This window comes from Cupressus sempervirens, chromosome 6 (assembly GCF_028749045.1).
Source record: "Cupressus sempervirens isolate cs-2001-9-10 chromosome 6, ASM2874904v1, whole genome shotgun sequence".
In the NCBI taxonomy this organism is placed as follows: domain Eukaryota; kingdom Viridiplantae; phylum Streptophyta; class Pinopsida; order Cupressales; family Cupressaceae; genus Cupressus; species Cupressus sempervirens.
In genome coordinates this window covers 149,427,610-149,571,788 of record NC_143123.1, presented here as the reverse complement: position 1 = coordinate 149,571,788, position 144,179 = coordinate 149,427,610, and the positions used below count along the sequence as shown (strand labels likewise).

At 35.2% G+C, this 144,179-nt stretch overlaps 1 protein-coding gene across 1 annotated transcript; it reads left to right on the top strand.

Annotated features, from left to right (window-relative positions):
- The first annotated feature begins 53,072 nt into the window (after positions 1-53,072).
- Positions 53,073-122,646, top strand: LOC149551674 (vacuolar-sorting receptor 1-like). Its single transcript, XM_089789726.1, has 8 exons — positions 53,073-53,269; positions 54,502-54,901; positions 115,897-116,583; positions 116,824-116,912; positions 117,061-117,130; positions 117,211-117,294; positions 122,102-122,178; positions 122,296-122,646. The coding sequence occupies exons 2-8, from the start codon at positions 54,520-54,522 to the stop codon at positions 122,422-122,424; spliced, it is 1,518 nt and encodes a 505-aa protein (XP_089645852.1). The 5' UTR covers positions 53,073-53,269; positions 54,502-54,519; the 3' UTR covers positions 122,425-122,646.
- Positions 122,647-144,179: the final 21,533 nt, after the last annotated feature.

The window sequence follows — 144,179 nt, the reverse complement described above, 5'->3', positions numbered from 1 at the left end:
CAAAGCACGTATGAACATTTTTGTATTGTGCCTCTAATAGTGATCATGAGCATGGGTATGAAAGTGGAATGAAGTAGGGATATGGGAGGGAGGGTATGGAAAAGGGGCAATGATACGGATAAAATGTGGGATATGAAGTGGATGGGATGGATGGGATAACCAAAATGAAGGACATATGAAAGAAGGATGGAATATATAGGAGTATGGATGGAAAATGGATGAAATGAACATGACAAGGACTATGGGATGCAAGATATGGATATAATGTCAAGATCAAATATATGAAAGGATTATGGGATTATATAGGATAATGTATGGATAACGAGAAAGGGACATGGAAAGTGCATATGGATGGATGAAAGGAAAGTGAAAGTCAAGATTAGAGATGGAAAAGAATGATGAACGGTAGATGGAAGTATGTAAGGTAGTGCAATATGGATGGAGCTTGCCCCTAGTGTAGAGTGCAAGTGGAAGAGGAAAAGTTAATTGATGGATAAGTGGAATAGGAAGACATTGGATACATTATAGGAAAATAAAGTGAGGACACAAGCATCAAGATATATGGGTGGGATCCCTTTTTATTTCTCTTTCTTTATTATCTTCAAGGAGTTTTGACCATTTTCTCATAGATGTTGGTAGGATAGTGAGTGGAGGATAATGACTTATGAAAAAGTTTGGATTAATGGGGAGTGGAGTGGTTGGGAGGAAGACATGGTTGATGGATGCTAGGTTGGAAGTGTAGACACCTAAAAATCCTTTAGAAAATAAAATATTTTTATTTTTTGAAAAAAAAGTCCCTGATGACATCATCATTTATTAATTATTAATTAATTAATTTATTTTTATGCCATTAAATCCCTTTATCTTAATTAAAAATATTTAATTAAGGAATCCCTCCCAAACATGTTTAAATCTTATTTAAATATTGTTTCCTTATTTATTAATTATTTAATTAATAAATTGACCAAAAATCCCAAAATAAATAAATAATTTATTTTTTGCCCAAAACTTGGCCAATTTCCTTAAGACTACTAACCTCTTCCAAAATCTTCTAATCCTTCTTTAATTTTGATTAAAGGCTAATCCCATCATTTCCTACCCCTAATCCCAACTCAAAATATTTAATTAAGATTAAATATTAATCCTCATGTTTATTAAAAATATTTTAATAAATATCTCCTCAACCCAAACCCTTGAAATAAATAAAACTTTATTTATTTCCTAAAAACTTTTTTTATCCTCATCCTAGGAAGTTCTAGACTCTTCTAGAAAGTCTTCATCCTCATCCAAAGCCTAGACTCTTCTAGAAGATGTCAATCCTTATCTTTAATCCTAATCCTAATCCCCTCCTAACCTTGTCACATTCCCTAAACATGGGTTAAGACTTGCTAACCCAAGCCAAAGCCAACAAATATCTCCTCCTTCACCCACCCTCATTAAATGCTATCCACTTGCCCATCTCTAACAAGCCTAATCTAATCTTAACCCAAGCCTAATCCAAGCCTTAATCATTTGCACATTCCTAAGTCAAGCTTAAGACTTTCTTAATCCAACCCAAGTCAAAATATCTCAACTCTCTCACAAATATCCCAACCATAAAACTTTATGAAGCCCACAAAGCCATAAATGACTCTTACAAGCCCATTCATTGCTCTTACAAGCCATTATGAGGGTCTTTATGAGCTTTGAGCCTCCTTTGTTGACCCCTCAACCCCTCTTGATCTAACCAATGACCCTGTGACATGTGTCACTCCCTGATTGGCTTTAAGAAAGCACAATCCATGTGCTCTCCTCTCATTCAATCTAAACCTTCCATAAGATTTCTCCCATCCTTTCATCCTAGCCTTTGATCCCTCAAGCCCTTTTCCTATTTAAGGAATCCTCTCCCAAGCCATTTTAACACAATCTAGAAAGTAAAGCCATAATGCCATTTTGAGAAGCCATTTTTACATCAAATCCATTGACCAAAATCTATCAAAAATCCTCCATTGAAGCCCATTTGAGCATTTGAGCATACATACATAATCAAGCCATCTTAGCTATTAGACACACCTCTACATCAAGTGATCATCCTTATTGAGAGAGCCTATCCATGGCTCATATTCTCATTTGAGGACTTCACTTTGTCTCTCATGAAGTTATGTTAAATTAGTATGCAAATGCTTTTTGATTGTTTTAATTTTGTGTTTCTAACATACTAAAGTAGCATATACAGGAAGACTTGTGAATGGGTGGATGAAAGAGGTGGAAAGATCGTCATTGACACACACCTTGAAGGGTGATGGAAAGGAGGAAATTTTAGAGGATATGTAGGAGAAAGTTTGAATTTTGGGATATAGGGACCCAAAATGGATGAAGGAGAAAATGGATTTAGGATGGTGGATTTGGGTATATAAGGACCCAAAATGAATTTGAAACATGGAAGCTTGGATGGTTTATGAATGAGGGAAGCCTTTGGATTAGCAAAATTGGATGTCATTTTGAATCTTTCTTTGAGATTCATTGCTTCATTAAGTAACTTTGGAATCCACATAATTTTTGCATTTTTCATTTTTAGCCTTTGCAGCCTCCTGATTTTGTTTTGGACCATATTTTTCTTTTCTTGGACATGTCTTTTAGAGGTGACATGTTGATCCTTCAATTTTTGCAGATTTTTTGCTTCATTCTCTTATCTTTGGCATCCAATTTGCTTCCATTGGCCATGCTATGGGTACATTAAGTTAAATGATATGGAGATATAGTGGATGAAGTTATGGAGGGTGAACATTGGAAGGAATTCAAGGATGTGTTCCTTTGTTGATCTTTATTAGGAGCATGAGGGGATTAAGTGGAAGAATTGGATATGGTGGATGGATGAATGTAAGGACCCGAAGTGGATGGAAGTGAGGAACGAAGCAAATGATGGATATAAGGTGCCAAAATGGACTTGGAATATGGATGATGGGAATATTTGGGTTTGGAAGGAGTGGAAGGTGTACCAACATCTTGAGACATTATTTCTTCAATTGGATACGTATTATTTTCAACACAAAATGTGAGTCCATGTATATGGGGTTTATGAGTGGATTGGATAGGTGTGATAGGATCTTGTGGAGGATGAGGATCATGAGGGGGATTATGAGGGATAATATGATTTTATATGGATGAAGGGGTACTTTGATCTTGACTTAAAAGAGGATCATGTGGTGGAATGGAAGGAATGGTTGGATCATATAGTGGGATAGGATCATGTAATGGAGTGGAAGGAATGGAACCATGAGATGGAGTGATTTGATCTTGACATGGAGGATTATTAGTGGATGGAGTGGAAGGAGCATCTTCATGAAGTGGAGGATCTATGGACGCTAACTCTTGCGATGGAATGGAATCAATAATATGTGTGATACATGGAATGTCTTGATCTTGATTAGGAAGGGAATCATGAGATGGACTAAGAGGGATAAATTTATCTTGAGGGATAAGGGAATAATGGGAGGGGGAAATTCTCGAATCTAGAGGAGAAAAGCAATCCTTAATGGCTTGCTTTGGAACAAGTTATTGAGATGGCATTGGGTGTATGACTTTGGGTGATTGGATCACTTTATTTTTGTTTTTGTATTTAGACAAAGTTTCTAGTGAGATAAACCTATTACAAGGTGGGGATGATGTTGATTTTGGAGGATTAGGATTGTGTGAAGGTGGAAGTATGGGTAGGGGATTAGGATGATGGTTTTGGACATTAAGCTAGAAGTATGGGGAATTACATGAAGGATTTGGATCAGATGGGATATGAGGATCATGGTCTTCAAAAAATGGGGGAAGAGGACATAAGTCATGGAAGATGGACTTTTTCTTTTGATTTGCTAGGATCAAGATGGAATTCTTTAGTTCCTCAATTTCTTTGGCAATGACATTTCTGTTTGAGGATTTGTGTGGGCTATGAACAGAATCCTACGAAGGATAATGAGGTGGATTTCCCTTATCAAAGGTAGAGGAAGAATAGAAAATGTGAGACATATTAGAATTGTATATGAAGTTTTGAGGAGTGATTTGATATGTAGGTTGAATAGGAGGTATAACTTCGGATTTCCTTTGAAGATCTTCAACCATTTGATGAAGCCAATTTGTATCCATGGAACTTAGACAAAGAGTGATGAAATCTTTGATGATGGATGAAATATGAACTTGGGACTAGGAGCAATTTTGGACTTTGTTTTAATTTGATTTGGTTTAAATTTGACTTGATATTGATTGGATTTGATTTTATTTGATATTGATGAAGCTTTGAGATAAATTTGTTAAGATTTGGGTTTTTTCAAGATAACTAGGATTAAAGTCCAAGCATTATGATGGTGGTCCTAAGTCCAAAGTAGAAGATTAGAAGAAGATGTGAATAGATGAAATTAGAAAGATTGATTGATTTTGGATTGAAGATGTAAATGGATTTGAATTAGGAATTGATTAGAAAGGAATGAGTTTGGCAAGGGATTGGATTAGAAGGATGATGATTTGAAGGATTGATTTAAGCATAAATTATGAGATTGGATGAGGAAATTGGATCTTGATTTGGATTATGAATCCTGACTAGGATGAAGATTATGTATTTGATTGAAGGAATAAGATGATTGAGGAAATGATTTGGACAAATAGAGATAATTAAGACTTTGAGGAATGATTTGAATGATTAAGATAAGAGATGCATGAGGGTGATGAATTTGATGATACAAGAAGTGATGTGGAATTGATGTGGACAACTTGACTAAGAGGACTTAAAACAATACTTTTTTTGTTGTTTTTGACATTTTTTTTGATTTTTTTGATTTTTTAACTTTTATGATTTTTTTTTTTTGGGTTTTTTTGAAACATAACATGCAAAGCATTCAATGAAGTATATACAAGAAAAGTTTAGATGATGCGTGTTCACTTCAAATGGGAGGTTTTTGAACATTCAAGTACGTAGAACACACCAACAATCCTATAAGGCTTTGACTAGGATATACAAGCTCTGCTAGGGGTGTCCTCGATATATGCAAGGTATGTGAGGCCCAAATCTGTAGATGAAAGAAAATAATGCCACATAGCTAGGAGGAGACAGTAACCCAAATCTCCAAATTTACTTCCCAAAGGTATAAAGTTCTTTGGGGCTTAGCCAAAAGTGACAAGATTTTACTTCCAAGAGAGGTGTCTTTCGATTCACCTCCCAATATTTATACTCTACCAGAATGATAGAGTTGAGATTGTCCCAAGGGGTGATGAAATTCCCAAGTAGGCCTCCTTAAAAAAAAAAAAAAGACCACTTATTTTTTGTGCACTCAAGATCACCCGAAGGTGCGAGAGGAGAGAATACATAAGTGGCCTTGGGGTTAAAAGACACTTGTTTTTTCTCAATGAAGGTTTAAGTTTTGTAATCTACTCTTGAAGACACTCGTGTTTAAGCATGCAATTTTCTTTCCAACTTGACAATGTCGTCAACATAATAAAAATTGAGAGTTTTCCAACATAAGAAAATTGAGCATCGTCAACATAAGAAATTTGATAAGAAAAGAGTCAATTCCTTTATGCATTCAAGATTGAGTGTATGTTCATTTTAAGCACCAAATCCAGATGTTTACTACAATGTTCTTTGATCCTTGAGAATTCAAGATTTGATGAGATTCATTTTAAACTCAAATTGAAATGTGTATCATAACATTGTTCTTTGACCTTTATGCATTCAAAAATGTATTTGACTTGTAGGCATTCATTCAAAAAAAAGTTTGTGAATTTTCTTAAGGAATTCAAGATTGTGTTTTAATAACTTTCATCCAAATGAAAGGTCTTTGTTCAATTGATTATGCATTCAAGATTGGATTTTCTTGTTTTATGTTTAGCCATTTAAGAGTGTGTTTGATTTATCATATTAAGTGTAATATTCATTTAAAGACAAATAGTTAAGCATTCAAGTTCATTCCCGAGAGAAATAAAACATTAAGAAAAACTTACAAGAAAACATGGTTAAGTGCTTCTAAAATGATCCAATCTACAAGAAAAAAAAACTTGATTAGCCTCACAAAAAAAACTCCAAAATGAAGGCTTACCAGAAAGTCATAGATGCCAAAATAGTGGGTCATCAGGAAAATGCAAAGAACAATCTACAATGAAGATGCCAATTCAGAGATGGAGACGACAGTTTATAAAAAAGACTAATTTTCAGTTGCCCACAACATAGACAACATAATAGGTTAAATAGCATAGATGACAATTTAGTATGTGCAAATGATGGAACATCAAAGATGACAGTTCACAAATATTACAAATTTTTGGCCACCCACAACACAAATGACAAAGTAATAAAATTACAGAGATGACAGATTGTAACTCAGAGATGACGAAACTATGAAGACGACAAAATAGAATTAAAAAAAAAAACTTTAAACAGGCAGAGATGCCAAATTGTGGAGACAACAATTTACAGAGACGACAATCTATGGAGACAACGAATCATCTGCGCAGATGACAATGCACAAATTTTTACCAAAAATACAACATTTTTGATCGATTTTTTAAATGGAAAAGGGACATGGGTCCCACCAACTGTGCCAAAATGTATTACATAAAATGCAACTAAGGAATAAATAGTACGCAACTAAGCCTATTCCTACATATTCATGCAAACCTCAAATATGAAAGACATGGAGAAATCATGCAAATGTATTGAAATAAAAATAAGAAGCCAACTTAATATACTCAATACAACACATGCAAACCTCCCCAAAATTAAGAAGTGTTGATGTTGTTGTTGTTGAGGGTATGTGGTTGCTCACGAATCCTACAACATAACAATGGACTAGATAGTGCTTATGGAGATGAGGAGAGGGTTCTCCTTTTATAGGATGAGATGAAATAGATGGTTGAGATTCAATGTAAGATGAAGGGTTAGGATCTCTCAGGATCAATAAGGTGTCCATGAGGTGGAGGCCAAGTGGACTCCATGTAGATTAGGGTTTTTGACCATTCAAAGGAGGAAAGATTCACAGACATGTGTGAGAAACCTTTGATGTGATGGGTCAATGATAGGTGTAAGAGGTGTGGAGGATCAAGGCTTCTCACATGTGTGTGAGACACCTTGATTCTCAAGTGAAGGGGGACAAATGTGTAAGAGGTGTGAGAAGTGTGAGGGGTGTGGGAAGTGTGAGTTTCTCACACATTTGTGAGCACACACTTAGGATTAAAAGGGGAGTTTAGCAAGGTGATTAGGAAAATTAAGTGGGATTAAGTAGTGGATAGGCTTAGGAAGATGAAAGTGATGGGTGTAGATTAGGTCTTAGGCTAGGTTTAAGACTAAATTAAATAAGATTTAATTTAATCATAGGATTAGAGAATTTAATGAGATGAAGGGAATTAAATAAATTAGAATTTATTTAAAAGGGGATTTTATGGAGGATCATGCATTAAATAAATTTAACACATTAGGGATGGAAGTATTTAAATTAAATTTAAATACCTTAGGAAAGTGAACTTATTTAATTAAATAAATTTAATTAAATAAGTAGCAGACTATGACAAATATAATTAATTAATAAATAATTAATTATAATGTCAAGAGAAATATTAAATGAATTAATGTAGTGTTTAGAACAATTTGTAGTGTCTACAATAGGATATGAGAAGGGAATTTGATCAGCTTAGTAGGACTACTAGATGTGAGAAGACTGTAGGACAACATTTGGATAGGCTTTTAGATGTAATTGGGAATGCTAAAGAAGTCAAGAATTTAATGAAGAGAGTCCCACCTCTAGAAGCTAAGAATGGAGCTATGGAGAAAATGGTTAAGGACATTTAGAAAAGGATGGATGTGATGGGAAATAGACTTGATAGTACTAAGAATGTGGTAAAGAAACTTGTAAATAAGAGTTATTCCAACTTGAAGACTATTGTAGAGAATATCAAAAATCTACTAGACAAATTGGAACAGGGGAGAATTTAGGGTTCTAAGGATATGAAAGAGGATCAAGGCCCCAGTAAATGCATAAGGGAAAATTCAAAGAAGACAAAGGGTATATGGATGACAAAGAAATTGATGAGTCAAGGGCCTCTGCAATGAATATAAATATCCTAGTTGATTAGGCTATTGATTTATTGAAGACCTTATAGTTGTCTCAATGTTGTCTTTATTGTTGATTTTAGGTTGGTTTTGACAAGTAAGTGTCAAAACACTTAAGTTATTTACTTAGTTCATGCCAAACAAGTAGTAAATGTTGAGCACAACATGTATAGTATAGAGTATGCTAAGTCCATAGTGAATGCTGAGCCACTCATGTGCCAAGTCACTCAAGTGTCGAGTAGATAGTATATGCCAAGTGACATAGAAGTTGAGTAAGCAGAGTGTGCCGAGTGATATAGATGTCAAGTCATAACAAAAAGATTAGTATATGCCGAGCATTAGAGACTCTAGATGCCAAGTGACACAATTTTGACATATTTGTTTATAATGGCACAAATAACTATGTAAACATTTTTGAGTTGACTTAAAGATGAATTATGATATTTTGGAGATAAGGATGAATCTAAAGTTGGATTCCCTATGCAATTACATACAACCAATCAAGAAAAGGGAAGGTTTAAGTGGAAAAATGGATGAATCACAACTGTAGATTCATACCTAACCCTAAGTCACCAAAATATTTTTAAGGAGGGAAAACCCTAAACTATCTATGTTGCAAAGAGAGTAGTTTGGATGCAAAAAATAGAGCATTCATGGTGACTAAGGAGTTATGAATTGAGATTGCATGTTGAATCAATTAGAGTAGAATAGAGGAAAGGAAAAGGATACAACAAAGAGACATTTGATCAAGAAGGATTGAAGATACATCGGTAGAGGTGATTTGTTATCAAGCAATAAAGTGCTAACCAAAAGATCAATGCTGAGACATTCTAACAGGTGATTTTAGTCAAAATCTCTTAATAGAGTAGTCCTAATAGGCTGTATTAAAATCTTTTAATAGGGTGCTTACTTAATTATGAGTTAAAGTCCTTTAACCAGATACACTTCTAATAGGGTGTTGAAATCCTCTAACAGGGTAAGACCTGACAATCTTTGTAAGCCTTTAACAGGGCAGACCTTTCATAGGGTAGATCATGTTTCATGGTCAAAACATTGTAACCTTCATTGGATACACTTTATTACTACAGTAGTGAAGATTTGTGGATGTCATCCCCACCCCAATTTTACCTTCTCATTGGAGGGTTTCTGGGTAACCATATTTAGTGTCATATATGTGTGAATGTTTACTTGATTACATATTTTAGATGTATGTGTTTCACATGCTATTTCAATCTACTTGTTAAATGTATGAGATGGATGTGCGGTGAAAGTTTTATTGGTCCTAGTGTAAACTACTGATTCACTCCCCCCAATCAAAAGTTTACCTTTCTTATTGTAATTATAACAATTGGTATTAGATCCTTGTTCTCTAAAAGAGAAGCTTTGCAGCTTTGAGGAAAGATCTTAAAATGGAAGTCTAAAAGTTGGGAAAGATTATTGAGAATCAGGGAATTGAAATACAACACATTCTACATCAACTAGATGAAGCAAGAGAAGAACTAAAGTTATATTATATATTAGTTCCAAAGGAATTTAGTATTGAAAAGATCATATAAGCATGAACAAGGATTCAAGATGTTGTTAGGAATTCAAGAAAATTATCTAAGTTTTCATGTCTCTATTAAGTATGAAAAAATTCCTATGTGTGTTGAGTAAAGTACTAGAAGATGCCAAGCTAATAGAGTTGCTAGTTGATGCCAAGCTCATAGTGGTTGTTAAGTGATTGAAATGTTAATGGATGTCAAGAAAGCTTGAAACTAGTTTATGCTAAGCTTATAGCTATGTAAGCACTCAACATTTATTGTAGGGTTTTAAAGGGTATTTTATCTATTTTAAGCTCATTTTTCATCATTTAAAAATTGAGAAAGAGCAAGGAGAGCAGAAGGCGATCTGAAAAACCATTCAAAGTGATTGTAGAAGGTTTGAGCAATGAATCAACACTAGTTCATCATATTTTATAAGGTATTTATCAAGAGCTGAGCTACACAGTTTATATTTCCATAAACCCTAATTGTATGAAATGACATCTAGTTCAAACAATGTAGAGGGTAAGGAGGTTTCAAATGTTTAGCTGGTTAGTAATGAAGTTAAGCAACCCATTTTCAAATCTATTCCTAGCATCACTTACAAGCAAGACCCCTTTGGTGCATTATCCATGATACCACCGAATGTTTTAATGGTAGAAGATGTTAGAAAATGCTATAATTGCAAAATTGGTAGCATTAGTGATATGGAGATTAGGAAAGCATACAAAAAACTCTGTGATAATGGTGTTTTGAAAGAGGAATTCAAAATTTTTGAGAAGAAAGGGTTAACATGAGCCCTAGATTTCCCAAATGTCTTTTAAATAGAATGGATTAGGGTAGTCCTAAGCATAATACATGATAGTTCATTATGGATGGATAAATGGACTTATCAAAATAACCAAGAGAATAATTCTTAGGGGCACTAGTCATCCAACCCTAAGTCAGCCTAAGACACTGAGAAGTGATTCAAAAGAGGTCATTGAGAAGAACACTAGAGCTATGTGGAACAAGAGAGGTATAACTATTGATACAATTATTGAGCCATTGATAGAGTTTTTTGTTAGGGTTATTTCACACAAATTCTATCAATCTAGTAGATTAAACAATGTACCCTATATAGTTGTAGATGTGGGATATAAAATTGCAAAGAAAGACCATACATATGATCTAGCGAAAATCCAACTACAACAACTAGTTGAGAACCTTAGAGAAATCAGAAAGAAAAAGAGTGCACAATGTAAATTTGGTTCTATATTGATATGCATATTCTTTTATGTGAAATTTTTTTTTCCTACTTTTGGAACAATTGCATGGAAAACAAATAGATTAATGGTAGTGTAGATTGGTGAGTATATTGAGCAATTAGGAAAGAATTTTGAATTTGTAATGACTAGCTACTTTGAGGACTTTTAGTAGTCAATGAAGAAGAGAATGAGAATACCAATATCTCTAATAGAAAAGAATTATGATGATATCTATTTTCTAGTGGATGCTGACTACACACATGTCCAAGGTGCTACACCAAGTGTGAGATGGTTGGGACCCTTAGGTTATGAAATCAATGTGGATGAAGCTTCTATAGCTATAACAACTTTATTGGTAGTAGAGGTTGACAAAAATGCCAAGGCATTTGGAAACTATGAGTTGGCTAAGTCCAAAATTACCATGGAATTAAACAAAACCTCTATTATAAATAAGAAAGATAAATTGGTGAAGAAGTTGAAAGAAAAATTTGGAGAGGATGTCGAGTAGGAAGAAGAAGAGGAAGAAGAGGAAGAAGATGATGAAAAGGATTCTCAAATACAAGCACCACTAGCTTTGACACAAGGTATGGGAGAAGACCAGTAGGAAGAGGAAACTAAATTTGGTGAATGTGCCAAGGGAGAAGAAGCCAAGGAAGCACCTACTCTCACATAACAAAAGAAAAGGAAGAAAAAGGCCCAACCTATGGCAAGGGCTAAGAAAAATATCAAACCAAGCTAAACCAACCCTACTACAAGAGCTACTACATGTGTAACTATACAAAAAGCTAAAGAAAAGACCAAACAAGCAGAGTAGGGAGGCCAAGTGCATAAAAGACCAGAAATATGTGGCACAAGAAGACTCTAATGAGGAGAAATTAGAGTTAGATGACAACATCCAATTTAAGGTGGTGAGTCACAATCCTTTATTAGATCTTGAAAACCTTTGTGAAAATGTTAAGAATAGTGTAGACTTATCAGGATTTTCACATATAGACTTTGATAATCTTGGTAAATTGGAGAAAGATCAAGTGGAGGAGGCTGTATATGCATTGATGACAAAATTCAAGACTACTCAACTAGAGATTGTCAACTCAATGTCCAAAAGCCTATATGATAGAGTTGAGTAGAAATGACACTATTGTTTGAACTTGGAAAGACAAATAAGAGAGACATCTCTAGCACAAGTGATGCTTTAACTAAGGGAAAATTTCTAAGGCTATGAAGAAATAAGTAGTTAGGTTTGTACCTTAATACAAAGCCTTCAACGTTTTGCAAAATAACATTGAGGATGTAGTTGAGAAGACCACTTAGATGTGGAATCTTACATATGGGTTAAATATAATAATGAAAGGTGAGGAAGAGCATATAGAGGTAAAGGATGATGATGAAGAAGATGATCATGATGATACTATTGAGGGATGAACTAAAATGCACACAGATGACAAGAAAATAGTTGAGCCAGAGTAGCATGAAGAATAGAGTGTGCAAGACACACAATTGCAGAGTGTTAGCCCTCAACATGTGACAAGTGAAAACACTAAAACAATCATAGTTAAGAATTTTTCTAATCTATTAGCTTAGAACATCAATCTCCTTATAGAGGAAGATCTCAAGTAAATACTAGATTAGTCCACACTACAAGCAAAAATTTGTGATAATCTTGTACTGGTCAGTATGGATGAGCTACAGAAGATAGCGACTGATACTAAAAGAGATAAGGTGAATACATAAGAACCACCTACAATGCCCCCTCAAGTCACTCATGTATAACCTTTGGACAACATACCAGAAGCCACATCTAAAAAGGTTGATACAATTGCAAGGGATAGACTAGAAAAAAAAATCACTACTAAAGAACAACAAGGAACATGTCATATAAACTTATCTATGCCTACAACATAAGATCAAGGTGCAAGTCAAGTAATTATGGAAGAATAGGGCAAGCCTGGAGAGAGTGAGATGACACCACAATTGAAGGAGCAAACAACTATACAAGCCCTGATAACCTTACCAGTATCTAGCACTCCTTCCACTCAAACTCTTCAGAAGCCAAGCATAGATGCAACTCCATATAACCAGACACACTTCTAATAGGGTGTTTAAATCCTCTAACAGGGTAAGAACTAACGATGTTTGTAAGCCCTTAATAGGGAAAACCTTTTATAGGGTAGATCATGTTTCATGGTCAAAAAATTGTAACCTTCATTGGATACACTTTATTATTGTAGTAGTGAAGATTTGTGGGTGTCATCCTCACCCCAGTTTTACCTTCTCATTGGAGGGTTTCAATTTACTTGCTAAATGTATGAGATGGATGTGTGGTGAAAGTTTTATGGGTCCTAGTGTAAACTATTGATTCAACCCCTGCTCCCCCCTCACCCCTAGAAGTTTACCTTTCCTATTGTAATTCCAACATTTATGTTGTCTTGTTGCTATCTTTTCTTCCTTTTTGTTGTTTTAAGGATACTTGTCATAGTTGGTTTTATTTTTTTGGCACTGATGCATAGTCTCTTGAGGGCTATTTTAGCTTTTCTATTTTGTATGATGTAAAAGGTTTTGCATCCTTAAAAACCTATTTTTACTTAATCAAAAATTCAATACCCATAAAATATCCCATCAAACCTAAATCAATCATTTCAAATTCTTCCATCATGGATTTATTAAACATGCCTATAGAAAAATATCTATTTAAAATCCAATCTTCGATATGTAAGCATACAATCAACATCTAACCTTCTTTGTTAATCTTTGTGTACAAAGTGGGCTTGTCAAGACTCTTGCAAAAACCATTACTTGTCATGTATGAATCAATTTTTCTATACAAATCCCTAGGAGCTTGCTTCAAAAAATAAAGAGCCTTCTTCAATTAGCATACTTTAGTTTTATTCCCATATACCTCATAACCTGGTGGCTGTTAAATATAAACTTCTTCCTCAAGAAAAAAATTCAAAAAAGATGATTTAACATCCATTTGAAAAACTTTCCAACCATTGTGTGCATCTATAACTAAAACCATTCTAACTGTATCAAGTCTAGCAGCCAAAGAAAATGTTTCATTATAATCTAAACCATTTGCTACCAATATAGTTTTATACCTTTCAACTTCACCTTGTGCATTAAATTTGGTTTAAAAAACCCATTTAACTCCAATAAAATCTTTACCTTCAAGTAGATCTACAAGCTTCCATGTATCATTCCTTTAAATGGATTTAATTTCATCATCTATGGCTTTGATCCAATGTTTCTCCTTAACTGCTTCTTCAAAACACAATGGATTACAAGAGAAAAATGTAAAATTTGAACCAAAATCCAAAGTATCTTCTTCTTGATCATAAATAACTTTCAAAGTTCTCATATTTTTACCTTTTCTTGTGGAAGGTGTATTACTTACACTTGGAGTGTCTTGATTTTCATGATTTGATGATCGACCCTATCCACGATTTCATTGTGGAGTGCTTGCTCCTACTTGGTTTGGGTTATCCACTTAATCTTCATGCTCTTTTTCATTAGGTATTGGTGCTCCAATTGTGATTACCTTATCAATGTTTCCGTCCCATGCTTCTCCCTCCTTAAATATGACATCCTTGCTTGTAATTTGTTGAAAAAAAAGATTGTTGAAGTGTTAGAGCCTATCATGGAAAAATAATTATTTTGTCACTAATGTCAAATCTACTACTTGCTGGTAAGACAATTTATTTTTTAGTCTGAATGCTATCATTTTATTGATTGATGAAGATGATTTGAAAGGAAAGAATAACAAGAGTACCTAGAGAAAGGTTGGGCTATATGGTGTATAAAAAGAGCACTAAGATCAAATAAGACTTTGATGATATGATGTATTATTTATCTACTTAAGGCTACAGTGAAAGATTACTTAAGAAAAGGCAAGAAGAAGACTATGAAATAAAATGTGTCTACCAAGCCTGACTGAGAAAACAATGCAAATTGAGCATTTAGTTCAGGCTAAGTAGAAAGTTGGTTGTGACCAAGCAAAGTAAATTTTAGTATGTGTTGAGCAGTAGTAAAATATAGTAAGTGTCAAGCATCAGAGAATGTCAGTAATGATTGAGTGAAGACCTAGTTCATGCCAAGCAACCTAGTGTTGGATGAGCATCAGAAGATTGTTATTGTTGAGTAACAACATGTTATTGTTGAGTGATAGGAAAAAGAGTTTGATGAATTTGAGACAACAAAGTTAATTTCTTGAATTATGTGAAGTGTGTTGAAGATAAGTTTGATGAGCTGGTGGCAAAAATTCAAGATAAACCATTTTAAAACAAATTTAATGAGGATTGTAAGAGAAGTTTCTAGAGAGAACATAATAGAAAGAAGGGAGGATTCAATGAATCTAACCTAACCCTAAGATGGACGACTGTGATTAAGTAGAAAAAGATCAAAATTCTCTATATAAGGAGATACAAGGATAGAAGAAATAGTGTGAAGGGTAGAAGATCTAGTGTGTGAGCAAAAAAGAAGAGATTTGGAGGTATTTCTTAATCTCGTGGCTGAAGGAAAGATCTGCTATTGGCATTCTAGACATGATATTGGTCATATTGCAACAAGATGTCCTGAGAAAAAAATAACAAAAATGGAGACAAATATAGAGGTAGAATAGACGAGAGTAGAAAAGACTACAATGACAAAGGAAATAAGGCTTGCTACATTGTTGAAGAAGAATCTAATGATGAATTGGATGATCATGATGATGAAGTTGTTTATGTTGCTATGAAATATGATTTTGATTCTGATGAGGCAATTGTATTAGTATTTTATGTGAATAAGAGTTTCAGATGGATTGTTGACAATGGATGTTCCCATCACATGAATGGTGACAAAAGTAAGTTCAAAATCCTTGACCATTATAATGGAAATAGTGTTAGATTTGGTAATGATGCACCCTATCTAATAAAAGGTAAAGGATCAATAAGATTATCAAAAAAGATCATATGTAATAATTCTTACTATGTGGAAGGTCTTAACTATAATCTGTTGAGTGTGTCATAATTCATGTAAAGTTGAATTTGAACACAAGAAAGCTAAGATCTATGATGCTAATGGTGAACTCATTGGAAGTGGTGATCAGACAAGAGGTAATCTATTTTATCTTGATATGATTGAGGCAATTTGTTTTGTTGTGAAAATTGATGATGCGTGGTTATGGAACAAAAATGTGATATAAATCTTAATAACTTGGTTAGTATCATTAAGACGAAAATAATTTTATCAAGTTTCCACAATCCATTTTTGACAAACTAATCTTTCTAGATTTGATAGTTTATATATTTTTTAGCATCAACATTTCAGATCACATTCTATGATCCATCATCAGGATGGGAGAATGCAAGAATAGAATGGTAAGAATAGAGTGTGATCTGAAATGTTGATGCTAAAAATTATATAGACAATCAAATCCAAAAAGATCAGTATGTTAAGATGAAAAGAGTTAGAGGTTTTCCAAAATTGAAGAAACCTAATAATGTGATTTATAAACAATGTCAATTAGGCAAGATGACAAAGTCTAGTTTTAAGAGTAAGACTCATACTTCAAATAAAATCTTATAATTAGTTCATAATGATTTATGTGGACCAATTGATGTGAAAAGTTACAAAGGTGACTAGTACTTCATTTTCTTTGTTTATGATTATTCTAGAATGATGACAATGATGTTTTTGAGAGAAAAATCTGATGGTTATCAAATGTTTAAGTAGTATCTAGCAATATTTGAAAAGGAAATTGGTAAAATTTTAAAGTGTCTGAGATCTAACAAAGGTGGAGAGTTTACTTCAAATGAATTCAATCATTTCTACAATGATAGAGGAATCAAAAGACAAACTTCTGCACCAAGGACCCCTCCACAAAATGGGATAGTTGAAAGGAGAAACAAATTTGTGATAGATTGTTCAAGGACACTAATGATGGAGAAGAATCTTGCTTTGAAATATTAGAGAGAAGTTTTAAGTACATCTTTCTATACCTTGAACCAAGTACAAGTGAAGAAAGGTACAAATATCACACCTTTTGAATTATGGTATGGATACTCACCCAATGTCAAATATTTTAAGATATTTGGAAGCAAGTGTTACATTCTAAAGGACAACATAAAAGATAAAATTCATTCTAAAAGTATAGAAGGCATATTTCTAGGAAATTCCACAAGAAGAAAAACTTATAAGTATTTAAATACTAATACTAACAAAATTGTGGAAAGTGCCAATCTAAAATTTGACGAATATATAAAAATACATGAAGATGAACAAAACAAGGAGTTTAAAGACTACAAAACCTTTGTGTACTATTATGAAGGAATGTCTGCTAATGCTAATGATTCTAAAAATCAAGTTGCTAATCAACAAGAATTAGTGATTACCGAGTCACATACAATGGATGCTGAACTGGAGTCAGAAGATGAGACACAGTCTGATGGTGAGATCATATTACAATAAAGGAATGTTGAGTTGTCTAATAGAGAAGTACACACTAAACTTGAGATTGAACTTCGTGAACAACCTATTGTTGAAGAAAGAAGAACAAAGCCAAGATTATCCAAATATGTCAGAACACATCATCCCGTTGAATAAATCATTGGAGGAAAAGAAGATGGACCAATGACAAGGAATAAATTGAAAAATGACACATTTTTGTTAAGCATAAATGAACCTAAACTAGTGAAGGATGCTCTAAAGTATGAAGAATGGATTCAAGCAATGAAAAAAGAAATTGATTAGATTGAGAAGAACAAAATTTTGACATTAGTACCAAGAACAGAGGATAATAATGTTATTGGAACCAAGTGGCTATAAAAAATAAAATTGGATGATAATGGTGAAGTAACAAGGAATAAGGAAAGATTAGTTTGTAACGGTTATGCACAAGAAGAGGGCATTGACTATGGAGAGACATTTGTCCCAGTTGTGAGTTTGGAAGGAGTAAGAGCTTTGCTTGCTTATTCTACTCACAAAGGATTTAAAATTGATCAAATGGATGTTAAGTCAACATTTTTGAATGGTATACTGGAAGAAGAGGTTTACATTGAACAATCTGAAGGATTTGTTGATCCAAACAATAAGAAAATGGTATGTACATTGCACTAGGCTTTATATGGTTTAAAGAAAGCTCCTAGAGTATGGTATGAAAGACTGCATAACTATCTTATGAAGATTTTTTTTGAGAAGACTAATGACAACAATAATATATACTTGAAGACTAAAGGAGGTAAAGGAATTTTACAAGCTGAAATATTTTTTGTTGATATCATATTTAGAGGAAAAAATGCATTGTGTAAGACATTTGTAGATGAAATGATGAAAGAATTTGAGATGTTTATGTTTGGAGAGATAAAGTTCCTTGTTGGATTACAAGTGTATTAGATGAAATATGGTTTTTACATTACTCAGTCCAAGTATGTAAAGGAAATCTTGAAGACTTTTGGTATGGATGATTAAAGACTAGTTAGCACTCCCATGGAAACAAGACACAAATTATCCAAAACTAATGATTTTGCTAAGGTAAATCAAACATTTTATACGTCTATGATTGAGAAATTGCAATATGTAGCTTATAGGAGACCTAATGTTGCACTAGTAGTTGGGATTGTTGCAAGATTTTTTACAAATCCTAAGGAGAATCACTTGATGGCTATTAAAAGGATTATGAAATATCTAAAAGGGACAGAAGACTATGGTCTATACCACAAGAAGAATGAAAAGTTTGAGTTGAGAGCCTATACAGATGCTGATTGGGTTGGAAACATTGATGATAAGAAAAACACAAGTGGTAGAGCATATTTCTTAGGAAAAAGATTAGTCTCATGGACTAGTAAGAAACCAAATTGTATTACATAGTCTACTGTTGAAGTTGAATATGTGGTTGTTGCTATGAATTGTATAAATATAGCATGGATTAAATAATTATTCAAAGGAATAAAGGAAGAAATCACAAAACATGTGATAATCTACTATGACAATAGAAGTGCTATAAACATATCTAATAATCCTGTGATGCACATAACGACAAAGCACATTGCAATCAAATATCATTTTTTGAGAGAATTGGTTTAGGACAAAGAAGTAAGAATGGAATATGTGAACACAAAGGAGAAAATAGTTGATATATTCATAAAGGCTTCACCTAAGGATACACATGCATATATTAGAGGTGAGCTAGGGTGATACTCCTATATCAAGCTACTTAAAGGAGCAAGAGTGGTGCCCTACATCAACTGAGTTGAATGGCATACTTTATAACTTGATGCAGTGGCTTTAGGAACTGTCTAAAGTAGAGATGGAGCTAAAACAAAAGATTTACAATTACACAAAAGGTGACAAAGGGAGAACCTAACTTTTTGATATCTGCATATATAGATGACAAGTCTTTGGCATTGTTGTCAAAGAGGGAGAATTTGTAAGAATTCTGAGGGAGAGATTGCAAGAAGTAAGAGGAAGAGTTTATTTGAAGAATAAGGAGAGAGATTATTGTTGGGATTTACAAGCGGGCAATATACTTCTGAGGTGGGGGAGGGGTGAATATAGCTAAAGGATTTACAAACCATTCACTTGGAATGTCACCCTGTTAAAGTATTTATACAATGGCTGTTAAACCAACCTATCTCCATAGGATTGATTTCATTCTACTAATACAATTGTTAGAAGGTATAGTAGAATGCTTGACTTGATCACTTGCAATCTACTATTGCTGATTCTAGATCACTATTCAATCCAATTTGATCCTTGCTGATTTGATATGAAGCTATTTGTAGTATTGATACTCTATTCTTCTAACTAATCTGCAGTTCTGTCCTTCTAAGTCACCTTCAACTCGATCAATTTACCCCTTTCACTTCCTTCAAACTTTGCTAGCATTATCTCCTCATATACATTCTCTCTTACACACTCTATCTCACTTTGAATTATGGGGCTTCAACCTCCTTAAAAGGATTTTTTGACTTAGGGTTAGGCATGAATCTATGATTGAGATTCATCCAACTTTTTTGCTCAAATCTTTCCATTTTTTTGATTGGTTGCATGTTGATTGCATAGGGAATCCAAATAGATTCAATCTTATCTCTAAGCTTCAAGATCTATCCATATGTCAACTCAAAAATGGTTTACATCTTAGTTTTTGAAGGCACAAACTCTTATGCTAATTTTGTGTTACTTGGCACTTGTTGGTTATTGATGCTCGATACATACTAAATTCTATCTTGCTCGACACTTGAACTTCTTGGTATCTATTAGTCACTCAACACTTGAAACTTGCTTGACAGTGTTTGTTTGCTCAACATCTAAATGACTCGACACTTGTTGAATTTTTGGCTTGACACATATTGTAACTCAACATCTACATTATATTCGACATCAACTTAAAAAATTTCTTAAGTGTGTTGACACTCAATTGTCAAAACCAATCTGAGATCAACAATTATAAAGAAAACATTAACTTATACAGAGGAAGGACACATATTGATAGAGGGAGATATTTCAATAAAAGGTGTTAAGTTTCTTTTTTGGTATTGTTGTTGGTATTGGTTTTCCATCAATGCCAAAGAGGGAGATTGTTGAAGTGTTGGAACCTATTATGGAACAATCATTATTTTGTCATTGATGTCAAACATGCTACTTGTTGGTAAGATAATTTCATTTTTGGTCTGAATGCTATCATTTGATTGATTGATGAAGAGAATTTGAAAAGAAATAATTACATGAGTATTTAGAGAAAGGTTGAGTTATATGGTGTATAAAAGGAGCACTAAGATCAAACAAGACTTTCATGATATGATGTATTTTTTATCTACTTAAGGCTAGAGTGAAAGGTTACTTAAGCAAAGACAAGAAGAAGACTATGCAATAAAATGTGTTTGCCAAGCCTGATCAAGAAAATAGTGCAAGCTAAGCATTTAGTTCAGTCTAAGTAGAAAGTTGGTTATTTGTACATTTGGACCTTGGATAACTAATTCACCCCCCCTCTCAATTATTCTAAATATTCCAACAATAATCATCTTCTTTGAAATAGGGTTATATAATATGTAGGCTTTTGAATCCTCACTATAACTAATGAAAATACATTTTTCACTCTTATCATCCAATTTTCTTCTTAATTCAGCTAGAACCAAAACTTATGCAATACAACAAAAAATTCTAAAATGAGATATAGAATGTTTCATAACACACCATGGTTCTTGTGGGACTCTATCTTTCATGCTCTTTGTAGGATTTCTATTAAGGATATATACCACACATGCAAAAAATTCAACCCAAAATTCATTAGATAAATTTTTTAGCTTTAACATACTCCTCACCATTTCCATTATGGTTCTTTTTTCCTCTACACTATTCTACTATGGTTTGTATCTGGTTGTAAAGTGTTTCTTGATCCCATGATATATGTAAAAATCCAAGAATTCATTAGAATTGTATTCACCACCTCTATCGGATCTAATTACCTTGATGAATAATTCACTTTTCTTTTCCACTAGTGATTTAAACTCCTTAAAATTATTGAAAGCCCCAAATTTCTCCTTTAGGAAATATATCTAGGTTTTTCTACTGAAGTCATAGATAAATATAAAAAATATAAACTTCCTTCCAAAGATGGGGTTTGCATCAAACCACATAAATCAGTATAAATCAACTCTAAAAGATCTCTTACTCTAATCAAACTTCCTACAGGAAAACTTTCTCTATGTTGCTTTTCCATTATACAACTTGCTCAAGAATTAGAAGGCACTATGATAGGAGGAAAAACTTTAACCATATTCTTCTTCTGCAATAAACTCAAGCCATTAAAATGAAGGTGTACATAACTCAAATCCCACAACCATGTTTGATCTAAGGCTTCTGCCTTGAAGTTGGCTCCTGTCATTCCTTGAATACAATGGATATGAACATGATACATCTTGTTCTTGCTCATCTCAACTTTAGCAATCAACTTGTCTCTAGAATTTCCATCCAAGATTGTGCATGTATTATCCTTAAAAAATACTTATATACCCCTTTTCAACTAATTTACCAATACTCATAAGCTTATTGTTAGTGTAGGCACATAGTAAACATCAAGAAAAAACATATTTTCTCCATTTTTAGCCAAAACAATAATAATACTTTTTACTATTAAATGCACTATGCTATCATTTCCAAATTTTATTTCATATTTGAAAGAATCATCCAAATTAGAAAAATAATCTTGTATTCCCTGTCATGTGGCTACTACAACCATTATATAAAAACCATACATCCTTAGAAATTTCTTCTGCCACATCTATGTTATAAATAAATTGCCTGAATTACTTTCAGATACATTTGAATAATTTGCACCATGACATTCTAGATTTTCTTGTTTCTTTATGCATTCATTAGCCAAATGACCATAACTCTTACAATAATAACATTGGTTATTAGATTTATCAAACCTTGATGACTGTTGGTTTCTACCATGTCCTCTATTATTGAAACTCTGATTAAGTCAATTTGTCCTTCTTGCTTGATCTGTATTCACTTCTCCAACTTTGACTCTTCCTCTTCCTCTAAAATTTGATCTTCCTCCCCCTCTTGATGAAGTTTGAGATCTAAAAGCATTCTCAAAAGATGAATTTTTATTTCTATTAACTCTGAACTCATGACTAGATAACAAGGAACCCATTGTTTTATCCTCAAATAATTGTGATAGATCTTTCAATTCTTCTATAGCAACTACAATTGAATCAAACTTACTAGGAAAAATTCTAAGTACCTTTTCAACCATCTTTTGACCAATAATATCTTCCCCTTGGGTTCTCAATTGGTTAACAATATTTATTACTTTAGTAAAGGAATTATCTATATTGTTTGATACATTCATAATAAGATTTTTAAACTTTCTCCTTAATATTTGTAATCTTGCTACCTTCACCATTTTTGTAACTTGATGAGAAATTTGTAAGATGTCCCATGTTTGTTTTTATTTGGTTTCTTAAGGAAACCCTTGAAAATAATGACTCATCCATTTATTGTTGAATGAAAAATAATGCTTTGAATCCTTCTTCTCCTTATCCTTCAATGAATATTTTTCTTGTTGTGATAACACTTTTTATGCTGCATGGTCCTTTGGTTCTATGAAACCCTTCTCAACCAAATCCCAAAGATCTTGAGAACAATTTTTTTTTTCATCTTTATGGACCAAACATCATAATTCTTACCATTAAATATCAAAATTTTAAGTTGCGATGAATTGTCGACCATTGCCATGTCTTCATACACAATTTTTCAATTTAAGCTTCAACTTCCTCCTTCAGTTAACTTGATTTAGCTCCACATTAAATGCTAAAAATGATACCACTTTGTTATAAATTAGTTAAACATGCTACAACACTAATCATAGAAAATATGAAACATAATTGCTACAAAAAAAGTTTGAAACTCTTAACACTGCTACAACAAAATGAAAAAATAAAGAACTTAGAATTTTATTCATATTCTTCTCTCTCTAAATCATATTACAATTTCCTTATTTATTGAGGAATATCCATGCACTTCCATGGCTAAACAAATAACTATAGTCAAACCTAAAAAATCTTTGATAGCAAATGCAAGAATGAAATTTACATGTAAAAGAATAAAAACTTCAGCGTAATTGTTGTTGACATGCCTAAAATAGTAGTGGAAGTTACTAACATTTAAAAGAATCTAAAATTGGAGTTTGCATGAATTTAGATCGCCTCATTCCATGAATAAAGGTAAATGCATTATTAAATTTTCTAATTTCTAACTAAACATGTCCAAACATGTGATGACGGTGGATAAAGATCTGATAGTGAAAGTGGTGCATGAAGATCCAAACTATAAGAATGTTTCAGTGCATACAAAAGTAGTGTATGAAGAACTTACCCATTATATCACTCAGTTAATCATGTAAAAATAATCATGAACTTATCAAACAACATTGATCAACCATTTTCAATGGTGAATTACAATTAAACTTTTTCCAACTTTATGAAAAGGTGGTTCTTAGTTTTATATTTTCTTATATTCACAATTTGATGTAATTTTGTAGGTGCATTACAATATGGACTACACTTCTGCCAATAGAGTTTTTCATAACCGATGCATATAAAATAATGGTTAAATTATTGAGTTTCATAGCTCCAAGACACAACATAAAGGGTGCTCATCAGTCTCTAGTCATTTGTGGATATTATTATCAATTTTGTCTTCCTTTCCATTAATTTATTATAATTTTTTAGATAGTATGTAAGTATTCTTTTATTAGCATTTTGGATTACACTACACCATCCATGATCTTTTTCCCTCATATTGATAAGGGATCCAAGATTTGATGCATAAAAATATTACATATTTATTTTCAAAGTATACTAAATTATTTACATTGATTGTGGATATCATTTTCCTTCCTAAAAGGCCTAGGAAGAACTATATTTTGTATATAAACTATTTCAACATAATAGAAGTAACAAAATACTTGAGATCAAACTTCATACTGTGGGGATAAGAAAACAAACTATATTATTAAAAGTTTTGGAAATTAACAATATAGAAAGAGTACCAAAATAATTGTTAATTAGTAAATTAAAAGTGATGAAGTGCAATTAGGAATTAATAAATATTTTGATAAATCATGTACACTATGCCTAATAATTATTAATTAGTAAATTCAAAAGAGACATATTGTAATTTAGTAATTAATAAATATTTTGATAGAGGATATATAATATGTCCAATAGACACCAATATAAAGATTTTAACAATTATCTTCCACAAACTAAAACCTTGGAGTCATGTGAGAAACTTATTTAGGACTGCTCTAGTCAACATTTTCTAGAAGAACAATGTTTATAGCATTTCTAAACTAGAACTAGTAACACTTAGTATTGTCTTTTTTTCATAGTCTGAAACCATATAATCCTTCCACAAAACAATTTATGCAACACTTGAAATGATTCAAATACTGTAAATATTAATTAATGTAAAATTGAAATCAAATGTATATATATATTTCAATTCATTAAGAACTATAGTAAAATCATGAACATTGTGGAGAAATTTATGGTTGTAGCAAGATCCTTCTAACATCTCCCATAAAAATACCATTAGTGGGCCTGACTAATGACTAATGTGGTTCAACATTCACAAGAAGCTGGAAGATGTTGATACATTTATTTTAGGTACTATCTAAAGGATTGCATTACATATTCACTCTAATCAATTCTAAAAATTACTCAAAAACTATTATACCTAACCCTCATTGGTATAGATAGATAGTAGGGACTTGAGTATTTACTTCACTGAAGATACATATGAGTTCACATAATTGAAAGAAATCCATACAATAATTTGAAAAAAACTAATTATTGAACTTATACCAAATGAATATGATTAGATTTATGCATTTTTTGTAAATTTTCCTATTTTGGAAAAAAAATGCCTTCTCATAGATCTCCTGATATTCTCTTCAAATATCTTGTTGTGTCTAATATCATGAATGACACATAGATGACAAAAAGTGAATCTACCTATATAAAAACTAACTAAAAAGAAAAGGGATCATCATCTTCAAATGCTAATTACAAAACAAGGGCAGTTTAGAAACAAATGATAAATATACCTAAATCTAAATCCAACTCAAAAAAAAATGATTCATGGATAGTATCCTTAATCTCTTCCATGCCTACCTATTGCCAAGTTTTAGTCTTCCCCTTTTAAAGCTTGAGGTCATTGGTTAAAGTGAGTAAGAGGTGTCTAAGTTTATTTTAGGTCACTTGCTTCTCATCTTTCTTGAAACACTCTTTTATCTTCATTTTCTAGGTATCCTTTTGCAATACATTTACCTAACCTTTCTATGTGGGTTTCCTATTCTTCTAGCGCACACAAGGATTAGGTGATTTAGGCATGGTTTGGGTGTGATATTGCATCCTTCTAATGATAAATAATTTCTCTACACCTTATTATCTATAATCTTACCCCAACATTTTATATCTCATAGATTCCAAGCTCCTGAGTTGATTCTCCCATCAAGAAAACTGCACCAGAAGCAAATTTGAAGATTGAAGCCATGGAAAGTGACTAAAAGGTTGTGAGTATTTTTTTTCCAATGCCCAAGGATTCAAATCTATGGAGAGATCAAATATTGCTTAAAAATATAGTTCTATGGTTTCATTGTTGCATATTCAAGGAGATGGAGCCATTTTGTTCAATTTCTGAGGTTCTATGAACTCAAACCAAATCTTATTTTGAATGATCAATTAATGTTAGCATAGTGTTGAAAGAACTACTTGAAGGCTCATAATAAGTGAGGCATGCTCGAGATCTTTCTTCAAGTCCATCAGATCAAAGTTAAAAGTTGAATACTATTTGCTATGCCTCAGTGCTGAAAATGTTGCTTAGAAAGGAGTTTTTTTCCCAAAGTTAAAAAAATTGGCTATTTTTCTAGAGGATTTGAGAATACAAAGAAAATTTACCCAAAATTTTTGATATCCTTCAGAGATGCCCAAAAGATACTTCTAGAGAAGTAAGTGTTGAACATGCGAACCCATTATGAAGAAAAAGCAATGTTAAAACCTCTGGCAGAAAGTGGAAGAACAGAATGTGCAAGCTAGCAAAAGGATTACTTCCCATGCTATGATTCCAAATATAAGGAAAAATGGGTTTGTGAAAATGATAAGTGTTTCTTTCTCTCCCACATATACTAATATTGTTAAGAACATCTTCATTCTAGATTCTGAAGTAAAGTGAGGCACTTCTTGCAAAGCTAAGTAATTATGTTGTTCAAGGATTTTTAGTCATATCACTTTACTTTAAGTAAAGTAATAGTGCTTTTGGGAACTTAATAGTTTAATTGAAAATAAAATGAAAGTCTAAATAGTCATTGCTTAAGGAATTAAATGCAAATCTGGCCATTATAATCATTGGCCAAACTTATCATTCGTGTGGCACCAACATTCTAATTCCTTAAACCTATTTCATTAGATTTACAAGAAATTGGTTTCTACAAGTTTATTTAATGACTATTTATTGAGAACTACATCCTGCACAATCATAAGAAAATGACAATTAGAGTTTCTATTTATGCAAGATCAATCGGCTTAGAAAGTGAGTTAAAAGATTATATAGATACATCTGTCAATTTCTATGATTTGCGTGATCTGCATAGGAGGCTAAATTCCCAACCCATTCACCCAATTACTCTAAAACTCAAAGAGAGTGGATTGGTAGAGGTAACTAGCTTCCCAATGGTAGTTCATGCACCTGAGATAGTAAAGGAGTGCGTAGAGAGATACAATCTTGAAATAAAGTAGATTTTGTTTCCAGATCAGTCCATTCTCTTGTCAATTAAGAAAGTGTTGATACAGTCAACATTTGGTATCCCTACATAAGAGTAGTATTATGACATTGATTTTGAATCCTCTGCATCCATGTTTAATGATAAAAGACCCTCAGATAGGAGGAAATGCAGAGGACTTGGTTCTAGATTGCCTGCTCAAAGAAGAGAAAAATGCCAAAAACATTATTTGGCACAAATCTAAAGTGAGAGATCATGGATATCCTTGCACTCCTCCTCAGACTAAAGGGAAGAGAGGAGATTTTGGAGTTCATCAAGCACCATTTCTTCCTAGTACAAGATATTTGTGCTAAAGATATGAAGATCAATTGGGCACAAATCATTTGTGATGAGATTGCTTCATGGTTGAATTCTACTAGAGGATTCAAGCAATTTTACATGTCCTCTTATTTGGTCTATGCTTTGACAACACACCATTTGTGGCTTGGTCTCCCAAGTATCCTAAATTATGATGAGCACACCAAGGCCTATGAGTACTAGCCACATCTGGAAGGAGCTATGAGGAGTGTGTAGCTATCAATGATACTTTTATGATGAGATTGTAAGGTTTCTCTGAGAGGAGATTCTCACCCGAGGCAATTTCAGCTATAGGCTAGTTTGGATGCTCATTCATCTAGTTTTTGAGCTTCTCCTATTTGTGTATAGGACCCTATGATGGATTTCCCAAAAGATTGCCAAGATATCCAGAGGACAAGGTAGTTCTACTTGAGCTATGTCGACAAATTCTAGAGGTGAACACCCTGTGTTCAAATGTTAAGAAAATTGTCAAGATTCCATTCTCTATTATGGTAGGCCCATATTCACATGCCTCTAGATAAGATGCTAGGAACCTAGTAAAGAGTTTTGAAAGAAAGATCTGTAGACACCTAAATTTGATTATATCAATAAGTAATCATATTTAGTCATCTCCTAGGACATTATTGGTTAAATATTTACTATTTAATTAATTAATCATCATTCCCTAGTTAATTAATTAATTAAATTAACTATAGTCCAATTGATAAAATGAACTGATCACCCAAAATCAATTTATCAATAAAATCTCTATTCCTCTATTAAAATGAAAAAATAATCAAATCTATTCAATTTAATTTCATACTTTCATTTTATTGAATAGAACATTTAATAAAATACCTAAAATCCTAAAAACCTTTCCTAAGCCCTATCCCAACCCCTAATCCAACCCATTCACCCATACTAACCCCACTTAGCCTCCTAACTAACCCATCCCATCAAAGCTAAATCACTTACCCCCTAACCCCCCTTCTAAGCTAATCCTATACCCCCTTCTAATCATGTGCACAACTTTAAGCAAGGGTTAAAACTTGCTAACCCAAGCCAAAGTCAACAAACTCAACCACACCTCTCACATCCTCAAAATATCTCTTACACCTCCCTTAATGACTCTTACAAAGCATTTATGGAGCCCTTATCTCTTGAGACTCCTTTTTTGACCATCCACCTTACCTTCCCTTCATCCAATCACCCTCTGACAAGTGTCACCTCCCTATTGGTGCTAAACAAGCACAATCCTTGTGCTCCCTTTTGAGTGCATCCTAACCCTCCCTCACCATCTCATCATCTTAAAATCTTGGCCCTCCATTCCTCCAACCCTTGGCCTATAAATTGAACATCCTTCCTTCACTAAAATCATCCACCTTTTTATGCAAAGTTATAATGCTATTTTGATAGCTTAGAAATTACCAAAATAACATTATAATGCTGAAATACCTCCATGACTCCCTTGTTGAAACCCTCACCCATGCACACACTTGGTTAAAAACCCCCATCCATTGGAAGCTTGAGCACAATGTGAGTATACATCCCCTCTCATCAGGGACATAGCTTCATCATCATGAGAAGCATTTGAAGAGTTTACCATTCTTGGTCTACTTTACTCCATATGGTTTTCTTTGGTCCTATCTTAAGTGTTAGCTTGTTTAGTATGGTTAAAACTTTCATTTAATAGTTAGTTTTTAATTTGCACTACTAAAACTAGGTGATACATTTTGGCACGGCCAATGGGACCTCACATTTTGGTCAATCTAATCGATTTTTGAGTTTTTTGTGTTAACTAACCAAAGTAACCTTGTTTGCTTGTGTATTTTTGTGATAAGTTTCTTGATTTTGTTGCAGGTATGCAGGTCATCCTTTGGAAATCATGCTCCTGGCCATCTAATCATTTTCCATTTTTGAATACTTAAAAACTAGCTTGTTTTGCAATCCTGTGACCCCAAGAATGCGATCTTGTGACTGCGAGAATGTGGCTATTCATCGATGAGGACGTGAACTCGCGACTGTGAGTTCGTAGTTCATCCCAAACTAGTTGCTGCCATGTGTTATAGAACAGTTTTGCATCCTCGCCAGTTCTTCTTCCATGGGAATGCTATAATCATCGACTGGATTGCTTATATTTTCCTGCAGGAACGCGACCTTCAATTAGTCAAATTTTCAATCTCATTCCTATCGTTGACCTCTTAAACCCATCGAAGAATTCTCCTACTGGAATGCTGATAAGTCTGCCTGTAGGATTGCACTTTGTTATTTGAACACATGGCCTAAATTTTCATTTTTTTTCACCAATTTTTTTGTCCCTCATTCTTGCGATATTTTTTCGCATTCCTGTGCTTGCGGGATCGCTGCTTAAACCCGCAGGTTTGCACTATTAGCTGATTTGCTCACAATTCTAACAGTTTTTTGTGCAGATTTTTTGTAGGTTTTATCATCATATCTTTAAGCTCATAATCAAATCATAATCATAAAATTAAAAAAGAAAAGAAAAAAAAGAGTATAAATCAAAATTTGACTTTTAGTGGTTCCATAGGATATGGACTATTCTGAGTTGATTTACACATATCAAAAATAACAAAAAAAGTTAAAAATATTTTTCCCATAGTTAAGCTTTGATTTTGGGGATTTTTGGGTGACTAATCAAATTGATTTTTTGTAGCATTGTAAGTTGGAGCATCTTACAAACTTAATCATGTTTTTTGTAGGTTTTTCTTAGAATGAACTTGCATGTTTAAACACATCTCTCATTAAATGAATGTTTCTTAAATAAATCTTGAATGCTATGGACTAAAATGAACTTTTTATTGGAATGCGTGCTTAAAACAATAAACACAATTTTGAATGCCCAAGATCAAATCATCATTGCAATGCCCCACACTTCAAATTTGGGCATAAAATACTTAAACACAATCTTGAATGCCTAACAATCAATGAACATTGCATGATTTTAACACACTTCAATGACACTCGCATTTTTTATGTTGACAAACTTCAATTTTTATTATGCTGACGACGTTGTCAAGTTGGAATGAACATTGTATGCCATAAACATGAGTGTCTTCAATCGTAGCTTACAAAATCTAAATCATCAATTGGAAATGAACGAGTGTCTTTTAAACCCAAGATCACTTATGTGGTCTTGTTTTACACTTTTTAGGAGGCCTGCTTGGGGATTTCATCACCCCTTGGGACGACCTCAACTCTAGCATTCTGGCAGAGTATAAATATCAGGAGGTGAATTGAAAGAGACCTCTCTTGGAAGCATAATCTTGTCACTCTTGGCTAAGCCCCAAAGAAATTTATACCTTTGGGAAGTGAAGGTAGATATTTGAGTTATCATCTCCTCTTGGCTGAGTGGCATTATTTTCTTTCATCTACAAATTTGGGCCTCATGTACCTTATGTATATCGAGGACACCCCTAACTAATCTTGTATATCCTAGTAGACATCTTATAGGGCTGTTGGTGTGTTTGATGTGCTTGAATGTTCAAAATCCTCCCCATGTTTCAAAAAAAATCAAGACCTTTTGCTAAAGAGATCACTTATACACCATTCGCAATGGTTGTTAGCAAGTCCATTCGCAACAACCCAACCATTGGTCAATCATTCAACCCAAATGAAGGGCATACTTAGCATAGTCACTGCCTCATCCAAGATTCATCCAAGCTTCCAAGCCTTCCTCTAGTACCATCATTCCTGAGGTCTTCCATAGAGTCTTCCTCTTCTCTCGATGTCTTAAATAGTAACATCCCATCTCTACCCAACTCATCATCCAAATCCAAATCTAAGCTTCCCATCTTATCCTAATCTGCATTTCTGTATTCATCCTTCGTCCCAAAAACATCATGTCACAATCCTATTATGATGAATTTTTTCATCCCACCTTTTCTTGCACCTCATCCTATTCCAATGATGATGATGATCTTGTTGACTATGACAAGTATATTGAAAGCGTTAGAGATATTCCTCCAAACATCCCCCAAAATCCAAACATTCCTCCAAACTGCTCCATCCTTCCTCCATGCATACCCACTAGTACTCCCTACCATACCTTTGATAAGGGAAATCCATTACTATCCTCATATTTACCGCCTTCCTATATTGTGCCCGTATATTCCTCTTATGCATCAGCCATATCTCCATCTTCCTCTACCTTCATCTCCTAGTCTCCACCATTCCAGAACAATTCCAGTAGCTACATCCCTAGTCCTAATCCACCATCCCAATCTCTTCCAAACCCCTTTCCAAATCCTCCAACTGATCCTATTTATACAACACATCACCCCAATCCCCTTACTCTTCCCAGTCCAACACACTTGTCTCCAAGGAATTTTACAAGGAAGCTCAAAGCAACTCCATTTCCCACACCCATCACTCCTCTTACCTTGTCCTATCGATACCATCCCTATCTCATCCACCCCACTTATCAAACCCCTTCCATCCCTTACTTCCCATCCATCGAATCCCTCTAAATCCCATCTACATCTTGTCCTCCTATAATTACCCAAATCCCATGTACTAAACCTCATGAGCCCATTCCCCATCAATCCATCCCCATTGAAGAATCTCCCACCCATCCATATACCTCACTTAAAGAAACCCTCCATACTTCTCCTATCACACCATCCACTCCCATCCATTCCTATTATGACCTTGTCCAAAATCATGTCAAAATATCCCCTAACACAAAAGATGATCCCACCATCCCAGTTATTCCCCTACATGATCCACTTTTACCATCCCCTCCATCTCTAAATCTTACCATCTTACCTACTCCACCTAGAGATCCCTTTCCAACAACCCATCCCTATCAAGATCCTATCCTTTCATCTCCTCTTCTTCATGGTCATACGTACCCTATCATCCATGATGATAGATCTATCAAAGAAGAAATAACTATCATATCCGAAGATTCAACCCCTTCAGCTAGTAATGGACTCATATCTTGTGTTCCAAATAATGAACATCATATTGCAAAAATAAATAAAAGTACAACTCTCGATGTTGGTATCCCTCCTACCCCTTCAAGGTCCCAAGTCCTTCCATTTTCAGCCCAAAGTTCCCATCCATCTTATTCTCCATCTATTTTGGGCCCTTATCCTATTACTTCTTTTCAACCATTCATTTTGGGTCCATATATCCCTTATCTAAATCCCAAACCCTTTCCATCCATTTTGGGTCCGTATATACCTAATATGAATCCTTTATCTCCTCCATCTACCTTGGGACCTACTCCTTCCTTGTTTCCATCTATTTTAGGCCCATATCCTTCATTCCCTCCATCCATTTTGGGCAGTTATATACATTCATATCCTGTATTCCAATCCATCATTCAATCCCCTCAAATCCACATGCTAGATCGTCAAAGGCACTCATCCTTGAATCCCTTCCAACCTTCAACCTCTATCTTTCCATCCATAATCCCTTCACATTCCCCATGCTCTTGTTCCCATACCATGGATAATAGAAGCATATTGGATGCCAACATCAAAAAGCATAAATCCAAAAATCTACAAAAATCCAAGTCTCAACATGTCCTTTCTCAAAAACATGTTCAAGAGGAGAAACATTTAATCCCAATCAAAGAAAAAGTCAAAAGGCCACAAAGACCCAAGCCACAAAAGTCAAAAATCATGTAGATACCCAAGATGCTCATAAACAACATGCATCTCAAACAAAAATCTCAATTGGCATCCATTCATGCTACTCAAAAAGCCCCATCCATTCATCCTTTATTCAAATCTTCATATAAACATCCTTCATCTCCCCAATCCACTATTAGTCCATATACTTCTTATCTTAGATTTCCAATCCTCCATCTCCCAACCTTACTTTTAGTCCTTATATTACTCTTCCTCCATTTTCTCCCTAACCTCATTCAATACCATCTTTCCTACTACTTCATCACCTTTCAAGGTGTGTGCCAATGATGATCTTTTCATTTTCCTCATCCATTTACCCACAAGCCTCATCTCTTTTCCATTCCTTTCCTGCCAACTCTCACCCATCATTCTGCTTGTATAATCCAATACTTTTCAGCTCCCTCCCTTCCTACCAAAATCTATGAGTAAAAATGCAAAAAAAAAGAAGAAGTAAAAATAAAATAAAAAATAAAATCATCCAATGTTGAAAAATTGACAATTCAAGCACCTTGGAAGAGTACCATGATGAAAAATTGGCAAACAAGTGTCATGCATAACCCCTCCATCCCAATTATCTATACACTTGGGGGCACATTCCATCACCCACCATACCTATCTCATCCCACCATACCAACCATATCCTATCCATTTCACCCACCATCCTCTTTTGGATCTTGATAAAAATAAAGTCCACCACTAGATACATGCTTTTGGTCATCCTTTTGACATCCATTCCCCATTAAAGTTTGTCTTCACCCATCCTTTATCCACCCACTCTTCCATCCATATAAGCCCTCCCTTATCATCATCCATTGAATATTATTATCCCCTATCTTCCCTGCTCAATCACCTTTCCTATCCTAGCTTCCCTCTACCTCGTTATCCTATTATCCTCCAACACTCTATCCTATCACACTCTTAATAACAAAATCCTCCTAGCTTCCATCTATCTCCCTCATCCTTTTGTTGACCAAAATTCCATCCTAGCACATCCCTCATAAACACTCCTCTTGAAAAGCATATTATAACTGTGGGCACTCTTTTCCTTGGAGATCATGTCATCTCCATCCTTCTATTTCCCCCATCCTAGCTCTATTTTCATCTTGTCATCCCCAAACTGGTCATACTTTTTTCTCCTATCCTTTCACTTCTAACTATCTCTCCAACTTTCCATCACCTGGTACATCCCTTGCCATCGGTATCTAACACTAGGCTATCCCCATATACCCAAATTTCATCCATTCATATCCTAACACTCCTAAACATCTACCATCCACTGCACCTTTCCATTGCACATCTAATCACCCTCTTCTGCCCACCCTTGTCACAAGCTATGGTCGCGCCCCCATCATCATCATTGAGATCCATCTTTCCCACCCATTATCTTTAGGTATATCATTCCCTTATCTATATCACCCTACTAACCTTTAATCCATTTTCTCTCACTATCTCCTCATCTTGAGCTTCTTACTCCGACTATCTTAAGCTTTTCACAAACCATCTTCTCCTCTTGAGCTTTTAATCCCCTTTATCTCCTCATTTAGAGGTTTTCCTCTATCTCCTTATCCCATGCTTTTCCTCTATCTCCTTATCCCACACTTTTCCTCCACTAATCTCCTCATCCCAAATCTTTTATCCACTATCTTTATCTTTCCTATCAGTATCCTATCATGCTGAAATTTTGTATAGTAATCCCTTGTACATACTTTGGTCTATCAGCTATATATTCCTTGTGCATCAGTCCTTAACTTAGTACCATTATATATCTCTCATCTCTTCGCATCAGTTCATGCTTGATCAAAAATTGCAATTCTCTTAGTTAGGTGCTTTAGCGAATCCTTGTACGAGATCCCTTGTCACCAAAATGTTGTCCTAAAATGTTCTGCTTGCCTAGCTCATCCTAGTCCTAGATATTACCAATAGATCCTTGCAAGATGCATCCTTCCTCTTGTCTAATCTTGGTCCATCAATATCTAGCATCAGTCCTTAACTTATTACCATTGTATATCTCTCATCTCTTCATGTCAATTCATGTTTGATCACAAATTGCAGTTCTCTTAGTTAGGTGCTTTAGCGAATCCTTGCACGAGATCCCTTGTCATCAAAATGTTGTCCTAAAAAGTTCTTCTTGCCTAGCTCATCCTAGTCCTAGATATTATTGATAGATCCTTGTAAGATGCATCCTTCCTCTCATCTGATCTTGGTCTATCAGTATCCAGTCCTATCGATCTTTTTGGCAAAAGGTTAACTTTTTTATGGATTTACATTTTCTTTTCAGGATTTCAAGTTTGGTTCTTAAAATATCTCTTCCAAGAAATTTGGGTTGTTCCCTCCTCAAAATCACCATGATCTTTTATATCATGGTATGCTGTGAATGAGGCAATTCGACAGTAAGGTCTAGATTAGGTCTTTCATCTTTCCTTTTTTCTGCTTGTGCATCAGCCAGATATGACCCTTGCATAGTACAAACATGTGATCACTTCTAGTTGCATGGTGCACTTGGGAAATATCATTTACTTGTGAGTTACCCCATATCATTTCCACTCTATTTCTTCTAGGATTCATGTGTGATGCTGGGGCAATCCTTGCATGTTTGTTCCACATCAATCTTATGTAATATTGGGAAAAATGATGCAGGAGCATCCAGAGGTATAAGGGCAATCCTGTGTCACCCAAAAAATGTACTTAGACTTAGTTTCTGTTTGATGCGTTTTCATTTTTGGATACCCATTTGGGTCAAATAAAGGTTCCAACTCTCACAGTTCAATTATACGTGCGTTTGAAAATCCCAAAAAAATAGGAGCATGTATTTGGGCCATCATTTCGGTAAACTAGAAGGTGTGAATTGGCCAGATGAATGTAATAATGATTTAGAGCATTCTAGAAAAAGAATTAGGTCAATAGGCCCCACGGTTTGAAAGTTATTGCAGTTTTTCAGGTTTTGGAGACCTCCTAAGAATGCTTCAAAGTCAGGTTAGGGGCATTAAATGACCTTGAAAAGGGTTGAAAAATGGGGGACGAGTGAAGCTAGTCCATTAGGCTATAAAGCGCTTTGAGATCTTTTCAAAAATGTAAACGGTTCGTTAATCAGAGCCACGGTTCAAAAGTTATGCCTCCTAGAAGTTCGATTATTGTTTCTGGATTCTTCTAGATTTGCATCAACTTCTACCGCAGCTTCTGGAACCTTCTATTTGGTCGGTGGGTGCCTACTAGCACTTTCTAGAATGTACTCCTAGTCCTTAACCCTCTGGGGTCTATTTAAGGAGATTTTTGGCATTGTAAAAGGCAGTTCGGAGTGGAGTTTGAGAGGAGGTACTGAAAGGAGAAATTATCTCCAGATTTATGCTATTGTAAGCCCTTAGGCCATGTTTTGAAGTTTATTTTCTCTGTACTGTTTGTACTAGCTTATTTTCTCAGTTAATAAAATTTCCCTTTTCTGTTGTGTCCATTCTGTTCTTGGCTTGTGTTCCCATCAAGTGGTATCAGAGCAGGTTTTCCTGAGTGTGTAGACAGAGCACCGACTATGAGGCAGTTTGCACCAGGACTGTGTGGTTGTGGGTTCAAGTTAGAAGATGCCTCCACAAAGAGAGCATGGTGGAAGGGCAAGAGCTATTAATCTTGAGGAGGTTAGAGTCCTCCAAAGGCAGGTAAAAGCATTGCAAGAGGAGCTCCGTAGAGGAGCAAATGTTGCCACAGGTGACGATAGTGAGGATGACAATGAAGAAGAAGTAATTGAACCAGAAGGGGAATTTGACAGGGAAGTTCTAAATCATGTAGAGGAAAGGCTTTTTAGGGCCATTACTAAGTTTGGGAAAAGACCCACAATTGAAGTGGGTGTATTTTTAGGAAATTTGAAACCAGATGAGTTGATCGATTGGATCAAACAACTGGAAGAATACTTTGAGTATGAGGATATCAGGGACCCAGACAGGGTTAAGTTTGCAAAGGCCAAACTGAAAGGCCATGCCAAAATTTGGTGGCAAGAGGTTCAATTGGAAAGAAACAGAAGAGGAAAGGAGAAGATCACAAGATGGGATCGCATGGTGGACAAATTGAAGAAGCAGTTCATTCCTGTGGACTATGAGCTTGATTTGTTTAAGAAGATGCATAGGTCAAAGCAAGCAGGAAGATCAGTCCAAGAATATACAGAGGAATTTTACCGACTCTTGATTAGAGCGAGGCATGCAAAAGCAAATAAGGAGAAGGTTGCTCGTTATATTAGTGGGTTGCGACCTAGCATCCAAGAGTAATTAAGTCTGGTAAGAATGACCAGCGTTGAAGATGCATACAGATTTTCCCTATGAGTTGAAGAGAAGCTGAATAAAAGGTTTGAAGGAAGACAAAGAGGGCACAGTCAAGGAGGAAGAGGAAGTGGTAGATCATCTGGAGGCCGCAATGAAACCCAAAAGAAAAATGAAGATGTGGGTACTAGCAGGAACCAAAGGAATGAGGGTTTCGATCGCTCCCATGATCAAGACTTTGGAAATCAGAGAGGAAGAGGTAGAGGACGTGGACAAGGAAGAGGCGGCTTCCATGGTACTTGTTTCCATTGCAATGAAGAAGGCCATCGTGCCTTTGAATGCCCTCAACGACAAGGAAGGACAGATAGGAGAGCTGAGGGCCAAGCTAGGGTTGCTCATATGGATGAGGATGCACAATCATCACATTCAGAGGATGCAGAAAGAGGAGAGACCTTGGTAAATGAAAGAGTCCTACTAAGTGGTGAGATTGAACCAGGACAACGGAGGAGTTTGTTCCGTACCAAATGCAAGTGTGAAGATAAATGTTGTGACGTGATCATTGATGGTGGTAGCACTGATAACTTGGTATCAGAAGAGATGGTCTCTAAGCTGAAGCTCAAGAGGGAGAAACATCCCCAGCCCTATCAGATTGCTTGGGTAAAAGATGATCATAAGGTCCTGGTAAGAGAACAATGTTTAGTAAAATTCAAAATTGGAAGTTACCATGATGAAGTTCTCTGTGATGTTATTTTGATGGATGTTTGCCATATATTGTTGGGTAGACCATGGCAGTTTGATAGACATGCAGTACATGATGGACATGCAAACACATGCTCTCTGAAAAAGGATGGAGTTCACCACAAATTGAAGCCTATGAGAAAGGAAGGTGAAAAGGTATGTAGCAGTGCTAGGATTTGTCTTGTTGATGGAAGGAAGTTTTTAGATGGCATGAAACATCAGTATAAGTGCTATGCTTTGATTCCTAGGAAAGATAAAGAAGGTAGTAGTGAAAGAACATTTGAAGTTTCAGATTTACTTGGGGAGTTTGGAGATATTATCTCTGATAATGTTCCAGATGGATTGCCACCAGTAAGGCAAATTAGTCATCAGATAGATCTGATTCCAGGAGCTAGTTTGCCTAACAAGGTTGCTCACAAGATGACTCCTACTGAAATAGAGGAGCTAAATAGATAGGCTCAGGAGTTGTTGAGGAAGGGCTTGATTCGAGAGAGCCTGAGTCCATGTGCAGTACCTGCAGTACTCGCACCAAAGAAGGATGGAGAGTAGAGGATGTGTACAAATTCTCGAGCTATAAATAGGATCACCATCAAGTATTGGTTTCCTTTGCCAAGGATGGATGATATTATGGATTGCTTGAGTGGAGCTCAGTACTTCACAAAGATAGATCTGAAGAGTGGTTATCACGAGATACGGATTCGAGAAGGAGATGAGTGGAAAATAGCCTTCAAGACCAAGGAGGGTCTTTATGAGTGGTTAGTCATGCCCTTTGGATTGACGAATGCCCCAAGCACCTTCATGCGGCTCATGAATGAGGTACTTAAGAAGTTCTTGGGAAATTTTTTTATTGTCTATTTGGATAATATTTTAATTTTTAGCAAGACTTTGGAAGAACATTTTCTGCATACTCGTAGTGTCCTTGAAAGGCTAAGGGAAGAGAAACTGTTAATTAATCTGAGGAAGTGTATCTTTGCAAAAAGGGAGTTAGTCTATTTGGGGTTTGTTATATCACCTGAAGGTCTCAAAATGGATCCAGAGAAGGTAAAAGCCATCTTGGAATGGCCTACTCCAAGGTCTGCTATTGAGGTAAGATCATTTCATGGTCTGGTTAGTTTTTACAAAAAGTTTATTAAGAATTTTAGTGGTATATGTGCAGCAGCTGCGAGAAGTTTTGAATTGCTGAAGAAGAAGGTAACAGAACAACCTGTGTTGGTACTTCCAGATTTTAGAAAGGTTTCCCAGGTGGATTGTGATGCTAGTGACAGTGCTATTGGGGTTGTATTAAGCCAAGAAGGTAAGCCTATTGCATATTTTAGTGAAAAATTGAATGATGCAAAGAAGAAGTATTCTATTTATGATCAATAGTTCTATGCAATAGTTCAGGCCTTAAAGAAATGGAGGCATCATTTATTGCCAAAGGAATTTGTTTTGTATACTGATCATCAGGCATTACAGTAGCTAAATAGCCAAGGTAAATTGAATCAGAGGCATATGAAGTGGGTAGAGTTCTTGCAAAGCTATACATTTGTGTTGAAGCATAGAAGTGGAAAATCTAACAGGGTTGCAGATGCACTAAGTAGGAGACAGTTGTTGCTAACAGTAATGCAGGTTGAAGTAGTTGGGTTTGATGAACTCAATAATTTTTACCCCGAGGATCCTGATTTTGCTGAAGCATGGAAAGCTTGTAAAGAACCTGTTACTGTAGATAGAACCAAGTGGTTAGACTATCTGATTTAGGATGGCATGTTGTTCAAAGGTAGTCAATTGTGCATTCCAAGGAGTTCCATGAAGGAAAATTTGATTAAGGAGAAACACAGTGGAGGGATGGCAGTACATTTTGGTCGAGATAAGACCATTGCCATTCTTAGAGAACATTATTTTTGGCCTCAAATTTCACAAGATGTGAAGAAGTTTGTACAGAGTTGCCAGGTTTGTCAAGTTGCCAAGGGGTTTAGTCACAATACTAGCCTATATCAGCCATTGCCCATTCCATCAAGGCCATGGGAGGACATAAGTATGGATTTTGTTCTTGGATTGCCAAGGACACAAAGGGTTAATGACTCAGTATTTGTGGTGGTTGATAGGTTCTCCAAAATGGCACATTTCATTCCATGCCACAAAACTCATGATGCTGTCCATATTGCAGACTTGTTTTTCAAAGAGGTAGTAAGACTACATGGTCTTCCAAGGAGTATAGTTTCTGATAGAGACACTAAATTTGTGGGGTATTTCTAGAGGACATTATGGAAAAAGTTAAGAACAGACTTAAAATTCAGTTCCACGCATCACCCACAAACTGACGGCCAAACAAAAGTGGTAAATAAAAGTCTAGGCAATTTGCTGAGATGTTTAGTTGGGGATAAGCCCAAGGGATGGGATTTGGTTCTACCACAAGCAGAGTTTGCTTACAATAACTCTATAAATAGGAGTACTGGAAAATCACCATTCCAAATTGTATATGGGAATAGCCCAAGGACTGCACCAGAGCTGAGGAAGATAGAACAAGGGGAGAGGACAAGTGCTGAAGCTGAGGAATTTGCTGAACATATCAAGCGTCTACATGAGGAGGTTCAGGCACACATAACCAAGATGAATCAAGAGTATAAAGCTAGGGCTGATCAACGGAGAAGACATAAGGAATTCCAAGTAGGAGATTTAGTCATGGTGCACTTACGAAAATAAAGATTTCCAGCCGGTACTTACAACAAGCTGAAAATGAAAAAATTTGGCCCCTGCAAAATTTTGAAGAAACATGATTCAGGAAATGCATATGAGGTGGAGCTGCCAGATGGTATTCACATTTCTCCCATTTTCAACATTGCATATTTAATAGAGTATCATGATGATGGTGCAAATGAGGAGCTGGTGTTAGAGCCATGTCCAATTCCTGCTTCTAAGAAGCAGGAGATAGAAGACATTCTAGATCATCACGTAGGTAGGAGTACCAAAAACAGGCAGTATGAAGAGTATTTGGTCAAATGGAAAGGACAACCGATCGAGGACTCAACTTGGATTTTAGCAGCTGAGGTTTCCCATTTGGGATTTCCTCTACCATTTATGAAGTGACAAGGTCACTTTTCAATCTACCCTAGGTGTCTGATGTAGGAGCATCCAGAGGTATAAGGGCAATCTTGTGTCACCCAAAAAATGTACTTAGACTTAGTTTCTGTTTGATGTTTTTTCATTTTTGGATACCCATTTGGGTCAAATAAAGGTTCCAACTCTCACAGTTCCACTATCAGTGCGTTTGAAAATCCCAAAAAAATTGGAGCATGTATTTGGGCCATCATTTCGGTAAACTAGAAGGTGTGAATTGGCCAGATGAATTTAATCATGATTTAGAGCATTCTAGAAAAAGAATCAGGTCAAAAGGCCCCACGGTTTGAAATTTATTGCAGTTTTTTGAGTTTTGGAGACCTCCTAAGAATGCTTCAAAGTTAGGTTAGGGGCATTAAATGACCTCAAAAAGGGTCAAAATTGGGGGACAAGCAAAGATTTTCCATATGGCTATAGAGTGCTTTGAGAGCTTTCCGAAAATGTAAACGGTTCATCAATCGGAGCTACGGTTCAAAAGTTATGCCTCCCGAAAGTTCGGTTACCGTTTCTGGATTCTTCTAGATTTGCACCGACTTCTACCGCAGCTTTTGGAACCTTCTATTTGGTTGGTGGGTGCCTACTAGCACTTTCTATAATGTACTCCTAGTCCTTAACCCTCCGGGGTCTATTTAAGGAGATTTCTGGCATTGTAAAAGGCAGTTCGGAGTGGAGTTTGAGAGGAGGTACTGAAAGGAGAAATTATCTCTAGATTTATGCTATTGTAAGCCCTTAGGCCATGTTTTGAAGTTTATTTTCTCTGTACTGTTTGTACTAGCTTATTTTCTCAGTTAATAAAATTTCCCTTTTCTGTTGTGTCCATTCTGTTCTTGGCTTGTGTCCCTATCAAAAAAGGCCTTGATTTTGTTAGTAACCTTGGCATATACCCAATATTCCTATATAAAAATATGTGCTCAATGACATGGTAGTGCTCCCCTTTGGAACACCCCCATGCTCAAGCTTCACTAAATTCCTTCACACTCCCACCCTATCCAAGCATCCCATCATATCAAAACATCCCATCCTATCAAAGCATCCCATCCAATTAATCTTGCCATCATGATCCAGCCAATCTATCAATCCCATAGTATCCAATCTTGCATCAATCCTAATCATAGCTCCTACATCAATCATAATCTTAGTCATCACCAATCATAATACTAGAATTACAATCTCCCCAACCCTACCATCTTCCAAATCACTTTCTTGGGTTCACTTTCAATAGCCAATCACCCCTCCCCCCCTGACCCTATAACCAATGTTCTTAATCCTTGGTTATCCTTGTGCACACGGTTTTCCCTTTTTATCATTCTCACATAGTGAGAGTATGAGCTTCCTTCAAAACCCCTCTCTCAGCCACTCTTAGTCCTCTTACTCACCCTAGATTCTTGTACTTTTCAAGAAGTTGCCGTGCCTTGCCTTCTCTCCCCGCCACCTTCTTGAGGGGACATCACATAGTCCATTCTCTCCTCTTCTACCCATGATTGGGGCAAACATTTTGCTTCAAAAAAGTCTTCTTCATGTCATTTATGTTTGAACTTCTTTGAAATAGTGTTGTTTCAACACTATGTCAAAGAGGGGCAAAATGTAGACACCTAAATTTGATTACATCAATAAGTAATCATATTTAGTCATCTCCTAGGACATTGTTGATTAAATATTTACTATTTAATTAATTAATCATCATTTCCTAGTTAATTAATTAATTTAATTAACTATAGTCTAATTGATAAAATCAAATGATCACCCAAAATCAATTTATCAATTAAATCCCTATTCCTCTATTAAATTGAATAAATCATCAAATCTATTCAATTTAATTCCATACTCTCATTTTATTGAATAAAACATTTAATAAAATACCTAAAATCCTAAAAACCTTTCCTAAACCCTATCCTAACCCCTAATCCAACCCATTCACCCATACTAACCCCACTTAGCCTCCTAACTAACCTATCCCATCAAAGCTGAATCACTTACCCCCTAACCCCCCTTCTAAGCTAATCCTAAACCCCCTTATAATCATGTGCACAACTTTAAGAAAGGGTTAAAACTTGTTACCCCAAGCCAAAGTCAACAAACTCAACCACACCTCTCACATCCTCAAAATATCTCTTACACCTCCCTTAATGACTCTTACAAAGCATTTATGGAGCCCTTATCTCTTGAGCCTCCTTTTTTGACCATCCACCTTCCCTTCCCTTCATCCAATCACCCTCTGACAAGTGTCCTCTCCCTATTGGTGCTCAAAAAGCACAATCCTTGTGCTCCCTTTTGAGTGCATCCTAACCCTCCCTCACCATCTCATCATCTTGACATCTTGGCCCTCCATTCCTCCAACCCTTGGCCTATAAATTGAACCTCCTTCCTTCACTAAAAGCATCCACCTTTTTATGAAAAGTTATAATGCTATTTTGAGAGCTTAGCAACTACCAAAATACCATTATAATGCTGAAATACCTCCATGACTCCCTTGTTGAAACCCTCACCCATGCACACACTTGGTAAAAACCCCCATCCATTGGAAGCTTGAGCACAATGTGAGCATACATCCCCTCTCATCAGGGACATAGCTTCATCATCATGAGAAGCATTTGAGAAGTTTACCATTCTTGGTCTACTTTCCTCCATATGGTTTTCTTTGGTCCTATCTTAAGTGTTAGCTTGTTTAGTATGGTTAAAACTTTCATTTAATAGTTAGTTTTCAATTTGCACTACTAAAACTAGGTGATACAAGATCAAGTTAATAGACTATGAGGTGCTCAAGCCTCAATATGATCTAGTGAATTTTGTAAGGGATCATCTAAAGTTGGGGTATGCCTATAGGCATGTCCTGAATATTAAAGATTTCTAGTTTGGGTGTCTCAATGAGTACCAAACTTGGGAGAGATTTTGGTCAAGACTAATTATTGATAAAATAAAACTATATAATGATACTTTTGATGTCTTTGATCTTGTGAATGATGGAGCCTACATGCACCCCACATTTTATGAGAAGATCAAGAACATACCAATTCTATCTACTCCACATGCTGATCCAATCATTGATACAATGGAGGTTCTTATGTGAGGGGTAATTAAAAGAATAGACAAATGGGTCACCTCCTCTTAGCCATCAAAGAAGAAAAAGAAGCAAAAGACAATCGCTGCCCTATCTACAAAGTCAACAACTAGCCATATGCTAGTTGAAATTGTAGAGCCTCAAAAGGAAGGAAGATTTCATGAGCTCTCAAAAGATCACTTCCAAATTAGAACATTATATCTTGGCATTCTAGTTCATGAATCCATGGTGAATATGTGGAAGTCAACCAATGAAAAGAGTGAGGATAGGTTGGAGGAGCTAAGAGAAGAGAAGGAGATATTTAAGGTCTCCAATAGAGAACTGGTAGAGTACATAAAGTCAACACTTGGGAGTACTTCTTCCAGTTAATTCAACCCAAATGTAGAAGAGAATAAGAACTTACTACTCAAGCTGCAACAAGAAAGACAATCTGGGCAAGTAGGTTGATCAGATAAAGGCCCAAGGTCTCCCACTGGTTGAGAATCTAGGAAGCTTGGTATTGGACTCTCACAAGCTCAAAGAGGTTGTCTCAGATTGTCAAACAACCATACAAAAGGAAACAAAGAAACTGACAGAGAAATTGGCCCTTCTATAGGAATTGATAGACATGAAGACCAATGTGGCCATTTCTCATGGGATTCTAAAGACTAGCCAAGAGTCACTATTCCATGTTGGAAGCAAACCTTAGAGTTTGTCATAGAAAACTTTGTAAGTTCTACAAATGAACTCAAGGATGTGCACGACTTGGTACAAAATATCATTGCCAAGTTATTTTAATTCTTAAAGATCTTGTACATAGAGTCCTTTGTGTCTACTAATGGCAAGTTGGTAGACATCGAAAGAATGAAGTCCAAGTTCTTGGCATTTTTTGACAAAGTTGTTCATTCGCTCAACTTCCAAGTGGCCAAGATCCATGAACTGTCAACCGTGGATGTAGTCATCAAAAGAGATGGAGAAGTTCTGGTTGAGAGTGGCCAAAATTGATGAAGTTACAGAGATGCATGAATACTGGATGATTTGAGCTGAGAATATCCTTGTTCTAGGTGTCAAAGAACTAGATAAATTAACTGAAGCTATGAAAGCATATAGTTCTAAATCAATTACTTCCAAGAAGACATGATTCTGATGCTTTTTCAGACATCTATTGTTCTTCCCTTCTCTTTATTTTTGTAGCCATTTTTGGCATTTTGCTAATCTCTATAATAGACAATGATTTGAGCTTGGAGCCTATTTTTAGATTTTTCTGTTCAGAGATGCTCTGCTGAGCAATCATTCATTGTAACTGACCATTTTGAGAAAGCCTATATATGTAACCCTTTAAGATGTAAATAAGATTGACAACATTTACTTTGGGAAAAACCTTGTAGCTGGGACTACTATGTGAAACATTGAGTTCATTTTAAGTTTTTCTATTCATTTAGTTTAAATGGAGTTTGTGGAATGAATGTGTTAATGTTGAAAGTTGAATGAATGTGAATGAACTTGGCTCTATTTCCTTTGTTCAATAGATTGTGTGCTTTACTATCTTCAACATAAGCTATCTTCTATTCCCTATGGTCCATGTGTTTAGTTTAGCTCTTTGCATAATAAAGTTGGAAAATGGTGTGGGGAGCGACTGAGAAGTAGAAAATCTAGGTATTGTCAAAACATTGGCTAACTCTGTAATCTGAAAATTACTTACTTCACTATCTTTCTTTTCTTCTTGTTGTCGCAGTTAATCTTGCATGTTTCCATTTCTCTGCATTTTTAGTTTGAGAAGATTGCACATTCTGAGATAGTCCCCCTTCTTTGTCTAGGTTGTTTAAAGTGCTGAGACACTTGGTTTTCACCTCTTCTTCTCTCTGGTTAAGACCATACCCCAAAACCTGAAAGACAAATTCATTGCATATCTTGCACTCATAAGGGAGTTATACCTTTCAATTTAGGGTCTTTGATAGATTACTACATTGACCCATTATGTTGTTAACTTTGTGTTTTCCATAAGCATTTGGGAAAGTAAAGAGTCAAGGTATAAGCCAATATATCAAGGAAGACAAACTGTTAACCAACACTACCAAAATCACTCTTACCTTGTTTTCTTTTGATTTATTTCTTCTAACTATGACACTATAATTTATCTTATATCCCCCCTAAGAGTAGCCACTAATTACTCAAAGGAGTCCTTGGGAAATATTCTAGTCCTTAAAATAATAATAATGATTGTCTTAGGCCAAACATGATTTACATTGTGAATGTATTTTAAGTATACAAATATTAAGTTAAAAATGTAATTTTGAACAAATATGTTAAAAGAGGTAATTTGCATTTCCACAATGCTAATTGCACTATAAAGACTAATAAGAGCTTGTATATGTATCCTCGTCATTTGCTCCTAATTAATGTTATATCCTATAAAATCATATGGATTGTAAATGTATTGAGCACAAATGTCAAAATGGTCTTTTTATAAATTAAACATCCTAATATTATGAAGGATGAATCAACTTATACAAGCTACACATTAAAATAAAAATTGTATAGGAAACTTGGTATGTGTATCCAACCAAATATGTGCCTACAAGTTTATAGAAAATTTCAATCTTGCATTATTACTCCAAAATCTCAATGGTACAAAACTACGAAGTGAGTGAAAATTAGGCAAAAAAAAGCTAGTCTATCTACCCAAAAGTATCCTTAAATCTATTGTAGATTTCAATATTACAAAACTTGGTAAACTCATTTCATAAATTAGAATCTCCATGCTTGAAGGCACAAATGGGGATCTCATAGTAGGTCTTACAAAAATATCATATATAAAAACAACCATGGATAAAACTATAGAAACAAAATTCTATTCAAAAAATAACAAAAGGGATTCAAAGCCCTTGGAGTAATAAATTTGTAGTTTACCCACAAAAATAGAAAATGTGTGTTTCTCAGTCTTGAATTTCTTTTATCTCTTTAGTAGCTATCCACCTTTTATTTTAGACTTAACTCCATTTGTTGCAAAAGTCTATACATAATTAAAGTTTATTTTGTGCACAAATAATTTATGCAATTGTAAAATAAGTTTTTAAGAGAACTTTCAATCAGAAAGATAAAATTAAACATGTGAAACTTTAGATTTGGTCTTGGACTCATGCAGAACAATCATATGAAGGTAAATATTTAGTAAAAAAATTCCAATAAAAATGAGAGATCTATAGACTTTAAAATCTTTAATATTTTGAGAAACACCTTTTTCAATGCACATAATTATAGAAACAATTGTTGAGAAAGTATTAGTCTCAACTATTTGGTAGATATGACTAATAATTGCATTGAGTAGCTTTGCCTTTGCTACTAGATAAATTGGGTTGAATACTTACCTTTATGCTTGCAAATTCTATGTTCAGATCTACTACTCAAATGCTAAACTATTATGGCCTTTGATAGAGATTTCTTTATTTCATCTACCTTTACAATTAGCTATAATACTAAAACATCTGAATTAGGAAAAACTAGTACCAACTATTATTGTTAGAGTAATTAGATATTTCCTAATTAACTCTAGTTTTCTTAAGCTAAACTAATTTAGGCATCTAATAATTATTTCTTTTATTAATTATTATGATGCAAGCTAGGTTAGATCCTTTTAGGATTTTGATCTCCTTTATAAGGACAATCTTTGATTGTAAACATTCATTCATTTTTGATAATAGAAATTTCTCTTTTTTCTCATCAAGAATGTCTCATCTATGGATTTGGCAATTCCAACCTCCATAGCTTTAGGTTTTTGCATGCAGGTGATTATTGGGAGTTGTGGGGTTGATCTTTCATCAACTTCAACATGGTATCAGAGCTCTAGAATTTCATGCTCCTCTTTCGTTCTTGAGAGATTTGGCATTATTTTTTAGATCTATGGCTTTCAAAGGATTTTGTATTGGATTTGGTGTGTGTGTGTGTGTGTGTGTGCTGGGGTGGGGGGGTATCTATTTTTTAGAGAACTTTAAGCCCAAATTTTGGGTCTTCTAAGTGCAAATTCGCAAGCACATGCCCATCTTCAATGCTCAGTCAGTGCTTAAAGTGCATTTCCATGCACAAGTTCGAGTCTCGAGACTTCAATCTGCCACATATTTCAAGCATGTTTCCCTTTATGGAGGACATCCTTTTTTTGGGAGCAACTACTACTTGTCATGTAGATGAATGTCGGACTATACCTATGTTTTTTTAATCCTGCTTTGGTAAAGTGTTGGTTCACGCATGTAAATGGACACGATTTTATTGTGGGAATGCTCTTTCTTCATGGCATGGTTTGCATGCAATATATGTGTATGTAATGGATGTATTGGTAATCAATGCCATTAGCCTCACTTCATGACACATGTAATGTCTTTAAGCTCATTTAGCCATGTAATCTTAGTTTTTTATTCCATAATTTCAACGTGATTCAAGGGCATCATTGGTGGGTGACTCAACTCTAGCCTTCTCCTTGGCAATGATCAACAATTTTTTGCATTTTCATTTGGTGGCTCCAACTTCCAACCTATCCATAGGAGATTTTATGTAGGTTATAAATGGTTCTTGGTTTAATCAACATCATTTCCCCAGTCTCTACCTCTACTTACAACACAGATCCAATCACAAGCTCACATTTTTTATTGGGCCCTCCAATCATGGTCAGGTCTCTGAGTTCCATGTCGTAGTGAACAAAGCCCTCCTTGGCATGTATTTACATTTTTTGGGGGCGATGAACTTATTTTCTCTTTCACTAACATTTTTTGGGGATTGCAAAGCATTTTTTTTAGGACTTACGGAATTGGTGTTTTTATTTCAAACATGCGATTTTATGGCCACATGATTTCTTTTTTCGGCTTCGGCTCAAAATTGAGGGACAATTGTTTCTCGAGCCCTTGGTCTTTTTTGGCAGACTATTTTTTTTTGGCAAATAAGACTTTTTTAGGCAATTTTTCCCTCAATGGCTGTTTGAGCGTCAAATTTATGCTTATCACTTGCTGACGTTAGCATTGAATCAATGTTCCTGTCACCCTTTTAGATTCTATTTGGACTTACCCTCACATTTTTTCTCATATATCAGGCATATAGACTCCATTTTGTTTAAACAAGATATCATCGAAAAGTTGTTTCTGAGCCCGTCATAGTGGTACATGTGATTTTTAGTTTTGATGCTTTTTTGATGACTTTTTCTGCTGTCAAACTTATGGGTACAATTTTTCACTCTAAGAGACATATCTTGAGCATTCAATCTTCGATTTGAGAATTCTTTATATCATTGGAAAGGTCTTTCCAAGCTCTTTCCAATGATGCTTGTTGTTTTTCCAAATTCTACTCCAGGCACATTCTATTCAATTTTTTGCATTCTAATGGATATCTTGATTATTTCAGGGCTAAGGATCAATTTCAGTGCTTTAGATGATTTGTCATGACTTGTACTATCTATTGTATTAGTCTTATGTCTCTTTTGGTCTACTTAGACATCATTTATATGCATTTTTACAATCACACTAAGATAAAGTGTCATATTTCATGTGTATTTTTGTTTCAGTTGTTTTGCCTTCTGATTCAAGTAGTGTCATCTGAGGACACTCATACAGATTATTATATTCTTGGGATTCACCATATCTTGTACCTTATGGTACATGCACTACTCTGATTAAAGTGCCATGGGGAGTTGATGTTTTGCCTTTGGTTGCCATCTTCCTTTGTCTAGTGAGTTTCCCTTCTGTGAGACTATGACATTAGCCACATGACTTGTCTGAGATTTATCACCTTAGTGTACACATATGTACTCTTTTGTGCATCTTGATTGTGGTTCCTTGACATGCAATGCTTTTGGCCCACTTTTTTAGTTGCTTGTCACCTCACCCTTCTCTGCATTAGGGGGGTTTCTTCTATTGTTTCTCATGCTTCCTTGGTTCGATGGAGTGAGCTACATATCCAATTTTTGTTCCTATGTACTAGGGGGATGCAGTGGTTGGGTACCTATGCATTTTGGTGAGATGGATTATTTACCATATAGACAGTTTTTTTTTTTTCGTTCCTACTTTGATTGCAACCTTCCATGTTCGATTGATAAGCTCTTTAGGCTTTGGTGTTTCATGCCATTTGTATCTTTGATTTTAGTTGTTATCTTTTATGTGCCTCTTGATTCGATGCAGATTATAGTCTTCTCTACCTGGTCAGGATCTATTTCAGTGGAGGTTCTTCAGATCAACACTTACTTTTTGATAAAGCTTTGCAACCTCTACATGCTTTAGTACTAGTGTTCTACATGATCATCTTTTGTTCCTATCTTTTGAGACATTACCTAGTTTGGAGGCTTCTTCAACACTTCACTAAATTTCTTTTCAGTATTATTTCCATCTCTTTTTGGAATAGGGTTTTTCTCATGTGGTTTTCTCTATTTTTCTTCTTTTTAGAGATTTGGTTGTGCTTGGGTATCTCATCATGCTTTTTTGTTGGGACTTAAATTTACTTTCAGTAATAGTTTCTAGATTTTTAGCTATTCCTTACATTTGTCTTGTGGGGGGGTGTTAGAGTAATTAGATATTTCCTAATTAACTCTAGTTTGCTCAAGCTGAACTTTGGGCATCTAATAATGAATTCTTTTATTAATTATTATGATGCAAGCTAGGTTAGAAATTTTTAGGGTTTCGATCTCCTTTATAAGGATAATCTCTCATTGTAAACATTCATTCAGTTTTTAAAATAGCAATTTCTCTTTTTGCTTATCAAGAATGTCTCATCTATAGATTTGGTAATTCTTGCCTCCATAATTTTTTGCTTCTCTCTTCTGTGACAAGTGTTTGCATGCAAGTGATTCTTGGGAGCGGTGGGGTTAATCTTTCATCAACTTCAACAATTATGCTATCTACTGCTTTGAAATATAGCCTAGTGACAGACACATATAAATGGCACTTGTCATATTGAATTGTTGCTAGTTGCATACACATGTCAACCATGTATATCCCCCACTTGCCCAACCTTGACATCATCCCATCTATTTTTAAAAAAATATTTTCAATGAAAAAATAAAGATTGCCAAGAAAATTGAAAATAACCAATTAAAACAAAGAAACTAAAAATAAACAAATAATTTTAAAAATAAATAAATAATTTTAGTAGCAAATTTTCCTTAGAGCATATGATAAAGGGATGTGCAGAGTTTCCAATCAGGATACTAATACAAAAGAATGCAATTGAAAACTATAGTCTCTTGCCTAAAGACATGGACTAAAAATGTGAATACTCATTTACTAAAAATAAATCTAAACAACCTACCATTTACACAAAATTGAAAAACCAAAAACTAATCTATCATTCAAAAATAATGATTTTAAAATTATTAAATTTTATTTATACTAAGTAAAAGATAATAAGAATTTTTAATTTTATAACATATTGAATATAAATGAATTATTAATGTTACTAAAATTTAAATATTGTACAATAACTGTTAAATCTTTAGAAATATTATTTAAATCTTTAAAATTTATTTTATATATATGCTGAGAGTCATCCTTCTCGAGGCACCTATTTTAATTCAAATTCTATGATTTTTTTTGTAGGTTAGAACTTAAATAAAATAGGTGCCTTGAGAAAGATAACTCTTATATATATATATATATATATATATATATATATATATTTGTTATTAAATATAGTTGTATAAAGTTACTATAAAAATGATTCTTCAATATTTAATATTTTAATTTTACATATGGTGTTTTATTTGCATAACTTTAATTTGCTTTTATTTTAAGATATTGTTACGTAAAATGTTACAATTATGAGTAGAGTTAGGGTTAGCATTACAATTAAAATTAGGATTTGGGATAGGGTTAGGGTTAGGGTTAGAATTAGAGTTTGAGTTAGAATTAGAGTTAGGGTTAGGGTTAGAGTTAGGGTTGGGGTTAGAATTAGGGTTCGAGTTAGGGATAGAATTAGGGTTACAATTATGATTATGGTTAGAATTGGGGTTAGGGTCCTATTTTTTTAGGTCTAATATTTCTGCCTCCATTTGGCTTCCTATTATTTCGGCCAACTATTATTTCGGGAATGCTAAATTGTTATTTTATTATTAATAATTTATTATTTAATTTAAAATTTATGACTGCTTCATTTTCTTTCTTATTGACAAAGAATCTATTTTAAATTGATTTGTAAATATAAATTCTTTTTTAACTCTCATCAAATTTATTTTTTATTTCTATTTGTTAATAATTATGATTGCCAAATACATCACACATTTTTATTTGGTTTTTAATATTTTTTGTGAATGCCAATGGCATTTGCTATTTTAAATTGATTTTTAAAAATAAATTTCCTTTGTAACTTCATAAATTAATTTTCTATTTCTATTTGTTAATAATTATGATTGCCAAATGACATTATATATTTTAATTCCATTTTCAACATTTTTGTGAATGCAAATGAGATTTGCTATTTTAAATTAATTTTTAAAAATATATTTTGTTTGTAACTTGCATCAATTTTTTTTCCTCACACAAATTATTCTTGTGCAAGGAATTGTTGCTCCATTGTATATGCCTCTGACATAAAAATTTATATATTCAACAATAGTTTTTAAATCCTTAAAAATATTGTTTAGATTGTTAAAAATTCTCATAAAATTAAATGGATACATCTGTATTCCAGCCTTGACAAAACCAATAACGAATAACGAATAGTTTCATAAACAAAAATTAACTTAAACATAATTGATATTACCAAAATTTAAATAATCCAAAAATATTTTTAAATCATTGGAAATATCGTTTGAATTCTTGAAAATATCGTTCGAAGAAATCTTGGACATATCTGTTTTGTTTTAAAAATAAACATGATTAGCAGCATATTCATCCAATTATCACAATACAGATACTCAAGAATGTCGTTGAAATGCTTAAATCCTACCACAAAAACAAACATAACCAGAAAGATTTACAGATAAAGCTCCGTCCATGGAAATCTTCACTGTCTGCTAACAAATTTTAGGCTTCAAGCGATAAATTGGTATCTATCTATACTTTCGTTAGCGCCTCAGCTGCAGAATCGACAGAGAGGTAACTGTTAAAAAAATTTCAACTCTGTCAAAAAATTTCTTTGAGAAGATCTTTTATCTGTTAAATTCTTCCTTACCTTTAGCGGATCCATGGTTTCAGCTTATCGGATTTTAAATTTACCGTTTTTAACTTTTCAAAATTCGATTTCCTGTCAATTTGTTTAAATCTGGAGTTTGAAGTTACTGCTTTTCGTTTCCCAAAACTCAATTTTCTGTAAATATTTTTGTAGTCGGAGTTTAGGGGTTAAAAAACAGGGCTCGAAGCGCAAGAACTTAGCCAAGTTTAAACATCTGATATGACAAGACTGAAAATTACAGCTAGTAGACAAGGAATTCTAGCCTTCACTGCTTGCTAACATATTTTAGCCTGTAAGAAATGATGTGATCTTTTGTTCTTCTATTTTCACTATAATGCCACAAATTCAGAATCCATCTGGAATAATTTGTAGAGATTCAACCAACGTAGAAAAACAAATCTATTTTCTCTGATTAGCAACTCAGGAGCGGAATTGGTAATGCTAACGGTTTGATGATTTCAGTCTCGTTCAAAATTTTCTTTGTGAAGACCTTTTAAGTTATATTCCTCGCGACCTTTTGCTGATACAGGGTTTCAGCCTATTGTTATCTAGAGCTACCGTTTCTTGCTTTCAAGCTTTATTTTTCTATTTTTTAAATTATATTTGGAATTCCTACTATTTTTCGTCTTTTGTATTCGCGGTTCAAATGTAAGGTTCAAGGTTCGAAACTCGAGGACTCAGCCAATTTTAAACGGTCTGATATCCTAAATTGGTAGGTTTCAATGATAAGACTGAAAATTACTGTTAGAAGGCAAGAATCCTAGCCTTCACTGCTTGCTAGCAAATTTTAGTCGTAAGCAATGAATTGACCTTTGTTCGTCTATTTTCGCTTAAATGCCACGGATTTAAAATCCTAGAAAGTCCCCTGACGTAGAAAAGCTAATCTATTTCATCTAATTGGCGGTTCAGCTGTAAAATCGACAAACGTAGCTGTATAAAAACTTCAAACTTGTTGAAAAATGTCCTCGTGAAGATCTTTTAAATGTTAAATTCTTGCTCAACTTTTGCAGACATAGGGTTTCAGCCTATCGTAGTTTAAAGCTTCCGTTTTTTGGCCTTTCCAAATTTAATTTCTGTCATTTTTATTGAATTTGGGGTTTAAAGCTGCCGTTTTCATTTTGCAAAACTCATTTTCCTGTTATTTGTTTGTATTCAGAGTTTGAAGGTAAGGTCCATGGTTCGAAACGCAGGGACTGAGCCAAGTCTAATAAGTTTTAGACAGGGCTTTCCTCTAGTAAAGACGGCAATGGCAAGAAAATTGGGAGGCAGAATCTATGGAATATTGGCGACGACGATGTTGATAGTGGCTTTGAATTCGGGCTCGGCCAAAGGGGAATATGTGTTGCAGAAGAAAAATGTAAGGGTAACTTGGCCGGATTACATTAGGGGTGCCTATGACTCTGCTATTAACAATTTTGGTTTTCCTCGGCATGCCGGCACTGTAATGGGTTCTGTAGCTTATATTCAACAAAATCGTGAGGGCTGCTGGGATTTTGATCGCACCATTAAATTCCACCCTGGAGAATTCCCTACTGTTCTTCTGGTCGACCATGGAGGTAAGTTTCCAGCCTCCTTGCTCACCAGTGTTTTGTTGTTTTAGTTTTTTCGCTTTTATATGTTGGGGTGTTTAAAAAAAAAAAGTGTATTACTTAAATTCTATAGTTTTACAATAATCAATGACAACAAATAATAATAATCAATCGTAGTTTCGGTTACCACTATTTTGTGTTTTTGTTTTACGCTTTTATATGTTGGGGAGGCAATGGGCTATGGGGCAACTTAAATGCACCCCTCCCAAGTGTTTTATAAAAAAAAAAAGTGTATTACTTAAATTCTATAATTTTAATTGCTTATCATTAGATATAAACATTGTAAGATTAATAGCATTTTAAATCTAATTTTAAGATTTTAGTATTTGGGTGGAAATATTTTGATTAAAAAAGGTAGGAAGAGGGTCCTGAACCTAGATAACGACATTAAAAAAATCTCATCCTTGTTCTGGGCTATTACAGCCAAGCAATAGAGAAGCAAACTCTGACCCCAACAGTCAGAGTCCCACCCAGAATTATAGAATTGAAAAATAATAAAAACATGCCATGATCTTCGAAAAGTTTTAAACCAACCAAATCTAAAGGTAACATAAGTCTAAACTGTAAACTACTAAACTTACTAACCAAAACAAAGGTCTTGCTACCCCAATATCAGTGGAGATTAATATAGTTAACAATAATGAGAGACTAGCTCAATAGTGTCAATGACATAACAATGAAGTCTTAAAAATCACTAATAAAACCTCTAACCATCAAAGAACTAAAAAGGTGCCAAAAACACAAAAAAGGGGAGCTAGGCCTGGTTAATGTTCTCCCAATCTTCATTGAGGTACTTGATCTCCTCCATCTAGTTCTCAATCCATGTGACACTCTTAATCTCATCGCACTTTTCCTCCCTAGTTTGGCTCGCCTTTCTTAGTTTACTCTTCCCATTGATCACCCCAAACACAACCTTTCTCATCATTTCCTTCCGCACCTTGCAAATCACAAAAACAACCACACCCAGCTCAAGTCTAGTGATGACCATATTGAACTTATTGTTTAACACATCAATCTTCTCATTAATTCCAACGAATTTTTTTTCACAATCCTTTTTGAAGTCTTCCACCTATCTCTGGATGAAAGTAGGGGAGACATCTTGTTCCTTAACCTTGTTTTTATCAGAGGACTTGAATTCTTCATCATCGAAAATTCCAAGATCCACCACCACTTTCATTTCTTTGGGAGATTGGGTTTCCTCATCTGAATCCTCCGCTTCCACTTCAAAATCCGCATCTTCAAAGGAGCACCCTTCAACTTTCTATGGCATTTCCTCCACTTCTATCTCGTTCACCTTATCCTCCATTTAAGAATTGTGGGGGTCCTTGCTTTCTTCCTTGTAGCTTTTCCTTCTTTTGTTTTTAAGTCTCCTAGATCTTCTTTCCCAAAACTAGTATTACCTTTCTAATTTTTTGAGTCTGTGGCTCTTCCCTCCACCTCAAAATTAGAAAATTCTTCCCCATCATTATTGTTGATGTCAATAATGTCATTAGTCATTCTCCTTTTTTTAGGTTTACTGATAGGGCTAGATTTGGCAGAAGCATTCTTATATTTTTTGGGTGCTTCAAGCAAAAGGGATTGTTCCATGGAAATAATAGGCTTCTTGGGCTTGGAGGGCTGAGAGATTTCTGTGACTTGGGGTCACTCTAGAGGGGTATTTTCCAAGCATATTTCTTCAATAACCACCGAGGACTTAGACCCTTTAGGAGTAGCATGGTTTTCAGTGGGCGAGAGACATCTACCAAGCCCTGGATGGTAAGCATAGACATGATGGTAGAGGAAAAAAATGAGCCCTTGGTGGATGGGGGGGTTTTCACCCAGGACAATGCTGTTGACTAGAGAGGAATACATGAACAAAGGGATGTTCATTTTTTCTCCATGACACAACATGTTAAGCAAAGGGAAATAGTAGCCATGATAGGATGTATACTAGCCTTCAAGAGTGAAATAATTAACCAATAACAAATGCCTCCAAAGGGACTAGGAAGGGAAAGCCTATCATATCCATTTCCAAAACTGACTCTAATAGGTTCTTCCATTCCTTCAAACAATTTATGCCTAAATTTTCTATAATTCATCATAACTTTTCTTTCAATTTGCACACCATTACAATCCAGGCTTGTCGCTTCATCAATCAACTCTAACGTCACCACGAAATTGATACTCCCTATCTCCACCTGACCCTTGTTCCACAAGTTAGGAAACTTAGTCGAGAGGGTGATATTGTGGCCTTTCATAGCTAGGATATAAGAATAATCCCTTCTTGACAAAGTAGCCCCAGATATCCTTATTCGGCTCTAATTCTTTGTTATTTCTAGGTTGTACACATTTCGGTGGGCCACCCATGATGTTCTCCTTCTCCTACAAGTAGTTAGCTTTCTCGGGGCCCAAGATAAGCTTGATTGAACCTCTATCTGCAACCCTGCTTGTCATGGAAGCTTTCTCTGAAACTTGAGGGCTAAGGATGTTATTAAGAGACTTAGAATGCATAGTGAAACTTTCCATTTCCAAGTAAGGGTGACAAAAACTATTCAGACTTAGGAGTTAAAAAGATCTTGCCACAAATATTTGCCTTGTTGCTAGCTCCATATTTTTTCACACATCTGGCTCTTTCCTTGTCATTGATGGGATCAATGTTGTAAATCATATTGACATGCCACACATACTTCTACGGTTGAGTGGGGGTACTTTCCAACTCAACACCATAAATATCTAACAACGAAATAATTGACCTTCTTGGGGAATAAAAATGATGGATATGGGTTGAGATTTGCCTGATGTAAGTTTATTTTTAAAATGATATGGCTTGTCCTTTTTAGCTTCATGAGGGTTAAAACCTCATTAATGTGATAATTACAAATCACACTTGAACACACCACTATAATAGTATTGATACCTTTGATGATCATGGGGCCATAACTCTACTGAGTAGGCTTCTTGGTCATCCATCTGTCACTTCTAAAATTTCTACCATGCACCATTATATTTTTTGTAATCATTTAAAACAATTTGATTTAACTCTTGCATCCCCTCCATCTTAGTCACCACCTTTCATTCTTCATGGTTTAGCCCCCACGTAGCCATGTAGTCCACGAGTTTGTTCCCTTCTCTAAGGGTGTGTTTGATTAGCACATTACTGAAAGATGAGAGTCTTCTTTTGTAATCTTCCATTATAGGGGATATACTCCATGGGCACTTGACTTTATTTAAAAGAAGGTCAATAATGAGCTTCAAGTCACCCTCCAACTCAACTTTTTCCTTTCAAAGGTCTTGTAGAGTTTTAATACTGAACCACATAGCTACAACCTCAACATAATTATTGGACCTTATACCTAGTTGCTTGGTGAAGCCAAGGATAATATCACCTTTCCAATCTTTGATAATTCCTCTTGCTCCAACTTCACTAGGATTGCCTTTGGAGTAGCCATCCACATTACATTTCAGCCATCCCTTCTTAGGTGAAATCCAGTAGCATTTTTTCCTTTTCCAAATTTTTTGCTAGTTGATATCAATCAAACTTTATTTTATATTCCAGTTTTATACTATCTCTGGTGATATTTTTGATGGAGCCAACTTCCCTCTTTTTGTCTCTAAAGATTCTATTATTTCTCTCTTTCCAGATACACCAACTAACCATAGGAAGAATAATTTTCCAAGTATTAGTTGAGATAGGTGGGAGAAGGGCAACACCTTCCATTGTAATATCACGTCCTTAATGTTTTACAGGTAAACTGTGACAAGATGAAACTCCTTGAGCACCAGATTCCAAATCTCAATCATGAACCAAAAATGTAACAAAATATGATTAATAGACTCAACATTCTTTTCACATAGGGCACACCAAGTGGAGCTTATGTTTAGTTAGGTTATTGAGAGTGAGGATTTTCCCATGAGCCAAAACCTACCAAATACAATTTATTTTTGGTGGTATATTATAGGTCCAAATGCTTTTCAAAAAAATTTCAGCAACAAAAGAGCCTTCAAGCACTTTGTAGGCCAAACTAATAGAGAAGAGGCCATTGTTTTTATATCTCTAGAACCAATTGTCCTCCTAGGCTTGATTAAAGATAGTAGTGTTAGGGAGTACATTTATATGGGAGATAACTACCTCTTTGTTAACATGTCTAATTCTTCTAGCCTCCCATTGGACATGCCACAAGCTAATAAGGTCCTTCCATTTGGTACTACCATTCTCCCATTCTAAGTAGTTTTCCACTTTCTCCCCCACATACACCTCCAACTAGTCAATCTAGCCCTAGTCATTCATTGACCACCTCCTTAATAGGCACCGCATCCTTCCAAATTTCTTCCTAGAATAGGCTTTTTCTATAATTTCCCATTTGGGTTTGACTACCTCTTCTAATTAGGCTTCTAGTTTTTAGAATAATCTTCCATAGAATAGAGCTACCATTGGGGTTGTTCTTGCTAAGATATGAACACGAAGGCCCACAAGATAAGTATTTAGCCCTTAGGATTTTTGTCCATTCTTTAACTCCTTCTAAAGTTAACCAATCTATCTTTGAGACAAGAGATCTGTTCATACTTTTGATATTTAACCTTGGGTTTGCAAACCTGATTTCAATTGACAAGAGCCATTTTCCTCTTTTCCTCAACTTTCGACCACATATATTTATTTTTGTTTTTTCCACGATATCTACCACCTTTGCAAGCATTAAGGAAAAAGACAATAGGTACACTAGAATACTTTGGAGATAGGCTTTAAGAAGAAGGAGCTTACCCCCAAAACTTAGAAGTTTGCCTTTCCAGCCAACTAGTTTCTTTTGAAATTTCTCTATGACAAAATTCCAATAGTAATGGTTGGTTTTTTCTGCATAGAAAGAAAGGCCAAGATACATATATGGGAGGCTTTGGATTTGGCATTCCAGTTCTGCAAAAAAGATTCTTTGCATGTCTTACTGAGTGTTCAAAAAAAAAGTATGCTTTTATGAAAGTTTTTATATTGGCCAGACAAATTGGCATAGTTATCTAACAGGGTCTTCCAAGCCTTAGCTTCAAAAAAGATAGCTTCTCCAAACATAACAATATCATCCACAAATTTCTCATGAGTAGTGATGGGGATATTAGAGGCTGCTTTGACACCACATATAGCTTTGGAGAGTTTTAGTCTATTTAGGTTCCTGCTTAGGACATCTGCCACAATTATAAATAGTTAAGGAGAAAGGGGGTCTCCTTGTCTGAGGCCTCTACCAGTAGTAAAAAACCCGGAGGGGGCACCATTGACAAGAACATCATATCTTGTAGAGGTGACACAATTCATAGTCATCTTGTGGAACTTACTAGAGAAGCCAAATTTAGCTAACACTTTGGCAAGGAATGACCATTTCACCCTATCACACACTTTAGAAATGTTGAGCTTGAGAGCCACTACTGGTTTAACATTGGCATTCATAGAGTGCAAGGTTTCATGAGTCATAATGACTGCATCCATAATATTCCTCGCACCAACAAATCCTTTTTGGTTTTTTGAAATGATTTTTCCCAAGATTGGCTTCATCCTATTCACGAGAACCTTGACTATAATTTTGTATATTGTATTACAAAGACTAATAGGGCAAAAGTCTTTCATATAGCTAGGGTCAATTTTTTTAAGGAATGAGTACAATTTAGGTTTGATTAGTTTTGTTCGCCATATTACTAGTTATGAAGAAGTGACAGACAAATTTGAAAACATCCTCTCCTAAATGTCCTAGTAATCCTAAAAAAAATCCCAGGGGAACCCATCAAGGCCTAGAGATTTGAAGCCTTGGAAAGAGAAAGCAACAATTTTGACTTCTTCACTATCAACATTTTTGGTCATTGTCACATTGTCCTCAGGCAAAACAAGCTCAGGAATACACTCCAGCAAATCATGGGGGTCTTCAACACCATCATCAAAATTACCCCTTTGATGAAAGTAGTTAATGGCTTTAATATTGATATCAACTTCATCTGTAACCACCTTATCATTATCCACTTTAAGAGATCTGATTGTGTTTCTACTCTTGTGTTGCAAAGTTGTATGATGGAAGAATTTAGTGTTCCTATCTCCTTAAGTAAGCCATCGGATCTTAAACTTCTACCTCCAGAAGGTTTCTTCCTAGGTCATGATGGAAAGCCATTGGTATCTATAGGATCTTTCTAAATTTTGGGAGTCCAGGTCATTCAAAATCTCTTCTACTTTCTTTTGGGAGATTAGGAGTTTTCTTTCCAATTCCTTTTTCTTCTCAAAAATATTTCCAAAGGACAGTTTATTCCACTTCTTAAACCTATCTCTAATAACATCCAACTTAAAGCTAGAGTTTAAAAGAGGAGAAAAATTGGCTTGGGTCTTTAACCATCCATCTATCAGGTCTCTTAACTTGCCATTGGATCACCACATTATCTTAAATCTAAAAGGGCCAACTTTTATTTTTCCTACTTTCAATTCCATGAGAAGAGCACTATTGTTTGACCCCATTCTAGGTTTGGTCTCCAGGAAGAAGTCATCAATATTACTTCAGTTGGATGACAGAGAAAACCTGTCCAATTAGACTTGGATGATGCTTTTTTCCCTATCTCTAGTTGGACCAAGTAAACCTCACCCCTTGAGGTCTATATCTAATAAACTAGTTGCTTGGAAGAAGTCTTCAAGGTCTACCATACTATCAGTGAAGTCCTCAGAGCTCCCTAGTTTCTCCAAAGGGAGAAGAGGAATGTTGAAATTGCTGGCTAACATCCATCTAACATTCTGGTTGTTACACATCATATTTTTAGGGATTCTCATTATTTTTTTATTTTCCCCTTAGAGTTAGAAGCATAGATGCTCACAAAATTCCAATACCAACCAGTAATATTGTCATGGAAAAATAAAATAATGGATGTTGCACCAGAGTAAAAGAGAGTACCTAAAATTTTGTTTGCATTCCAGGTGATAGCCAAACCTCCAGAAGCACCATTGGCCTCTTGAGAGACCCAATATGCCATCAACCAGATGTAGGGCATCACCTTGTCCAAGTTATCTTTACTTATCTTAGTTTCTTGAATGAGCACCATATTAACCTTAGAATCAAGTAAGGCACTTTTCAACATATGCTACTTAAAGTGACTGTTCAGTCCTCTAACATTCTAGGAAACTATTCTGACCATAATAACAAAAATGAAACCGCTCTAGTTTCTGAAACAACCAAATCCTTTGGCCCAAACACTTAGTGAACACCCAAGAGGGGCCCCATTGCTTGCCAACATCTTCTAGGGGTCTCTCACCCGTTTACTAGTTCCTTTCTCCCCTGAGGGTTTACCCACTCTTATGTCTTTACCCACATCTATTTTATTCTTCCTTTTTTTTTTCTTATCGACCATTGTTGATATCACCTCTTCCAACATTGCAGAATCATAATCCCCATCTATCCCCAACCTTAGGTTAGGGTAAACTAGATTAGCTCTTGTCAAGTTTGAAGAGATAGGACCATTGAAGGGCACTCCAAAAGAGGACCTTGGCCAAGGGATAACCACAAAGATACATGATTTACCAACAAGAGAATGAACAGGGGACGAGGAACTTATCACCCCAATACATTTAGAGGAGGAATCCCAGGAAGCCTTAGCCGACAAGTCCATAATTTTATGTTGTGCCAAGGTCAATGGGGAACCTTTGTCTCCTTTTAAGGGGTTACCTCACACTCAAAGGAGTGCAAAGCACCAAGGTCCCTGGATTCAAATCCTTGAGCATCTGAAGGTTTGTAGGTCTCAAGGAAAAACTCCAAAACCTTGGGATTTGGGTCACAAGGAATCTCTATCCCCTCCTCCCTAACTAGGCTTGTAGTAGGGATCTCCATCTGCAGGGGTGGGTTAGTAACTTGCATTTGAAGGGTGTAATATTTTATGTTCAAACAAATCAAATAAATAACATTTACAAATTAAAAATATATTATAAAATAAATCTATTTAATATAAAATATTTATTTAAAGAATATTTGTAATACACTTTATCTATAAGTATTGTCTAATATTTATAATTTTATATATAAAAAAGTTAGATGAATTTTTTCTATTAAAAATGCTATAACACATTGTTCATTGTTACCAAGTAAGAGATTAGGAAATGAGCATTGAGCCTTCGACAAGGAGTCATATAAGAAGAGACCAAAAATTATTTTTCCATATTTATTATACCAATAATTACCCTTTCTATATCTTAACTTCAATCTAAACTTCAGGGTATGTGCAGGGTCATGGTCGACCAAACTATGGCCTTAAGTGGCAATGAAAAACCAACAAATCAAGATTATGTTCACTTGGCACATAATTTTAAAGTAGCTATGGACTTTGTATCAAAAATTTGTAAGAAAAAAATCTGTAGGAAATTGAATCTAGTTTCTAAACTACTAGGCCTTATCTAAAGAAAAAATTATTTGATTGGTCAAAAATTTGGATTTTAATGTTGTACCACGAAAATTTTAGGGCAAAAATAAAAAGTAGGTGTACGTCTGACCACCTTAATCAAAATCAAATGATAATATTTTTTAATATAATAATAAATATAAAAAGTAAACTCATGCTCAGATGTGATGCATATTTTTGGGTATTTTCATTCCCAATAAATAATTAATTATGAATTTTCTACTATAAATTTTTTAGAATAAAAAAATCCCGTGTTTGACCACCTTAACTAATTGAAAACTTTATAAAATTAATCTTTTCTTTATTTTTTCTTATACTAGGCAAAGCATAGAATGTGACACAAATTTTGGATTTCAAAAATGTCATACCGTTTGAAAGTTATAGCTATTTTTCAATGAGTATGTCAATCAATAGTTTACAGACATCTTCATTAAAAATTAACTAATAAATACTTATCAAACTCAAAATTTGAGAGCAATTATATCAATGGAATATTGAGAGTGTTATCAAAAAACCCTTTTCATTTCATTGAATTTCAATGAAAAAAATATTGTCAGCTGGCTACTCAAAGTTGAATGTCACTAAAGTGTCTCAAACATGTTTTTTGAGTTGACCAAAGAGGTTTGGTAAATACCAAGCCTAATCAGGTACCTGATCCAAAATTGAGTACTCGAAATGTGGCAGCAAAAGAAAAATTCAAAAATTGAGAAGGTGGGAAATAATTGTACATTTTAAACAAAAAGTTAACAAACATATTTAAATATGTTTTCACATTTAAAATATAATGATATATTTGAATACTATTTTTTAAAAAAAAAATTATATAACAAATTTTATTGTCATAATATTAGATATTATATTAAATGTGATTAGTTAGTATATTAGTATCATACCACTATATATTATTATATAGCATTATATACTATCTATAATATTATAAATATTAACTAAATATTATTATTATTATTATAATATTAAATATATATTACTATAATATATATTATTACATAGTATTATAAAGTTTATTAAATTATAATATGATCGATTACCCTATGTCACCCTATGTCCCCAAGGGTGCTAGGACCCCTAGGGATAGGGTAATCAATGCCATGGGTCGAATGGGGCTATGGGCTAGCCCACAACTCCATTGGACCCATTGCATCGTGAGATATGTCCCTAGGGGTCCTAGAATCCCTAGGGACATAGGATAATCAATACAATGGGTCAAATGGAATCATGGGCTAGCACAAAAGCCCATTTGACCCATTGCATTATGAAATGTGTCCCTAGGGGGTCCTATGACACCTAAGGACATAGGGTAGTTGATCACGACCCCATTCAACCCATTGCATCATGAAATGTGTCTCTAGGGGTCCTAGGAGCCCTAGCAACATAGGGTAATCAATGTAATGCGTCAAATGGGGTCGTGGGCTAGTCCACAACCCCATTCGACCCATTGCATCGATTACCCTATGACCCCTAGCCCATGACCCCATTGGACCCATTGCATCATGACATGTGTCCCTAGGGGTCCTAATACCCCTAGGGACATAACATAATTGATGCTATGGGTCGAAGAGGGTTGTGGGGTAGCCCACAACCCCATTGGACCCATTGAATCATGACATGTGTTGCTATGGGTCCTAGGAACCCTAGGGACGGGCATAGGGTAATTGATGCTATGGGTCTAATGGCCCATTGGACCCATTACATCGTGACATGTGTCCCTAGGGGTCCTAGGACCCCTAGGGTCATAAGGTAATTGATGTTATGGGTCAAATGAGGTTGTGGGCATTGGACCCATTGCATCGTGACATGTGTCCCTAGGGGTCCTAAGACCCCTACGGACATAGAGTAATCAATGCAATGGGGTCGTGGGCTAGCCCATGACCCCATTGGACCCATTGCATCATGACATGTGTCCCTAGGGGTCCTAGGACCCCTAGGGACATAGGGTAATCAATTTTATGGGTCCATTGGGGTCATGGGCTAACTCATGACCCCATTGGACCCATTGCATTGAGACATGTGTCCTTAGGGGTCATAGGACCCCTAGGGACATAGGGTAATTGATGTTATGGGTCTAGCTGATGACCCCATTGGACCCATTTCTTCATGACATGTACCCCTAGGGACATAAGATAATTGATGTTATGGGGTCGTGGGCCCAAGACCCCATTGGACCCATAGCATCGTGATATTACATAGGGTAATCGATGTTATCAGTCGAATGGGGCTGTGGGCTAGACCATGACCCCATTTGACCCATTGCATCACGACATGTGTTCCTAAGGGTCCTAGGACCTCTGAGGACATAGGGTAATTGATGTTATGGGTCAAATGGGGTCGTGGGCTAGCCCACATCCCCACTAGACCCATTACATCATAACATGTGTCCCTAGGGGTCATAGGAGCCCTAGGGACATAAGGTAATTGATGCAATGGGTCGAATGGGCTCCTGGGCTATCCCATGACCCCATTGGACCCATTACATCACAACATGTGTCCCTAGGGGTCCTAGGACCCCTAAGGACATAGGGTAATCAATTCTATGGGTCCAATGGGGTTGTGGGCTAGCCCATGACCCCATTCAACTCATTGCATCATGACATGTGTCCCTAGGGGTCCTAAGACTTCTAGGGAGATAGGGTAATCGATGCTATAGGTCTAATGGGTCCATGGGCTTGCCCATGACCCCATTGGACTTGTTGCATCATTCCATGTGTCCCTAGGGGTCATAGGAGCCCTAGGAACATAAGGTAATCAATACAATGGGTCGAATAGGGCCGTGGACTAGCCCACGACCCCATTGGACCAATTGTATTTTGACATGTTTCCCTAGGGGTCCTAAGACCCCTAGGGACATAGGGTAATTGATTCTATTGGTCCAATGGGGTTGTGGGCTAGCCCATGACCCCATTCGACTTATTGCATCACAACATCTGTCCCTACGGGTCCTACGACCTGTAGGCACATAGGGTAATCGATGAAATGGGTCCAATGGGATAATAGGCTAGCCCACGACCCCATTCGACCCATTTCATTATGACATGTGTTCCTAGGGGTCCTAGGACCCCTAGGGACATAGGGTAATCGATCCTATGGGTCAAATGGGGTTGTGGACTAAACCACAACCCCATTAGACCCATTGCATAATGACATGTGTCCCTAGGGGTCATAAAGGACACAGGGTAATCAATGCAATGGGTCGAATGGGGTTATTGCCTATCTTATGGCCCCATTCAACCTATTGCATCATGACATGTGTCCCTAGGGGTCCTAGGAGTAGAAGGACAGGGTAATCGATGCAATGGGTCAAATGGGGTCGTGGGATCGTGGGCTAGCCCATGACCCCATTGGAGCCATTGCATCCTGACATATGTCCCTAGGGGTCCTAGCTAGAGACATAGGTTAATCAACCTAACCTTATTCCACCCATTGTATAATGACATGTGTCCCTAGGGGTCTTAGGACCCCTAGAGACATAGTGTAATCGATGCAATGGGTTGAATGGGGTCTTGAGCTGTTAGACCTATTGCATCATGACATGTGTCCCTAGGGGTCCTAGGACCCCTAGGGACATAGGATATTCGATGCAATGATTCGAATGGGGTCATGGGCTAGCCCATGACCTCATTCAATCTAATGCATCACAACATGTGTCCCTAGGGGTCCTAAGACCCCTAGGGACATAGGGTAATCGATGCTATGGGTCCAATGGGGTTGTAGGATAGCCCATGACCCCATTGGACCTATTGGATTGCAACATGTGTCCTTATGGGTCTTAGGACCCCAAGGGAAATAGGGTAATCAATCTTATAGGTTGAATGGGGTTGTAGGCTAGTCCACGCCCCATTCAACCCATTGTATTGAGTACTCTAGCCAACAACCCTATTACTATATAATAATAATACATTACTATATCATATAATAATAATAATATATTACTCGACTATACAACAATAATAATATACTAATATATAATAATATATACTAGTTGATTTTCCATAGTTGCACAATTGATTTCCCTTCAAATTTTGAGCGATCATTTTGGGTACTCGATATTGGATTGAATACCTAATATTGGATCTGATAGCCAATATGGGATCAGATAGCCGATATGGGATCAAATACCTAAATTATTTTACTGGTAGAATTTTTCCAAAATATTCTCTATCACTACAAACTTGACAATCATGTTTTTTGGGCCATTTTCATGGGTTTGGAGAAAAAACATTGTTTGGGGCCCATTCAACCAAAATGGTTGCCACAAGATTTGATTAGGCGTCCGATATTGTTGTTTTGATAGGGAGAAGTAGTCGTCAAAAGGCTAAATTCAAAAGGAAGGTATCAAATGAAGACATTGCAACATATAAGGAAAGGGACAAGTTAAATCACGAAGGAAGAGACATGGTATGTTAAATGTGAATCAAGTTGATGATGTATTGATCAAAGGTGAAATCATAGAGTCAAAAAATGAATATGTTCAGTTGGGGAATGAAAATGTACCAATTGATAATGATAATTTTGGGATTGAAAATTTGGAGGAGTAAAATTTACCAATTCATAATGTAAATTCCATGATTGACCATGTCAAAAATGAAAATGCACAAGAATGTTACATATCTCCTCATTATAATCGCCATAAAGGTCCTAGAATACCAAAATGGATAATTGAAATTAATGAAATGATTATTACTAATTTGAATGGAAAAAAATCACAAAGAACCATTCAATTATGAGCTTCAAGACTATATAAGATTTTTTTGGCAACAAGACAGTGGTGGAGCAATGTCAACTTTTTATGCACTTATTAAAGATGCAAAAGATGTACCTATGCTTTCCAAATTGAAGATTCATGTCAATAAGACAATGGAAAGAAATGCCATTATTGTGAAAAATCTTTTCAATGCTCTCAATAGCATTGGGAAAAATAGCTAGGAGAAGGATAAGAGAGCTTATCAAAGGGTTATTAGAACCTATTTGGTAAGTCATCATTTGAGAAAGGGTAGATATATGAGACAAAATTTTATTAACTTGAAACCTAAATCGTATTACTTTGAGAAGAACATTTACTAGATGAGAGAGAATTGATGATCCTCTTCAAAATGATACATGGGCTTTTGGTGGGAGACTTCCATGTTTTGATAAGAAGATAATCAATGATGTGAAGCAATAAATTACACATTTTTGGCACTCTAGCTCAAGAGTATCGCCCAATGCTAAAGATGTGTCGAAGTCAAGAATTGGCATTAGAGACCGTACGCCACATCCTAAACATTATTTGGAAGTAAGTCAAACTATGTTGTTCAAAGAACTTAGAGAGAGTCATCCAAGATTGCATATATCACAAAGGGATTTTGAATCTTTGAAGTCATTTTATTGTGTACCACTTAAAATTTGAAATACATGTTGTTGCAAATATCATGTGGAGTTTTCTATGCACGATGAAAAATTACGCTCCATCCATTCTACTGTTGGAAAATGAAGATGGGGTAACTGAGAGGGGAGGGGTGAATCAGTTACCACATAAACAAATTCAACAGTCCCAAATATGCCTTAAACTTAGTTGCTGCTGCTACTCGGTAAACACATAAATTACTGCTTAAAACTTGATAGATGTTTAGTTAATTTGTTAAGCATTTACTGAAATAAGCGACCATGCAAAAGAAAGTAATCATGAACATAGTAGACACCAGATTTACGTGGAAACCCAATATGGGAAAAACCACCAGCAACTAGTCACCAATTTTCACTCTTCTGAAGTGAGCCCTGTTAGGAGCCAACCCTGTTAAAGGTTACAAAACACACTGTTAGGTGTGACCCTGTTAGAGGATTTAATCACCCTGTTAGGAGTGGCCTTGTAAGAGGTCTTTAGAACAATTCAACTGAATTGCCACCCTGTTAAAGGATTTATGGAATGGCTATTAAACCAACTCTGTTAGGAGATTTTGGAATCACTGTTACAATGGTTAGAAAGCAACAATGAATGATCTGAAAATACATGCAACTTATCTTGCTGAATACAGATCTCAGTTTAGCTCCACAAGATCCTTACTGATTAAATATATCTTTGCAGCTCTAAGATTTCCCTCTGCTCAACTCTGCTTAGGCACATACAAGTCTCTTCCTTGCACTTCCTTGCACTATCCGTATACACTCTTTTTTCCACACTTTTCCGCATCTTGAGCACCTCTTTATATACTATACATAATACCAGGTCGGCCCAACCAACTTGACAAAACATATTCCAAAGTCGGCTTGAACTAACAATCAAAACAAAATTCTTCACTGGCCGACGCTACTCAAAAAAAATTGCTTCCTGTGTTAACCGGCAGAACTCGGTAAAAACTACAATTATCGGGGAATTCGGTAAACCTGCCACTTCCTTTGGAAACCGACTAGACTCGGTAAAAGCTATCTTCGACTACCGAGTGAGCTCGGTGAAAACTAAGCTTTCCTTAGCTTACCATGCGAACTCGGTTAATACTAACCGTCCGCTACAAAATCCTTTGATACCCGAGTGATCTCGGTAAGAACTAAACTTTCCTTAGCTTACCGTGCGAACTCGGTTAACACTAACTCACCGTGTGACATACAGGAACGCTCGGTATACACTGCAAAAGGCTTTACTGACCGATTGAGCTCGGTAGACTATGTAAACTATTTTCCTGACCGACAGAACTCGGTAGACTCTGTCTGATAACCGATATGGCATTTGTGTAACATCAAAGACAATACACAATTACTTAATTGTATCCAGCAATCTCCCTCTTTGGCATTGATGGCAACACAACATGTCATAGCAGAAATGAAATTTGAAAGCAAGTCTACAGCAACACAACATAATTAACAATTCTCCCTCTAAGATAGAGAACTCTCCCTCTTACAGTAATCTCCCTCTGTGAAGGAATTACATAATCAAATTTTGGAAAGATATGACAGTAAAACTCTCCCTCTTTGACAACACATGCCAAAGACAATCTAATTTCAATGAATTTTATTGTACCTTTAGTACTGATTCATATGCAATATTTCCTTGATTTGCTGCATCAACTGATGATTGTTCAATTTTGTAAGAGCTGATGCATCACTAAAACTTATTTTTAGTGAACTTCAGATAGGGGAATGACCCCTAACTTACCTCTGAGATACAAAAATGCATCCTTAGGTAAAGGCTTTGTGAATATGTCAGCAATCTATTCCTTTGTATGGACATATTCCAATTTGATTTCCTTGTCCTGCACCAATTCTCTGACAAAGTGATACTTGATTGCAATGTGCTTAGTCTTAGAATGCATTACTGGATTCTTAGATATGTTGATTGCACTTGTATTATCACAAAACATGACAACTGGTTCCTTGATTTTCATCTTCATGCCTTGTAGCAATTGCTTGAACCAAACAATATTAGAACAGTTTACTGCTGCAACAACATACTCTGCCTCTGCTGTTGATTGAGATGTACAATTTTGCTTTTTGCTTGTTCAAGAAACCAACCTCTTTCCAAGAAAGAATGCACCTCCACTTGTGCTTTTTCTGTCATCAAGGTTTCCTGGCCAATCAGCATCAGTAAACACTTTTAAGTCTAGGTTTCCTCCAAATTTATACCATAATCCATAATCTTCAATTCCTTTCAGATATCTCATTATCCTCTTGATTTCCATCATGTGATTTTCTCTTGGTTTGGCTGAAAATCTTGCCATAATTCCAACTGCAAGAGCAATATCTGGCCTAGTATGAACTACATATTGCAACTTTCCAATCATAGATCTGTATAATGTCTAATCTATTTCCTTTGAATCATCTTCTTTGGTAAGTTTTAGTCCAGTACACATGGGAGTTCCAACTAGTTTACAGTCTTCCATACCAAACTTTTTCAATATCTCTTTGATGTATTTTGCTTGAGTGATGTAGATGCCATTCTTGTTCTGCTGAATTTGAAGTCCAACAAAGAATTTGATTTCACTGAACATTGACATTTCAAATTCCTTGCTCATATGTTCTGAAAATTCTTTGCAAAGATCATCATTCCCTGTGAAAACAGTATCATCTACAAATATTTCTGCCAGGACAATCTTATTTTTTGGTCCTTCCTTGATATACAAACTACTGTTATCATTATTTCTTTGAAATCCAATTTGAATAAGATAGCTATGCAATCTTTCATACCATGCTCTAGGGGCTTGTTTCAGACCATACAGTGCCTTGTGCAATTTGCAAACCATGTTCTTTTTATCTGGATCTATAAAACCTTCAGGTTGTTCAATGTAGACCTCTTCATCCAATATACCATTTAGAAATGCTGACTTGACATCCATCTGATAAACTTTAAATCCTTTGTAAGCAGCATATGCTAATAAGGTTCTAATACCTTCCAATCTAGCAACGGGAGCAAAAGTTTCTCCATAATCTATGCCTTCCTCTTGAGAATATCCTTTGCACATTAATCTAGCTTTGTTTCTTGATACTTTACCATTTTCATCCAACTTATTTCTAAAAACCGACTTTGTACCGATTACATTTTTGTCTTTAGGCCTAGGTACAAGAGTCCATGTCTTGTTTTTCTCTATCTGCTCTATTTCTTCATTCATTGCTTCAATCCAATTATCATTTTCTAATGCATCTTTGACAGTTCTAGGTTCAAAATCAGCAAGTAAACAAGTACCTTTCAACTTACTTCTTGTGATGGTTCCTTCAGATTTATTTCCAATGATCTGATTTGCTGAATGATGTCTCCTGACATACTTGGCTAGAATAGGTTCTTTTCCTTTTGGATGAATCTTGTCATTATCTTCTTGCATTTCTCCTTCATGCTCGGTTTGGTCTGGCTCGGTATCAACTGGCTCGGTATGCACATGCTCGGTTACCTCTGGCTCGGTAATCTCTAACCCGGTATTCTCTGACTTGGTAGACGTTGGCTCGGTAGATGTTGGCTCGGTAGATGTTTCCTGCAACTCGGTTAGTGATGACTCGATAGAAGAAGGTTTCTGATTTTCTGATGCAGTTGATATTATATCCGGTTCATTGAAGACGAATCTTTTGTAATCTTCTGGTTCTCTTCTGCTTTCTTCTTCAGTCTTTTCTGCAAACTCATCAACTTTCACATGTATACTTTCTATGACTTTGTGAGTAGATAAGTTCAAGCATCTATATGCTTTACTCTTGCATGAGTATCCAAGAAATATACCTTCATCACCTTTTACATCAAATTTACCTTTTCTAGATTCTTTCAAGATATAACATTTGCTTCCAAATACTTTCAGATAACTTACATTGGGTTTATAGCCATACCATAATTCATAGGGAGTTTTGAATGAGTCTATTTTCAACTGTACTCGGTTTAAGGTATGAACTTCTGTACTGATAGCCTCCTTCCAGTATTTGATAGCAACATTCTTTTCTATCATCAAAGTTCTTGCACAATCCATGATGGATCTGTTCCTTCTTTTAGCTATGCCATTTTGTTTAGGAGTACCTGGTGCTGAAACCTGTCTTTTGATTCCTCTTTCAATACAAAAGTTATTGAATTCATGTGAAATAAATTCACCACCTCTGTCTGACCTTAGGCATTTCTATCTTTTCCCTGTTTCTTTTTCTACTCTTGCCAAATACCATTTGAACTTTTCAAATGCTTCTGATTTGTTCCTTAGGTACATGACGGTCATCATTCTTGAATAATCATCAACAAAAAGAATAAAATATTTTTCACCAGTATAGCTTTCAGTTTCAATAGGTCCACATAAGTTAGTATGCACAATTTCTAATAAATCTTCAGACTGATAATTTTTGCTTTTGAAACTAGACTTACCCATCTTTCCAATTTGACAATTCTTGCATAAACCGACCTCTGGTTTCTTTAAATCAGGAATGCCTCTCACTTTCTTGAATTTGCTTATCTTTACCAAATTGTCAAAATTCACATGACATAACCTTTTATGCCATAACCAACTCTCTTCTACTTGAGCAATAAAACATGAATGTTCATCAAGTTCAAGATAGAACAAGTTACCTTTAGTTTGAGTACCAGATCCAATCAGCTTTCCTTTACTGTTCAGCAGTCTTGCTTTGCCTTGGATGAATTCTACTTTGAGTCCATTGTTGAGTAACTGTGCCACACTCAACAAATTGTGCTTTAGGCCTTCTACCCAATAAGCATTATCACATACAAGTTCCTAGGTTAGAGTGATTCTTCCTTTTCCTTTGATGCAACAAGGTTCATTGTTTCCAAATCTTACACTACCACCATCATACTCTTCAAATTGATCAAACTTTGTTTTATCTCCAGTCATATGATGTGAGCAGCCACTATCAATGATCCATGTATCATTCTTACTTATGTGAGAGATGAGTGCCATTTCTTCATTGTCAGATTCATCTTTTACAGCAATGTAAACAATCTCATCCTCTTCTTCATCATTAGAATCATTATAATCTTTAGCCATAAAACATGATTTCTTACTTTTATCCTTAAATGATTTGAGATCTTTCTTACTGTTCCATTTATTATCTTTCTTTTCATCTTTATCTTTCTTGTTTGCACACCTTGCAGCAATATGACCGACTTCTTCACATGAAAAGCAGATTAGGGGTACTTTACCTTTTTATTTACCTCTTCCTCTTGAATATTTCCTTGCAAGTAGAGCTTCAATTACTTCAAGGTCGCTGTCAGAACTCTGATCTGATTGATCTTCACTCTCTGACTAAGATTCCTTCTTCTTCTTGCCTTTGTCCTTGAGTGAAAGCTTGTCTTCAAATGAAGACTCAATGTTCTTTGCAGCTGGAACATAATTATCAAAATTATCTAGTTCAAATGTTGTCAATCTTCCAACTATGGCCTCTAGGTTTATCTTGTGATTGGCCTCACACCTTCTTTCTTGAATGGATGATACCCTGATGGCATAAATTGAAAGTAGAGTTCTAAGAACTTTACTTATGACTGTCTCTTCACTGATACTTCCTCCAGAAGCTTTGATAGCACTGACACATGTTTTAATTCTTTCAACATATTTGGCAATGTTTTCATCTTCTTTCATTTTCATCTGATCGAACTGTCCTCTCAGACTTTTAGCTTTGGCTCTTTTGACATTGTCATCTCCACCATAGATCTCTTTCAGTCTTTCCCACATTTCATAGGCAGTAGTGCAGTCCTTGACATCATCAAACTCTTCATAACTCAAGGTAGATGCAATATCAATCATCATAATGTTATGAGTCTTCTTTATAGCAATGTCATTGACTGATAATGTACCTGATGGTTCTACATATTTCTCATCAAGATATTTCAGACCAGTGTCACCAATGGAAGCTAGATGGAGTCTCATTAATCCCTGCCATGCTGAGAAGTTGTTTCGGTTAAGCCTTGGAATTTCCCTCTTGTAAGACATCTTGATCTTTGGCTTAGATCTTTGAAATCTCCTCCTGCAAGCACCAAAAGCTCTGATACCAATTTTTGGAAAATGAAGATGGGGTAACTGAGAGGGGAGGGGTGAATCAGTTACCACATAAACAAATTCAACAATCCCAAAGATGCCTTAAACTTAGTTGCTGCTGCTACTCGGTAAACACATAAATTACTGCTTAAAACTTGATAGATGTTTAGTTAATTTGTTAAGCATTTACTAAAATAAGCGACCATGCAAAAGAAAGTAATCATGAACACAGTAGACACCAGATTTACGTGGAAACCCAATATGGGAAAAACCACCAGCAACTAGTCACCAATTTTCACTCTTCTGAAGTGAGCCCTATTAGGAGCCAACCCTGTTAAAGGTTATAAAACACACTGTTAGGTGTGACCCTGTTAGAGGATTTAATCACCCTTTTAGGAGTGGCCTTGTAAGAGGTCTTTAGAACAATTCAACTGAATTGCCACCCTGTTAAAGGATTTATGGAATGGCTGTTAAACCAACTCTGTTAGGAGATTTTGGAATCACTGTTACAATGGTTAGAAAGCAACAATGAATGATCTGAAAATACATGCAACTTATCTTGCTGAATACAGATCTCAGTTTAGCTCCACAAGATCCTTACTGATTAAATATATCTTTGCAGCTCCAAGATTTCCCTTTGGTCAACTCTGCTTAGGCACATACAAGTCTCTTCCTTGCACTTCCTTGCACTATCCGTATACACTCTTTTTTCCACACTTTTTCGCATCTTGAGCACCTCTTTATATACTATACATAATACCAGGTCGGCCCAACCAACTTGACAAAACATATTCCAAAGTCGGCTTGAACTAACAATCAAAACAAAATTCTTCACTGGCGGACGCTGCTCAAAAAAAACTGCTTCCTATGTTAACCGGCAGAACTCGGTAAAAACTACAATTACCGAGGAATTCGGTAAACCTACCACTTCCTTTGGAAACCGACTAGACTCGGTAAAAGCTGTCTTTGACTACCGAGTGAGCTCGGTGAAAACTAAGCTTTCCTTAGCTTACCATGCAAACTCGGTTAATACTAACCGTCCGCTACAAAATCCTTTGATACCCAAGTGATCTCGGTAAGAACTAAACTTTCCTTAGCTTACCGTGCAAACTCGGTTAACACTAACTCACCGTGTGACATACAGGAACGCTCGGTATACACTGCAAAAGGCTTTACTGACCGACTGAGCTCGGTAGACTCTGTAAACTATTTTCCTGACCGACAGAACTCGGTAGACTCTGTCTGATAACTGATATGGCATTTGTGTAACATCAAAGACAATACACAATTGCTTAATTGTATCCAACATCTACTTTGCATAGTAAAAAAATGTTGGAGAATTATGATGCTAGTGGGCTTCCAAAATCATCAAGAGACTTGCTAGATCAATTTTTATGTCCTAGAGTTGATGAATGTTTCTTTGATAGAAATGCTTACTTAAATGAGAAGTATTCAACAAGTGGTTGCTTATCCAAGTTTGACACATGTTTCTAGGAGGGGTGCGAACAAGATCTTGGGAAGACAATAGTAAAAAAAATGGTATATGAAATAGTGAAATACACATTGAAGAGTGGAGGTGAGGGATGCAAATGTGAATTGGTTGCAAAAGAAATTAGTTTGGCTAGTTTTATTTTAGATTTCAAGACAAATATTTTCTACAAGTATGCAAGGCATAGTTAGAGGTTGCAGTGGTTGGATCAGCAATTTAGAATGTGTAAGGAGACTTTTCCCATTGGCACTATTATATTAGTTGTTGACTTTATAGATAACTACACATGGCAACCCCAAAATGAGATACAATCTCAATATTACAACTCTATTTATATTGCTATTTTTGTCGACATAACATATAGACATGCCCCTAATAGTGTGGAAGATAATCAAAAGACTATTAGAGAGTACCATTTTTACATGAGTGATGATAGATCTCACTCTCATGAGTTTGTGTAACATTGTTTCGAGAATTATTTTGATTTATTACAAGATCATGACATTGCTATGGATAGAGATATCATTTGGTTAGATAATTGCATAGGTCAATTCAAGAATTGTCACATGTTTTATTAGTTGTGTAGGATGCATGTAGAGAAGGGGATGCCTCATATTTGGAGTAGTTTTGAGTTTGACCATGGGAAAGGGGAACATCATGGAGTAAGGGCATGTGTGAAGATAGCTCTAGTTAAGGAGCAACTGAAGATTTCAGGAGTAGAGCTTCTTGATGCTCATTGCATTGTTGATTGGTATAGTTCAACATTATCATAGGGGGGAATCTTGATTCAACAATACATAGGTTCTTTTGGTTGGTTGAGGAATGGTCCACAGGTGATAGATTAGATTGCACTACTGTTAGAGACTCATAAAAAATGCATTCATTTTGGAGCTTTGATTCTAGTACATGGACGATTTGGACATGACATCTAGCTTTCTTTTTTACTAGTTATTTTTAGTGTGATTGGGATCACCGTGAGTTGAGTGAGTGGGTGGACACATGGGATCCACATTATCTTACTCCATTGTCTATCATACCCTCTATCAAAAATGATGACATGGAAAGTTCAGTTGAGCATAACCATCTATCGAATCTTCTTTAGCTAGGACATATCTTTGCATTGGTTGAACCACAGGGGAATGATGAGAAATTAGATTATTGGTTAGCACATTGTGTAAGAGATAAACAAAAGCTTGCAAAAATGATCATAGATGATGATGGCTTTACATATCCTACTGGTTCAGTTGTTGTTGCTAGAACATGGTTGGGAACATACATGCTTAGAAGGAATGGAATTCCTACATTTGAAGACTATCAAAAGCACAAAATAATTCTAATATATTCACATCTTATTATAGAAAAAAATGTGAAGTCGTTGAAGCATCAAAGAAGACCAAAAGTAAAAGAACTTTTTACTATTACTAATGTTGATCATGAAGCCCTATTGGAGACCCTAAAACAGAAAGACGACCCTACAGGAACACTTGACTAGGTATATTTACTTCTTATGTTGTTTTGTTTATAATGATTTGGTGAACTGATAGCTATCTTGTTTAATATGATTATCTACTAATATTTTTTATGATATTGGAATGTGTGTACATCATGAAGAGTAGCCATGCATGAAGATAAAAACTAAATAAGGAGTATCTAATGAAGAAAAATCTATTCCATTTTTGACACTATGATTTTTGGTAGTTGTGTATTGATGTAATAATGATGAAACACTTGAGATATCATAAATGTAAACTTGTTGATTTAATGTAAGAAACAAAGATGTTTTTGCTTAATGTAATTAATATGGAGGGACCTAAAAAATGATGATTCTAATTAATACTAATATCAAACTTGCACTGTGCCTAATTCCAAAAACTTGAGGGAGATAAAAAATAATATTTTTACTTAATATTAACCCTAGTGACACCCTTTTTCTAACCATGGAGAACCTCCAACGTTTGCAGCCACCCTGTACGAAAGAGTCTCCTAGGTGCTCTAAGTGAGTTTGGAGGCTGATCTTGTGAGGGTCATAACTTGGAGCTTAAATATTGATTGCTACAAGAAATCCATGTCAAAAATACAATAACCTATCTCATTTTGGAGAGGTCAAATTTCGTTTGGATTTGGCACAATGATCTCGCTTGATGCCAAAACTTGTACTATGCCTCAGTTCATAGGTGCATCACTATGTAACTTTGAAACCACTGATTTTTGCATTGAATTGTCAGCACCATTAACTTTAGATGAGCGGGTGAGCCCTAGTGATACCCTTCTTCCAGCCACAAAGAGCCTCCAACATTCACGGCCACCCCATACCAAAGAGTCTCCAAGGTGCTCTAAGTGCATTTGGAGGTTGATCTTCCAAGGGTCATAACCCAGAGCTAATGGGGGATATTAGTGAAACATCAAATGCTATAGGATGATCATGTCAAGGACTACAATAACCTATCTCATTTTGGAGAGATCACATTCTATTTGGATTTGACACAATGATCTCACTCGATGCAAAAAATTGCAATGCGCCTCAGTTCATTGGTGCATCATAATGCAACTTTGAAACTGTTGATCTTGGCATTGAATCATCAATGCCATAAGATCCAGATGGGTGGGTGAAACCTAGTGACACCCTCTTTCTAGCCACGGAGAGCCTTCAATATTCGTGGCCACCCCATACTAAAGAGTCTCCAAGGTGCTCTAAGTGTGTTTGGAGGTGATCTTCTTAGGGTTGTAACTCAGAGCTCATGGGGGCTATGAGTGAAACATCAAATGGGACAAGATGGTCATGCCAAGTTATAGAATAATCTATCTTAGTTTTGAGAGATTCCATTCCATTTGGATTTGGCACAATGATCTTGTTTGATGCCAAAATTTATAGTGTGCCTTAGTTCATTGGTGCATCACTACACAACTTTGAAACCACTGATCTTAGCATCAAATCGTTAGTACCATTAGCTCTAGATGGGTGGGTGAACCCTACAAACATGCTTGTTCCAGCCATAGAGAGCCTCCAAATTTCATGGCCACCCCATACCGAAGAGTCCCCAAGGTGCTTTAAGTACATTTGGAGGTCGATCTTTTGAGGGTCGTAACTCAGAGCTCATGGGGGCTATTGGTGAAACGTTGAATGCTACAGGATGGTCATACTAAGGTCTAAAATAACCTATCTCTTTTTAGAGAGATTGCATTCCATTTGGATTTGACACATCAATCTTGCTCGATGCCAAAACTTGTAGTATGCCTCAGTTCATTGGTACATCACTGCACAACTTTGAAATCTTATCTTGGTATTGAATCATTGGTGCCATTAGCTCTAGATAGGTGGATGAACCCTAGTGACACCCTTTTTTGGGCCACAGAGAGCCTCCAACATTTGTGGCCACCCCATACTGAAGAGTCTCCAATGTGCTCTAAGTGTGTTTGGACGTCAATCTTTCGAGGGTCATAACTCAGAGTTCGTGGGGGCTATCATTGAAATGTTGAATGCTAGAGGATGATCATGCTGAGGTCCATAATAACGTATCTCATTTTAGAGAGATCACATTCCATTTAGATTCATCACAATGATCTTGGTTGATCCCAAAACTTTTAGTGTGCCTCAATTCATTGGTGCATCACCGTGCAACTTTGAAACCACTGATTTTAGCATCGAATCATCATCAAAATTAGCTTTGAATGGGTGGGTGAACCATAGTGACAACCTTATTTCAGTTTTAGAGAGCCTCCAACATTTGCAACCACCTTGTACCGAAGAGGTACTCTACGTGCCTTTGGAGGTCAATCTTTCAAGGGTCGTAACTTGGAGCTCATGGGGGCTATCGCTGAAACATCAAATGCTACAGGACAGTCATGCCAAGGTCAACAATAACCTAGTGACACATAGTGACACCCCTATTTTTACCACAAAGCCCCAATAATTTTTGTGACCAATACATACTAAAATGTCTCATAACACCAAAGATGGGCTCCTAAGACCAAATTGGCCATGGATTTGGCTATATGTAGACGTCTTAAGGGATTGCAAAGATAATTTCAAATTAAACATATACGATATAATTTCAAATTAAAAATCGCATCAAAATTTGATAATAAATATTGTTAAAATGTTCTTCACAAATAATTACATTTGAATCGAATATAACAAACATGATCAAAATGAATGATATTCCATAAACATGAACAATACACATGATCCATGATAAATTAAACTATAGTATAATAAATTAATATGTATTTCATTGTGCACGTAAATGACAAAAATATATATCAAAATACATGTATCCATAGAAAAATTACACAAATATATATCAAAGTTCATGTATCCATAGGCAAATTATGCAAATATATATCAAAATACATAGATCCATATACAAAATGTGGTTGATCATGCCATCAAAATGTGTATAATATCAATGTTTCTGTATACAATGTGGCATAAGCAATATCAGAATATCTCATGACACATCCTATGACAACTATACTATCCTATGCTGTTGGTGGATGATCAAACTTCAACCTCTTTGCTGAACTAGGTAGATTAGATGCCTCCCACATAAACAAAAAAGGAAAAGCCAAAGTTAGACTACTAAATTTATATGATTCTATGTATCTAACATTGAATTACTCAAATGCATAATGATCCTTTTTTTAATGAAGATTTATAGTATTAAACTTTCATCATAAATACCTCTCTCGTCAACCTCCTATTCCGATCAGGAGTCCTCTCATATGTTAGGATGCCTGGAACCTAGTTGGTTGTGGTGTGTATATATTCAAGTATGTTTTTTAGATGGATCTACAACTTAAAATTTAACATTATAATTCATAGCATACTAAATTTATAACATATAATCAAGAATTCAAACTACAACTTATCTCTATTGACTCCTCCTCTAGATATAATGGCTATGTGAGAAAAGATACAAAACTCTGACATCCAACCTCCTGTGTACTAGGTGTTTCCTATGAGATACAAAAGCCTAGTTCTTAATATCATGGAAATCAATTTTGAATTTGTTTATGAAAAAAAGAAAAAGAAAAAGAAATGATACTTATACATATGATGGGGCTCTCACTGTGAATGGAAATGCTAGAGGGTCTACGATGCCAAATCTTCCTGGACTCATCACCAGTAGCCAAGCCCTGTACAATAAATAATGTAATTAAATTTCATTAGCAAAAATATTTTACAAGAATGCATTGATATTGAATAACTTTAAAAGCACCTAATTACCTTTCCCTTGTCAATGGGCTCTACTTTAGCCCCGCACTCTACCCGCCACTGAAAAGTGATACCTACAAGAGAAAAGAAAGATTAGAAACCATATATGCTCCAATATCAAATAGAAAAATAATGAGAACACAACACAATGTACTATAGATGTCTCAAGGCCAAATGAAATAGCCAAGAGTGTGACATTATCAACCTGTCTAAGCTCCTCCCTAGTCATCAACTAAACATGAATGAAGATCACATACATGTATAAGTCAGTATAGGTTAAAATTACTCTATTATAAAAATTAACTTTAAATCACATATGCCATAACAAAAAAATGTATACGTACCAACACAGAAGGATCCCATGCCTTTGCATGCCTCTCCTCTCTCACCTCAGGGTTTGTAGCCTTTGTATGTGCATTTGGTGTATCATCCTCCTAAAATACAAATTTATACTTAAAAAGATCACGTATGGGACCTAGACAAGTATTCTTGCATGTTATGCAAGTATGGGGCACACAAACATGTGATGAGCTCGCCGATGATGAAATTGCACCAACATCATCAACATGGATAGGAAACACTAACCTAGCCTAGGATATCAATAGGCTACTCAATGTATGGATGACTCTAATGGTCTAAGAGATAGCCTCTACAATGATATTAGGATGCTACACTAGAGGAGGGAGGGATACGTCAGTAGGGGGAACAAAAGTGCCAACTTTCTTCCACTAGGCAAAGGGTCTATCCTAAGGAGCTCCTCCTCCTAGACCCATGTTGGGCCTCATGCTTTAGTAGTTCACCTTGAGGTGCAACACAAATTTGGCATATAGTTTTCTAATAAAATAAAATGACACCTCTAAATTTTTGTGTGGAGGTTTGTCAAAAACTATCTACCAAAAATCACAAAAGTTCGCATGCATAGCCTCATTTGTGCACCATTTAATTGATAATTTGGCCTTTTTGTGGTCTACTATTTTATCAGTTTTTGGGTCTGCAAAAAGCTTAACTATATCATCTTTACTTATATTTAGGGTCATAACTTCATCATAGTCCAACTCATCATCAAACATGACATGCATTTTCTCACTCTAGTGAAGAATAATATTTTGTTCATTGGTAAGTGTTTGAATATTATCCACTATGATTTTTAACATGGATAACATGGGAGCTAATGCAGGTATATTGTTATATGTGGTTTGCAAAACCCTTAGTTCGATGAGATTTTCTTCTATCAAACCTTCAATTTGAGGAGGGTGTTGAGAGGGTAGGGGATCATTTGGTGGATAGTTTTGAGGGGGTACTAGATCATTTGGTGGAGGGTTTCAAGGAACATTATTTCCTGGCTCAATATAATCATTCAGGTTAGCCATACGTATTAAATTGCAAAACAACATTTCTATTAGGAAAAACCTATTTTTAAATAATTTCTATTATAAAAACCTAATTTTCAACAATTTCTATTTTAAATACCTAATTTATATTAAAATTCATTCAAAATCATTAAAAAATACAAAAACAATGTTACTTATATCGTGTACCTATTTCTATATTCGATACCCGAAATGGAGGCAGCACAAACCAAACTCAAATGCAAATGCCTTATTTTCTCTTAGATTTTTTTGAATATTCCAAGTCATGGGTTTTAGGTATCCAATCTCATATTGGATACTCAAGAATGGATCATATATCCGGTAACGTTTGGGCCAACCTTTTTCCTTGGTACCAATATAGGTCAAAAAAAGTTAGAGCATATTTTGAAATGCTTTTAGACATTTTCAAACTCCACTCTTTTTACATTACCACTTTTTGGCACACCATGATCCTACACATACTCTTCAATCTCCTTCTTTTCAATCATCTTTTGACAATGCTCTAACTTGATTCTTCCTCCTTCTAGCCTCACTAAATTTGACAATTGTATAAGTGCAATAAACATAGAATACTGAAATTACATGATTAATAATAACGATTTCATCTATAGAAATTTTATTTTATTTTATTTTATTAGCTCTTATATAGATAGAATACAACAACACTTTATATTACATTAAGTCTCTAAAGTAAATGAAGAGACAATTGTAAGAAAAGGAAATTAAAGAGTCTTAAGACCATTGAGCTTCACAATCTTCTCAAATGAGAGAAGAAAATAAAATATATTGAAAATTTGATTGACATAAAATATTCTTCATGTTCGTTTCCTTTTTTGGAAACTATAATTCCCATGTGATCTCGTCTAATATTTTAATTGCTATTATTGCTTAGGTTGAAAGACATAAATATAACCTAGTTAAATTAATGAGATAATATGGAAGGATATAAATAGTGTGTTCATTGATAAAACCAAAAGAATTTATTTTTCATGAAAATTGAGGTTTAGAAATAAAATCAGGACCATAATATACACTAGATTGCATATAATAATTATATTTACAAATGAATTGATATCTTGTAAACAAACTTTGTAGTTATAAAATATCATTCAATATGATAACAATTTTTCTAGACATTTAAAAAAAGGGATCAAACTATTTAGGGAAATAATCTTAAACTATATACCTTAACTCTAATAATTAATACTAAACACAATCTAACCCTTAATCATAATTATATAATCATAACTATAACCACATATCTAAACATTAAGCCTACCTATATCCCTAACAAATCGTAACCATAGCCCAAATCCTCATCGTAACTATTATCCAAATCTTAAACCCTAATTCCTAATCATATCCCTAACCCAAAACCATGACCCATATATTCAATTCTAACCCTAAGCATAATATTAACCATGATATGAAGCCTATCCCTTAAAATGATCATAGTCCTACACCCTAATGCTAATCTTAATTCTAAACCTACCCTAATCAAAACCCCAACCTTGACCATAATAATAAACATGTTGTAAACCCTTACCTTAACCATACTACTAACCATAATCCTATCATTAATCCCAACCTTATACCCAATCCTAACCTTAACCCTTAATAAAGTCCTAATCCTTACCATTAACTAATGATGATCTAAACCCTAACCCTTACTATAATCATGATGCTAAACATTAAATGTAATGCTAAATAAACTAAACTATTAAACCCTAATCCTTATCTTAAAAAAGTTTATACGATATGTTGGATCACAAATCAATAGATTGGAAAGGCAAAGAGCTTGCTAGACTTTATTTTCTAGACCGTCCAACTTGATATGGTCAATTGACATAATTCAATCATAATATGATTGTAATTCCCTACTCTTTAGGCTTTGTAGGACCTGGGATGGTGTACTCACTCTCTAAGTTCCTAAGATTGAGCTTTTTATTGCAGATATGATAAAATTTCTCTAAATTTTTTAAACACTGGGGTAACAAGTCCTAGGATACAAAAATAAGAACTTCCTACTTCTCTATGAAATTGCTTAACTCCTTATCCCTCTACTAAAATAAAATAAAATGAAAGGTGTTGATTGAATTCAAATAATGCTCACTCCTTTTTTCCACCAATAGATTAGTCCCTTATCCAATTGGGCTGAGAGTCACTTGTACTGAATTCCTTATGTTCCTCTCTGAAAGATAATACCATGAGAAAGAAAAAAGGACATAATCAATTATCTAATCTAGTTAATGTGGATAAAGTAAATCTTTACAATAAAATTTCCCAATTGAATTTAATCCTTCATAAGGAACCAATTAGATAAATGATAAAAGGAAAATACTTTTCTTTTATCCCTTGCTTTTCCAAATCAACATTACAAAACTTCGAATAATAACACAAGTCTTAAAGATAACAACCGCTTCGTGAATTGATTATAACAAAGCAATGAATCTCAAAAAGAAGATTAACTTTCAAATTGAACAAGAAAACTATATAGCTTTAATTAATGTTGAAGGAAGCAAGTAAATCATAGAGTCCAGCCACTTTTGGTTACCACTAATTTATAGAACATGGTTGTGGTTTCCTTCCAAAAGGGAAGCAACAAGCTTCCAACTATTTACATTCATGACTTTTTATATTCACTCAATCCTAACTAATTGAAAGTAGACTAAATTTGAATAAAAATTAAAAAGAAAAAGAAAACATAACACATAGCTGTAAGAGACAATAACATAAAATATTCAATCTTATCCTTTAGCATTGCTAGTTGTTTATTCTAGATACTGTTATACCCAATCCAAAATTTACACAAAAGATGGCTATTGATATTGCAATGGATTAGGTATAATAAGAAGATGCTCCCTCCACCTATTACCTATAATAGTCCATGCTTCAATTATAAATTTGGAGAATATTATTTCCAATGTGATTACTTGGTCCTAGAAGACATTGAATTTATCAACAAAAAAGACCATATCTTCTTTTAAATGGATGATCATTTGTGGAGTCATGTTCTGATATTCTATCCTCCATTCTTCATAACTTTTCATTTGGCCTTCAAGATCCATGAAAGCTAGAATTTTCTAGTGCTTGATGGTATCAAATGTTGAAAACTACTTTTTTTACCTTGCCTCTTCTCATATAATGTACTCCAACTTATCAAATAGTGAACCCATAATATTCTTCATTCCTTTCATCTCCACAAGTTCATGAATGTCACTTTGGATAATGTTACATATTTGATTGATATTGAATGAGGATGGTCTCCTCTTTTCCATTGTCTATAACACATGTTTATGTTTCTTAAACCCACTCAACATTTCACTTAATAGACAATATCCTTAGTATACATCTTCACATTTACGTGTTACAACTTTTACTCTAAATGATAAAATTTTCTCCAAGGTAAAGAACAATTGTGTAGAGAATTCTTGTTTAAAATTTGCATTGAGTGCATCTCTACATGCTGTGGAGTCTTTTACTACTTGTCAATAGATGGTTTTTTGATAGTTTGATAAGAAACAAGGACTTGCTCAAGTCTTGTTTCCTTTTGTTTTCATATCTTCTTGTCCTTGTAAGAAAGATTGATATACAACTCGTTTATCACCTTATGTAGCTCCACTTGTCTATTTATAGAGATTTTGAGTTCATCCTTTAATATCTTCACCTAATCTTTATTAAACATAGATTGAAACATCAATTCATTGGCAAAAATAAGTGGGTTTGTGTCTTTCATTGTCTGAACAATCATAATTTCTTTGACATCACTATAAAACTTTAACACTTTTGATTTGTGAGCTCCTTTAAAGCTCATTGAGGAAACCAAGGTTTTAGTTTTGGAGTTATACCCTAAACCAAAAATCTTCTCCTTAGTGTTAAAATCAACAACAAAGGAAGGATCATCTTGTTTTCTTGGCTAGTCCAAAAGGAAAGTCTCTTTAAGAGTTAGACTGGAGACCAGGAGTATTTCACTCTTTCTCAACATGTCCCTTGATTCCTCAATAATACAATCAATGTTTTCATGGTGTAACTCCTTAAACATTTGATTTATTATTTCTTCCTATTCAAACTCCTCCACTCTCATAAACCCAATTTGTTTTTGTTCCTCAAACTCCTTTATCTTCATTTGTATCCAAAAATCCTTAAACTCCTAGGAGTGTATGAATTCATCATATTTAGTAAACCTAGTGGCCATGGACCCTTTCTCATCTCCTAAACCTAGAGGGTTATGTTCAACATCCTCCTATATTTGGGCTTGGTAACAATGAACCTCCTCTTGGAATATGGAAGAAGGGGAAGAAGGATTTACCTTCTCATCTCGCTTCATGTCTCTTAATGTGGAATAAATTTCTTCAGTATCTCCCATCCCTTCAAACATTTCATATGGAACAATAGTAGGTTGCATCTCTACCTCAGAGACCTTTATGGGAGGTGAATTTGAATCTAGATCAATAATGATTAACTTTCTTACCCTCTTGATAGCGATCTTAGATTCTACTTCGTCAGTTGTAACGAATTTACCTTTAAACTTTTCAAATTCTCTAATACAAAATTCCCATATTTGAATTTAATCTTTCTCATCATCATGAAATATAGGCAAGCCCCTCTGAAATATATCCTTCTCTAATTCTACAAGAGTTTGTACTTTACTAAGCCTCTACACAATTTGAGTAAGGCTCTCATAGTTTCTTATTATACCTTCTTCTAAATCAAAAGAGCGAGTGTACTCCTTCACCCAAGATTTGATATGGCACTAAGGTTATAATTATTGGCCTTTGCACTACCCATATTATAAGAGTTCAAATACTCATGTGTGTTTTCCAAAGTCCTTGAACCTACAAAAAAAATCCAAATCTAGTAGCATTAAGAAAAAAGGTACCCTTTCTTCTTGGAGAAATAATCTCCATCTAACCTCAACAACTTACACATAAACTCAAATTATAATTCTCTCCTACAAAAAAGTTGGCAATTTGTGTGTTTCCTTCCTACACCCATAAACTCTAAATATTGTAAAATCACTTTTTAAAATCTAATTAGAAAAATTATGAGTAAATACCTCCTCTTGATTAGTTTCCTTTGGCCTTATAATTTTCTTAATTGAGGGGGGAATCCGTACCAGGCACCTATTCTCCCATGGCTCTAAGAACCCAAATTTTAATCCTTTCATGAAATGTATCATAGTTGACGTCGATTTTATGCTTATCCCACACTCGATGCCATAGTTGTACTGGAGGCTTTCTACCTCTACCATCCACAGTCGTGATCTTTGAAGAGTTATGAAAATCAATACTATTTTGGGACAAGAACATATGACATAATAATGCATAATGCTCAAATCTATTCATATTTTTCACTCAATCAGCTTACCATTCAAAATACTTTCCAGCTCTTAGGCTATATCACATTCATGAGATAAACGAGCATCCTCGGTCCTCATAGCCAAATGTATCATGTCAATAGGAATCTTAATTTTATGGTATTCACCTAGCACCTATCCCCAACCCCAATAAGTCCTTTGAAAGAACCACATGAAGATGGTAGTGGGGAAAGGAGCCTTACAATGCACCCGAGTCATCATATTTCCATCTTCTCTATTCATAAAGAAAATAACTCCCTTTAGGTCAATGTTCTTAACTAGGCACTCATACTGTACACATAACTTCTCCATGTCAATTCTAGATATTTCTAGGATATTAATCCTAAAACATTCCTAAATCATTTGTCAACTTATACATGGAGGAGGAATCCCATCAATCTTTCTCAAAGTTCTCATTTGTTTCCAATAGTTCTTTGCTAGGGCATACATCATCTCAATATCAACAAATACACTAGGAAGTATGAATTTATGCATATCCAATCTCCAAGGGTTAGAAATTGGAACCTTCTCATATTTATTAGAGTAAAAATACCAAAATAGAGACCTACCATGAATGGGTATGCCGACGTTACCACAAGTTTTCTTATAATATGTGAATAAACCTTTAGTCCCAACATCTTGAGACTGTGACAATGTCTTCAACAATGTATATTGTGGAGGATGGATGACTTTGTCTCTTATAATTATATCTTTCTTCTTCTTAGGCATGACTATATTTTTAAAATATACTATAGTAAAATTAGGAGAAATTCACTCATTGGTTTGGTATAGATTCCTTAGCTATCCCAAAGCTCTTCATGTTCCAACAAGTTAACTTGTTGAGATTTCTTTCAATTTTTTTTCCTAAAGTGATATCACATTAATAGCTTTTACTTTGAAATGAGAGTGCTTACAAAGAAAAATGAGTTTCCCACTTGAACACCATGTTTTATAACTACTACTTGTTAAAGTAGCACCATTTCATACTACTTTAAGACCTTGGGATTCCAAATACATCATTTCACTAAATCACAACCTTGGTTTGTACTGATTTGTGAAATAACACTAGTTGCTATTTTACAACCCCTTATGAATGTTGATAGAAAAATAACATAGGTCTCTATTTTAGAACCTTTATTTATACTAATAGAAAAATAACACTGATCACTATTTTGAAATCCCATTGAAAGAACCTTTGCAAGATAGTGAAACTACCAATCTTACAACTTTGAGAGAGATTTTGGAAAGGATAGAGGATAAGAATCAAATTATTATTATCTCATTTTCATGGTCCCACTAGTGGCTCTTTGTGGGGATGAGATATTTCATTTAAATTCTTTCAAGAATCTAAGACTTCTCTGAGTGAGCACACTTCTTTGCAGCTACTTTGAAGAAAAACAAGAACAAAAAATAAAAAATAAAAACTACAAAAAACTATGGCAGAATTCAAAAGATTTTATTCTTTAATTGAAAAAATGCTTGAGGAACTAGCCATGGATTGACATCTCTTGAATTTCTCCTGAGGTTCTCCAAGTAATAGGAGTCTTTAACAAATTTTCTAATAACCACATATGGACCATCCCACAAAGAATCAAATTTTTCGTGCTTTCATGTATTCTAGTCTTGCATTCCATTTGACCACCCATTCTCCTTTCTTAAATATTCTATTCATGGAAGTTTTATCATATAAGTTCTTGTATTATTTTTGGATCTTCTTTATTTTGTTTCTGATCCCTCCTCCTACTCTCACCCAATTATTCTCACTACTTTAACCTATCCTCCATGAAATCAACATCCTTAATAATCTCATCATTTAAAAACTTAGATACTAGCAACAAATTGTTTAGAGGCAGTATTGCTTGTTTCCTATGCACAAGTTCAAAAGGATGATTCCTAGTTGACTTCTTCAAAGTGATCCTATTCACCTATATAACTAGCTATAATTTTTAATCCCATGACCTTTTATTATTAGAAAGTATTCTCTTGATAATCTTTAGTAAGTTCTTGTTGCTTGATTCTTCTTGGCCATTTCCTTTTGGATGATAAGGGGAAGCATAAGATATTTTGATTCCATAGTTATCACAAAATTCTATAAATTCTTTGGAGTTGAAGCTCATCCCATTGTCAGTAAATAATTTGGATGGCACCCCAAATCTAGTTAGAATATTCTCTGATAAGACTTGAATCAATGTCTTGCGATTTGAGTTTCTAGTAGGTATAGTATCAAACCACTTAATAAAGTAAGATGTATTCACCAGGATCCAAAAATAATTTCCACTTGACTTGTCATCGATCTCACCAACAAAATTGAAACCCCACATCAAAAAAGGCTCCTCAGTTTGTGTATTTCCACTTGACTTGTGAGTAGTTGTCTTAGCTAAAGATATTCCCCACACATACCATTGTGCATTTCATTTAATACCTTTTTAGCTTGATACTGATCCAAACAAAAAAGTAACATGCCTTCAAAATTTCTTTGATATAAATTTTCTTGGATCAAAACATACCCATAAGCTTACAATTTTAGTAACCTTTTTTTACTATCACCCAACTTGCCTTGGCATTTCATATACTTCAAAAAATACACTATATCCTTGTATCAATGAACTCTTTCAATGTTGTTAACCATATTTCCAAAATTGACACAATCTACTTGTGCTACCTTTAGATAAGATTCTTCTATGAGGTTTTCTAATCCATGAACCCTCACCACTTTAGTGATCCAAATACTAATATTGAATTCTTCCACATGATTTATCCACATGCATCTATTTCCATTTACTTGATATTTTTTAAAATCTCCTTAAAAACAACACTTGGAACATAGGAAATCACTTCAGCCTCTACCATGTAAGGTCTAAAATATTTCATAGCTTTCACCAATGCATAATCCTTCTTTTATATAATATCATATATAAATTTTGCATCTTGTAATATTTTACTAGAAAATGAAATGTGCTTTTCATGACATTCATCATTCTTTTGTAACTTTACTGCTACAATGCAAGTATGAAATGAAGCAAAGAAGAATATTTGGAAAGGTTTAGTAAAATTGGGAGATTTTAAAATTGGTGCCTCTTTAATTACCCTATCAATTTTCCTTTTTCTCTATTTTTGAAATTGGCTTAACTATCTCCACAAAATTGGATATAAACTTTCTAATCAAATTGATATGCCTAAACAATGATTGAATTCATTTCACTATTTTAGGAATAAGGATTTTATCAATAGCTTTTACCTTAGGTAACCACAAAGTGATATTTCTTTGGATTGAGAGATATGCCATATTATAAGGCCCATATAAAAATTTGTCCCAAGTGATTACAATGATCCTCTTGTTTATTTGAATATGCAAAGAGGTCATCTTGGTAAAAAACCATGATTACATTTATCAAATCTTTCTCTTTGGAAAGTAGCCCCTACATTTGTCAATCCAAAGAATATTCTTACATAGGCATATGTACCCCAAGGAGTAATGAATGATATTTTGAATGTCTCACTCTTCTTCACTTTTACCTAATTATACCCCAAAAGCCATCCATCATTGAAAGAAACTCACTTTTTGTCACCCTATGCAACAAGGCTTCCATATTAGGAAATGCATAATTGTCTTTAAGTGATGACATATTAAGGTCCCTAAAACCAATACATAGTCTAATATCACCATTCTTCTTTCTAGATGGTACCAAATTTGATACCTAGGTGGAATGTGTGATTGTCTTAATAATCCCACCAACACTGAGTTTCATCAATTCTTCTCTCATCTTGGGAGATAATGTTGGGTTAATAGGGTGTTGTCTTTGGTGGAAAGGCTTGGAACTTGGCTTGAGAGGAATTTCATGTTTGAAAATATCCTCACTATATGCTTTCTATTCATCATAAGACCATGAAAATTCATGTCTATGCTTTCTTAAAAGTTCTATCAAATCTGATCTTATTTTTGGTGTCAAATTTTTTCCAATGAATACTTCTCTTGGGGAATCATCAAAACCAAGATCAAACTTTTCAAATTCACTCTCATTATCAAGGGTAGGTTTCTTATTCACCTTATCATCCTTATCAAATTTTATTTCAAGAGAAACCAAACCTCTTGAAACTTTATTAGTCTTCAATTGTGTAATATCTTATCCAAACTTAGTTTGTTTCCCGTACTTAGTGTCTACATAGGCATTGAAGTCTATCTCTTGATTTTGGTACCGATCTTCACACTAGAGGAACCTCAACATATCCCAATCATCTTCAAAAACCTACCAACTACAAATATTATTAGGGATCGAGGGCCTGGTTTTCACTCCAATTTCATCTATTCCTTCAAGGGTAGCGTCATCAACTTTGAGTGCAAAATTTGCAAGAAAATCCACCATAATTTTCCATGACATGTCTACCCAATCAATGGAAAAAGAATCAAAATATTCAACTATATCCCAAACTTCATTTCTACATTATTTCAATCTTGTATTTCTAGTAGTATACCTTGATTTTATTTGAGATATGATCAAATCTTAATCCCTAAATACATTGAGAACCTTTTTCTCACACTTTCTATTAATGTTTATTCCTAACAACAATGCCTTATACTTTGCCACTTATTTTGTACAATGAAAAGATAACAACAAGGAATATTTATATGTTTTACTTGTGGGAGATATTAGCACAAACCCTACTCCATTTCCTTCCTTGTTGCAAACTCCATCAATTTTATTTTTTCCAAATTTTCCAAAGTCTTCTCATCTTGGACCTTGATTGGATCCATTTTAAAGACTTCAAGTTGAGAGACTTGGATAGTGAAGTTATCCATATAAAAATGATAGAATCATGTCAGAATTTTTGGATCAATACATCCAATGATGTATGAAGAACTAGGTTTCCTAATTATCCTAACTTTCTTCCCATTCACAGTGATAGTGACATAAGAAAAATCAAGTCCATTGTCTAGACAAAAGAATACCATAGTTTGGAAGAACATCAATGATAATTATGTGATTTCTATATGTTGCCTTTGGATATTCAACAATCTTGAATTCTACATCTTTTATTACTCCAACTATATGAATTGATCTATTATCCATGGCATAGCATTGGCTCTATTTAGTATCAACATCCAAATTCAACTCATTCATAACTTCTTGTGGCATACTATTTATATCTTCTCCAAAGTCAATCATTCAATTTCTTACCAATTTATAATTTTCTAGGAGGGTCATGTAAAATGAATCTACTCAAGTAGGTGCTTGGTCAACATTGTTCCAATATAGACTTCTAGGATTACCTTATCATTCACATTGAAATCAACCCCTTTTGATTCCCTAGGAACACTACTAATTAACGTCATTGCACTCTATTTATACTATGGGGATCCCATCATTTCAAGCAATGAAGCTGATACTTTCATTTGCAAAAGAGCATTAGTGATGTCAAAGTTAGACATAGGTGCATTTGTGACTAAATATTAATTTATAACTTCATTCTTATTTGGGATCTAAACTACTTTAGTAAGATTGATTTCATCTTGACCTTTATTATCTATAGGTTTTGAGATAGAAATATCACTATTTCCACCTTTTGGAAAATTCCCTTACTTTAAAACTTGCACAAGCATTTCTTGTTCATTACTAACCACCCTATTCATCAAGTGATAGTTTCTTCTGACATGATCCACTACTACTATAATAAGAGCCCTTTTTTCTTCATGAGTCAAATGTCAACCTCTTTCATATGCCACTTCATCATTCGATGATTCTTAAAACTTATATTATACCTTTGTTCATCTATATAAACTTCATGTCCATATTCTAGAGAATCAATAATCATTTTGTGCTCCACATGTATGAGTAAAAAAAGAATTAGTTATTTTTTTGTGAATAAATTCTTGCTTTCCTAGAATCTCCTTCCCAATATTTATCCTAGGCCTATCACCTTTTTCCAATTTTAATGACAAACCCTGCTACATATTCAATGCTTTATCCAACCCATCTTCTTCTTCAACCTATTGGTGAGCTCGAGGATTGTGCAATTTGGTGTCATCCCTCTTACCAATCTTTCTAACAAGCTTACTATTGCATTGAATTGTCAGAGAAATCTTCAATGTATCTTGCAAGCTTATAAGACTTCTTTATCTAAACTCATAGATAGTTTTTCTATTGAAAAAATCAATGTAAAAGACTAAACAAAATTCATTTGTAGAGTTCATGTATGGGAGAATTTTATATAATAATTTGTTGGATCTCTTGTTGAACTTGAATTCACGTTGATTCATTCAATCCCTTTTTCACATTAGTACCTCATAAAGGACAAATGATAGGTTGTTGTGATCACTAAATTGCTCCAAAATTTTCCTCTTCATCTCCCCAACTGTCAATTGAAGAATTAAGAAACACTTTGAACCATTCCCTTGCATCTTCAGCTAAGTACTATACAATAGGCATCCTCATGTGGGACTTCATTATTTTTTGTAACATATTGAAAGGCTTTAAAATGAATTTCTCCTATCTCACAAATAGTTCCCATTAACTTAGGCAAATCTAATCTCCAATTAACCAAAATATCACAACCCCCCTCCCTACCTCCCCTAAAAATAGAATAAAATTTAATGGTAAAGTTAAAAGGCCTATAATTGTTAGCATTCATGGCCCCCCTTGTGAAATCCAACTAGTGAGGACCATGTTGATATTGAAAAGCCAAATTATCTAACTAGTCAATGAGCTGCTAGCAATATCTAGGTAGTTATATAATATTATCTTTAATCCTTTTTAAATATGAGAATAAGTCATTGGCCTTATCATCAAACTCTTTCTCTATTCCAACAAAATTTCCTTGAGAAGGCTAAGACCTATGGGAACTTGAAGAGGATGCACATCTCAAACTGGGAGGGGGAACACCTTTGGAAAAGGAACCACACCCTAAACTTCTTGGTTATCCATTGAATTCTTCTTAAAATTCCCCTTCACTCTGATAATGAAAACTACACCCCTTCACCTCTATTAAGAAGGAATAGATCCATCTAGATAGGGCCTTTATTTCTTCTTGATGGAGGAAGTTGTGTGTATTGAAATGATATTTTATGAAATTGAGACCTTCCATTCATATAATCAGGGACATCTAAGAATTTGTACCTTATATGCATATAATTCTCTTTTACCTTTTCACATATGATTTTACTCTCATTCATGAAGCAATCTACAATTTAGAGTTGCCACCTCTCTCAAAGATGATAAAAATGATCAAAATTAATCCCCAGTAGAGTTGCCAATCTATTGGATCATAAATCAATAGATTGGAAAGGAATAAAGATCGCTAAAATTTATTTTCAAGACTTTCCAACTTGACATGGATAAACAACATAATAAATCACAATATGATTGCAATTCCATGCTCTTTGGGCTCTATAGGACTTGCGTGGGTGTACCCACTCTTTAAATACATCTTGAAATTGAGATTTTTATAGCATATATGATTAAATCTCTCTAAAATATTTGAACACTATGGTAGCAAGTCCTAGAATTAAAAAAAAAAGAACTTCCCATTACTCTATGAAACTACTTAACTCCTTACCCCCCTAATAAAACAATTGAAGTAAAAGGTGAGTTGATCATTTTCAAATACCCCTCACTCCTTTTAACATCAATAGTCTAGTCCCTTATCCAATCGGGCCAAGAGTCACATACATTGAGTTCCTTATGTTCCTCTCTGACAAACAATACCATAAAAGAGAAAAAAATGCATCTGTTGGAAATGATTGAAAAGATCACGAGGGAGATTGTTGGAAATGATCATATATAAAAAGTAATGGAAGTAATGGAACTGGTAAAGAATGTTCTCAATCATTGTTTTGTCATTGATGTCAAACTTTCTACTTGTAGGAATGACAATTGCTTTAGTGATCCAAACACTATCAAATGGTTGATTGACAAGGAGGAGGCAATCAATAAGATGTAACTAGAACACCTAGAGAAAGGTTGAAGTTATGATGTTGTAATGAAGTACAAGGATCAGCTAAGCTATTGATGAAAAAGCTGTGTATTGATGACATACTCTAAGACACAGAAAATGGGCACACTCAAACATATCAAAGATGCAAGGTTTTAGCTAAGTCATTTGTAAAGCCTAACTAAGTTCATTAGAGAGAGAGAGCTGGGCAAGCTAGTAAGTGTCAAACAGATTCCTAGTTGAAGCCAAGCAAGTTCAACTTCAGTAAGTACTGAGTGAACTTCAGATGCCGAGCAGCTACAAGTGCCGAGCAGATACAAGTGCCGAGCAGATACAAGTTCCGAGTAGAAACAAGTACCGAGTAGATACAAATGCTGAGCAAATACAAGTGCCAAGCAGAAACAAGTGCCGAGCAGATACAAGTGCCGAGCAGATACAAGTGTCGAGCAGATACAAGTGCCGAGCAAATACAAGTGCTGAGTAACACAGAGATGCCGAGCATCAGTAAACCAATAGTGCCGAGTTGCTGCATTATTTAAAAGATCAAAGATTCGTCAGATCTGAGCCGACAAGGTTGTTATCTTGAATTCTATGAATTAAATAGAAGATAAGAGTGATGAGCCGGTGACACAAAACACCATGTAGAACATTTTTTTGGAGAATACAACTGGACTCTAGATGAAGTTTCTAGAAAAGAGCAAGATATGGGGTAGATACATCGTATCCTACCTAATCCATATGAAACCCTAAAGTTGGAGAAGGAGAATCGAGCGGCAAAGGCAATTCGGATTTCTATTTAAGGAATAACAAGGTCACGAAGCAAAGAGAGAGGAGAGGTCAAGCATGAAAGTATAAAGTGCTGAAGGAGGTGCTAAGGAATAAGAAAGCACAATTACTTTGCTTCAACAGATGACCATAGATATGATTGCATTGGTATGATGAGTAAGAAGACTTAAGGAGATGAAGCTTGAGATGACAAGCTGTCAGAGCTAAAGTGATTAAAGCCAAGTAAAGGATTGAGCTGAAGTGTGATTTGAAATCTGCAAGATATGTTGTAAGTTTTATCAGATCAAAAAGCCATTATTGTCACTTTCTAGCAATTGTAACAGTTAGTTTAAATCCTATGGATTTAGGTTAGTTTAATATCCATGTTGTAAATTCTTTAACAGGGTGACATTCCAAGTGAATGTTCTAAAGTTCTTTGATCAGGCCCATTCCTAATAGTATGGTGAAATCCTTTAACAAGATCACATTTAACAGTGTGTTGTAAGCCTTTAACAGGGCATCACTTTAGAAGAGTGAAAATCATGTAGCGTGTTATTGGTGTTTTTTCCCAAATTGAGTTTCCACGTAAATCATTGTGTCATGTGTTGATCTTGCATGTTTTATCCCTGCATATTGATTTACTGTAATTTGCTAAGATGATTGATTTAAGCTTGAATGGATGAAAAGTTTATGGATTCACTATAATTTGAGAAAAAGTATTATTAGGGCATTTGGACCTTGGATAATTGATTCACCCCCCCTCTCAATTATTCTAAAGAATTCTAACAATTGGTATCAAAGCCAAACTATTGATTCAGTTTAAAAGGACTAGAAGCAGAAAATATCAGAATGACTAAGAGAGAAGTCCCCAAGCTCAACAAAGACAACTTTGTTGCATGAAAAAGTTTGATGAAGCTACATCTTGGATCCATAGGAGATTATGCCCAAAATTCAATTGTTATTGAACATGTTGATCCAACAGGTACTCTTACTGCAGAAGATTTGAAAAACAAACAAGAACACAATCAGACAATGCTGGAGATTGCTTCTGCACTCAACTATGCTGAATTTGATGATATCAAAGGATGTGACACTGCATTCAAAATGTGGAAAGCCCTATTAGACATCTATGGAGGAGATCAAAATGTCCAAAGAGAAAAAAGAGAAAGACTCAGAGGAAAGTTTGATGATATGAAAATAGAGGAAAGTGAGAATGATGCTCAGTATGGCGCAAGAATAAAGAAATTGGTAAGTGCAATAAGATGTTTGAGTGGTCAATTGGATGAAGATACTATTAATAGTAAGTTCTTAAGAACCTTGCTCCCTATCTATGCTATTAGAGTATCAGCAATACAAGAACTAAGATGTGTACCAGGAAACGATCTAAGTTTTGAAGGAATAGTGAGTAGACTGATTGCATTTGAGTTATCTAACTTTGATAACTACAGACCTGAGAATGTTGAATCTGCTTTCAAGGCCAAGCTATCAGTGAAAGATGCTGAACATGTAAAATCAAAGAAAGGAAGAAAAATGAAATATGTATCTAGTGACAATAGCACTGATGAGGAAGATGTGGAACAATTGGAAGCATTGCTAGCTAGAAGATTTCATAGAGGCAAAGGAAAATTCAAAGTTAAGATGCTTATCATTTGTTTCAATTGCAATGAAGTAGGACATAATGCTGTAAGGTGTACATAGAAAAAGGATTACAAGGAAGGCAACAAACAAAAATATAGAAGAGAAGATGACAAGAAAGATTACAAAGACAAAGGAAAGAAGTGTTATATTGCTGAAGAGAATTCTGATGATAATGATGATGAAGTTGTTGATGTAGCCATGAAGGATCAGTCTGATGAAGAAGAACCTACAACAATGGTAACATGTAAGAACAAAAATGATAAATGGATCATAGACAGTGGATGCTCACATCACTTGACAGGAGACAAAAGTAAGTTTGTTAACTTTACTTAGTATGATGGAAATAGTGTTAGATTTGGTAATGATGCTCCATGTCAAATAAAAGGAAAAGGCTCTATTAAGCTTACAGAACAAATTTCATGTTATAATGCATACTACATTGAAGGATTAAACTACAATTTGCTGAGTGTCTCACAGTTAGGCAATGCAGGATGCAAAGTAGAATTTGGAAACAAAACTGCAAAAATCTATGATACTAATGGCAAATTGATAGGAAAAGGAGATCAAACAAGAAGTAATCTATTTTACCTTGATATGGATTATGTTTCTTGTTTTGTTGCAAAATTTGATGATGAGTGGTTATGGCATAGAAGGCTATGTCATGTCAACTTTGACAATCTGGTCAATATCAGTAAAATGAAGAAAGTTAGAGGTTTACCTAAATTGAAAAAACTTGACAATGTCATGTGCAAACAATGTCAACTAGGAAAGATGACAAAGTCAAGTTTCAAAAGAAAAAACTATACATCTAAAGAAGTACTTGAGTTAGTTCATACTGACTTATGTGATCCAATGGAAGTACAAAGCTACAAAGGAGATAAATACATAATGTTGTTTGTTAATGACTATTCCAGGATGATGACTGTTATGTTCTTAAAGCAAAAATCTGATGCTTTTCAAATGTTTAAGTGGTATGTGGCTAGAGTTGAAAAAGAAACAGGAAAAAATTTGAAATGCTTGAGATTAGACAGAGGTGGTGAATTCACATCAAATTAATTCAAGATATTTTGTAATGACAAAGGAATCAAAAGACAAATGTCAGCTCCTAGAACTCCCCCACATAATGGAATTGCTGAGAGAAGAAATAGATCTATGATTGATTGTGCCAGAACATTAATGATGGACAAGACTGTTGCTCTAAAATACTAGAGAGAAGTTGTAAGTGTAGCTGTTCATACACTGAACCGAGTACAAGTCAAGATTAAAGGTACTAGTGCAACACCTTTTGAATTATGGTATGGTCACTCAACTAATGTAAAACATTTTAAAGTATTTGGTTGCAAATGCTTTATCCTTAAAGATGCTAGAAATGGGAAATTTGATGCAAAAAGTGATGAAGGTATATTCTTTGGTTACTCCACTAGAAGTAAAGCATACAAGTGTTTGAATACTAACACTAACAAAATTGTGGAAAGTGCAAATGTAAACTTTGATGAGCATACATAAGTCCAAGCTGAAGAACCAAAGAGAATGAACGAATACAAGACCTTTGTGTATTCTTATGAAAGAATTCCTATTGACGAGGATGCTGTCAATCAAATTGAAACTAAACAACAAATTTTAGTTTCAGCCGAGTCACAACCAGTGAATGTCGAGTTACATTCAGAAGCTAAGTTACAGAATGAAGAAAATGTACAATCTGATTCTAAAGTCAGTACACATGAAATAGATGAAGAACAACCTGACAATGAAGTGCATAGTGACCCCGAATCTGAAAGATCAAACACGCAAACAAGGACAGAACCAAGATTATCCAAATATGTAAAAAGACATCACCCTGCTGAACAAATAATTGGTGACAAAGATGCAAGACCAATGACAAGGAACAGACTAAGACATGAATCATGTCTGATCAGCAAAATTGAACCTAAGATAGTATATGGTGCATTACAAGATGATGACTGGTGTAAAGCTATGGAAGAAGAGATTGATCAAATAAAGAAGAACAAAACCTAGAGTTTGGTTCCCAGACCAGTTGACAAGAATGTGATTAGCACCAAGTGGGTATTCAGAAACAAGCTAGATGAGAATGGTGAGATTACTAGAAAAAAAGCTAGACTAGTATGCAAGGGTTATGCTCAAGAAGAAGGATTAGACTATGGGGAAACATTTTCTCCTGTTGCTAGAATGGAAGGAGTAAGAACTTTACTTGCATATGCTACATATAAAGGTTTTAAAGTCTATTAGATGGATGTAAAGTCTTCTTTTTAAAATGGTATACTAGAGGAAGAAGTCTATATTGAACAACCAGATGGATTTGTTGATGAGAACAATAGGGATATGGTTTGTAAACTACATAAAGCACTCTATGGTCTAAAACAAGCACCCGAAGCATGGTATGAGAGACTTCACAAGTATCTAGTGAAAATAGGATTTGAAAGAACTGATGATAACAACAACATGTACATCAAATTAGAAGAAGGTAAGGATATTATTGTATCTGAGATCTTTGTGGATGACATAGTTTTTGGAGGAAAGGAAGTGCTTTGAAGAGGCTTTGTTGACAAAATGAAACATGATTTTGAGATGTCTATGTTTGGAGAGATCAAATTCTTTATTAGATTGCAAGTACATCAACTAAAACATGGTATATTTGTGACACAATAAAAATACATCAAAGAGATACTTAAAACGTTTGGATTGGAGGAGTCCAAACCAATCAGCACACCAATGGCAATAGGAAATAAGCTATTTAAAAATGATGTATCAGCTGAAGTCAATCAAACAATGTACAGATCCATGATTGGAAAACTACAATATGTTTTACATAGTAGACTAGACATAGCATTAGCAGTTGGAATAGTGGCTAGATTCTCTGCTAATCCCAAAGAAAATCATCTCATAGTAGTAAAAAGAATAATGAGGTATCTCAAAGGAACTGATAACTTTGGTCTATATTACAAAAAGAATGAGAAGTTTGAACTCAATGCATATACAGATGTAGATTGCGAAGGCAACATTGATGATAGAAAAAACACAAGTGGAGGTGCATTATTTTTAGGTAAAAGGCTAGTTACTTGGACTAGCAAGAAACAAACATGCACATCCTAGTCCACTGCAGAATCAAAATATGTGGCAACAGTAGTCAATTGCACAAACATTGTGTGGCTCACACATCTATTGAAAGGAATGAAAGAAGAAGTAACTAAACTTGTGATATTGTATTGTGATAATACAAGTGCTATAAACATATCCAAAAATCTAGTAATGCATGCAAAAACCAAGCATATTGCAATCAAGTATCACTATGTCAAAGAATTGGTAGAAGACAAACAAGTGAAGTTGGAGTACATTCATACAAAGGAACAAACTGTAGATATCTTCACCAAACCATTGCCCAAGGATGCTTATGAATATCTTAGAGGAAAGTTGGGGGTAATGCCCCTAACTCAAGCAGTATAAAACAACAAGGAAGCTACCCTGCATTAATAGGAACAAATCATTGAAATATCAGAAGAATGATGCAGAGGATGACAACAGGAGCAGAAACTCCAAATCAGTCACAAGCATGGTGACAGAGGGAGAAAACATGAGATGCAAAGCTTATACTTTGCATGTTAAAGATGCTACATCTTTGACATTTATGCCAAAGAGGGAGAAATATGTAGAAAACTGATCAATACAAAGCAAGAGGGAGATATATATGAAAGAGGGAGATATATGAGATCAGTAGTAAGGATGCAACAGTCAAGATAACACATACAATCTTGGTGGTAACTAAGTTGATCAATTGATCAGTTTGGTTTTCCATCAATGCCAAAGAGGGAGATTGTTGGAAATTATTGAAAAGATCATGAGGGAGATTGTTGGAAATGATCATATATAAAAAGTAATGGAAGTAATGGAACTGGTAAAGAATGTTCTCAATCATTATTTTGTCATTGATGTCAAACTTGCTACTTGCAAGAATGACAATTGCTTTAGTGATCCAAACACCATCAAATGGTTGATTGACAAGGAGGAGGCAATCAATAAGATGTAACTAGAACACCTAGAGAAAGGTTGAAGTTATGATGTTGTAATGAAGTACAAGGATCAGCTAAGCCATTGATGAAAAAGTGTATTGATGACATACTCTAAGACACAAAAAATGGGCACACTAAAACATATCAAAGATGCAAGGTTTTAGCTAAGTTATTTGTAAATCCTAACTAAGTTCATTAGAGAGAGAGAGAGTCGAGCAAGCTAGTAAGTGCCAAACAGATTCCTATTTGAAGCCGAGCAAGTTCAACTTCAGTAAGTACCGAGAGAACTTCAGATGTCAAGCAGCTACAAGTGCCGAGTAGATACAAGTGCCAAGCAGATACAAGTACTGAGCAGATACAAGTGCCGAACAGATACAAGTGCCGAGCAGATACAAGTGCCAAGCATAAACACGTGTCGAGAAAATACAAGTTCTGAGTAACACAGAGATGCTGAGCATCCGTAAACCAATAGTGCCGAGTTGCTGCATTATTTAAAAGATCGAAGATTCGTCAGATTTGAGCCGACAAGGTTGTTATCTTGAATTTTGTGAATTAAATAAAAGATAAGAGTGATGAGCTGGTGACACAGAACACCATGTAGAACATTTTTTTGGAGAATACAACTGGACTCTAGACAAATTTTTTAGAAAAAATCAAGATATGGGGTAGATACATTGTATCCTACCTAATCCATATGAAACCCTAAAGCTGGAGAGGGAGAATCGAGCAGCAAAGGCAATCTAGATTTCTATTTAAGGAATAACAAGGTCACGAAGCAAAGAGAGAGGAGAGGTCAATCATGAAAGTATAAAGTGTTGAAGGAGGTGCTAAGGAGTAATAAAGCACAGTTTCTCTGCTTCAACAGATGACCACAGATATGATTGCATTGGTATGATGATTAAGAAGACTCAAGGAGATGAAGCTTGAGATGACAAGCTATCAGAGCTAAAGTGATTAAAGCCAAGCAAAAGATTGAGCTGAAGTGTGATCTGAAATTTGCAAGATATGTTGTAAGTTGTATAAGATCAAAAAGCCATTATTGTTACTTTCTAGCAATTGTAACAATTAGTTTAAATCCTATGGACTTAGGTTGGTTTAAGATCCATGTTGTAAATCCTTTAACATGGTGAAATTCCAAGTGAATGTTCTAAAGTCCTTTGATCAGGCCCATTCCTAACAATATGGTGAAATCCTCTAACAAGGTCACATTTAACAATGTGTTGTAAGCCTTTAAAAGGGCAGGCTTTTAATAGGGCATCACTTTAGAAGAGTGAAAATCAAGTAGCATGTTACTAGTAATTTTTCCCAAATTGGGTTTCCACGTAAATCATTGTGTCATGTGTTGATCTTGCATGTTTTATCCCTGCATATTGATTTACTATAATTTGCTAAGATGATTGATTTAAGCTTGAATGGATGAAAAGTTTATGGATTCACTATAATTTGAGAAAAAGTATTATTAGGGCATTTGGACCTTGGATAATTGATTCACACCCCCCCCCACTCTCAGTTATTCTAAAGAATTCTAATAGCATTATCAATTATATAATCCTATTAATGTGGATAAACTAAATCTATATCATAAATTTGACTAACCAAATTTAATCCTTGATAAGGATCCAATTATATAAAAGATAAAAGAAGAACAATTTAATTTTATCCCTTATTTGGTCAAACAAACATTATGACGTAGGCAAAAAGGATGAATAACTAGGGCCAAAGGCTCACTCAACTATTCAAACCACCCTGCAAGAGTTAACACAACATAAGCAACACAAGGAACAACAACCAAAGGAGGAAGAAGAATGAAATACTTTTATTGATTCATCAAAATATCTTCATACATGCCCAGCTATAAGGCCTTCTAGGTTATGACCAATTACAATACATTCATAAACAAAGATCAACAGCAAATTCGCACCTTCAGTTCTGCTCTCTAACCTTCTTCCTTAAAAACTTTCCCCAAAAAATTGCCTAAGCCTAAACACTCTATTTATATTTGCCAAAACAACTTACATATCATTCTAGAATATTACATAAGAGGAAGGCCGACCCAACAACGGTCTAAACTCATCCCAAGAAAATATCTTAACATAAATGTTGCGAACAAAATAAATCTCGCAAGTTGGCCAACAAAAATCACGTCCAATTACTAGCACTTGGCATACACTAGATAACTTGGCACATGAAGGAATGCTATAGTAAATTGACACATGAAGGAATGCTATAGTAACTTAGCACATGAAGAGTGCTATAGTAACTCGACACATGAAGGAATGCTATAGTAGCTTGGCACATGAAGAGTGTTATAGTAACTCGACACAGGAAGAGTGCTACAATAACTAGGCACATGAAGGAATGCTACAGTAACTCAACACATGAAGAGTGCTATAGTAACTCAACACATGAAGAGTGCTACAGTAACTCAGCACATGAAGAGTGCTACAGTAACTCAGCACTAACTTGCAAAATGAACAAAATTGAGCTAGATAACAAGGCAACCTAGGATACTCCTGCATCAGACAACGAAGGTTGAAAGAAATGATTCTCCTGAATCATTGAGATGTCCCAACTTGAGCTGAATCCAACTCAAATTGAGAAATCCATGAAGCATCTTCAATAGGTATGTTCTTCCACTTCACCAAATATTCATAGTAATCTTTTCCTTTTGTGCTCTTGCCAACTCTCTGATCCAATATCTGTTCAACTTCTTTAATCTGCTACTTAGGATAATCATCTGATACAACAACTTCATCCTTTAACTCATGATATTTATACAAATCAACAATATTGAATATAGAAGATATATCCATGTCATTAGGTAACTCAACTTCATAAGCATTACCACTGTCAAACTTCTTCAAGATCTTACAAGGTCCAAATTTATTCATCTTCAGCTTACTATATGTTCCAACTAGGAATCTTCTTTTCTTTAGATGAACCATCACGCCATCACCAACTTAAAAATCATGGTGTCTTCTAGACTGATCAACATTCTCCTTATACTTCTAATTACTTTGTTCCAACCTCAACTTCACTTATGCAAAGACTCCATAAAATCAGTAAATTTTTCTCCTATAGTGCTTCTCTTTTCTTCACTAGTAACATCTCTCAAATCTGATATACCTCTAGGATGCATTCTAGTAACAATCTCAAAAGGTGTCTTCCCTATACTCCTATTCATAGAATTATTATATGCAAATTTAGCTTGTGCCAATACCATCTCCCAATTACTTGGCTTATTCCCAACTAAACATCTTAACAAATTTTCCAAGCTTCTACTCACAACCTCTGTCTGTCCATCTATTTGTGGATGGAATGTAGAACGAAACTTCAATTCAGTACCCATCTTCTTCTATAAAGTCTTCCAAAAGTAGCCAATAAACTTACTGTCTCTGTCAGAAATAATACTTCTTGGTAATCCATGCAATCTCACAATCTCCTTAAAAAAAAGTTTAGCAACATGCTCAACATCTGATGTCTTCTTACATGGTATGAAATGAGCCATCTTAGAAAATTTGTCCACTACAACAAATATAGAATCATATCCTTTCACTATCTTAGGCAGTCCAAGAACAAAATCCATATTGATGTCAATCCAAGGTTTCTTAGGAATAGTAATAGGTGTATACAAACAATTATTTCGACTCACTCCCTTTGCAACTTGACAAACTCCACAACTCTTTACAAATTTTTGAACATCCTAATACATTTGTGGCCAATAATACTTCTCTTTTAGCAAATTCAATGTCTTATCAATTCCAAAATGTCTAGCTAATCCACCACTATGCTTTTCTTTAATAAGATTCAACCTCATAGGACTTTTAGGAATACACAACTGAACACCTTTGAACAATATACCTTCTTGAATGAAATACTTATCATACTTACTTATGTGGTCTATCAGATTTGGTGCTCTGCACTCTCTCCATGCCTCAAAAAAATTAGGATCAACATCATATAACTCTTTCATCTCATCAAAACCAAGAACTTCAACCTTCGTTTCAATCAACAAAGAGTGTCTTCTACTTAATGCATCAACAACTTTGTTAGTGACTCCACTCTTATGCTTAATGATAAATGTAAAACTTTGCAAGTACTCAACCCACTTCATATATCTCTGATTCAATTTCTGTTGACTTCCCAAGTATTGTAAAGCTTTATGATCAGTATACAACACAAACTCCTTAGGCATCAAATAATATCTCCACTTCTTTAATGCTTGAACAATAGCATAAAACTCTTGATCATACACAGACTATTTCCTTTTAGCATCATTCAACTTTTCACTAAAGAAAGCAACAGGCTTACCTTCTTGACTTAATACAACTCCTATTGCATTACCACTTGCATCACATTCAACTTGAAATACTTTGTTGAAATTAGGCAAAGGCAATATAGGTAATTTAGCAACCTTTTGTTTCAAAGTCTCAAAACTCTTATCAGCTCCATGTGTCCACTTGAATTCCTTTTTATCTCCCCTCATTGTCTCAGTCATAGCATTACAAATAGCCCTGAAATTCCTTATAAACTTTCTATAAAAACTAGCCAAACCATGAAATGATCTTATCTTACTCACATTCTTAGGTGTAGGCCATTCCAAAATTTTTTTAACCTTCTTAGGATCCATCTTTAATCCATCAGTTGAAATCACAAATCCCAAATACACAATCTCCTTTTGCATAAAAGAACACTTTTTCAGATTAATCATCAATTTTTCCTCTTTCAACCTTTGCAATACTTGTCTAATATGCTCAAGATTTCTTCCTTAGTCTTTCTGAATATCAAAATATAATCCAAATAAACAATCACAAACTTACCCAAAAATCTTTTTAGAACTTCATTCATCAACCTCATGAAAGTACTAGGTGCATTAGTCAAACCAAAAGGAATAACCAACCATTCATACAAACCATATTTTGTCTTGAAAGCATTCTTCCATTCATCACCTTCTTTGATTTTGATTTGATGATAGCCACTCTTCAAATCAATCTTGGTAAAATACTTTGCTCCACTCAAACAATCCATTATGTCATCCATCCTCGGCATAGGAAACCTATATTTCATTGTGATTTTGTTAATAGCTCTGGAATCAATACACATTCTCCATTCTCCATTATTTTTAGGTGCTAATACAACAAGTATGGCACATGGACTCAAACTTTCTCTAATCAAACCTTTTTGCAACAACTCATGCACTTGTCTATTAAGTTCTTCATTCTCTGCAGGTGTCAATCTATATGGTGCTTTGTTTGGTAAACTAGCTCCAAGAATCAGATCCATACAATGACTTATACTTCTTACAAGAGGTAAACCATTTGGAATATTATCAGCAATAATGTCTTTATACTCATTCAACAACTTTGCAATTTCTTCTGACACCCGATCAATACTACCATCTATCATTCAGTCATTACTAGCTTCTACTACTCGACCATTACTACCAACACTCGGTCCTCTAGGAACTATGGCAAAATAGACTTCATTCCTTTTTATTTCCTTTTCAAATTGTTTCCCATTAACCATACAAATTTTTACAGCAATACAATTAACCTAATTTGGACTTTCAATAAAAGGCAGCAACGTTTGTTTTTTTCTATTTACCTAAAGAGTATATTGATTCAATCTTCCATCATGTACACCATATCTATCATATTGCCAAGGTCTACCCAACAAAATATGACAACAGTCCATGGGCATAATACCACACAAAACTTCATCAAAGTAATGTCCAATTTTAAAATTCATAAGGCATTGTTCACTTACCAATATCTTATGCTCATCTTTGATCCATGAACCATGATAAGTTTTGGGATGTTTCAGCCTCTGCAACTACAACTTGGTAACCAACTCTTTTAATGCCAAATTTGTAGAACTTCCACTGCCAATAATCACCTTGCAACATTTTTTAGCCATCTTACATTTTGTCTTGAAAAGACTTCTCCTTAAAATAGGTTCCTTATCACTTCCCTTATTACATAAGGTTCTCCTTAGCATCAAATTTTATCTAGCCTCAAGTCCACTTGGTGAACCCTCATCATCTTCTTGAATTACAACATTTCTGTTATTCTATCCACTTTTAGAGGATCTACATTCAAAAGATCTATGCCCTTCTTTTCCACATCTAAAATAATTACCATGAAATCCACCTCTAGAATAAGAATTACCTCTTCCTCGGTAAGAATTAGTGCCTCCTCAGTAAGAATTACCACTTTTGCATTTGGTCTTGCTTTTGTCTTCATTCTTCCATTCAGATTTTCCTTTATACTACAAAAAATTGTCAGATCTGCCACTTTCTCCATAAGATCTACCTCTGCCTCTCTGGAATTTGCCACCTCTACCTCTTTGTCAAGATCTCCTCAGCCTTCAAGGCATACTGATATGGTTTTTCTACACTTTCTAGCTTCAAAAAACTTATTTCATCTTGTATTCCAGATCTCAATGCATTAATTTACCTTACATTTTTCCCAACATCATCATTCACATGTCTAGATCTGATGTCCAATCTATAGAATTCCTCAGTATACTCTTTCACAGTCATGTCCTTTTGTTTCAAATTTTGCATCTTTCTCAACAAGCTAACTTGGTAATCAGTAGGGAGGAATTTTTTCTTTACCTTGTTCACCATCTTTGGCCAAGTTATGATCTTCTCCTTTCCTCTCCTTTGTCTATCAGTTTGCAAGTGCTCCCACCATAGTGATGCATGACCTTTCAACCTAGTGACTACAATCTTCACCTTTCTATTATTAGGAGTGTTTTCACACTCAAAGAACTTCTCCATATCAGAGATCCAATATAACATAGCATTGGTATCCAATTTTCCATCATAAGGAACAACTTCTACAACAGGCTTTGAATTTGCCCTAGACAACACTTGCAACAATCTTTCCTCATCTTGATCTTCTTTAGGTTTAGGATTATGGTTTGGTGCTACTGCTTCATCATTACTTACATCATCAAGATGTGCTCCTCTCCTATGGGTTGTCTCCATAGCATCTAATCTGGCTGCAATTTGTCTCAACTGATCCAATATAGCACCATCAACATTTTTTCTACCATGAACCATCTTTACAAATCAGGTTCCTGCAAGATTGTAACCCTCTACAAGTTATAGGTCAAATCCATAGATTTGCAACCCTACAACCAAATCTGAATTAGGGTTCTACATGATCCAATCTTCACAAGGATAAACCTCAAGTTCTGATACCAACTGATGCAAGCAAAAAGGATGAATAACTAGGGCCAAAGGCTCACCCAGCTATCCAAACCACCTTGCAAGATTTAACACAATGGAAGCAACACAAGGCACAACAACCAAAGGAGGAAGAAGAATGAAATACTTTTATTGATTCATCAAAATATCTTCATACATGCCCAACTGTAAGGCCTTTTGGGTTACGACCAATTACAATACATTCATATACAAAGATCAACAGAAAATTCGCACCTTCAGTTCTGCTCTCTAACCTTCTTCCCTAAAAACTTTCCCCAAAAAATTTCCTAACTCTAAGCCTCGAAACTCTATTTATACTTTCCAAAACAACTTACAGATCATTCTAGAACATTACATTAGAGGAAGGCTGACCCAACAATGGTCTGGAATCATCCCAAGAAAAGATCTTAAGATAAATGTCACAAATGAAATAAATCTCGCAAGTCAGCCTGCAGAAATCATGCCCAATTACTGGCACTTGGCATACACTAGATAACTCGACACATGAAGGAATGCTATAGTTACTCGGCACATGAAGGAATGCTACAATAACTCAGCACATGAAGAGTGCTATAGTAACTTGGCACATGAAGGAATGCTACAGTAACTTGGCACATGAAGAGTCCTATAGTAACTCAGCACATGAAGAGTGCTACAGTAACTCAACACATGAAGGAATGCTATAGTAACTCAGAACATGAAGAGTGCTATAGTAACTCGTCACATGAAGAATGCTATAGTAACTCGACACATGAAGAGTGCTATAGTAACTTGGCACCAACTAAACTTGCTACAGTAACTTGGCACATGAAGAGTGCTACAGTAACTCGGCACCAACTTGCAAAATGAGCAAAATTGAGTAGGATAACAAGGCAACCCAGGATGCTCCTGCATCACATTATAGAACTTCAAATAAACACACAAGTCTTAAAGATAACAACCAATTCGTGAATTGATTATAACAGAGAAATGAATTTAGGAAAGAAGATTAAATTTTAAATTGGATAGAAAACTAGATAGCTTTTGTTAATGTTAAAATAGGCAAGTACGTCATAGAGTCCTATCTCTTTTGGTTATCACTAATTAATAGCACATGATTATGATTTCCCTCCAAAAGGGAAGCGACAAGCTTCTAGCTATTTACATTTATGAGTTTTTGTATTCACTTAATCTTAGCTAACCAAAAGAAGAAACAATTTGAATACAAACAAAACCTAACAAGAAAACAAAACACATAGCTCCAAGAGACAGTAACATAGAATATTCAATATTCTCCTTTAGTGCTACCAATTGTAGATTCTAGATACTCCTTTACCCAATCCAAAATTTTCACAAAAGGAGGCCATTGATACTACAATATATAATGTATAATGAGAAGATGCTCCCTCCACCTATTACCTTCAATAGTCTATGCTTCAACTATAAATTTAGAGAATATGCTTTCTAATGTGATTACTTGATCCAAAAAGACATTGAATTCATCAACAAAAAAGACCCCATCCTAATTTAAATGGCTCATGATTTGTGGAGTCATGTTCTGATATTCTATCCTCCATTCTTCATAACTTTTCATTTAGCCCTCAAGATCCATGTAATTTGGAATTGTCCAATGCTTGATTGTATCAAAGGTTGACAACCTCTCTTCTGGCCTTGCTTCTTCTCGTACAATGCACTCTAACTCATCAAATAATGAATCCATGATCTTATTTGTTTCTTTGATTATTGCATGAGCACATAGATCTCTTTGCATAATGTAACATATTGAAGTGATCTCAAATGAGGATGGATTCCATCTCTTTGCCATGTTCTGTGACACAAATTTGTATATCTTAAACCTACTCAACATTTCACCTAATAGACAATACCCTTGGTATACATCTTCACATTTCCATATTACAACTTTTAATCTAAATGATAAAATTTTCTCCAAGGTAGAGAACAATTGTGTATAGAATTCCTATTTAAAATTTGCATTGAGATTACTCTCTACATCCTTTAGAATCTTTTTTTTCTTGTCAATAGATGGTTTTTTTTATAGTTTGATAAACAACAAGGGCTTGCTCAAATCTTGTTTTCTTCTATTTTTGTATCTCTTTTTCCTTATCAGAAAACTTGATATAAAACTCATTTATCACCTTGTTTAGCTCCACTTGTCTATTAATAGAGCTTTTCAATTCATCCTTTAACCTCTTTACCTAATCTATATTAAATGTGGATTGAAACATTAATGATTAGTAGAAATAAGTAGGTCTGTGTCTCCCACTTTCTAAACAATAGAAGTTCCTTCAACATCTCTAGAAAAAATTGACATTTTTTGTTTGTGAGCTCTTTTAAAGCTCACACACACACAGCCAAGGTTTGAGTTTCAGGGTTATACCCTAAAGTAACAATCTTCTCCTCACTTTGGAACTTAGCAAAAAAGGTAGTATCATCTTGTTTGCTCACCTGGTCCAAAGGGAAAGTCTCTTTGAGAGTTAGAGTAGGGACCGAGAGTATGTCATTCTTTCTCAACATATCCCTTGCTTCCTCGATAGTACAATCAATGTTGTCAAGGTTGAACTCAAACATCTAATTTATTAGTTCTTCATGTTTAGACTCCTCCACTCCCACACACCTAATTTGTTTTTATTCCTCAAAATTCTTCATCTTCATTTGTATCCATAAATCCTTAAACTCCTAGGAGTGTATGAAGTTACCATATTCAATAAACCTTGGTGGCCATGGCCTCTCTCTCATCCCCTAAACCCATCAGGTTCTCTTCAATATCATCCTTTATTTTGGCCTAATAACCATGAACCTCCTCTTGGAATATGGAAGCAAGGGAAGAAGAATTTACCTCCTCATCTTTCTTACATGTCTCTCATTATGGAAAAAGTTTCTTTAGTACCTCCTATCCCTTTAGACACATCATATGGGACAAGAAGAGGGTTTCATTTCAATCTTAGGGACCTTTGTGGGAGGTGATTTTAAATTATAATTATTAGTGATAATCTTAATCTCCTGGGAGGGAGCTTAGATATAACTTCATCAATTGCAATAAATTTCACTTCCAACATATCAAAGTCTCTAATATACAATTATCATATGAGGAATTCCTCTTTCTCATCATCATGAAATCTTGACAAGCCCCTCTGAATTCTATCCTTGTCAAATTCTCCAAGAGTTTTTACTTTGCTGAACCTCTACATAATATGAGTAAGGTTTTCATGGTTTCTTATTATATCTTCTTCCAAATCAAAGAGTGAGTGTACTCCTTCACCTAAGATTTGATATGGCTCGCTAGGTCAAAATTCTTGGCCTTTGCATTGTGCATATGATAAGATTTCAAATACTTTTGTACATGTTCCAAAGTCCTTTAGCCTACAATAAAGTCTCCAAGCCTGGTAACATTAGGCAAAAATGTACCCTTTCTTCTTGAAGAAATAATCGCCTCCTCCAACCACAATAACTTCCATGTAAACTCTAAAAATGAAATTATCTCTAGCACAAAAGATGAAAATTTGTGTGGTGCCTACATCAAGTGATTTAGAGGTTTTTGAGCCCTCCACTCTTACTCTGACTCCATTTTAATCTCACTTTTCCACTTTAGATCGTGTTGGCATTAAGAATAATTTTTTTATTTCTCTAGTTGTTGATTGTTGGACTAAATTTATTAAAACCAATAAAGTTATTGTTTCTAATGACCATGTTTGTAATATTATGATTCTTTCGATATTTCTCTGATATTTTATCAAGTTAGGCTAAATCTATTACTTCTGATAATGTTATTATTCTTAAAGATATTGTTACGTTCATATAATATTTCTACTATCTTGTCATCTTCTATTTATGATGTATCCTTTGTTAGGGATTTTGAAGGGGTTTCCTCTTCCCCTTCACCTAAGTCTTTGGATTTCAAAGACAATATTCCTAGTTGGACTTTAGGAGAAAGATGAAGAAATATGTGAAGGTGCCTAAGTTTGTTTCAAATGTTGTCCAATCCTAACTATGGTTACCTCCTGGGTAAACTTTTTCTTTTTCTTTTAGTAGGCTTTAGGTCTTGTAAAAGCCTCACTTACCTTAAAAGAAAAAAATCAATATTTATCTACATGCATTTAATTTTATAATTATGGTTGGTGGTCAAAGTGAAATTATTATCATGGAAATGCTCTTTTTGGAAGTTAGGTTTGTACATTGACTTATACTACCTAATATCACAATGATATGATGGGTTTTAAAAAGAATATTATATTAGCTAATTTGTGATTATGTAATAATATTTAGTTAGCGTAGTAGTTTGCGATTGATGTTTGGCACATCCCAATATAGTAGTCCTTTATTATAAGCATTACCTTGTTGAAACTATTATGTCAATGTTGATACACTTGGTCAAGATTTTGTGTGAACAATACTGTGTTATGCCGATGATTATTGCTATTAGTTGTATAAGTAACAATACGAACACTTCAAGTGATAAGGTACGATTGTTGTATTTTTAATGTACTACTTGTGCAATGGTTGTGTGTGCAAGAACATGTCTAGTTATTGTGTTGTATGGGAATATTATTTTCCAATGTATTGTGGTACCTATGTTACCAAGGTAAATTGAATATAGATAAATTTAAGGTCCTTTACTTTCCCTATAAAGATATTTTGAATATGTATGCAAAAATTGAGTGGTGTTGGGAATTTGTGCCCATTTCCTCTATGTTGACCATGACCATCATACTCATCATATTTTTAAGGATGACCATTATGAAATAGATGTAATGATAACCCGAGAATTTTGAGATTAGAGTTATTAATTAATACAAAATTGAGTCGTGGCTTGTTTTAGAAGGGAGAAGGGATGGATAGTTAATTGATTGGTCTTAATAAGTTATATGACTTTCATTCTATGACAAGTATTCTTTCTATTTTATTTTCATAAGAAGCTACTCGAATAATTATGAGACAACAAAGGAAATATTTGAATTTTTTAATTTAAGATAAGCTACTCGAATAATTATGAGACAACAAAGGAAATATTTGAATTTGTTAATTTAAGATATATTTTTATTTGTTAAGGGTGAGTGAGTAGAGTTGGTGTGAAGGCGAGTCGTGAGGCGTAGTGTTAGGCTAATGATCCCGGTGCTACGCATCAACTCCGGTTCGAGTCACACTAGGTTTACCACAAACCCTTTGCCAATAGTGACATCTTGTGATGGTTAATTTGTTGTGTTGTTATCCTTGCCATCAAGGTTCAAATCTCATTGGGATGAGGTCCCCCATTTGTGGCCTCACTGGTTCATAGCTCCAGGTCAAAGCGTTTACCCCTCTTTAAAAAAAAATATTTTTATTTGTTAATAAAATAAAAAATCTATGATCATAGTTTAAATGATGATCTACAAATTTTAAATGATTATAAATTAGGAAACATAAATAGAATTTTACATTTGATAAAAATAAAATTTTAAACATAAACATATTTATTAAATAAAATTATTGTAATATAAATAATATAACTTATAAAATAAATGATATAACAAATATATTAATATACATATATAGTAAATGTCTATTTTAAATAAAATTTATGTTCATTATCAAATATTATATATTATTTTCATTTATTAATGACTATTAAAAACAAGTATTAAATTTAACACATTTCACCACTTTTTTATTATTATAAAATATTCATAGATATTATTAAATCAGATAAAATATAACATAATTTTCCTACCTTTTGCTGTTGATGTAATTATTAATCATATCTATCATATGAGCAGACCTGGTACTTTTAGTTTTTTTCTCTTGTTTTTCATTAATTTGTCTACTAAAGATTCAGGAATGGACAAAAACTAACATCTAATTTTTATGATGTGATAAATTTATATATATATTTTTATAAATACTGTTTCGGCAACTTATATGCACCATTATGCAGTGTTCATAGTCTAAGTACATTAAAGGTGCATTATCGTGGCACATTAAATGTCGATTTGTTGGATGCATGCAAGTATTTTTAGCCCTATCTTCAATGCTTTTGACATGCTTGATCATGTGACACTGCATTTTATTCTCATTGTTTTGATTTTAAATAGTAAACTGCTACATCTTTTGTCTGTTGATGGACAAGGCTGAATATTCTATTTATTTTATCTGAATTGAGACTTATGCCCTTCCATTGCAGATTGCTTTATTTCTTTGAAAGTCTGGAATGCTCAGAAAGTTGGGGCAGCGGCTGTCCTTGTGGTTGATTACAAGGAAGAACCTTTGATAACTATGGATTCGCCTGATAAAGGTAGTTCAATTTATGAACAGAATATCAGTATTCCCTCTGCATTCATCGAGAAGAATTTAGGTGACAAACTGAAAGATGCTATTAGTAAGGGGGACATGGTCAATATTAATTTGGGCTGGAGAGATTTTGTTCCACAGATAGTTGAACGTGTGAAATATGATTTATGGATAAATGACAATCATGACTGGGGATTGACGTCTGAAATGCAGATGAAGTTTGTGAAGAATTTCAAAGGAGTTGCTCAAATTCTTGAGAAAAATGGGTACACACAATTTACCCCACACTATATCACTTGGCAGTGCCCTGAGGCTTTTACTTTGAGCAAGCAATGCAAAGCTCAATGTATTAATCATGGAAGATACTGTGCACTTGATTTTGAAGGGCGATTTGGTTGGGGGTTTTCCGGGAAAGATGTGGTGATTGAAAATCTGAGACAATTGTGTGTCTTTCATGTTGCAAAAGAAGATAACAGACCATGGGTTTGGTGGGACTATGCCACTGATTTCAATACTAGGTGTCATATGGCGGGGGAAAGATATATCAGAGACTTGGCAGATAGTATCATCAAATCTCTAGGTACCCATTTTCTGTTTTCCTTCAATTTGAGATTTTTCAAAAGCATCTTTGTATAAAGATTTTTATATCAATGTTTTGGATATACTTTTTGATTCATCATAGTATGAAAGAGACACACATTCAAGATACCTGATGCAATATTCATTCTGTTTCTCTCTTTCATTCTAATGATATATCATATAGTGTAATGAGAAATCTTTACACAATCGATTTCAAGTACACAACTGATTTGGATGGCAGGTTTGGATGGCGAGAAAATTGAAAAATGCATGGGAGATCCAAATGCAGATGTAGAAAACTTTGTTCTGGAAGCTCAACGAGATACACAGGTTAGTTTACAAGTTAATCTATTTGTTGTGAAAAGTTCTATTCAGTTGTAAGAGTACAATTATTTGTGAAATATTTGTCAAAACTGGCAATCAATTTTTTTTCGTAATTTCTCTTTTTGTTTCTCCCCTTGGTTTATGGATTTCTTAGATCGGATGGGGATCTCGTGGTGCTGTCACAATAATACCCAGCCTTTTTATCAATGACAAGCAATATAGAGGTTGAAATTATTATTTTAAGTATTCTATTTCTGTTCTTGGATACACACATCTGTGAGATGCTTACATGTTCTCACTGCAGGAATACTTAACAGAGGAAATGTCAAGAAAGCAATTTGTTCTGGTTTTGAGGAAACCATTAAACCCGGAATCTGCTTTAATGATGGTGAGATTCAGTTTAATTAGCTGGGTAGAGAAAGGCTTTAGAGATTCTGCATTTTCAAATGTCTGAAAGTCTCTGTCTCTGTTTGGGTTAAGTTGAGAAAACAAAATAAAAATATTCATAAACTGGAAACTATTTGTTATTTCATAACAATTGTATGATGAAGAACAATAAAGAAAATTTATGAAGGAGACGGCAATGACAGTTATAACTGTTAATAGTTGTTATTCAAAACTGAACTAAAATCAAATTATAAAAATAAACTAATATTTAAGAAAACCTAATCTAATATTTAATATTTAGAAAATGTGAAGATTAATTACTAACATCTGCCCTTAATCTGAAGGGATTATAAAAATATCTGCTGGTTGGTCTGCAGTATGACAATATTTCAGCTATATAACCATCTTTTACATGATACCGAATTAAATGATACTTTGTGTTAATGTGTTTAATGCGATCATGAAATACTAGATTTTTAGCCATTTTGATAGAAGATTGATTGTCAATGAAGAGTGGGTTGGAGAAATCCTATGGTGTTTGCAAGTCTTCAAGAATCCTTCTAAGCCATAAAATTTCTTGAGTTGGTTCAAAGCCTGCCATATATTCAGCTTCAGAAGAAAAGACAGTTGGAACAAGATTGCACAAGACCTGAGATGCATTAAAAATCCAGTTGTAGATATATCATCGGTTGACTCACCTACATAATCTGAGTCAGAATAGCCAATCAAAGAAACCTATTTTGTTCTAGAGTATTGCAGCCCATAATGTTGAGTACCTCGTAGATACCCAAGAATTTTTTTAGTAGCTGACCAATGAGTTTGTCTAGGTTGTTGCATAAACCTTGAAAGAATTACAACAACAAAAGCATATCCGGACGAGTGGTTGTAGCATAGATCAAACTACCAACAAGTTTACTATATATAGTTCCATCAACCAATGCCGAGGAGTCATCTAATGTGAGTTTTGTATTTTGTTCCATGGGAGTACTAAGTGGCTTGCAATCAAACATGCTAAACTTATGCAATAGATCACCAATATATTTTTGCTAGGTAATAAAAATAGAATAAGGTTTTTGAATCATCTCAATACCTAAATAGTAATGAAGATGACCTAAATCAATCATATCAAAACCCTGCTTCAATTGTTCTTCCACATCTTAATATTATTCTCATCACTACCAGTGATAATTAAATCATCCACATAAACAACAAGATAGGTAATAATGTTATCAATCTTTTTAACAAAACATGTTGCATCATCAAATTCAAATTAGTGGAAATTCAACTTCAAGAGATGCCGAGTAAGTTTTTCATAAAAAATCTGAGGAGCTTGTTTCAAACCATATAAATATTTGACAAGCTTGCATACCTAATGTTCTTTCCTATTAAGTGCATGCACCCTTCAAGTTGAGTCATTTTGACAATTTCTTTAAGATCACCATTTAAGAACGTAGATTTGACATCCATTTGGTGAATAGTCCACCCATTTTGAGTTGCAAGACTCAACAAAGCATGGATGGTGGTCCATTTTTCTATAGGTGCAAATGTTTCATCAAAATATATTCCCTCTTTTTGAGCATATCCTTTAGCAACAAGTCAAGCATTAGATTTTTCAAGGGTGCCATCTTCTTTATATTTATTTCTAAAAATCCACTTGCAACTAATAGGGTTACAACCAAGTGGTGGATCAATCAACTCACATGTGCCATTTTTTATTAGTGCCTCATACTCATCCTACATAGCCTGCCTCCAAACTGCATTGTTTTTAGCTTCAACATAGGAAGTTGATTCGTAGTCACTTATGAGATTGAGCTTATCGGTAGACTCTTGGGTATCGAGAATATTGGATTGAACCTCTAGCCTTTCCTTGCAAGAACTTCCTATACCTATTTTTCCCATTTCATTAGGTCTTGAATCTTTCAAAGTTTGTTGGTCTTGTTTGGTCCACTTATGAGAAGATTTTGGTTGCACAAAAGATGTTTCAGTAGTGACCAATAGATCTAAAATTTCATGCTCATCATTTGGGGGAGTTTCTTCTTGCTCATTCATAGATGAATCAGCTTGAGTTTGAGGTATAAATTCCACATGTAGATCCATTAAAGATGAGGCTAAATAAGTCAAGGTCCCCCAAACTATATAATCTCACAAGAATTTTCTTTCCAAGGAGACGATTTTGAAAGTTCCTCAAGGTGTTGACATTCAATATCTTCAACACTTTTGGAAGTTTCATAAAATATAATATCACATGTAATGATGACCTTTTTATTAGCTTCATCATACAACCTATATGCTTTAGAGGATTCATAATATCCAAGAAAAATACATTTAAAATTGTGATGTTGCAACGTACTTGTTTTGTCTTTAGGAATTAAAGCATAGCAAAATGGACCAAAAAATTGTAAGATGTTGAATAGAAGGAGGATACCCCTACAAAACTTCATATGGAATTGTTCGGTGAAGTGCTAATGATGGAGATCTATTATGAAGATAGACTACAATTCTTGATGCTTCAACCCAAAAATGCAACTTGATTCCTTTAAAATATAACATTGCTCTAACCATATTCATGATGTTTTTGTTCATTCATTCAACAACTCCATTTTGTTGAGGAGTACCTAGTATAGTTAGATGATGTTGAATCCCATTCTGGCTTAGATAATCTTCAAAAACTAGAGAAGTAAATTCTCCACCATTGTTTGTTTGAAGAGTACCAATTGGACATTTAGCTTGGTTTTCAATCATAACATGAAATCTTTTAAAAGTTTTAAAATCTTCAAATATTTTTTGCAAGAAATAAATCCAAGTCATGCGACTATAATCATCAATGAACAACATAAAAAACTAAGATCCTCTCATAGAAGTTACTGGTAAAGGCCCACATAAATTTGAATGGATAAGCTGCAATTTTCTTTGTGCTCTCCAAGTGGATCAAGGGAAAGAATTTCTATGTTGCTTGGCAATAATGCACGCTCCAAACAATTCAACACATTTAGGCAAAATAGACAACCCATCAACACCATTCTTTTTCATTATATGAATTTTATCATAACAAATATGCCCAAATCTTGCATGCCATAATATAGTAGAAGATAGATTACCTTCCTCAGTAAGATACAAATTTCTTTTAGAAAGAGTAGAAGTGCCATTTAATTTTAATAATCTTCCATCCTTAATCTAGTCAACACAACTTGATTATTATATTATTTTCTTATGAAAATTTGACCATCTTTTAATAGAATGGAGTTCAACCTTGTTGGTGAATCAATACTAGAGATAAAAAATTACGTTGCAATTGAGGAATAAAAAAAACTCATGAAACATAAAATCTGGAAGATTAGGCAACTTAAGTCAAATAATTCCTTTTCTAACAAGTTTGAGACTTGATTTATCTGTTAAGTAAATTGGACCACAATCACTTTTATGAAATTCTTCGAAGAAATCTCATCAAAATGTCATATTTTGTGTGGCTCCAGTATCTAAAATCCACGTATCATACCATGAGGAATTAGACGCACATTCTGAAACTGAAAGAACATATTGATCACCATCACTATCACAAGAAAACTAAGTTGCTCCTAGAATTTTATCATCTGAAGGTTTATCATTATTATAAATTTTGGTTTTATTTTTTTCTTAAAAGAGTTTTCTTTAAAATTTTCTATCTTATCCCAAGAGAGTTTGCATTCATGTGCTTCATGACTACCTTTTCTACCACATCTTTACAATATAAAAATTGCCTACCATTTTGATTATCAATTTTCTTCCATTGAATTCTACTTTTCCCTCTATCATTATAATCACCTCTTTAAGATATTTTATTTACAATTTTCTCTTGATAAGAAAGATACACATTTCTATTTGGATTATCTATTTTTCTTCTAAAAGATTTCTCACACCCTGCTAAATTTTCAACCAATAGATCAAAAGTAATGGTTTTTAATTGGTCGCTTTCTTGAAGAGACTCTAGATATATGGAATGTATTGGAAGACTTGTTCTTTAAAAAAAGTTGTAAGATATATATCAACTTTCCCACTTGCAACATCAACATCTTGTTTTATGGCTCTAATTTGAAGCTAGACTGATAACATCACCATTTTTTAATTCAAGATTGAATAATTTTAATTGCAACTAAATGAACTCTAACTCTAAATGAGAATCAAATAAAAATTTTAACTTATAAAGGACATCCTATGCACGTGTGCATCCCTATATATGTCGATACACTTCTCCATTAATAGAAGCCCTTATCAAAGCTAAAGCTTTTGCATTTTTATATAATGATATTTCTTTTTCTTTAGCATCAACTAATTCAACATGAGTATTTCCATCACATATTTTGGACCATAAATCATTAAATATAAGTGTATTTTGGCCCAGATTGAAAACACAACAAAAATATGTTTAAAATGGAAACTGTTTGTTATTTCATGACACTTGTATCTTCAAGAACAATCAAGCAAATTTATAAAGGAGTTGACAATAAAAATTATAAACTGTTATACAAATCTACCAGAACTAAAATCAAACTAAAAAAAACTAATACTAAAGAAAACCTAATCTAATATTTAATATTTAGAAAACATGAAGATTAATTACTAACATGTGAGATTCAATTTTAGATGGGTAGAGAAAGATTTCAGAGATTTTGCATTTTCAAATGTTTGAAAGTCTCTGTTTGGGTTAAGATGAGATACTTCATAGTGTAGTTATATATTTGTGGCATAGCCTAGACAATTTTTGAATGAAGTAGGTAGATGGATATGAATTATTGACTATATCAAGTAATCTCAACATTTTTTGAAATTAGACATGAAGACAGATGAATGTTTGTTAAACAATGGCGGATGTTGGGAAGATAAAAAGGCAAATATAACAGCCTGTGAGGTACATAATTTTTTTGTTTTGCCAAGACAAAGGGAATATTTTTTTTTCTCCCTCTACAAATGTGCTCTATTTCTTTTTAAGATCCATGCTAAAGGATATGACCTTTCATTGTTGTAGGATACTTCCCGAGGAAGGGTTTGTAAGTGTCCTTTGGTTGAAGGTGTTCAATTACAGGGAGATGGGTATACCTACTGTGATGTTCCAATTTTTGGACTCCGAAAGTTAAGCTTGAAGTTGTGGGTATAAAAGATCATTCAAGTGTGTTATTGGAATTGGAATAGAAGTTGAAGTTATGTCAAGACATTTACTCATTCTATATTTATGCGTGCTAGTGTGGTGCCTCCAATTTGTGTGTTCCAGAATTAATTTTGAAAGTAGTGGATAAGAAAAGTCATTCAGGTGTTTCATTGGATTAGAGATTGAGTTTATGTTGGACATGACATTGGATATCTATATGTGCTAGTGTGATTTCATGGATTTGAACAATGTTAGTTGAAGTGAAAAAGTAGATTAAACATGTGTGAGTAACTAACTATAAAGTTCACTATATAAATCTTATAGGTATCTTAGATAGATATTAAAAAATAAGTCTTTGTTTTGTGTTTATTCAATAAAAATGGTATTTCTTTGAAGTTCATATAACATAATAATTTATTTTTGTTAAATAGAATGCAACTTTTTTGTTGAATGATATTTTGCTTCCATTTATTTTCATTTAACTTTATCATAATACTAAGAGTAGGATTCAATGTGAGAGCATGAAAGCTTTTCATGAGTCAGTTCTTGTAGTATAGGAGTAGGAAATGATTAAGCTTGTTGTGAAACATAAATATCCTTGTTAGATATCAAATAAGTCCCAATTTTGTATTATATTCAATTTCATGATTATGTGAGTATGTTATTTCTTTGTAGTTATATAGTTGATAATCTTTTGTTAAGTAGATTGCAAGTTTCTTTTGAATGATATTTTTATCGTTTTGTTGATTCTTATTTAATTTTATCATAGTATCAAAGTGATATTGTGTATTTTTTTTCATAGGCGTACCTTATGAAGATGAAAGCTTCTTGACATAATTCTCGTAGTATAACAATACAATATGATAAAGTTTCTTGTGACTTAATAGGTATACTTTCAAGCCTTGCACAAGTTTATCATTGTTTTTACATAAGATCCTTCATCTCCAATTGCAAAATGTACCCAGACAAACCATTTGTAACAAAAGACCCCATGTTCTAGACAGAATAGAAAATTGAAAAGTTAAAAGGCAATTCAGAATATATGTTTAGATAGATACAAAGTAAATATGTTGTTGTAAGCTGAAAAATAGGGTCCACTAGCTTGTATGGAGAGTCTAGGAAACTTAGACCTATTTCACAAGATTCAATAATTAGGAAGGAAAATAACTTGTTAGGCTTAAGATCAGGACTCCAGCATTGAGCAAGTGTGAGGGTTTTCCTTCCCTATATAGATTATTGATTTTGTAAAATGGAGGTGGGTAGATGCAAAGAAGAAATGATGGTTGAGGAAATAATAGACCAAATGAATGAGTTCTAAATCCAAATTTGAACATCTAACACAAATATTAACATGTACATAAAATTGTACCCCGAAATGTTTGTCAGAGATGACCTAGAGCGTAGGGGATGACTAGAGTCATTTGTGCTTGTGGGATTCACCCTTGTACTACAAAAAATTGATGAAAACACCAAGAATTTATAACACCTCGTTAAACCTTGTACCTAAAATTGGAATTTTATCTCCTGTCACATGCACACAAAATAGGTAATTTTTTTGAGAAATGGGTTTCCTTAGTGAAAACCCTATTTAGGAATTTAATTTTAAATTGAATGGAAATTTCATAGAAGGAAAGGATGAACATTGTCAATGGTAATGGCTTGATAAGTTTTGCAGACCTTGACAATGCAAGTGCTTCTAGAAATGAGATCACAAGTATTGATGCCATGACATGACTGCACAAAGGACCTAAAAGGACATCATAAAAGATATGCTGGCATGATCAATTATAAGAATTCCATGAATAGATAAATTATTGGATATGTTATAAGGGTCCTTGACTCTTTGATTCTTTGGATGCTTGATAGGGTTTCTTGGCTTCATAGATTTATGGAACTCAAAATTTGAGAGGCAACATTTCTTTTATACCTCTCAAGGCCATTTTGGGGAACAAAAACTAAAGGAGCCCAACAAAGATTCAAAATGTTGGGCCACCCAAAATAATAATATCTTTCTCTACTTCAAGTTGGAGCCTGAGTTAGCCTATGAGGGGGTGCCTCCTAATGTACAGGGAAACTTGGGTCATTGCATATGTTTCAAGTTGCCCTTTATGAGGCAAAAAATGATCAAATTTTAAGTAGGAGTGAATATGGTCGATGGGGATTCCAATAGCGTGCGTTAAATTATGATATAATAAACAGGGAACATGTGAAATAGGCTACACTTTATAATAGGGAAAAGGTAGACAAGAGATAATTCTTGAACAAAATAATTAAAGAAGATTATAAGAATTTGGTATAGCTCTAATATTATGTAAGAATTTTCCTTAGGGCAAGATTCACCCAAGATCGTAGAACTCAACACAAGCACAACTGTAGACCAAAAATAGATATGATCTATTACTCAGAGTACGTCTAAATACATTGCTGTGTTCAGTATGTGATGATCACACTAGGAGTGCCTATATATAAAGGTGTCTTAGGAAGCACCTAGAATGTCGCTAGAAACAACCAGAAGATAAGACAACTAAGCACCTTATCCAACATTCTAGATGAGTACATAAGAATGACAAGGTGTATTGTGTGTAGAAGATTCCTATGTTGTAGACAACATGTGCTTAAAAGAGGTGCAAACCCCTATGTTGTCAACATGAGAACTCACAAGAGTGCACAAACTCCTAAGTGTCTCGCAAAATAAAATAATAAAATAATTCATTAACTTAAGTAAACTTAAGTAAGTGTAAATAGTAGATACTTATTTACACCAATACCCCCCCTTAAGTGCAACTTAGGGGAATGCCCTTAAGCTTATGAAAACTAGGATGAAGATGCATAATGGGTCCTGGCTACTAGGCCATGTTAGGTACCCATGTACATAATGAAGATGCAAATCTCTCATAAAGCGAGGAAAGAGGGAAAACCTCATGGGAAAAACCATCCCCCAAAAAGAGAGATAAAGAGATGCATGGAACGATGGAGTAATCAAGACCCCCCATTATGAAATACATCCAATATATACAAGAGAAAAATGGAGAAGAAAAAAACCCCTAAGATGAAAAAGTTCCCCCCCCCCCCAAAATAAGAAGGAGACAAAGTAGTCCCCCCCCCCCTAAAAGTAGTGTGCCGATCAGTGAGAAGTGCTCTAATGAAGAAGTTGATCCACAACCTCTGAATGGTGTTCCTCCCCTTTGGAAGAAACAAAGGCAAGGGTACCTGTGAGATGTGTCCCTTGTATGGAGAAGGAATCTCTATGATGACTGGTCTCATTGAAACCTGTTCAAAAGTCCATGTGTCGATACTGATGATGGCTTCCTTCAATATTGTTGAAGAGAAGTGCAAATCGAACAAGGAGTGAAGTAGAACCTGCTTTAGGAAACCAACTATCTTCTCAAATGTGAAAGAGACCTCCTGCAGATGTTGTACATAAGTATCCACAATCAGAACAACCTAGAAAGATTGATCATGTAGAGAATGTGCAATAACTGTAGAAGAATCAACCTCATCAAAGAGAAGCGAGAAACGATCATAAAAGTTTCCCATGTCCGCTGTGTGTGACTCCAAGAATAATGCTCAAATGTCTAGCAAGAAATCATCACCTAGAAGACCATGTGTACCCTGCAGTGTTGAAGTACATGAATCTTTCACTATGGAAAAGGATGAAGTATCTGCCTCAAAAAGAAGATGAATGTCATCAATAATGTCTCCCACATCTTCAATGTGAGACTCCATGAACAACTATGCAATGTCTGAAAGGAAGTCTACGCATGAAGGTAGAGTAGGAAGACATAAAGTATCTTGCTAAACTGCATTTGAAGCATCTAAGGCTAGAATTGGATTAGTAGGAGCAATAGGAGCTAGAGGTGTGATCTCATCTGGAGTTGAAGAAACCGTAGCTTGAGTGACTGGATTTAGAAAGTCCTCTGGAGATGGAGGATCACATGGATCTCCATATGCTTCCCAAATAGACCACCAAATATCACAAGGAAAATGTGCCAATCTAAGAGGACCAAAAGATTCCCTACTCATACTTTTATGCAAAAATTGATTAAGTTTAATAATATATGTCCAATCAAAATGTGGTGGCATTAAATAGAGATAAGGAAGCAATTCTAGATGTGCTCTTAGATGAGCAACTATCAAAGTACTCCATTTGTGATAGTTTCTTGTTGTCAACTGTGGTCTAATACTAAACTGACAAATCTGACAAGACTCCATGAGATTGATTAATCAAACCTCCAAAAAATCAAATAGAATCAAAGAAATCCCCCCTAATGAATGATTTGGGCACTTGATAGCCACTTGCCAATTTAGGGCCTATTTTTGAAAGCAATATTTCTATCTACAAAACTTATAATCTAATTGTAGATCTGGATAGGAGACAAAAAAAATTGCACTTTAAAAAAAAAAATAGAACCTAATGTGGAATCCAAATGAGCCCGTACTAAGCATTTTAAGTGGTAAAATTCAAGATCTCAGAGTTGCAAAAAAATTTAAGAATAGAGATCTCAAACCACCTACACCAATGTGTAGATTACAAAATTCTACCCCAAAACAAAAAAAAATTTCTCGCAAAAAGGAGTTTGTATGAGGAAGATATTGTTGTTTGAAAATCATTGCTGCTGTTATTTTCTTGAATTGCAATCGCGTGTCCAAAAATCAAATGGCTCTAGATTTTGCCTCAAATGTCCGATTTGGATGAAACAAAATTTGATCTGGGGGTTTTTGGACCTTCTAAATATGATGCAAATATCAAATTTGCACCAACAAGCTTCAATCTTCACCTGCAAAAAATCTCTCCTATGGCCCTATGGCCAAATTTTTTTTGGAAAATAATGCAAATCCAAAAAAAAAGTAGAGATGTAGATGAAAAAAATGCAGATCTGAAAATTAAATATACAGATCTGAAATGATCATACCAATGCTGCAAATTGATCCTTCAGGGTGTCGGTTTGCAAAAAAAATTGCCTCAATATTGACTATGCCTAGGGTAGGCAAAATTATAGTCAAAATTCATCGAATCAGCATTCCAAACGCAATGGTGAGGTTAGATCTGATGCTGGACACTCCCAATTTTTGCGATACTCTAGAGTTGGGCTGCGGTGATGAAGCAAGATGATGGTCTCAAATGGCTATGTGATGAGAAAGTCTCCAAATGCTCTGATACCATGTAAGAATTTGGTATAGGTCTGATACTATGTAAGAATTTTCCTTAGGGAAAGATTCACCCAAGATTGTAGAACTCAACACAAGCACAACTGTAGACCAAAAATGGATATGATCTATTACTCAGAGTATGTCTGAATACATTGCTCTGTTCAGTATGTGATGAATGTGATGATCACACAAGGAGTGCTTGTATATAAAGGCCTCTTAGGAAGCACCTAGAATGTCTTTAGAAACAACCAGAATATAAGACAACTAAGCACCTTATCCAACATTCTAGATGAGTGAATAAGAATGATGAGGTGTCATGTGTGTAGAAAATTCATGTGTTGTAGACAACATGTGTTTAAAAGAGGTGCGGACCCCTATGTTGTCAACATGACAACTCACAAGAGTGCACAAACTCCTAAGTGTCTCACAAAATAAAATAATTAAATAATATAATATAATTAAATAATGCATTAACCTAAGTAAACTTAAGTAAGTGTAAATAGTAAATAATTATTTACACCAACAAAGATAAATCTATATTTAAGGGCTTATATCAATTAATTTAGGAGAACAAAATTAAATGGATAGGAAAAGTCCTATAATGCATAAAAGAATGGATACACATTAAAATGGGGAGCACATAAATGTGGATAGGACACATTGAAGAGTGTGTACAATTTATGATGCTTAATTTATCCCCCACTTTAGCATGGGTGTGAGTCTACATTCACACTCTCACTAAAATAGAAGAAAGAGATATGAAAGAGAACAAATGAAATCATAGGAAAGAGTTAAAATGGATAATGTAATTCCCTACCAAGGAATCCTTAGGAACAAGGTGTAAACATAAACTAATATATTTCTTTAATTAAATAAGGATATAATAATACCTACATCATGGATAATTAATTGCATGTGGAATAGCTTAACAATGAATTAATGGTTCCCAATTCTACAATTACCATGTTCCACCTAGGTGATTAACATACACTTGGTTAATTTTGATTACTACATTTGCATCCAGTTTGATATTCATTTCACTTACAATTACAAGTTCCTAGGTGATTAACCATTTAAGTTCATTTCTAATGATAGATGCATAGAGAATGTGAAATAGCTTCTAACTATCCTAAAGATGATTGATAGTTGATATATTCCAAATTGAGAAGGTATGGGCATGTTCAAGATCATGGTGTGCCAAACTATGGCCTTAAGTGGTAGTGAAAAATCAACAAATCAGGGTTATGTCAACTTGACACATAATTTTAAAGTGGTTATGAACTTTATATCAAAAAGCTGCAAGAAAATAATCTGTAGGAAATTGAATGTAGTTTCTAAACTACTAGGCCTTATCTAGAGAAAAAAATAATTGATTGGTCAAAATTTGGATTTTGATGTAGTACTAAAAAAATTTCAGGGTGAAAATAAAAAGTAGGTGTATGTCTGACCACCTTAATCAAAATCAAATGATAATATTTTTTTAATATAATTATAGATATAAAAAGTAGACTCAAGTTTGGATGTGACGCATATTTTTGAGTATTTTTATTCCAAATAAATAATTAAATATGAATTTTTTACTAAAAAATTTTTGAAAAAAAAAAATCCCATGTCTGACCACCTTAACTAATAGAAAAATTTACCAAGTTTTTTTAAAATTAATTTTTCTTATACTAGGCGAAGCATAAAATGTGATGCAACTTTTGGATTTAACAAATGTTATACCGTTTGAAAGTTATAGCTTTTTTCAATCAGTATGTCTATCAACACTTTACAATAATCTTCATTGAAAATTAACTAATAAATACTTATCAAACTTAGAATTTGATAGCAATTATATCGATAGAATCTTGAGAATGATATAAAAAAATCCTTTTCGTTTCATTCAATTTTGATCAAAATAACATTGTCGGATGGCTACCCGAAGCTTGAGTGTCAGTGAAACCCTTCTCAAACACATTTTTTGGGTTGATTGAATAGGCTTGGTAAATACCAAGCCTAATCGAATATCCGATATGAAATCAAATATCCAATATCAAATCGGATATCTGATCACGTCCGAAAATTTCCCACACCGATTTGGAGGGAAATTTGAGAGGGGAGATCTTTTTCAATTTTAAATTTGGAGGAAGGGAAATTTGAGATGAAATAAATTTAAGAGGGAAAATTTAGACTATTTTAAAGGGAAATTTATCTTGGAAAAGTGTGGACATTGATATTATTATTATTATAATTATGATAATACTATAGTAATATGCATGATTATTATTATTAAATATAATACAGTTATAAATATAATAATAATTATTATAACTAAATATAATATAGTAATATATATGATATATATTATTATTATTATTAAATATATATAGTAATATTATATGACTAAATTATTATATATAATAATATATATGGTTATTATTACTATTAAATCTATAATCTAGTAACATATATGATTATTACTATTATATTATCTAATAGTATATTATTATTATATTAAAATATACAATATTATATAATCATTAAATATAATATTGTCATAAAATGCATCATTTCGATGCATTTCATGAAAACATATGTCCCTAGGGCCCCTAGTGACCCCTTTCGATGCATTCCTAATGGGTCCCTAGGGGTCCTAGGGATATCCATTGTCCTAGAATGTGCCGAAAGGGGTTATAAGTCATCCTATGACCCCCTTCGACCCATATAAATGACTCTAATATGTCCCTAGGCGTGCTAGGACCCCTAGGGACATATGTCATCATATAATGCATCGAAAGGGGTCATAGGTCATCTTGTGACCCCCCTCGACCCATATAAATGATTCTAATATGTCCCTAGGGGTCCTAGGACCCCTAGGGACACATGTAATAATGAAATGTGTTGAAAGGGGTCATAGGTCATCCTGTGACCCCCTTCGACCCATATAAATAATTCTAATATGTCCCTAGGGGTCCTAGCACCCCTAGGGACATATGTTGTCATGTAATGTGTCAAACGAGATCATAGGTTATCTTGTGACCCCCTTTGACCCATATAAATGATTCTAATATGTCCTTAGGGCTCCTAGGACCCCTAGTGACATATGTTGTCATTGAATGTGTTGAAAGGAGTTGTAGGTCATCCTCTGAACCCCTTCAACCCATATAAATGATTCTAATATGTCCCTAAGGGTCCTAGGACTCCTAGGGACATATGTTGTCATGGATTGGGTTGAAAGGGGTCATAGGTCATCCTATGACCCCCTTTGACCCATATAAATGATTCTGATATGTCCCTAGCAATCCTAGGACTCCTAGGGACATATGTCATCATGGATTGGGTTGAAAGGGGTCATAGGTCATCCTATGACCCCCTTGACCCATATAAATAATTCTAATATGTCCCTAGGGGTACTAGCACCCTTAGGGACATATGTCAATCATCGATTGGGTCGAAAAGGGTCATAGGTCATCCTATGATACCCTTCGACTCATATAAATGACTGTAATATGTCCCTAGGGGTCCTAGGACCCCTAGGGACATATGTCATCATCGAATGGGTCGAACAGGGCCATAAGTCATCCTATGATCCCCTTCGACCCATATAAATGATTCTAATATGTCCCTAGGGGTCCTAGGACCCATAGGGACATATGTCATCATGAAATGGGTCAAAAGGGGTCATAGGTCATCCTATGACCCACTTCGACCCATATAAATGATTCTAACATGTTCTTAGGGGTCTTAGGACCCCTAGGGACATATGTGATCATGGAATGTGTTGAAAGGGGTCATAGGTCATCCCGTGACACCCTTTGACGCAAATAAATGATTTTAATATGTCCCTAGGGGTCCTAAGACCCCTAGGGACATATGTCATCACAGAATGTGTCAAAAGGGGTCATAGATCATCCTGTGACCCCCTTCAATCTATATAAATGATTCTAATATATACCTAGGGCTCCTAGGATCCCTAGGGACATATGTCGTAATGGAATGTGTCGAAAGGGGTTATAGGTGACCCTATGACCTCCTTAGACCCATATAAATGATTTTAATATGTCCTTAGAGGTTCTAGGACCCCTAGGGACATATGTCGTCATAGAATGTGTCGACCTATGACCCCCTTCCACCCATATAAATGACTCTAATATGTCCCTAGGGGTCCTAGGACCCCTAGGGACATATGTCATCATGGAATGTGTCAAAAGCAGCTATAGGTCATCATGTGACCCCCTTCGACCCATATAAATGATTCTAATATGTCCCTAGGGGTCCTAGGACCCCTAGAGACATATGTTGTCATAGAATGGGTTGAATGGAGTCATAGGTCATCCTGTGACACCCTTTAAACCATATCAATGATTCTAATGTGTCCCCCCTAGGGACATATGTCATCATGGAATGGGTTGAAAGGGGTCATAGGTCATCTTGTGACCCCCTTCAACCCTGTTAGTGAACAGATTGTCCTTCGAGAATATGCATGCAAATCTAACCCTGAATACCCAAATGAGAAGGTGAATCAGCACTAATAGTTGGACAAGTTATCATTGGATTGATAACTTTCCTCTGAATTTTATCAGGTACAGCTCCCCGTATATAATTTACAATGAATTAAAATATGGATGCTTTTAACCTGAAAGCACAAAAGGATTACAAACATCTACTTGTATGTACAAAGTAGATGCGGAAACCAGGACTATTGAAAAGAAAGAACAACAAAGAACATTAGATGACACAAAGTTCACATGCCCAAATGCTGCATTACAAAGTAAACATGAGAAAATGTCTTCCGTTCTCTTGAGAGAATTGAAAATCAAAACTTTTAAAGATTTATGAACTGATAATGTAACACGAAAACAACGATATTGAAATGTAATTTAGAGAAAACTGAATATGACACAAAGTTCATAATCAGTGGGGGGAAAATACACCATAATCAAAGTTCTAATATACTTAACCCTCAATCTCCCTTCCCTGACTGCAAAAGATCACAAAGTATCTTGTGCACATTACAACCAAACCATTGTTTTAAGAAAGATAGAAAATCCTTTCACAATATTACATCAGCTATCAAAATCCTATCTCTATCTCAGACACACAGTTCTAGAAAAGAAAAATAGCCCCTGCTCTACCTCTCACAACTTCTCAAGAAAATGGAATGATCTTTACAAAATCCCCTCCCTAGTTAAAGCCCAAAGTTTGCAGTCTGGAAGTTGGAAGAAATCGAAACCTTCCCAACACTGTATTCATAGCCTCTGTCCTGCTGTAGCCCAAAGTTTGTAATCTGGAAGAAGGAAGAATTCCCCTTGCTAATAGCACACAGTCTGTAGCTGCTCGAAGAAAAAAGTGGAACCCCACCCTTTTTTGATGCTATCTTATTTATTCTCCTCTGTTGTCGATCCCTATTCAGTTCTTATAACTGATTCTTTTCAAGAAAACTTATCTCTTTACTTTCTATCCTTTAATATGTGCCTCCTATTTTATTTATAATCAACATTTTATTATCCTTCCTTTAGCGTTGCATTAACTTCCTTTATATGGAATGGACAATTATCTCCATAACTAAAGTCGTGGCCTTAAATCTGAATGTTGCGGGTTCATGAGAATTCTAGCTGTCTTCATTGCCTTGGACCATATGGCTCTACATAAAGAGTTTTCCAAATTTTATGTTGCCATGTGGTTATCTTAATAGAAACATGAAGCTTTGCTTCCAAGACGCAGAGTATTCATATATGAGAAGGAAATCGAGCTTGGCCTCTAATATTGCTCGAAAGTTCACCTTTACTTAGTTGCTAGAATGAAACCTTGGTCGTCACTGCTTTTCATTTACTTGGAGAGATAGGCTCGAGTGTTAATGTCATTTTCTGTAGCTTTGTTTGAAAAATCTTCATCCATGATCATATTGTGTTGTTCTTTATCAAGGCCGAGCTCGAGCTCGAGTCTTATTCACGTAGACCCCATTACCTTAGATCATGAAATTTCAATTTCTCTTTAACTTAATGTATTCACCCGATAGCATATCATATATTAATGATGAAATTTTTCCTTCGATTATATCTCCATATTGATATCAGATGACTGGCTCGTGGCTTTCCATGGGAGACTCACGACTTTCAATATTAGAGTGTGGGTTCCACCCTTGCGGGTATTGAGGAAAAGCATGCTCTATAGAACCGTCGCCTACTATCAACGTGTTCAACCTTTTATCATCTTAGCATTCTATCAAATAGCTCAATTGCTCTGCCTGCATCCTGCTTGTGCTGGAGTTGATCTTTTTATTGGGGTAGAGTTCTGGAAGGGGCTCATTTGGAGTATTTATCCCTGCTATTACTAGTGTCATTCCCATGATTATTGATGTGAATCACTCAAGCTATGACAAGGCCTCAAGTCTCTGTGACTACCACCATGACAGGTTCTATGCAGATCCCAATAAACTCCACTTGATTTTCAATATTGAACGCGAGCAAGCATTGTAGTTTCATTGAAAACCAGTCAGTTCAATTATCCCATTGAATGATTCACGTAGCAGATCAAACACTTTAGAGGGCATTCATCTTTTTAATAATGACTTCACTCCCAACTCATGGACTCCTTTACCTAAGCCACTTGTATGCATGGAACATTTTCAATCATCTTTTTTGGAACTGTCGCTTTGTTATTGGATTCACCTTTTCTTTGTTCTGTCCATCAGTGAGTAGTTTTATTCCCAAACCCACGGTGATTGATTTGAGAATTGGCATATTCCACTGTGCTTATCATTTATCCAAGCATACAATTCCATATTTAAACCAAGGCTCGTGGATATTTAGAGGTGAGAAAATTTGAGTTTATATCTTCGGTACAAGCTGTTTACCCATGTTCTCCATACTTGCCAAGCAATCTTCTACACCTTGGATTTTGAAGATTTGATCTTAATAATCCATTGAAGTATAAACTTGAACCTGTAGCTTCAATCAAGTTGAACCAACTCTGAACCACTGGAAAGAACTTTGAAGCTCCGTTATGATGATATTTTATTCTCTATTTGAGGAGTGTCTCCGAACTATGGCCTCTGAACTCTTGCACTAAATCATTGAACTTGACAACCTTAAGCCTGAACCTGAATTTGCATGTTGAACCAACGAACCAACTTGGACTTCCGAACCATCAAAACACTTTGAACTACTTTGAACTTCGGTTCGAAGTGGTTCAAAAACTTAGAACTTGAAGTTTAAAAACTGTGACTATAATAGGCACTCACAGACCCATATTAACAATTCTAATATGTCCCTAGGAACATATGTCATCATAGAATGGGTTGAAATGGGTCATAGGTCATCCTGTGACCCCCTTTGACCCATATAAATGATTATAATATGTCCCTAGGTGTCCTAGGACCCCTAGGGACATATGTCATCATGAAATGGGTGGAAAGGGGTCGTATGTCATTCTATGACCACCTTCGACCCATATAAACGATTCTAATATGTCCCTAAGGGTCCTAGGACCCCTAGAAAAATATGTCATCATGGATTGGGTTAAAAGGGGTCATAGGTAATCCAATGACCCCCTTCGACTCATATAAATGATTCTAATATGTCCCTAGGTGTCTGAGGACCCCTAGGGACATATGTCGTGATGGATTGGGTCAAAAGGGGTCATGATTTATCCTATGATCCCCTTCGACTCATATAAATGATTCTAATATGTTCGTAGGGGTCCTAGGACCCCTAGGGACATATGTCATCATGGATTGGATAGAAAGGGGTCATAGGTCATCCTATTAGCCCCCTTGACCCATATAAATGACTATAGTATGTCCCTAGGGGTTCTAGGACCCCTACGGACATATCTCATCATCGAATGGGTCAAAAGGGGTCATAAGTTATTTTATGACCCCTTTCAACCTATTTAAACGATTCAGATATGTCCCTAGTGGTCTTAGGACCCCTAGGGACGTATGTCGTCGTTGAATGGGTTGAAACAACTCATAGGTCATCCTGTGACAACCTTTCACCCTTATAAATGATTCTAATATGTCCCTAGGGCTCCTAGGACCCCTAGGGACATATGTCATCATGAAATGTGTCAAAAGGGGTCATAGGTCATTCTGTGACCCCCTTTGACTCATATAAATGATTCTAATATGTCCCTAGGGGTCCTAGGATGCCTAGGCACATATGTCATCATGGAATGGGTCGAAAGGGGTCATAGGTCATCCAATGACCCCCTTCAACCCATATAAATGATTCTAATATGTCCCTAGGGGTCCTAGGACCCGTAGGGACATATGTCATCATGGATTGGGTCAAAAGGGGTCATAGGTCATCCTATGACCCCCTTCAACCCATATAAATGATTCTAATATGTCCCTAGGGGTGCTAGCACCCCTACGGTCATATGTCATCATGCATTGGGTCGAAAGGGATCATAGGATGACCTATGACCCTCTTTTGCCAATAAAAAAGATTGCGTCAAAAGGGGTCATAGGTCATCCTATGACCCCCTTTGACCAATATAAATAATTCTAATATGTCCCTAGGGGTCTTAGGAACCTTAGGAACATATTTCATCATGGATTGGGTCAAAAGAGGTCATAGGTCATCTTTTGACCCCCTTTGACCCATATAAATGACTATAATATGTCCCTTAGGGTCCTAGGATCCCTAGGGACATATGTCGTCATCGAATGGGTTGAAAAGGGTCAGAGGTCATCTTATGACCCCCTTCGACCCATATAAACTTAGGACCCCTAGGGACATATGTCATCATGGAATGTGTCGAAAGGGGTTATAGGTCATCTTGTGTTGCTCTTTCAACCCATTTAAGTGATTCTAATATGTCTGTAGCGGTCTTAGGAGCCTTAGGGACATATGTCGCCATTGAATGGGTTGAATGGGGTCATAGGTCATCCTGTGACCCCCTTCGACCTATATAAATTATTCTAATATGTCCCTATAGGTCCTAGGACCCCTAGGGACATATGTCTTCATGAAATGTGTCAAAAGTGGTCATAGGTCATCCTGTGAGCCCTTTTGACCCATATAAATGATTCTAATATGTCCTTAGGGGTCCTAGGACCTCTACGAACATATATCATCACGAAATGTGTTGAAAGGGGTCATAGGTCATCCTATGACCCCCTTCGATCCAAATCAATGATTCTAATATGTCTTTAGGGGTCCTAGGACCCCTAGGGACATATGTCATAATGGAATATGGCGAAAAGGAGTCATAGGTCATCTTATGACCCCCTTCGACCCATATAAATGACTCTAATACGTCCCTAGGGTTCCTAGGACCTATACGGACATATGGCATCATGAAATGTGTTAAAAGGGGTTATATGTCATCCTATGACCTCCTTCAACCCATATAAAGGAGTCTAATGTGTCCCTAGGGGTCCTAAGACTCCTAGGGACATATTTCATCATGGAATGTGTCAAAATGGCATATGACCCCTTTTAACCCATATAAATAATTCTAATATGTCCCTAGGGGTCCTACAACCCCTAAGGACATATGTCATCATGGATTGAGTTGAAAGGGGTCATAGGTAATCCTATGGACCCCTTTGACTCATATAAATGATTGTAATATGTTCGTAGGAGTCTTAGGACCCCTACGGACATATGTCACCATCAAATGTGTCAAACGGGCTCATAGGTAATCTTATGACCCCCTTTGTCCCATATAAATGATTCTAATATGTCCTTAGGGGTCCTACGACCCTTAAGGACATATGTCATCATGGAATGTGTCGAAAAGGGTCATAGGTCATCCTATGACACCCTTCGACCCATTTAAATGATTCTAATATGTCCCTACCGGTCCTAGGACCCCTCGGGACATATGCCACCATTGAATTGATCGAACAGGGTCATAGGTCATCGTGCGACTGCTTTCAACCCATATAAATAATTCTAATATGTTGCTAGAAGTCTTAGGACCCTTAAGGACATGTGTCATCATAGAATTTGTCGAAAGGGATCATAGGATGACCTATGACCCCTTTTGACCCATGTAAACGATTTTAATATGTTCATAAGGGTCTTAGGACCCCTAGGGACATATGTCATCACAACATGTCTCGAAAGGGGTCATAAGTCATCCTGTGACCTCCTTCAACCCATATAAATGATTCTAATATGTCCCTTGGGGTCCTAGGATCCGTAGGGACGTATGTCACAATGGAATGTGTTGAAAGGGGTCATGGGTGATCCTGTGACCCCCTTCGACCCATATAAATGATTTTAATATGTCCCTAGGGACATATGTCATAATGGAATGGGTCGAAAGCAGTCATAGGTCACCTTGTGACCCCATTTGACCCATCTAAATGATTCTAATATGTCCCTAGGTGTCTTAGGACTCCTAGGGACGTATGTCATCCTATGAACCCCTTCGACCCATATAAATGATTCTAATATGTCCCTAGGGGTCCTAAGACCTCTAAGGACATATGTCATCATGGATTGGGTTGAAAGGGGTCATAGATCATGCAATGACCTCCTTCGACCCATATAAACGATTCTAATATGTCCCTAGGTGTCTTAGGACCCCTAGGGACATATGTCGTCACAGATTGAGTCAAAAGGGGTCATAGGTCATCTTATGACCCCCTTTGACCCATATAAATGACTCTAATATGTCCCTAGTGGTCCTAGGACCCCTAGGGACATATGTTGTCATAGATTGGGTAGAAAGGAGTCATAGGTCATCCTATGACCCCCTTCGACCCATATAAATGACTATAATATGTCCTTAGGGATCCTTGGACCCCTAAGGACATATGTCGACATTGAATGGGTTGAAAGGTCCAACCCATATAAATGATTCTAATATGTGTGTAGGGGTCCTAGAACCCCTAGGGACATATTTCATCATGAAATTTGTCGGAAGAGGTCATTGGTCATCTTGTGACCCCCTTCGACCCATTTAAACAATTGTAATATGTCCTTGATGGTCCTAGGACCCCTAGGAACATATGTCATCATTGAATGGGGTGAAAGGGGTCATAAGTCATCCTATGACTCCCTTCAACCCATATAAATGATTCTAATATGTTTCTAGGGGTCCTAGGACCCCTAGGTACATATCTCATCATGAAATGTGTCGAAAGGGGTCATAGGTCATCCTGTAACCTCTTTTCACCCATATAAATAATTCTAATATGTCCCTAGGGGTCTTAGGACCCCTAGGGATATATGTCATCATGTAATGGGTCGAATGGGGTCATAGGTCACCCAATAACCCCCTTTAACCCACATAAATGATTCTAATATGTCCTTAGGTCCTAGGACCTCTAGGGACATATGTCATCATGGATTGGGTTGAAAGGGATAATAGGTCATCCTATGACCCACTTCGACCCATATAAATGATTCTAATATGTTCCTAGGGGTCCTAAGACCCCTAGAGGCATATGCCATCATGGATTGGGTCGAAAGGGGTCATAGGATGACCTATGACCCCCTTCGACCAATATAAAAGATTGGGTCAAAAGGGGTGATAGGTCATCTTATAACTCCCTTCGACCAGTATAAACGATTCTAATATGTCCCTAGAGGTCCTACGAACCCTAGGGCAATATGTCGTCATGGATTGAGTAGAAAGGGGTCATAGGTCATTCTATGACCCCCTTCGACCCATATAAATGACTGTAATATGTCCTTAGGGGTCCTAGGACCCCTAGGGACATATGTCGTTATCAAATCAGTCAAAAGGGGTCATAGGTCATCTTATGACCCCCTTCGACCCATATAAACAATTTTAATATGTCCCTAAGAGTCTTAGGACCCCTAGGGACATATGTCTTCATCGAATGTGTCAAAAGTGGTCAGAGGTCATCCTGTGACCTCCTTCAACTCATTTAAAGGATTTTAATATGTCCCTAGCGGTCCTAGGACCCCTAGGAACATATGTCACCATTGAATGGGTTGAAAGGGGTCAAAGGTCATCCTATGACCCCCTTCAACCCATATAAACAATTCTAATATGTCCCTAGGTGTCGTCGGACCCCTAGTGACATGTCACATAAAATGTGTCGAAAGGGGTCATATGTCATCCTGTGACCCCCTTCGACCCATATAAATGATTCTAATATGTCCCTTGGACCCCTAGGGACATATGTTGTCATGAAATGTCTCAAAAGGTGTCATAAGTCATCTTGTGACGCCCTTCGACCCACATAAATGATTCTAATATGTCCCTAGGGGTCCTAGGACCCTTAGGAAAATATGTCATAATGGAATGTGGCGAAAGACCTATGACCCCTTTCGACCCATATAAATGCCTCTAATATGTCCCTAGGGGTCCTAGGACCCCTAGGGACATATGTCATCATGGAATGTGTTGAAAGGGGTCATAGGTCATGCTATGACCTCCTTCAAGCCATATAAAGGAGTCTAATGTGTCCCTAGGGGTCCTAGGACTCCTAGGGACATATGTTATTGTGGAATGTGTTGAAATGGGTCATACGTCATCCTATGACCTCCTTTGACCCATATAAATTATTCTAATATGTCCCTAGGGGTCTTATAACTCCTAAGTACACATGTCATCATGGATTGGGTCGAAAGAGGTCATAAGTCATCCTATGACACCCTTTGACCAATATAAAAGATTGAGTCGAAAGGGGTCATAGGTCATCCTATGACCCCCTTCAACCAATATAAATGATTCAAATATGTCGCTAGGAGTCGTAGGAGCCCTAGGGACATATGTCATCATGGATTGGGTTGAAAGGGGTCATAAGTCATCCTATGACCCCCTTCAACCCATATAAATGATTGTAATATGTCTCTAGGGGTCTTAAGAATCCTAGAGACATATGTCATCATCGAATGGGTTGAAAGGGGTCATAGGTCATCTTATGACCCCCTTTGACTCATATAAATGATTGTAATATGTCCCTAGGGGTCCTAGGACCCCTAGGGACATATGTCTTAATGGAATTTGATGAAAGGGGTCAGAGGTCATCCTGCAACCCTCTTCGACCTATTTAAAAGATTCTAATACGTCCCTAGCGGTTCTAGGACTCCTATGGATATATACCGCCATTGAATGGGTTGAAAGGGGTCATAGGTCATGCTGTGACACCCTTCGACCCATATAAACAATTCTAATATGTTCCTAGGGGTCCTAGGACCCCTAGGGACATATGTCATCATTGAATGTGTCGAAAGGTGTCAGAGGTCATCCTGTGACCCCCTTCGACCCATATAAATGATTCTAATATGTCCCTAGGGACATATGTCATCACGAAATGTCTCGAAAGGGGTCATAGGTCATCTTGTGACCCCCTTCGACCTATATAAATGATTCTAATATGTTCCTAGGGGTCCTAGGGCCCCTAGAGACATATGTCATAATGGAATGTGTCAAAAGGTGTTATAGGTCATCCTATGACCCCCTTCGACCCATATAAACAACTCTAATGTTTCCCTAGGACCCCTAGGGACATATGGGGTCAAAGGTCATCCTATGATCTCCTTTGTCCCATATAAAGGAGTATAATGTGTCCCTAGGGGTCCTAGGACTCTTAGGGATGTATGTCATCATGGAATGTATCGAAGTGGGTCATAGGTCATCCTATGACCCCCTTTGAACCATATAAATAATTCTAATATGTCCCTAGGTGTCCTATGACCCTTAGGGACATATGTCATCTTGGATTGGGTTGAAAGGGGTCATAGGATGATGTATGACCCCCTTCGACCCATATAAATGATTCTAATATGTCCCTAGGGGTCCTAAGACCCCTAAGAACATATGTCATCATGGAATGGGTCGAAAGGGGTCATAGGTCATCTTGTGACCCCTTTCGACCCATCTAAATGATTCTAATATGTCGCTAGGGGTCCTAGGACCCCTAGGGACATATGTCATCATGAAATGTGTCAAAAGTGGTCATAGATCATTCTATGACCCCCTTCGACCCATATAAATGATTCTAATATGTCCCTAGTTGTCCTAGCACCCCTAGGGACATATATCATCATGGAATGGGTTCAAAGGGTTCATAGGTCATCCTATGACCCCCTTCTACCCATATAAATTATTCTAGTATGTCCCTAGGGGTCCTAGGACCCCAAGGGACATATGTCATCATGGATTGGGTTGAAAGGGGTTATAGGTCATCCTATGACCCCCTTCGACACATATAAATGATTCCAATATGTCTTTAGGGGTCCTAGGACCCCTATGGACATATGTCATCATGGATTGGGTCAAAAGGGGTCGTAGGTCATCCTATGACCCCCTTCGACCCATATAGATGACTGTAATATGTCCATAGGGGTCCTAGGACCCCTAGGGACATATGTCATCATTGAATTGGTTGAAAGAGGTCAAAGGTCATCCTGTGATCCCCTTCAACCCATATAAATGATTCTAATATGTTCCAAGGACCCCTAAGGACATATGTTGTCATGGAATCTATCGAAATTGACCTATGACCCCCTTCGACCCATATAAATGATTTTAATATGTCCCTAGGGGTTCTAGGACCCTTAGAGACATATGTTGTGATGGAATGGGTCGAAGCGGATCATAGGTCATCGTATGACCCCCTTCGATTTATATAAATGGTTCTAATATATCCCTAGGGGTCCTAGGATCCCTAGGGACATATGTCGTCATAGAATGTGTTGAAAAGGCTCATAGATCATCTTGTGTCCCCATTCAACTCATATAAATGATTCTAATATTTTTTTAGGGGTCCTAGGACCCGTAAGGACATATCTGGTCATCGAATGTGTCGAAAGGGGTCATAGGTCATCCTATGACCCCCTACCTATGACCCCCTTCGATCTATATAAACAGTTCTAATATGACCCTAGGGGTGCTAAGACCCCTAGGGACATATGTTATCATGAAATTTGTCGAAAAGGGTCATAGGTCATCCCATGACCCCCTTCGACCCATATAAACAATTCTAATATGTCCCTAGGGGTCCTAAGGACATATGTCATCATGAAATGGGTCTTCGATCCACATAAATGATTCTAATATTTTTCTAGGGGTCTAAGGACCCCTAGGGACATATGTCATTATGGAATGTGTCAAAAGGGGTCAAAGGTGATCTTGTGACCCCTTTCGACCCATATAAACGGTTCTAATATGTCTCTAGGGGTCCTCGGACCCGTAGGGACATATGTCATCATGGAATGGGTCAAAAGGGGTCAGAGGTGATCCTGTGACCCCCTTCAACCCATATAAATGATTCTAATATGTCTTTAGGGGTTCTAGGACCCCTAGGGACATATGTCATCATGGAATGTCTTGAAAGGGGTCATAGGTTATTCTATGACCCCCCTCGACCCATATAAACGATTGTAATATGTCCCTAGGTGTCCTAGAACCCCTAGGGACACACACACACACACACACACACACACACACATATTATAATAATAATAACATAATATATTATTGTATATTAATAACATAGGTCATAATAATACTAATATATTATAGATCATAATTTATAGATGATAATAATAATATATATTAATAACATATATATAATATTATGTTATTATATTTAATAAAAATATAGTAAAAATAATAATAATATAATATAATAATATATATTATATTTATAGATAATAATAATAATAATATAATAGATTATATAATATTATATAATATTATATCTTTACATAGTCATATAACTCAAATAACTCATAACTCATAAACTCAAATTACGTCATAACCCACAAAATCATTTTTCCCTCCAATTTTGTTGGGTGGGGTATTGGATATCCGATTTGTTATCATATATCTGATATGAAATCGGATATCCCATCTCAAATTGAATATCCGATATGGCTAGCATAATTTTTACCAAATATTCCTTGTCACTGTAGACCCAACAACATCACTTTTTGGGGGTCTTTTTCACAATTTTTACAAAAAGTCATGTTTTGGGGCCCAACCAATCGAAAAAGGTTTGATAATATAACCCTAGGTGTCTAATATTGTCATCTGAATGGGGAGCAACAGTCGTCGAAAGGCTAAACACAAAAGGAAGGTATCCAATGAAGACATTGCGGCATATAGGGAAAGGGACAAAATGGAACACCAAAGAAAAAGACAAGGTATGTTAAATGTCAGTTAAGTTGATGATGAATTAGTCAAATGTGAAATCATAGAGTCAGATAATGAATATGTGCAGTTGGGGAATGAAAATGTACCAATTGAAAACGATAATGTTAGAATTGAAAATTTAGAGAATGAAAATTTTGAGGATGAAATGCTACTAGGTCATAATGTAAATTGCATAATTGACCATGCCAAACATGACAATGCACATGAACCTAATACACAAGAACCTTGCATATCTCCTAATTATAATCGACATGAAGTTTCTAGAACACAAAAATAGATAATGGAAATTGATGAAATGATTATTACTAGTTTGGAAGGAAAAAAATAAAAAAGAACCATTCGGTTACGGGCTTCAAGAATATATAAGGTGTTTTTTGACAACAAGATAGTGGTGGAGCAATGTCAGCTTTTCATGCACTTATTAAAGATGCAAAAGATGAGACCTATGCTTTCCAAATTGAAGATTCGTGTCAATAAAAAGTTGGAAAGAAATGCCATTATTGTGAAGAATCTTTTTGGTGCTCTAAATAGCATTG

Bases quoted from the DNA above. Each gene is read 5' to 3' on its own strand.
- LOC149551674 (XM_089789726.1), top strand. From the start codon at position 54,520: ATGGTTCGAAACGCAGGGACTGAGCCAAGTCTAATAAGTTTTAGACAG. The intron at 117,131-117,210 runs GTTGAAATTATT...TTCTCACTGCAG, and splicing joins CAATGACAAGCAATATAGAG to GAATACTTAACAGAGGAAAT. The intron at 117,295-122,101 runs GTGAGATTCAGT...TTTTGAAATTAG, and splicing joins CGGAATCTGCTTTAATGATG to ACATGAAGACAGATGAATGT.